This window comes from Saimiri boliviensis, chromosome 4, assembly GCF_048565385.1.
Source record: "Saimiri boliviensis isolate mSaiBol1 chromosome 4, mSaiBol1.pri, whole genome shotgun sequence".
In the NCBI taxonomy this organism is placed as follows: Eukaryota; Metazoa; Chordata; class Mammalia; order Primates; family Cebidae; genus Saimiri; species Saimiri boliviensis.
In genome coordinates this window covers 20,304,575-20,448,753 of record NC_133452.1, presented here as the reverse complement: position 1 = coordinate 20,448,753, position 144,179 = coordinate 20,304,575, and the positions used below count along the sequence as shown (strand labels likewise).

The following is a 144,179-nucleotide window of genomic DNA, read 5'->3' as shown; positions in this document are numbered from 1 at the left end:
TGGTTGTTCTTAAAGTATTTCAGATGACTGCAGTTACAAAACTGAGTGTACACAATTACCAACCATCAGGCTATGCATTGATACATTTCCCTTTTTGACCTATTTCTTTATAAACACGATTCATCTATACCCATGTGACTGTCATTAGTAGGGCGAAGAATTGGTTATGCTTGCAAAAATAAGTAATTATTGCCTATTTTATTGTGTAAAGTGGCCTGTGTTTTGTCATGTGTTAGTATTTCTCAAATAAATCCTTTTTTACAAATGTAAATAACCTGAGGTCAGGAGTTCAAGACCAGCCTGGCCAACATGGTGAAACCTGTCTCTACTAAAAATACAAAACTTAGTCAGGCACGGTGGCGCACACCTGTAGTCCCAGCTACTTGGGGAGGCTGAGGCAGAAGAATCACTTGAAACTGGGAGGTAGAAGTTGCAGTAAGCTGAGATCGCGCCACTGCACTCCAGCCTGAGTGACAGAGAAAGACTCTGTCTCAAAAAAAAAAAAAAAAAAAAAAAGTAAATAAGTATCTTTTAAAGAGTTTTAAAATTATTCTTTCCAGAATTATATATTTTGGATTGATTTTCAGGATTTCAACCTTCATGATTATGGCATTTATGTACTACAGAATTATGATTGGCTCCCTCAAAAGGCTACATAATATAGAATTCCACTTATATGAAATCCTTGAAAAGACATAATTATAGAAATGGAGAATAGATCAGTGGTTGACAGCAGTGAAGAAGAAAACAGAAGTGGCAGGGAAATAGATGTGCCTATAAAAGGATGGCAAGAGGGGTGCTGGTGGTGATGGAAACATTCTGTATCTCCACCGTGTCCATGTCGGCATCTAGGTTAATACTGTACTAGAATTTTACAAGATGATATCACTGGGAGAAAGTAGGCAAAGGGTACACAGGTTCTCTCTGTATTATTTCTTACGATTGCACGCCAATCTCCAACTGACTTCAAAATTGAAAGTTTAATTAACAGCAAAAAAGCAATCAGAAAGAAGTCACATTATATCCAAAAGAATGACATTTGGAATGACAAAAGATTTCTCCCCGTTAGTAACAAAAGTAAAGACAGTAGACTGATTCTTCAAAGTACTGGAAAAAAAAAAAACCTGTCAATTTAGAATTATGTACACATAAAATCAGCTTTATAGAATGAGTGACTTTAAAACATTTTCGATAAATGTAAACTAAGAGTTTGTTAGCAACAGCTGTCACTGGAGGAACATCAAAGGATGTGCTTCCGAAAGAAGGAAAATTATCCTAGGTGAAAGGCCCGAGACGCAAGAATGAGTAAAGAAACACTTCCAACATATAATGTAAACCAAAAATCATCTGTACAAAAGCAGTAACAATCAGAGGTCTAATATTTTTTCTAAGAAACGGTTCCTCACTATGTTGCCCAGGCTGGAATGCAGTGGCTGGTCACAGGCACAGTCATGGCGAACTGCAGCCTCTAACTCCCGCCCTCAAGGGATCCTCCTGCCTCAGCCATTCAGCAACCGGAACTACAGGTGTGCACCACTGAGTCCAGCTCAAGGTCTAATTTTAAGGATAGAAATCATAAGCTATGACTAAAATACTAGATGGTTGTAACACAAAAGTTGCAAAAGGGGTGACTTAGCGAGTTCCAAGACTTTCAATTAGGAGGGTAAAGATAGAGCATTACACTTTTTAAGTATGGATGTAATATTCCAAAGCAATTCCCCAAAACAAAGAGGGGCAGAGCAATGAGGGCAGAATTTTAAAAATTTTTTGATTTCAAAAGAAAAAAAAAGGATGAAAAAAAAAACGTAAAAAGCACAAAATAAGGTGGTAAGAAATAAATCCAAATACATCCATAAACATAAAAATAAGCTCACCAGTTAAAGTTCAGATTAAATTTAAAAATAATCAGCCAGGTGCGGTGGCTCGCCCCTGTAATCCCAGCACTTTGGGAGGCTGAGGCTGGTGGACCACAAGGTCAGAAGTTTGAGACCAGCCTGGCCAATATGGTGAAACCCAGTCTCTATTTAGAAGAAAAAAAAATGTATATATATACACACAAAAATTAGCCAGGCATGGTGGTGGCTACCTGTAGTCCCAGCTACTCAGGAGGCTGAGATGGAAGAATTGCTTGAACCCGGGAGGCAGATGTTGCAATGAGCTGAGATTCCGCCACTGCACTCCAGCCTGGGCGACAAAGCGAGACTCTGTCTCAAAAAATAATAATAATCTAGCTATATGCTATTTATGAGACACACTAAAATATAAGAACATTCAACAAAGCAAAATGACAGTAAAAATCTATCAGCTAAAATCTACCAGCTAAACTATGTGCACCTCCATGAAAAAATTAAAAATTTCATTGAAAATAAATTCCCAGAAAAATGTAATGAAAATGACTAACACTAAAGAAATAGAAAGACTAATAATTCTATAATTTTTGAAACCTAATCAATGAAGAATTTTTCTCACAAAAAATGCAAAGTTCAGACAATTTTATAGGCAAGCTCTATGCAGCTTTTAAGGAACAGATAATTTAAATATTTTTCTTTTCTTCCAAGAGAACAGAAAGGGAGAGAAAGAGAAAGACAGAACTCCCTTATTCTTAGTATCCACAATCTATTAAATATAAAAAGACAACCTACTATATAGCCGAGGTAAGATTTGCAGGACAGAATATTGGGTTTCTCTTGAGTCTTCAGCTAAACACCAAGCGGTGTATGGATGTGAGGTAATTACACATGGCTGGGAAGAACCAGCACAAAGGAACAAGAAATACAACTGGGAGCTCAATAGGGCTCAGAGTAGTTCATGTTCCCAACTTTGTAACCAGAAGGATTATTCAGAACGGTATGACCTTCACAGTGGGTCAAATTTGCACTAAACTGTACCGGAACTGTCTCACTAAGCTGAAAAGCAAGCTACCAAATGATCAGATTGTTTCCAAGTAACTTTATGTCCCCAGACAGAGTTCAAGATACTTAAATAAAAGAACTTAAGCACTCAATGTTAAAAACAGAAATTACCAGGCGCATAATGAAGGAAATTACAACCCAATACGGGCAGGGTGGGGATGGGTTAGGGTCAGAATCAATCACTAGAAACAGACCCCCAAAAAGATGCAGATGACAGAATGTGCAAGTACACTGAAACAGCTACTACCAGTACACTCCAAATGTTAAAAACAGAGGAAGGCATGAGCATGTGAAGGAGACACATGAGAGATAATGTCCCAGACACAGCTTCTAAAAACTAAAATGTCTGAGGTGAAAAATACCTGGATACAGGCCAGGCGCGGTGGCTCAAGCCTGTAATCCCAGCACTTTGGGAGGCCGAGGCAGGTGGATCACGAGGTCGAGAGATCGAGACCATCCTGGTCAACATGGTGAAACCCCGTCTCTACTAAAAATCCAAAAAATTAGCTGGACATGTTGGCATGTGCCTGTATTCCCAGCTAGTCAGGAGGCTGAGGCAGGAGAATTGCCTGAACCCAGGAGGCGGAGGTTGCGGTGAGCCGAGATCGCGCCATTGCACTCCAGCCTCGGTAACAAGAGCGAAACTCCGTCTCAAAAAAAAAAAAAAAATACCTGGATACAATTAAAAAGGAAATTAGATACTTCAGAAGGAAAGATTAATGAACAATGAGGACACAGCAGTGGAAACTACCCAACATGAAACACAGCAAGAAAAAGGCTTTTTAAAAAGCTGAGCAGAGCATCAGCACACTGGGAGACAACTTTGAGGGGCCTACCGTACATCCAAGTCATCGGAGCCCCAGGAGAAGCATGAGAGGAGCAGAGAGACAGAAGAACAAAACAGAAGAAAAAAATGCCCCCAAATTTGAAAACCATAAACCCACAGGTAAAATAGCTAAAGCAGAAGAAATACGAAAAAAAAAAAAAAAAAAAAAAAAAAAAAAAAACAGTATCAAGCACATATCAAACTGCTTACAAAGTGACAGAGAGAAAACCTTAAAAGCAGCCAGGAAAAAAAGGACATCTTACACATGGAAGAACAGAGAATAATCTTGCTGGAAATCACAGTAAGATACCACTTAACATCCACTAGGTTGGCAAATTTTTAAGTCTGAACTTAACAAGTGTTGGAGATGCTATGAAACAAAGGTAACTCACAGTGCCAGGAGGGGTATAAACTAGTACAGCCACTTCAGAATCGAATTTGGCATTATTTTATCAACATATCGAACAATATAATTCCTAGACAATGTTCACAGCAGCATTTTTTCAATAGCAAAAATAAACAGAACTCAAATGTCCATCAAGAGAAAAGCTGTAGTATATTCATATAATACTACATAGCAATAAAAATCAAAGAAAGTCACAGAAGTAAACATTTTGCCATTTATATAAAATCCAGAAACATACAAAATTAACACTTCATTTACAGATACATACATATGTTGTAAAACTATAATAAGCAAATGACAAACACAAAATTCCAAATAATTACTTGAGAGGGAGAGGACACTTAAGGGACTTCTAAAATGGAGGCAATATTCTGTATCTTAAGCTGGCTGATGAGGACACAGATATTTACATCTATTATCCCTTTACTTTATATATACATGCTTATGTATTTTTGTAGTATGAAATACTTCATTAAAAAAAGAGTGAAAATGTAAAAGATTTCAAAAATGAAGACTACCATTTATGTTTAACAATAAAATTAGTGTAAAAAAGTATACAAAGAAAATGTTCAGTTCTTTATTTTTCAGTGCCCTATATAATCAGTATTAATCTAAAGGGCCACAATCCTAGTATGAAAAAAAAAATAACAAGCTTTGACACAAAATCTAAGCATCTGCTTTCCTGGCACTCTAAGTTAGACAAGAGTAAATATGTTAGCCACTCGATTCTGCCTCTTCATCTTTCATCTGTACTTAGATTTTTCTTTATCTTTGGATTTCTTTGGACTTCTGCTTCGGTCTCTCTTTTTACCCCTTTCTCTTTCGTAAAGATCTGTTTGGTATTTGGATTTGTGACTATTACTATAATGGCCATCCCTCTCTCGAGATCGGCTACGACTTTGGTTCTGAGTTCGGTCTCTCTTCTCACTCTTCTGTTTCTCCCAACAGCTTTCTTCTTCTTCATAGTGACCAAACCCCATTTCTCTATAGATATCCTGTCAAAGGAAGGGAGAATTACAAGTGAATCAGTAAAATCATCATGTTGTGGCCATTTTCAATTAATAAAACTTAGAAAGACTATCATTAACAAGCTGTTATAACAGCTCAAATGTGAACACCACTAATGTCAAGAATCTTATAAATTACAAAGCAATAAAATAATTCAGAAAAAGGTTTAACTTTTTTTTAAACAACTTCATTGCTTTGTATTTAATATTTTGGCTGAAATGAAGGATCACATCCAAAAATAAAATGAAACAGCTCAACTGAAATTAGAACATGTCTTTAGAAAAGTGCTGCAATATCAAAAATTCTGATTATTATAGTCTTATTCCCACCTCCCCATCCTTCACTCCCCCAAAATGTGGCCCCATTATTGATCTGCAATAAAACTACTAAAATCCCCACAAGAATCCTGTGAGAAGATATCACTAAAATAACTCAGCAGGAAGAGATCTTAGAAAGTCAGTAAGTCTTAAATGAAAAGAAAATGGGTAATGTATACTTGGGTCTGAGCAATTCATTTTTAAAGTGTTTGATTTTATAACAGCTCCTCTCTAGATCTTCAAATACATCCTCTATGTTCAGAAACACAGAAGCTAGAGAGGAGAATTTTTTTTGAGACAAGGTCTCGCTCTGTCACCCAGGCAGGAATTAAGTGGTACAATCACAGCTCACTGCAGCTTCAACCTCCCAGGCTCAACCGATTCTCCCACTTCAGCCTCCCAAAGTACTGGGATTAGCCTCCCAAATTAGCCATGTGCCATCACACCTGGCTAATTTTTGTATTTTTTGTAGAGATGGGCTTCACCATGTTCCCCAGGCTGGTCTCAAACTCCTAGGCTCAAGCGATCCCCTCTCACCTCAGCCTCCCAAAGAACTGGGATTACAGGTATGAGCCACCTCACCCAGCTGACCAGGCTTACGTTAAAATTATTACATTTCTTTAAAATGAGTTTAAAAACACTGGAAGAATCCTTTGCCCCAAAGATAATAAAACTGCTAAATTTAATTCTACTCTTAGACTAGAGCCAATGCTTTTTCAAGAGATACTTTGTAAAATTCAACTTTAAGATTGCCCAAGGGAAAGGCAAAATTGTAAGGACTGAACTCTCAAGGGTCTCAACTCTATCACCAGACATTACTGTAGTAGATATAAATGTGAAGGTTTAAAATCCAGAGTGATGAATACCCATGGTTAAGGACTGGGTTTTAAGCAAATTATTAATTATTCCATATACTGTCTAGATACTGTATACCTTGAGTTTGGCAGTGTGTGAAAACAGACATAACATGATTGTTATTGTAATAATCACAGTGTTTGTGGAATACAACATTATAAACCGATTTGTGATTTTCCACACAATCCAAATAGTTCTTGTCATATCATAAGAGTCCCTGAGGTAGAAAAAATGAGTAGGCATTTTGGTTTAGCCCTTTACCATATATTTTCTAGTAAATTGTGACATTTCTAGATAAAAGAATTTTTGTGCTTCCAACATATACAAAATAGAAATATCCATATAGTGTTATATCTGTACATCTTATCCTTATTTCTGTATTGGTTGAGACAAACTTTTAAAACGCAGAGACTGTTGGCTGATATATAACTTCATCAAATCCTCAGCATGTTATTATACAAATGGGCACTTAAGTGCTTTGAGTATTTAAACTAAAAGAGATAAAAGATTATGTAGCACTTAATTCTTTTAAAAAATTGAGGAAGCTGAATATTTGAACTGGACTGAAACTTTAAAATCACTCCTACTTGGGAGTAGTTTTCAAAGCTACACAAGCTTTGAAGTCAAGCAGATCTGGGTCAAGGAGTCTTTAACATTTAGGAGTTGTGTCAATCAAGAAGTACTCTTAAGGTTAGACTAATTAGAGAAGGTTTCATGGAGAAGTCAGGATTTCAGATGAGCCTCAGAGGATAAGTGAGCTTGGGTCTGACTAGGCTGCAAGAAGGCTAATGAAAGTAGCGTATAAGTGAAAACTGGAAAGCAAGGAAAACTGAGCACTGTATGTATGAAGGGGAAAAGTTTAAGTGGCTGAATGAGGCCACGTAAGAGCTGATCCTTTAAGTACACGCTTTAGGAGTGCAATATTATCCTCATTCTAGAAACAGGGAAACTGAGACTCGAGATCTGCACAGGTTGGAAATAATTATTTAATCAATCAGTAACTTGACATCCAAAATTAAAAAGGGGGGAGCGGTACAGAATAATGGGGAAAAAAACGCAACACCTGACTGAATCAAATAAATGTTAAAATTCTAGCTCTCACACTAAACTATAAAGGCCTAAGAGCCTGTGGGATCAGCATCTTCATCTCTAAAGTGAAAGAAATGAATTAGATACGCTCTAGGTCCTTTCCAGTATGAACTTCTAAAACTTGTATTATTTATACATTTAAAACATAAGACAAGATGATTAAACCACCATGTGGCCAAAAAAGGAAGAAAAAAACAAAGAACACAAAATGGCCAATTTAAAGAACCTAACAAATGACTTAACATAAGCAGTCAAAAAATGTCTTGCTCAGGTCTCTGGGACTAAATCAAAGATCTGGTTAAATCTTAATCATCAAAATAACATTAAATCACTAAAATGACAGCAAAATACAGTCAAGAATACAAATATTATGAAAACCCGGGTGGAAAACGGACAACCAGCATGAACACTTGTCAGTAAGGCAACCCCCAGCTGAATGCTCATTTCCTGTAACCCCAGTAAAACCCAAACCTCAACAACACTAAAACCACTTCTGGAATTAAGACATGAGATGGAAAATTAAACAGAGACGTTTTCGAATTGATAAGCATATACTCAATAAAAAACAAAGAATTTGAAGAAATAAGTTTAAATACTCTTGGGAAACCAGACCTACCAAGCAAAACACCAACAAATAGGAAAATATGAACTATAGCTGAAATTTGTCTAGTACTGAAAATTCTCTTTAAAGAATTTAAAAAAGGAAAGCAATCAAAATAATTTAAAAAATTGGGGGCCACTGAAATCTTAAATACTGATGCTGAGTTTTATTAGAAAGAGAAATTAATGTAGCTACATTATTAAATCAAAGTATAAAATGTTTTAAAAATGTAATTTAAAGAGAGAAGTAAAATTTGATCATTTTTCAGCATTTAATAATTTTATAGTTAATACTGCCCTAAAATTAAAACTTAAAACTGCCTTAAAATTCTTTTAAAAAATACTAATAGCATTCCCCCAAAATCTTGATGCTTTTACTTCAAGCAAAATGAGAAGGATATTTGCTACTGTAACGTTTCAAGTAATCAAACAGCAGAATCGAAAAGATTCACACAAAAAAACACAACCAGTCTGAATTTTTTTAGACCTCTGATTATATCAAACACACCAATGTTTATTTATCTCAGGCTTAAATTCATTGAAGTTTCCATGTACAAGGGCAGGATGCAAAGTTGGAGATAAAAGCAGCACATGGAGGGGGAAGGAATTCAGAGTTTTTAGTGGAAAACACGTTAAACATTCATAGGAATGTGATCCAGTCACCAGTGAAAAAGACTGATGTGACCTTAGATTAAAGTAATCCATAGAGTACAGACATTTAAGAAGGAGGAGATGTGTTCCTGTTAGATCACAGTGGAATACTGTACTATGAGACAAATTTTATTAAAATAACAATAGAGTTCAGGAAAGAAAACTGACAAGAATATACCCCAGGTAAGAAGAGCAGCAAGAGTAGTTAGGAGTCCAAGTAGGAAGTTAAACTATGGTTCCACTACTTACTCGCTGTGTAAAACTATGGGCAAGTAACAACTTTTTTTGTTCTCGCTTCCTTTGTTGTGTGAAAAGGGAAAGATAAAACCCACCTCACATTGTAAGGACCAAAAAATATGTTAACTGCTACTGCTACTACTACTGCTTTTTTCTTTTTCTTATTTAAATTTTTTTGCAGAGACTGAGTCTCACTATGTTGCCCAGGCTGGTCTTGAACTCTGGGCTCAAGCGATTCTCCTGCCTCAGCCTCCCAACATCCTGGGATTACAAGCATGAGCCACTGCACCTGGCCTACTACTACTTTTATTACCACCACTGATTCATGTGAGAAATATTTGAAGGAACCAACAAAAGTATGGCCTAAAAACGGGACGAGGCATGAATGACAGCATTCTTTAAATAGCTACAGGGCTATGGAAAGAAGAAATTCTATCTCTGCTGGATTATAGCAAAGAGGTAAGAACATATGACAAATATTTACTTGCTAAATTTTTTTTAAATGAATAACCCATAAAACACATAAAATACCCACAGAGGGAAGAAGGAAATGGGAAAGGAACAAGAACAGAAGCTAGGTTCTCTACATGTGCCATTTTGTAGATTTCACTTTGGAAACAGTTTTTAAAACTACAAAACAAAAAATTGTTAAAGCAACCCTTAAACACTAAAAATAAAAAGAAACAATTTAACTGAAATATAAATCTAGTTAATGTCATAACCACAGAGAGAAACTATTTCAAGTAACTCTAAAACTAGGAATTTGCTTCAACAGTTTAAAAAAAAAAAGTAGTAACAATAATAGCCAGCATAGAAAATGTTTGCACAGGCATTTTTTTTTTTTCACTTAATCTTAACAACATGCCTGTAAAGTATCTCTCACTTTTCACAGAGGATGAAACTGTGGCTCAGAAAGTTAAAGAACTTGTCAAGGTCACTTTGATGATTAGCAGTATATCAACGTAAACCTAGCTCTCCTGACAGCAAATCCTTGACTCCGCCTATCACACTACATTTCTTTACTTCACATTCTCATCATCTTGAGTTTCGTCCCTTCTCAGCTCAACCCACTGAAATTGTTCTCATCTATCAGGGCCCAGCTCATATGCCTCTATGTGGTAAAACAAAAGCAAAGAGCTCTGATGGAAAAAAAATCAGTATTTTTTTGGAGACACGGTCTGGCTCTGTTGCCCAGGCTGAAGTGCAGTGGCACGATCTGGGCTCACTGCAGCCTCAACCTCTTGGGCTCAAGAGATCCTCCCAAGTAGCTGAGACCATAGGTGTACACCACCAGGCCTGGCTAATTTTTTTTTTTTTTTTTTGTATTTTTTGTAGAGATGGGATTTCACCATGTTGCCCAGACTGGTCTTGAACTCTTGAGCTCAAGCTATCTGCCTGCCTTGGCCTCCCAAAGTGCTAGGATTACAGGCATGAGCCACCAGCACCCGGCCTGTAAACTGTTTTTTATTTAACTAAGAACAAAAACACAGGTTGGAAATAATTACTTTTCTTCACACTAAATTTTCTTTGGGGAATTTTTATTATTGTTTTTAAAAGTGTGTTGTTCAGGACAGCTTTTAGGATGCTCAAGCTATCAGTGCTGTTTTTATTTCTTATATACAATATGGAAGAATATAAATGTTTTGTAGGACATAAAATCTCAAGAGCCCTTAAGAGTTATACATCACACCTGATGATAAATTAAGCCGATAAATGACAAAATCTTTTTCAGGACAACCACACCTGTTTTTGATGGGAATAAATGAGTATCCACAGGTATGGAAATCACTTTTGCTTCACAGTGTGGAAGTATTTGATACATTATGTCAAAAATGACCTTTTATTATTTGTGATAAATATGTTTGAAAATTAAAACCCAATACCCCAGTTCAAACATTCTACTTCTTAGGAACACATCCATCTCTGCTTAGAATGATCCCTTAACTCCTAAGTGGTATCACTAAGGCATCATTTACAGAGGGATAAAATACTTATTTCTCCACATCTAAGTCTGGACATTAGAGGTACCTGATTAGGATTTTTGATTGGCATGTAGTCCTCATCTTCTTTTTCTTCAGAGCAGTGACGGGTTTTCTTCTTGTGTTTTTTACTTGTGTGTGAGTGACTTGATTTTGAGTCTTCGGCCTGCTCATCTAGTATAAGATCATATTTTGCACTGCAGCAGTTAGTTAAGGATAAATGTGAGAAATAATACTGGTAAGACATCAAAACTTAAGAATCTCGTAAACAAAGATTATAGGCTAAAAGTAACTTTAAAGCAAAAAGCATCTCAAAAGAATAGAGTACATTTCTTAAACAAAACTAACATTTTCTTTCATTATACAGTCAGGATAAATGGAAAGAATCCTAATCCTAAACAATCTTAAAATAACAACTAGTAGGCAAAAAAATAGAGGGGAAAATAAACATGTTTGTCAATAATAATAAACAGAAAATGAGGGACATCTTTAACCAGAAAAAAATAAGATATTATAAATTCCAATGCCCAGAAAAGCTGTATAAGATAGCAGGTATGTCCCTTCTTTTAGTTCAGTCCTATAGGAGGAAATTCAGCAATGCATATCAAGTTATCATGTTTAAATTCTTTTTTTTTTTGTTTTTGAGATAGTCTTGCCCTGTCGCCCACGCTGGAGTGCAATGGCGCAATCTCAGCTCACTGAAACCTCTGTTTCCTGGGTCCAAGCGATTCTCCTGCCTCAGCCCTCCGAGTAGCTGGGATTACAGCTGCTCACCACAACACCCGGCTAATTTTTTGGTTTTTTTTTTTTTTTTTTTTTTTGAGACAGAATCTTACTCTGGTTGCTCAAGCTGAAGTGCAATGGCACAATCTCGGCTCACTGCAACCGTTGCCTCCCAAGTAGCTGGGATTACAGGCACCCGCCAAGACACCCAGCTAATTTTTCGTATTTTCAGTAGAGACGGGGTTTCACAATGTTGGCCAGGCTGGTCTCAAACTTCTGACCTCAGGTGATCCACCTGCCTTGGCTTCCCAAAGTGCTGAGAGTACAGGCATGAGCCACCATGCCCAGCCTTTTGTATCTTTAGTAGAGACAGGGTTTCACCATGTTGGCTAGGCTGGTCTCAACTCCTGACCTTGTGATCCGCGCCCCCCTCCGCCTCCCCACCAGGATCACAGGCATGAGCCACCACGCCTGGCCATCATGTTTAAATTCTAGTAAGAATTTATAAATAAAGTTAAATGAACAAAAATATACAAAATAGCCAGGTGTGGTGGCTCACACCTGTAATCCCAGCACTTTGGGAAGCAGAGATAGGCAAATCACTTGAGGCCAGAAGTTCGAGAGCAGCCTGGCCAACATGGTGAAACCCCATCTCCACTAAAAATACAATAATTAGCCTGGCGTGGTGGCACACACCTATAATAACCCCGGATACTTGGGAGGCTGAGGCAGAACCATTTGAACCCAGGAGGCAGAGGCTTCCGTGAGCTGGGGTGGCACCACTGCACTCCAGCCTGGGTGACAGAGTGGGAATCTATCTCAAAAAAAAATTTTTTTTAAAGCATAATAGGATTACTTTTAGTATCAAAGTGGGAACAACAAAATACCTAGTAATAAAGTTATACTTAAACGCATTATAGTACTTCAAAGAGATATTATAAAGGAAGTTAACAACGATAAATGTTACAGAAAAAAAAAACCTAGAAAGGTGTTTATAAAAATTAGCATGAAAAAAGCTTGAAGCAAATACTACATATACTATACAACAATTATAACTTTACATAAGACAAAGGCTTGAAAGAAACAAGGAGAAATAAAAAGTATCTGTCTAGGTGATGAACCTACGAATGAATCCTTTTAAATTTCATATACTTCTTAATGTTTTAATTCATAGATAAGTATTTTCTTAAATATAATATCTTAGCATAAGATAAAATATATAATAGTTACCACTTCTGCCGAAAATCATCTCAACCTCAAAGGTGGGTTTTGAGGAAGGCAGACATGGGCAGCAATGGTGGTTTTCAAAAGAAAGCTTATGAGGAAGCCCAACAGGCAGAGCTATGCTAGTTCCCTGTGGGACTACAGTGAACACTTCCATCAGGACTCAGGTCGGCTTCACAAAGCCACAGTTCCACATTCTTCACAGGAACGTCTCACTTCTACATAAAAGCAAATGAAAGACACTGTCCCTCCTGGCTTCCCAAGAGATAGCTGAAGGTCAGTCAGCTCACACCATCCTGTTACAACTCCATTATCTCCCACTTCTTCCCCCTTTTTAACACGCCACACTGTTTCCAGGGCATCTTCTGGATCTTGCCTGTTCCAGATACACAGTCCATAGCTCCTGCCTATGATTTCATCCTAATGTGTGCTCTGCACATGCTGCTCTCTCTATCCAAATTCTTCAGAGCAGTGTTCTTCTTTCCATTTTTTTTTTTTTTCCTGAGACTGAGTGTTGGTCTGTTACGCAGGCTGGAGTGCAGTGGCCCAATCTCGCCTCCCTGAAACCTCCCCGTCCCTAGTTCAAGCAGTTCTCTTGCCTCAGCCTCCCAAGTTGCTATGATTACAGGTATATACTACCACACCTGGCTAATTTTTGTATTTTTAGTAGAGATGGAGTTTCACCATATTGGACAGGATGGTCTCAAACTCATGACCTCAAGTGATCCACCCACCTCGGCCTCCCAAAGTACTGGGATTATAGGCATGAGCCACTGCACCGGGCTCAGAGCAGTGTTTTTCAAACTGATGACTATAATGCATCAATGGGATACAAAATCTATTTAGTGGGTCACAACAGCATTTTTAAAAAATACAGAAATATAGTATATGCCACCTAAAATTTGTATTTTATTAACCTTTTGATTTGTGTGTGTGTGTGTGTGTGTGTGTGTGTGTGTGTGTGACTGTACTGTGACTGTACTGAGTTAAGTTAAAATCTGTATTTAAAAAAAAAAAATGGAGACAGGGTCTCACTATGTTTCCCTGACTGTTCTCAAACTTCAGGGCTCAAGCAGTCCTCCCAACTTGGCCTCCCAAAGTGCTGGAATTAAAGGCATGAACCACTGTACCCAGCCTATTTCTTAAATGATGGATCACATGAAAGAAGACAGCATTCCACCTCAGCCCTCCTATCTCCCATATTAGTGTCGCAGCTTTAATGTCACTTTTTTCAGTGTTGAGGGTATTCTCTAACATCTCGCCCCCTATTAAGAGTCCCAAATCCCTTTGCAATATTTCTTTGCAATAGTTTAGACATATTTAGTTAATGGTAATTACTCTATGTCTGTTCTTTTTCCCCACTGTAACAATAAAATGTAAGCTCTGGCCAGGCACAGTAGCTTACACCTGTAATCCCAGCACTTTGGGAGGCTGAGGCAGGCGGATCACGAGGTCAAGAGATCGAGACCATCCTGGCCAACAAGGTGAAACCCTGTCTCTACTAAAAATACAAAAATTAGCTGGGCGTGGTGGCGCGTGCCTGTAGTCCCAGCTACTAGGGAGGCTAAGGCAGGAGAATTGCTTGAACTCGGTAGGCGAAAGTTGCAGTGAGCCAAGATCCTGCCACTGCACTCCAGCCTAGTGCCTGGCGATGGAGTGAGACTCTCAAAAAAAAAAAAAAAAAAAAAAGTAAGCTCTATGTGGGCAGGAACTGAATATCTTCCACTGCTAAACTGAGTATATGATAGATGCTAAATAAGTTATCTGTAATATGACTTGTCATATCTTCAAGACACTTGTTGTATTTCTTGCTTCCTCACTTGCCCACTATCTCATACCTACCACTAAAATCAACAGTTTTAGAAGACATCAAATCCCTCCCTTTGAATAAAACACAAATTTGTGGGCTCACTGCCCTCTTCTCCAGTTTCTTCCCTCAGGCCTAGTTGGGCCAAGTTACTTCCTTCTCCTACTTCTATTTTTGATTGTTCTTATTAAGAATCTATATTTACAGTAATTTCTTTCTCTCAAGGCCCATAAAGTAGATGCCACCATGCCTTAATTGACTGACGACAACTTATCTGCACATCAGACTATCCCCTAATGGCATTTCTCTGTCTATATCAACATCGGAAGGCTAAAAGCTACACTATTCCATAAAGGCATATGTGTGGTTTTTTCAATTAATTAAAATTAAAGAAAACTTAAAATTCCCCATTTTCTAGCTACAGTTATTAGTAAAAAGCCTAAACTTAATTTCAAAGATTTAGTAAATAAATCTCAAATGTATTCCATTTATACCTTTTATGATTTAAAGCTTTCAATCATATGCCCTTGAATGTTAATATTTTCAGATCAAATCCCAGCTTCTTGTTTGTTCTGTCTGCATGTGAAAGCCTCTCCTCATGCTGATTTTATCGGCTTCCTTCACTTTATCCAGCTCTAACACCTCACAATGCTTTATGTATTGTAGACAGTCAACACATTCTTTTTTTTTTTTTTTTTTTTTCTGAGATGGAGTTTCGCTCTTGTTACCCAGGCTGGAGTGCAATGGCGCGATCTCGGCTCACCGCAACCTCCGCCTCCTGGGTTCAGGCAATTCTCCTGCCTCAGCCGCCTGAGTAGCTGGGATTACAGGCACACGCTACCATGCCCAGCTAATTTTTTGTATTTTTAGTAGAGACGGGGTTTCACCATGTTGACCAGGATGGTCTCGATCTCTCGACCTCATGACCCACCCGCCTCAGCCTCCCAAAGTGCTGGGATTACAGGCTTGAGCCACCGTGCCCAGCAACACATTCTTAAAACATGAATACAGACCAGGTCAAACTGATACTCATCTTTCTTGATGAGTACTTAGAAAAGAAATGTCTACCTAACATGTATGGAAAAACAATTCCTGAAATACCAATAGAAACTAGGAAACAAAGACACCATTTACCAGAAAGAATCACAAAAGAACGAACTTTGGCAATGTGTGGAATGACATATTTATAATGGGAAAAATTAGTGAACAAATTAAAATGTCATAATATAAACAGTACCTTTCAGCTGGCTATGGTGGCTCATGCCTGTAATCCTAGCACTTTGGGAGGCCAAGGCGGGCGAATCACGAGGTCAGAAGATCAAGACCATCCTGGCCAACACGGTGAAACCCCGTCTCTACTAAAAATACAGAAATTAGCTATGGTGGCGCACACCTGTAGTCCCAACTACTCAAAAGGCTGAGACAGGAGAATTGCTTGAACCCAGGAGGCAGAGATTGCACTGCACTCCAGCCTAGTGACAGAGTGAGACTCCATCTCAAAAAAAAAAAAAAAAACAAAACAAAACAGTGTGTTTCATCACTTTTTACATGTCTCGATCTAAAACTTGGAAGAACCTAAAGTAAATGGTCAAGTCAATGGATTTCTTTTTAATCCTACAAAAGTGAACTCCTGCACTCAGTAGAAGCCCAATAAATATGTGTTGTTTAAATTATAATATACTATACAGAAAGAAGTAACCTAATTTTGTAACAGAGAACAATAGGATTTTGTTATCTACATTAAGAAAGTTAAACAAAGAGTGGTTAGCACAAAGGATTCAGCTTAGCAATAATAAATTTCTGATTATGGGGAATAAAAAACATTAAAATTATATAGAAAAAATACAAAGCTAGTGTTACAGCTCTTTTAAAATTTGTCCAGCAGGCTTTCCAGTTTTTGTAGAAAAGCCCCCCAAAAAAGAAATTACAAATCTTAACCTGAAGATCTGCTGAGAATATGCTAAGTAGGAAACTACTTAACCTAGGGTAGGAAGGTATTGATAAAAGAATTAGGCTACAGATTTCTTTCAACCTTAACTTTTTCCATACACTAGAGTACAGTGAAAAAGCAAAGTATATGTAAGATCTTGAAAAGAGATAATGATAGCACTGAAATGTCCTTTAACATGATAAACAAAATTAATTAAATTTTAAAAAAATAAAAGAGATAATGATAAACTAAGTTACTTCCTCACAAACAATCTGGATTCAGGAACTTTGTCTTCTATAGCTTTTGTGACTTTTGATAACACATCACACAGAAATCTACACATAGCAGATAGTCAATATATATTAACTAACTGATTCTTGGCAAGGATACTCCTGTTTGGGCTTTACTTTATCTTTCAGAACCAAATTAGATGGTTTATCCAGTTCTTTTTCATATTCCTTGAAATCACTCTTGGTGTATTTCCCACCTATTTATTTAAAAAAGAAGAAAAAAAGAGCTTAGTAAAAAAAAAAAAAACCACCTAGTTAATCAAGAACAATAATTATTTTATAAAAGGTGTAAGAGCTATTTTATAAATGGCATATATCGAGAGACAGAAAAAGGGAATAAAAGAATCAGAGTAATTCCATCTCCATTACTAATTTAACCAAAATCAGATATCCATTTTGATAGGTAGCCACATGCTGCCACCTAACGACATATGTGAATATTACAACATCAAACTTTCAAATAAATTACACACAAATGGAGTGTTCAAGTAGAGCCACTGAGTCCATGACAACATTAAGTCCAATGGAAAATGGAGAATTTGGGACCTGAGTTTAAGATCTGAAAGACCAGGTTTGGAAGAAGTGAGAATTTAAGAGATCTTTTAAGATCTAACAAGAGATACTCTGCTGCCAAATGGCAACTTCCTTGCCTACTTCTGTCACATTAATAATTTCTTCATTCTCTAAACTCCCATAAAGTAACAGAATCCACCAAACAATTCAGCAATTCACAACTAGTGTTTTTCTTACTAAAAACAGACAAAAAAAAAAAAGTTCATTAAAATCATGGGAAATGATGTTATAGAAAAGTGTTATAGAAAAATAAACTAACCCTAAAGTTCCCAGTAAAATTTAGCATTACATGTCAGTAACTATCAAAGTAAAACCTTTTAAAAACACTACATAAAAAAACCTAAAACTTATTTCAACATACAAGAGACCCAACTTTAAGACTGACATGCTACCAGGAATTTATTTGACATATGCGTACGAATATGTGGGAAATTTAATATGTATAGGGGTAAAACATACTGCTACGGACACAAAAGAGTAAAAATTTAGAAAACTTATTAATATGACTGGTTCATTTTAATATACTCACATGAACTAATTTCTTAGATACACTGTTAAGTGAAAAAACGCAAGGTACAAAAACAGTATGTATAGACTGCATCCTTTGTATTTTAAAAGGAGAAAATCATACATATATATATATATATATATATATATATATATATATATGCATGCAGATATATATTCAAAGACTATAGGGGAAAATTAGTACCAATAGGTAATAATGGTTGCCCTGGAAGAAATCAGATACGAGGAGCAGGAATGAATGAGACTTTTATGGACCTTTTCTATTTTGCATTATATGACAACTAAAACAAACTTTAAAAAATTTAAGTTGCGTACCTAAAAAACTCAAACCACCATAAAGTCAAAATAATTACTTTGGAAACATATCATGTCTGCAGTGGATAATTATTAGCAGTTTATAATACAAACATAGAAAATATAATTTTTCATCAGTTTAAAATACACACACACACACACACACACACACACAGACACAAACACACTCTACCTCAGTTTCTAGACAGCAGGTTTGTAAAATTATAAATGGCAGAAGTTACATGAACTAACATTTCTCCTAATTAACAGCACTCAATCAAAAGCTCACATAAGCATGAAAAGCAGAACAAAAATAAGGCCAGGTGCAGTGGCTCAGGCCTGTAATCCCACCACTTCGGGAGGCAGAGGTGAATGAATTACCCGAGGTCACGAGTTGGAAACCAGCCTGACCAACATGGTGAAACCCTGTCTCTACTAAAAATACAAAACTTGGCTGGGCATGGTAGCACGTGACTGTAATCCAGCTACTTGTGAGGTTGAGGCATGAGAATGGCTTGAACCCAACAGACAAAGATTACAGTGAGCCAAGACCACGCCACTGCACTCCAGCCTGGGCAACAGAGTGAGCCTCCATCTCCAGAAAAAAAAAAAAAAAGGAAAGGAAAGAAAGAAAGAAAGAAAGAAGGAGCAGGTGCAGTGGTTCAAGCCTGTAATCCCAGCACTTTGGGAGGCCGAGGCGGGTGGATCACGAGGTCAAGAGATCGAGACCATCCTGGTCAACATGGTGAAACTCCGTCTCTACTAAAAATAGAAAAAATTAGCTGGGCATGGTGGCACGTGCCTGTAATCCCAGCTACTCAGGAGGCTGAGGCAGGAGAATTGCTTGAACCCAGGAGGCGGAGGTTGCGGTGAGCCGAGATCGCGCCATTGCACTCCAGCCTGGGTACCAACAGCAAAAGTCCATCTCAAAAAAATAAATAAATAAAAATAAAAATAGAAAGAAAGAAGAGCAAACACAAAAGAAAATAAACCATCATACCTTTTCCTTTCCACTTAACCTTTGCAACAGACTGGCTAAAATCCACATGTATTCTTCTGTCATCTATAAGTACATTGTCCATTTTGAAGAACGCTTTCTCACAATCTTCTTCCTGATAATAATTATAAAAACTCAAGCATAAATCTTTATGGAAAAGATTTCTGTAGCTAGAATACTGAAAATACAAAAAATGTGCTGTTACAAAATTTAATGTTTTAATACTTACTACACACCAGATGCTGTTAAATGCTTTGTATCTATTATCCCAAATAACTCTGTTAACAGCCCCATGAAGTACTATCTATTATTATCTCTGTTTTCTCAATGAGAAAACAGACATTTAGAGAAGCATAGAAGTTGCTGGCAAGGGACAGAGCCAGGATTTTAAAAGAGGCAGTTCGACTGCAGTAGACAGATAAATACACACCTATTGACTGTATTATACAAGTTCACAATCCTTTTTACTCAAAATCCAAAAACATCCTGAAAAGTGAAAGTTGTTTTCGTAAGTTTGGTGTTAAAATTTATTTGGCAGCAACACTGGACCTAATGGTAAGTTATGACTTTTTTTTTATCCACTTAGTATGAATATTCATTTGTTTCACTGCAGAAATACTTTTGTGACGGCTTATGAAATGCTGACCCAGAAGGATATTACATAATCACAGATGTAATATGTATGTGTGTGTATGCATACACACAGTATTACCTTTCTGAATTCTGAAAAATTCTAAATTAGGAAGCCTGCTTATTCTCAGGGGTTTTAGATAACAAACTGTGAGCCTGGAATATCAAGGTCTGTGCTATACAAGAATCCTTCCTCTCAGTACTTCCCAACTCTAAATCCCTGTTTCTGACACTGACAGTGACATATTTCAACTCAGCACTGATCAATTTTCTTTTCTATTCCTGGAAACTTATTCTTACTAGAGATAATCCAAAGAGAAACAGATAAAATAGTTATATTTATTTATTACATGTGTCAAAAATAAAATTAATTATAAACTCATGAAGATACAGACAAAGCTTTATTCATCTTTGTAACTACATAATTTATAACATCATATGCCATGGTATCTAAAACGTAGGCAATCAGTGTACGTTTCATGAATCTGACTGATTATTTTTAGGCAAGTATAACTCTATCACCATGCCATTTCTGCAAAGAGAAAGTGCTCAGATCACTTTTTCAGGAGAATAGTATTTGCAAATACTCAATTTACTTACACCTAAATAGTTAAGAAATCTCTTCAAAATTAAGAAACTGATTCAAAAATATATATATAAATTCAAAAGTCAAAAACAGCTATCACAATCTTCAAAAACAACAAAGTTAGAAGACTCACACTGTAAGTTATCAAGACACTATAAACCTACAGTGATTAATACAATATAACAGTGGTATATGAATAGACAAACATATCAGTGCAACAGCATAGCACCTAGAAACTTTATACATATATGGATACCTGATTTATAGCAAAGGTGGTAGTACAGAGCTGTGGGAAAGGACAACTTTTTAATTATTTTCATCAGCAGAGACCTCAGAGAAAAGGACAACCTTTTAAATAAATGATCCTGAGTGTTGCTTGGCAATCCAAGAAAAACGAAATGATGTAATACCCATACACAAAAAGCATTTTACAAAATTGAATGGAAAACAATTTGACAACATAACTTCTAAAAATAATACAGGAGAATATCAAGTCTTTGAAGTAGGCAAAGATTTTTTAAATAGAACATTAAAAAAAAAGAAAAATACTGACAAACTGAACCATTAAAATTAGAAATTTATTTATCAAAAGACACCATTAAGAAAGGAAAAAGGGGGCCAGGTGTGGTAGCTCACATCTGTAATCCAGGCACTTTGGGAGGCCGAGGCAGGCAGATCACAAGGTCAGGAGTTTGAGACCAGCCTGGCCAATATGGTGAAACCCCGTCTCTACTAAAAATACAAAAATTAGTTGGGCGTGGTGGAGGACACCTATAGTCCCAGCTACTTGGGAGGCTGAGGCAGGAGACTTGCTTGAACCCAGGAGGCAGAGGGTTGCAGTGAGCTGAGATCACGCCATTGCACTCCAGCCTGGGCAACAGAGCAAGGCTCTGTCTCAAAAAAAAAAAAAAAAGAAAGAAAGAAAGAAAGGAAAAAGGCATGCCTGTGGTCCCAGCTACTCAGGAGGCTCGAGTTGGAGAATGACTTGAGCCCACGAGTTCAAAGTCCAGCCTGGGCAAAACACAGAGATCCTGTCCCTTAAAAAAAGAGAAAAAAGGGGCCGGGCGCGGTGGCTCAAGCCTGTAATCCCAGCACTTTGGGAGGCCGAGGCGGGTGGATCACAAGGTCGAGAGATTGAGACCAACCTGGTCAACATGGTGAAACCCCGTCTCTACTAAAAATACAAAAAAAAATTAGCTGGGCATGGTGGCGCGTGCCTATAATCCCAGCTACTCAGGAGGCTGAAGCAGGAGAATTGCCTGAACCCAGGAGGCAGAGGTTGCGGTGAGCCGAGAGGGTAACAAGAGCAAAACTCCGTCTCAAAAAAAAAAAAAGAGAGAAAAAAGGAAGAAATAAAAAGTAGGTTGCGTGCAGTGGCTCACGCCTGTAATCCCAGCACTTTGGGAGGCAGAGGCGGGTGGATTACTTAAGGTCGGGAGTTCAAGACCAGCCTGATCAGCATGGAGAAACACTGTCTCTACTAAAAATACAAAATTGGTGGGGTGTGGTGGTGCATGCCTGTAATTCCAGCCAGTTGGGAGGCTCAGGCAGGAGAATTGCTTGAACCTGGGAGGCAGAGGTTGCAGTGAGCCAAGATCACACCATTGCACTCCAGCCTAGGCAACAAGAGCAAAACTCCGTCTCAAAAAAAAAAAAAAAAAAAAAGGAAATCCACAGAGCAGAGATATCTGTATCACATATAAACAACAACAACAAAAAGCTTGCCTCCAGAAAATATAAAAAATCCTTAGAGATGAATAAAAAGCAAAACAGCGGGTACGGTGGTTCACGCCTATAATTCCAATACTTTAGGAGGCTAAGGCAGGTGGATCACTTGAGGTCAGGAGTTCAAGACCAGCTTGGCCAAAATTATGAAACCCCATATCTACTAAAAATATTAAAATGAGCCAGGTGTAGTGACACGCATGTGTAATCCCAGCTACTTGGGAGCCTGAGGCAGGAGAATCACTTGAAACTGGGAGGCAGAGGTAGCAGTGAGCTGAGATGATGCCACTGCACTCTAGCCTGGGCGACAGAGCAAAACTGTCTCATAAAAAGAAAAAGGAAAAAAAAAATGGTATAACTCCAAAAACTGAAAAACATGGGCAGTCATTAGCCTATGTGCTACAAATGAAATAAAATTTTCTTTGTGAGGAAATAAGTAATAGATTCTATAGTGTCAATGAAAGAATGCTAATGCAGGTCTACAAGTTTTCACAACAAACCAAAGGTAAAGGTCTTTCTGCTGGCACCAATGTACCTTCTAAGTATCATTTCTGGTACACAGTGCCTACGTGTATCTTTGTGTCTATCTTCCTCAACCCTCCATGATTTATCTTGTATTCCTAAGCCTTATTGCTGTGCCTGAAAACCTAAAAGGTATCCCATAAATGCTTCATAATTAGAACTTAGAATGAGCTACTATTGGATACATATTAGCCTGAAGTTGCATTTAAAAACAGCATACCGTAGCATAATGTAAACTCAATGGTAACAGAATCAGACATATCTGAGTTGAAATCCTAGCTATGACATTCATTTACTAGATGTGTGATTTTGAACAAGTCACATTAGCATTATGTGCCTCAGTGAACTTACTTGGTAAAGGGAATGGTCCCTATCTTATAGAACTGTGAGGATTAAATGCAGTAAAAGTAACATAATGCCTAGCTTAAAGTAAATATTTGAGCAACATAAGCTATCAACATTATTACAGCTCTAGAAGGGACCATGTAATCTAATACCCAAGTTTTATTTATAGGAAGGTAAGGCCTAGAAAGAAGGGTTAACTAAACTGGCAAGTATCATATAATAGCCAGCTAGTGACAAAAGAGGGATTAATATTTAGATCTTAACATCCAGTTCGGTTTTCTATTACTGACTTTTACCTCCACTTAAGTAACAGGGAAAAATTATTAGAGTCTATGAGGCCGGGAGCGGTGGCTCACACCTGTAATCCGAGCACTTTGAGAGGCTGAGGCAGGCAGATCATAAGGTCAGGAGTTCAAGACCAGCCTGACGAACATGGTGAAACCCTGTCTCTACTAAAAGTACAAAAATCAGCCGGGCATGGTGGTGCACACCTGTAATCCCAGCTACTCAGGAGGCTGAAGCACAAGAATCACTTGAACCTGAGGGGCAGAGGTTGCAATAAGCCGAGATTACGCCACTGCACTCCAGCCTGGGTGACAGAGTAAGACTGTGTCTCGAAAAAAAAAAAAAAAAAAAAGAGTCCATGAAGGCCTTTACCTAGTTCTAAAGACTGGCTGGCTGTGATGGCTCATGCCTGTAATCCCAGCACTTTGCGAGGCCAAAGCAGGCAGATCTTTTGAGATCAGGAGTTCAAGATCAGCCTGGCCAATATAGTGACACCCCATCTCTACTAAAAATACAAAAAAAATTAGCAGGGCACGGTGATGGGCACCTATAATCCCAGCTACTCGGGAAGCTGAGGCAGAAGAATCTCTTGAACCCCGGAGGTGAAGGTTGCAGTGAGCCAAGACTAGGCCATTGCATTCCATCCTGGGTGACAGAGCAAGTTCTAAAGACAAAAAGTTCTAAAGATACTTTCATGAAGATTGCACCTGAACCTAAAGTTAAAGTATGGATATTAACATCAATAGATGTTGGATTTATCCCCTATATGAATACAATAAAGTTAATTTTGAGAAGTGCTAAAAGAAAGGGCAATTCTAGAAACTAGAAAAAGTTCTACAATTTTTCATATTTTAATATCATATAAAAGCAAATAAATACCAAACTTATGTCTGTATTATGACATACCTTTTCGAATTCAATAAAAGCATAACAGAGGGACTCTCCTGTCTTCCAGTCCCGGATAACTTCACAACTGAAAGAAAGTATTTTAAAGTGACTTAAAAAAAAAAAAGTGGGGGGTCAGGGAGAAAGCATTCACTTTCACTCTTCAAAACTTACGAAGAAATAAGTCAGTTATTACAAGGCAAAGTTAAATTCATGGAGTTTTCCAAATTTCTTTAATAACAATGCTTTTTTAAAAAATAGTTCACCAAACCAGTAACTAAATTATCTAAATTCTACTCTACATTCCCTATGCAGGCCTACAGTCCTAAATTCCCTTAAGCACTGAAGGAAGAATAAAAATATTTAATTTTCATTTGGCAAAATGAAACTGCTAAAGATTTTTTAAATCATAACACTTTTCTAGTCCAAACATAGATGAATTACAGAATATCTAATATTACTTTAGAATAATGTATGCATATTCATACATATGTTTAGTAAGTTTAAGCTTTGAGATTTTTTATTTTTAATAGTCAAATTAATAGCTCAAATTTAACACCATAAGCACAATGTTACTTACAAAACTAACATGCCATAATAACCAAGTGAAAAGGCCAATAAGCTGGAGTTGAAAGCACCTGGCTTGTCCCTTTCCCCAAGTGTCATAAATCTCGTTTTAAAAACCTGAAATGAAAGGAAACCCTAAATATACTTTTTAATCAATGACAAAATAGTCCCCTTCCTCACAGACATACTAGCTTCACAGACTTTTTTATTTATGCAAGGAAAATTAGCCAAAAGAAAAATTTTGGAAAATTTAGTTTTAAATTAATTTTGACATAAATTGCTGTTAATTCTAGGAGTTAAATGAGATAAATATTTTAAATATTAAAGAAGGCTATTAACGCATATTACAAAACTAGATTTAAATTGTTCCTTTCATTTCCTGTTTTAGTGAAAATGTGTGGGGAGTGGGAGATTCAACTATTTACCTCTATATGTGTGTGTATACGTGTATGTACACACATATACACACACATATACATTTTCTTCCCTACTGTCCAAAGACTCACCTGTAAAAATTCACCAGTACAAAATTCACCTAGAATTCACAGAATCATCAATATATGTCATTAGAAAACCAACAACTAATACCTCTTTTTTCCAAATTTCTCTTTCACTAATTCTAATGATTACCTTCTTATTGGCCCAAATCTAGAGAATATTATTTCCAGATCCTCATCTGTGGTCACTGGGTTCAATTTACACACAAACAGCACATTTTCTGGAGGTTTAATATCTGCATCAGGTAGGTCTCCCACCTAAATTATAAACAAACAAAAACATAAATCCATTCCTATTCAGTTTCCATTCTAAATCTTATCCAATCCCCACAATGCTGATTTCCTTAAAACACCTAAGTTTATATTATACACTCCAGGCTCTGGAAAAGAAATCCAAATAAGATTTCAAAATTTGAACTATTCTGTTCCTATTCTTAACAATATTAATAGCTAATATTTGCATAATCCATACTTTGTGTGAATATTGCTTGGGACTTCAGATATATTACATTAATTTTTTTAAACAATCTTGCAATTTCCATTTTAAAGACAGTGAAGTGGCTGAGTATGGTGGCTCACACCTGTAATTCCAGCACTTTGGAAGGCCAAGGTGGGTAAATCACTTGAGGTCAGGAGTTCAAGACCAGCCTGGGCAACCTGGTAAAACCCCGTCTCTACTAAAAATACAAAAATTAGATAAGCGTGGTGGTGTGCACCTGTAGTCCTAGCTACTCGGGATGCTGAGGCAGGAGAATCGCTTAAACCCAGGAGGCAGAGGTTGCAGTGAGCTGGGATAACATAACGCTGCACTCCAGCCTGGGTGACAGAGATTGAGATTCCATCTCAAAAATAAATAAATATAATAAATAAATGAATGAATGAAATGAAGACAAAGTGAAATTTTAAAAAGTTAAACAAGTAACTTGCCCAAGGCCACACAGTGGTAAACAACAGTGCTGGGATTTGAACCTAAATTTATCTGTCTTCAAAGCCCAATTTTACCCCTACTCTTCCTTTCTCCAAGTATTTGATACATTTTTTAAAGGATAAGAATTTATGTAAAGTACATGTAAGTAATAAAGCATTAAAAATAAAAATCACTATGATGCTACCACCTAACTTAAGAACTAAAATGTTGCCTGATCCCATTCACCTGCTGCCTCCTCATCAGAGACAATAAATACCCTGCTTTCTGGTTTTCCTTTTTAGTCACTTCTTTGTATATCATCAGAATTTTGCCACATATGCATGCAGCTCTATGCAATATATTGTTTAGTTTTGCTTGTTTTTAAACTTTTGAAAAATATAATCATACTGAAGCTAGGTTTCTGTGATTTGTAATGCCCAATTCTTTCCACATTATTGTTCAATATGAAATAGTAACAATTCCTGGATAATGTTTCTAGCTTTTGTCTCTTACACTTACCCTTTGGCCTTCTACTTCAGCCAAACTAAAGTCAACTTCACAATCAACTAGGACAATGAACATAGCATGTCACTTCCTACTGAAGAACCACTGAGGGTGACAGTAAAAGAGAACGATGATGATGTTATTGGTCTTATTATGGGAAAACTGTATTTCCCATGAGCCCTTAGATAGGGCAATAGTATTCCTTTATACATATATTCAAACACTCTCACAGATGACTTCTGAAAAGATCACCTGCAAAGTGTCTCCTGTTGAATTAACACATCCTTCCCCCCAAAATCTTGAAAATAAAAAACAGTGAGAAGCAACAGAGCCAGTAAGATCTGCTCAATGATTCTGAAGTCTGTCAGAAGACAACATTATATCCAATAAGAAGTATCTGCCAGGCATGATAGCTCACACCTGTAATACCAACACTTTGGGAGGCTGCGGTGGGAGGATCACTTGAAACCAGGAATTTGAGACCAACCCAAACAATATACTAAGACCTTGCCTCTATAGTAAATTTTAAAATTAGGGGCCGGGCGCGGTGGCTCAAGCCTGTAATCCCAGCACTTTGGGAGGCCGAGGCGGGTGGATCATGAGGTCAAGAGATCGAGACCATCCTGGTCAACATGGTGAAACCCCGTCTCTACTAAAAATACAAAAATTAGCTGGGCATGGTGGCACATGCCTGTAGTCCCAGCTACTAGGGAGGCTGAGGCAGGAGAATTGCTTGAACCCAGGAGGCGGAGGTTGCGGTGAGCCGAGATCGTGCCATTGCACTCCAGCCTGGGTAACAAGAGAGAAACCGTCTCAAAAAACAAAAAACAAAACAAAACAAAAAATTAGCCAGGCATGGCAGTGTGAGTAGTTCTAGCTACTCAAAATGTTGGGTGCTGGAGGTTTTGAGGCAGCAGTGAGCTATGATCACACCACTGTACTCCAGCCTAGGAAACAGAGTGAGATCCTGCCTCTAAAAAAGAAAAAAAGAAAGAGTATCAAAACACAGAAAAAGAAGAGCAAATTAGGAAAAATCCTCCGAAGCACCTATAATGGCAGAAAGAAAGCACAAATGAGAAAAAAGTTAATGAGTCAAAAAAGAGGTTGCTATTCTACTTAGTCAAAACTAACTTTAAAATACTATTAGGAAATTTAAAACATTCATAAAAGCTATGAGGTTCAAAACCAATTTGCAAAACACTAGCTGAGGCTGGTAACAGTGGCTCACGCCTGTAAGCTCAGCGCTTTGGGAGGCCGAGGCGAGTGGATCACAAGGTCAGGAGTTCGAGACCAACCTGACCAACATGGTGAAACCCCGTCTCTACTAAAAATACAAAAATTAGCTAGGCATGGTGGCATGCATCTGTAATCCAAGTACTTGGGAGGCTGAGGCAAGAGAGCTGCTTGATGCTAGGAGGCAGAGGTTACAGCAAGCCGAGATCATGCCACTGCACTCCAGTCTAGGCAACAGAGCAAGACTCTATGTCAAAAAAAAAAAAACTAGCTGAATTATCACTGCATTATAAACAAATCCAAATAAAGAAAGAGAAACAGATGTTCTTAGAAAAGAGAAGATGAAACATGTTAATAAAAATCAAAAGGGAACAGAATCACCTTTTAGAATGACCAAAATCCAAAATAATACCACCACCAAATGCTGGCAAGGATGTGAGGCAAAATAAACTCATTCATTGCTGGTAGGAGTGTAAAATGTAAAGCCACTTTGGAAGACAGTTTGGCAGTTTCTTACAAAGTGAAATCATTCAATCCAGCATCTGAACTAGGAGTTTACCTAGGTATTTACTGAAATGCATTGAAACTTTATGCCTACACAAAAATCTGCATGCAAATGTTTACAGCAGCTTTATTCACAATTGTCAAAACCTGGAAAAAAACCAAGGTACCTTTTAATAGGTAAAAAATAAACAAGCTGTGATACATCCATACAATTAAATATTACTTAGCAATTAAAATAAATGAGCTATCAGCCATGCATGGTGGCTCATGCCTGTAATCCCAACACTTTGGGAAGCCAAGGCAGGAGGATCACTTGAACCTAGGAGTTCAGGATCAGCCTGAGCAACACAGGTGAGACTCCATCTTCACAAAAAAAACTCTTAAATTAGCTGGGTGTGGTGGTGTGTGCCTACAGCCCCAGCTATTCAAGAGGCTGAGGCAGAAAGACTGCTTGAGCTCAGAAGTTCAAGGTTATATTAAGCTATGATAGCACCACTGTACTCTAGCCTGGGTGAGAGAGCGAGACTTTGTCTCAAAAAAAAAAAAAAAAAAAAAAAGAAATGAAATCCCAGGTGGGCAAGAGGGTGAGACTGTCTGTACAAAAAAATAAAATTAGCCGCACATGGTGGCACACGCCTGTGGTTCCAGTTACTTGGGAGGCTGAGGTAGGAGGATTACTTGAGCCTGGGAGGTCAGGGTGCAGTGAGCCATTACTGCACCACTGCACTCCAGTTCGTGCAACAGAGCAAGAACCTGTCTTAAAAAAAAAAAAAAAAAAAAATGGGAGTGAAGGAAGGAAAAGGCGAGGAAAAGAGAGGAAGGAAGAAGGGAGGGAGGGAGAGAGGAAGGAAGGAATAGTAGAACCTTAAATGCATAGTGCTAAGTGAAAGAAGACAGCCTGAAAAGGCTACATACTCTATGATTCCAACTGTATGATATTTTGAAAATGCCAAAACTACATAGGCAGTAAAAACATCAGTAAGTTGCCAAAAACTGGGTGTTGGGGGTAGAGATGAACAGGTAGAGCCCAGGGGATTTCTCAGTGAAATTACCCTGTATGATCCTGTAAGGGTAGATAAATGTTATCATTCATCTGTCAGTTCCACAGAATGTACAACACAAAGCTTGAATTCTAAAGTATATCATAAATTTTAGTTAATAATGTATCAATATTGGCTCATCAATTGTTAACAAATATATCACAATAATGCAAGAATGAGGGACAGAGGGAGTACATAGAAACTCTCTGTACTTTCTATTCAATTTTTCTATTAATCCTAAAATTGGTCTACAAATTGTCTATTTATTAAAAGCAAAACCAAAAAAGGAATCCATGAGTCAACACTGATAATGAATGGATAGATAAGAGTTAAGAAGGGAGGGCTCAGCCAGGCATGGTCACTCACGCCTGTAATCCCAGGACTTTCTGGAGGCTGAGGCAGGCGGATCACAAGGTCAGGAGTTCGAAACCAGCCTAACCAACATGGTGAAACCTCGTCTCCACTAAAAATATAAAAATTAGTCGGGTGTGGTGGCAGGTGCCTGTAATTCCAGCTACTCAGGAGAATTGCTTGAACCAGGAGGCAGAGGTTACAGTGAGCAGAGATCGCGCCATTGCACTCCAGCCTGGTTGACAGACAGAGATTCCCTCTCAAAAACAAGAAGGGAAGGCTCTTCTTACAGTAGAATGCAGGCTGGTAATTGTTTAAAGAGTGGTGGAGTTGGAAAATTACCAATTTGCACTTAACCAGAGTCAAGACTGGTACAGTGAGGAATCACGAATGGCTGAAAAACTTATGGGGGAAATTTGACAAGGAACAAGACACTTGAAATATCTCAAAGTGTCTAGCCACAGACTATCTATTGGAGACACTGGGCAGTGAATTACCATGACCAAGTAACCAAAATTACCATCGAGAAACTGATGAATATTGTACACCTCCAGATGTGACATCTGAGAAGGACAGAACATCACTCACGTACTATTTTGGCTATGGGTACATACCCTGAATTTAATCATGAGGCAAGAGTAGATAATCCTTAACTGAAAAATATTCTATTGGCTGGGTGCAGTGGTTCACGCCTATAATCCCAGCATTTTGGGAGGCTGAGCCAGGTGGATCACCTGAGGTTGGACTTCAAGACCAGCCTGGCCAGCATGGTGAAACCCCATCTCTACTAAAAATACAAAAATTAGCCAGGTGTGGTGGCAGGCACCTGTAATCCCAGTACCCAAGAGGCTGAGACAGGAGAATCGCTTAATCCTGGGAGGTGGAGGTTGCAGTGAGCCAAGATCGCACCATTGCCCTCCAGCCTGAGCAACAAAGCAAGTCAACGTCTCAAAAAAAAAGCAAAGAAAAATATTCTACAAAATAAATGCAACATATGATAAGTCATGAGCTGGATTCTAGTCTGGAGGAGGAAACAATTATAAAAGGATATTATTAAAACAACTGTCAAAATTGGAATATAGTTTCTGTCACTTTTAAATTTTCTGAGTTTGGTAACTACACTGTGAATACGTATATATTGTTATACATATTGAATACTGTTGCTCTTAGGAAATACACACTAAAAGGTAAAAGGAAATGATAGGCAACTTACTGTCAAATAGTCCAGAAAAAAAATGTGTGTTTATGTGCTTGAATAATCAGAGAGAGAGAAAAAGAGAGAATCATAAAACAAATGTAGCAAAATGTTAAAGACTGGTGAATGTGGGTAAAAGGTATACAGAAGTTCTATGTACTTTTTTCCATAAATTTGAAACTATGTGAAAACAAGTTTTTAAAAGTATGTTAATCTATTTTCTTCTGGCATAAATTTCCAAAGTGTTGCTACTGAAAAGTCTGATAACAATCTAAATTCATTCCCTTATAAGTAACTTACTGTTTCTGCTGAGTTGCTCAACATATCTTTCTTTCAAGTGCAGTAATTCTCTTAGAATTTGTCTTGGTATTAGTTGTTCAGGGTCAATACTCTGAGATACACAGTGTGCTCATTAAATGTAGATTTTCTTTTTTTTTAAATTTCAGTAAAGCTTTCTTGAACTACAGCCTTTACTATTTGTTCCTTCAGACAGGTGATAGTAATAGAAACTTAAGCCTGGGCAACACAGCAAGATCCTGTCCCTACCAAAAAATTTAAAAATTAGCAGAGCAGGCCGGGCGCGGTAGCTCACGCCTGTAATCCCAGCACTTTGGGAGGCCGAGGTGGGTGGATCACGAGGTCAAGAGATCGAGACCATCCTGGTCAACATGGCGAAACCCCATCTCTACTAAAAATACAAAAAATTAGCTGGGCATGGTGGCGCGTGCCTGTAATCCCAGCTACTCAGGAGGCTGAGGCAGGAGAATTGCCTGAACCCAGGAGGCAGAGGTTGCGGTGAGCCGAGATCGCGCCATTGCACTCCAGCCTGGGTAACAAGAGCAAAACTTCGTCTCAAGAAAAAAGAAAAAGGAAACTAAAAATTAGCAGAGCATGGTGGTGTGCAACTGTGGTCTCAGCAACTCAGGAGGCTGAGGCAGGGGCAATGCTTGAGCTGAGGAGTTGGAGGCTGCAGCGAACTATGGTCATATCGCTGTACTCAAGCCAGAGAAACAAGAGTGAGACCCTGTCTCTATAAAATAATAATTAAATAAATAAACGTTAAAACAGACTACAAATCTGAAAGTTCTATTATATAAAATAATAATAATAACTTAATTATCTATTCATTCAAATATTTATTATCTATGATATGACAGGTATGTCCATTCTACAAAAATGGAAGAATAATAAGAAATGGATGAGAATAATAAGAAATGGAAAGTAATACCAAGTAGGTCAATTAATCATCTACTGAATTATTGTTCCTCAAATGACTTCATGTTGTTAGTTATACAGAGAACGTATTTTAGAGTGCTCAGTTTCCACTCATTATTTTCCCCTACAACTACCATTCTGTTTAATCTTAACACTTGAGTGGTACAATGAAGAGCTATTCTTTAATATACATAAAATTCAGCCCACTAAACACTCTTTAAAAATGAGATGAATATGAAACAACTAAAATTCAATTAATAAGTTAGAGATCCACTTCCCATTGTTTAAAAAGGCACTTAGCACTATATTGACAGTACAGCCAAATTTATTTTCATCTGCATTATTATGCCACACCTAATTTAAGCCAGAAAAAAATCATAACTAAATTTTTAATATTTTAAGACTACCAAAGAGCCAGAAATAAACACTCAATTAGTATTATTAAATATATTACAGAACAATTATTTGAACAAAGATAATTATCTTACCATCTCTAAAAGTATAGCCTGAGTTTTAGCCTCTTTTTCTGCCTTTATTTCTTCTACTTCCTCAGCTGATCGTCCTTTGAAATCATCAATTTCTTCATCTGCTCCTATTCGACCACTCTGTAAGGCAGAAGTTACTGATGTATATATTTAAAAAATTTTTAAAAAAATCTGAGAAACACAGAAGACATACTTTATTCTTAGTTATATCAAATATGCTAAAACAGCAACTGATCAAGACTACAGTGAGCTACAATCACACCACTGCACTCCAGCCTGGGTCATGAGATCCTATCTCTTAAAAAACAATTTTAATAATTAAACAGCAACTGAGACAAACTTATAAACCTCCAAAATTGATTTAAATTAATTCTAAAGTATTAGCCAAACTCAGCTTCTGTTAAAATCAAAATAGGCCAGGACCAGTGGCTCATGCCCATAATCCCAGCACTTTGGGTGGCTGAGGCAGGTGGATCACTTAAGTCAGGAGTTCGAGACAAGCCTGGCCAATATGGTGAAATTCTGTCCCTACTAAAAATACAAAAATTAGCCAGGCATGGTGGCACACGCCTATAATCCCAGCTACTCAGGAGGCTAAGGCACACGAGAATCACTTGAACAAGGGAGGCCGAGGTAGCAGTGAGCCACTGTACTCCATCCTGGGCAACAGAGCTGTGACTGTCTCAAAAATAAATAAATAAATAAAAATAAATATTTTTATGGACACTATTACCCAATTCTAACTGCTGATTGAAGAGAAATAATCTTAGAATTAAGCACCAATCCCAAACATAAAGACAAATTCAGCTTTGAGGAAGCCTCACAGAAATTTATACCGTAAAATATGTGGGGGAAAAGTCTGTGCTGTTCCACAGAGATCTCTGGGTTCTAGCATGGCTCCAAAGTATCCCCAGTTGAAAAGTTACCTCACAAGATGATAGTTTAATTTGGCCTCAAAAACTCCTAAACGAGTTAGATGACAAGAAAAACACTTCCTAAGGTGTTCATGTAAGCTAGAACCGAGGTTGTCCCAGTAGAAAATAAACTGAAGAAAGGAAATTAGGGAAATGAGAAGATAGCTAGAAAAATTAGTATCTCTGTAGAAAAGAAAAAGAACTCTAAACTTGTTCTAGTATAATTAAGCAAAATAATAATTCTGAAGAAATTAATAGATGAAAAAGATAAATCCATACAAACCATTAATATGAATGTACATTTAATGACAAGGGGGCTTTACTTACATCTAATTGTTCCCTTGTAGGTTCTGGTGATCGATCAGGGATTAATAAATCAGGAGGGTCATCAAATGGATCATCTAAAATCACCGTATGATTTATCCTTACAAAATAAATCCAAGTCAAATGTTACATTTAAGTTATTTCAGAATCCATATTTTATTAGATTACAACAAATTACTTATCTCTAATGCCAAAAAAACCAGTATTGCACATGGATATCACTAACTTCGATATGCTTTCACATGAGTGTTACTGTTCTGCATTGAGTGATACCATATTTATTATCCTGCATTACTTTAAGATGTAAACTAATAATAACTGTCTAAATCTTAGTAGTTTAGCCCCATTTCTCAATTAAAAAACTAAAAGCATTAACAATTCCTCCAAACATAAGTAATTATTAATAATTAATTAGTAGAAGTATAAAAATACAAGATACTTTTTATTATAAAGATTCTTATAGTCAGCCGGGCGCGGTGGCTCAAGCCTGTAATCCCAGCACTTTGGGAGGCCGAGGCGGGTGGATCACGAGGTCGAGAGATCGAGACCATCCTGGTCAACATGGTGAAACCTCGTCTCTACTAAAAACACAAAAAATTAGCTGGGCATGGTGGCTCGTGCCTGTAATCCCAGCTACTCAGGAGGCTGAGGCAGGAGAATTGCCTGAACCCAGGAGGCAGAGGTTGCGATGAGCCGAGATCGCGCCATTGCACTCCAGCCTGGGTAACAAGAGCGAAACTCTGTCTCAAAAAAAAAAAAAAAAAAAAAAAAGAAAGATTCTTATAGTCTTATATTAATTCACCTTTTGGAATTAGAATTATCCAGAAACCAGTCCTATGCATACTATTCCTATCCATACTACTATGTGTCAAACATCTCAATATGAAAACATTCTAGTATATTCAGATAGTAAATTGTAACCACACCTGATATCCTGATACGGTACAAAGTCTTTGTCAACAAAGGTCTCATTAATTTTCTTAATTATATCCATTCCTTCTGTAACCTCACCAAACACTGTATGGACACCATCAAGGTAATCTAGATTTTCTCCTGTAGTGATGAGAAACTATACAGAAAGACACATAATAAATACCAAAAAAAAAAAAAAAAAAAAAAATTACCTAACTCAAACTGAAATCAGTGTCAGACTGACAAAAAAAAAATACAAAAAAGTAAGAGTCCACATTTACTGCATGAATCTTTACAAACTTGTTACTAGAACTAAGTAAAAAGTACAAAGCTTATGTAGGCATACCTCATTTTATTGTGGTTTACAGATAGTACATTTTTTACAAGTAAAGATTTCCAGCAACCATGTATTAAGTCTATTATCGGTGCCACTTTGCCAAAAGCATATGCTCATTTCATGTTTCTGGCTCACATTTTGGTAATTCTCACAAGATTTCAAACTTTTTCATTACCATGATATCTGTTATTATGATCTGTAATCTCTGATCTTACTACTGTAATTGTTTTGGGGCACCACAAACTTGCCCATATAAGATGGTGAACTTAATCTATAAATGTTGTATGTGTTCTGACTACACCAAAAAGCCATTCCCGTCTTTCTCCCTCTCAGTGATCCCTATTCCCCGAGACACAACAATATTGAAATTAGGACAATTAACCCTATAAGAGACTCATAAATGTTAAAGTAAAAGGAAGAGTGGCACATCTCACACTTTAAATCAAAAGCTAAAAATGATTAAACATAGTGAAGAAGGCATGTTGAAAGCCGAGATAAGCCGAAAGCTAGGCCTCTTATATGAAACAATAGCTGAGTTGTAAATGCAAAGGAAAGTTCTTGAAGAAAATTTAGAAGTGCTATTCCTGTGAACATATGAATAATAAGAAAATGAAACAGGCTTACTGCTGATACAAAGAAAGTTTTAGTAATCTACATAGACCATCAAACCAGCCACAACGATCCCTTAAGCCAACGCCTAATTCCAAGCAAGCCCTAACTATCTTCAATTCTATAAAGACTGAGAGAGGGGAGGTTAGCTGCAAAAGAAAGTTTCAAGCTAGCAGAGGTTGGTTCATTAAGTTTTAAAAGAAAAGACAGGTGCAGTGGATTACTCCATCACAAACAAACAAATATTTTAAGGAAAGAAGCTGTCTCCATAATTTAAAGGTGCAAGGTGAAGGAGCAAGTGCTGACATAGAAGCTGCAGCAAGTTATCTGGAAGATCTAGCTAAGACCACTGATGAAGATGACTCCATGAAATAACAAATTTTCCATGTAGATGAAACAGCCTTATATTAAAAGATGATGCCACTTAGGACTTTCATAGCTAGAGAGGAAAAGTCAATGCCTAGCTTCAAAGCTTCAAAGAACAAGCTGACTCTTCTGTTATATGCTACTGCAGCTAGTGACTTTAAGTTGAAACCAATACTCAAAAATCCTAGGGCCCTTAAAAATCATGCTAAATCTATTCTGCCTGCGCACTAGAAATGGAACACAGCCTGGATGACAGCGTATCTGTTTACAGCAAGGTTTATCAAATATTTTAAGATCATTGTTGAGACTTGCTGCTCAGAACAAAGATCCTTTTTAATACTACTGCTCTTTTAATAAGAAATCCTTTTAGCTGGGCGCGGTGGCTCAAGCCTGTAATCCCAGCACTTTGGGAGGCCGAGGCGGGTGGATCAAGAGGTCGAGAGTTCGAGACCATCCTGGTGGACATGGTGAAACCCTGTCTCTACTAAAAATACAAAAAATCAGCTGGGCATGGTGGCGTGTGCCTGTAATCCCAGCTACTCAGGAGGCTGAGGCAGGAGAATTGCCTGAACCCAGGAGGCGAAGGTTACGGTGAGCCGAGATCGTGCCATTGCACTCCAGCCTGGGTAACAAGAGCAAAACTCCGTCTCAAAAAAAAAAAAAAAAAAAAGAAATCCTTTTAAAATATCACTGCTCATTGACAATACTCCTGGTCACCTAGGAGCTCTGATGGATATGATGGAAATTAACATCATATTCAGCTCTGCACAGTGGCTCGCACCTGTAAACCCAGCACTTTGGGAGGTTGAAGCAGGCAGATCACTTGAGGCCAGGGATTCAAGACCAGCCTGGCCAACATGGTGCAACTCCCATCTCTACTATAAATACAAAAAATTAGACAGGTGTGGTGGTGAATGCCTATAATCCCAGCTAATCAGGAAGCTGAGGCAAGAGAATCATTTGAACCTGGGAGGCAGAGGTTGCAGTGAGGCGAGACTGCACCACTGTATCACAGCCTGGGTGACAGAGTGAGACTCTGTCTCAAAAAAAAAAAAAAAAAAATATATATATATATATACATATGTATATATATATATATATACATACACACACACACATATATATTGTTTTCATGCCTGCTAACATAAAATCCATTCTGTAGCTATGGATCAAAGAGTAACTTCTACTTTCAAGTATTATTTAAGAAATACAGCCTGACATGGTAGTGTGCACCTGTAGTACCAGCTACTCAGGAGGCTAGGATAGGAGGACAACTTGAGCAACATAGTGAGACCCTATCTCTAATAATAAAAATTTAAAAATACATTTTGTAAGGCTATAGCTGCCATAGACGGTGATTCCTCTGATGGATATATGCAAGTAAATTGAAAAACCTACTGGAAAAGATCACTATTCTAGATGTCATTAAGAACATTCGTGATTTGTGGGAGGAGGTCAAAATATCAACACTAACAGAAGTTTGGAAGAAGTTGATTCCAACCCTCATGGATGACTTTGAGTGGCACAAGACTTCAGTGAAGGAAGTAACTGCAAATGTGGTGGAAATTGCAAGAAAATGAGAATCAGAAGTAGAGCCTGAAGATGGGACTGAATGCTGCAATCTCATAACAAAACGCGAACAGATGTGGAGCTGCTTCTTAAAAATGAGCAAAGTGGAGCCGGGCGCGGTGGCTCAAGCCTGTAATCCCAGCACTTTGGGAGGCCGAGGCGGGTGGATCACGAGGTCAAGAGATCGAGACCATCCAGGTCAACATGGTGAAACCCCATCTCTACTAAAATACAAAAAATTAGCTGGGCATGGTGGCGCATGCCTGTAATCCCAGCTACTCAGGAGGCTGAGGCAGGAGAATTGCCTGAACCTAGGAGGCGGAGGTTGCGGTGAGCCGAGATCGCGCCATTGCACTCCAGCCTGGGTAACAAGAGCGAAACTCCGTCTCAAAAAAAAAAAAAAAATGAGCAAAGTGGGTTTTTTTTCCCCCTTTTTGAGAAAGAGTCTTGCTGTGTCACCCAGGCTGGAGTGCAGTGGCTCGATGTCAGATCACTGCGACCTCCGGCTCCCAGGTTCAGGCAATTCTCCTGTCTCACCTCCCAAGCAGCTGGGACTACAGGCAATGTACCGCCACACCTGGCTAACTGCTGTATTTTTAGTAGCGATGGTGTTTCACCATATTGGTCAGGCTGGTCTCGAACTCCTGATGTCAGGTGATCCACCTGCCTCAACCTCCCAAAGTGCTGAGATTACAGGTAAGGTACGAGCCATCGTGCCTGACCAAGTGGTTTCCTGAGATGGAATCTACTCCTGGTGAAGATGCTATATGATCATTGTTGAATGACAACAAAGGATTTAGGATATTACATAAACTTGGTTGATAGAGCAGTAGCAGGGTTTGAGAGGACTGACTTCAATATTGAAAGAATTCTACTGTAGGTAAAATGCTTTCAAACAGCATCTTATGATACACAGAAATCTTTCATGAAAGGAAAAGTCCATCAACATGGCAAACTTCTGTTGTCTTTATTTATTTGCAAAACAAGGCCTCACTGTCACCCAGCCTGGAGTGCAGTGGTGCAATCACAGTTCACTGCATCCTTGACCTCCTGGGCTCAAGTGATCCTCTCACCTCAGCTTCCCAAGAAGCTGGAACTACAGGCATGCACCACCATGCCCAGCTAATTTTTGTATTTTTTTGTGTGTGGAGATGGGATTTTCACCATGTTGCCCGGGCTGGCCTTGAAATCCTAAACTCAACTGATCTGCCTGCCTTGGCCCCCGCAAAGTACTGGGATTACAGACGTATGCCACTGAGCCAGTCTGTTGTCTTTCTTTTTTTTTTTTGAGATGAAGTCTCACTCCATTATCCAGGTTGGAGTGCAATGGCACGATCTCAGCTCACTGCAACCTCCGCCTCCCAGGTTCAAGCGATTCTCCTGCATCAGCTTCCCGAGTAGCTGGGATTACAGGTGACTGCAACCACGCCTGGTTAATTTTTTTATTTTTAGTAGAGACGGTGTTTCACCCTGCTAGCCAGACTGGTCTCAAACTCCCAACCTCAGTCAATCCGCCCAGCTCTGCCTCCCAAAGTGCTGGGATTACAGGTGTGAGCCACTGCACCAGGTCATGTTGTCTTATTTTAAGAAACTGCCACAGTCACACCAACCTTCAGCAATCACCACCCTGATTAGTCAATGGCCATCAACATCAAGGCAAGACCCTTCACCAGTAAAAAGATTATAATTTACTGAAGGCTCAGATGATCAGAAGAACTTTTTAGCAAAAAATAAAGTATTTTTTGGCGAGGCACGGTGACTCATGCCTGTAATCCCAGCACTTTGGGAAGTCGAGGCAGGCAGATCACCGGAGGTCAGGATTTTGAGACCAGCCTGGCTAACATGGTGAAACACCGCCTCTACTGAAAATACAAAAATTAGTCGGGTTCGGTAGTGCGCACCTGAGGCAGGATAACTGCTTGAACCGGGGAGGCAGAGGTTGCAATGAGCCATGACCACACCACTGTACTCCAGTCTGGGCAACAAAACAAGACTCCAACTCAAAAAAAAAAAAAAAAAAAGAGTATTTTTAAATTAAGGTATATATATTTTAAAAGACATAATACTATTGCACACTTAAGAGACTGTCATATAGTGTAAATGTAACTTTTATGTGCATTGGGAAACCAAAAAACCTGTGACTTGCTTTACTGTGGTATTTGCTGTATTATGCTGGTTTGGAAGCAAACCCACAGTATCTCCAAGGTATGTCTGTATATAAAACATCAACACATACAAAGATGTCCCCTTGATTGTTTAAAATACTTGGACAAGACATGACTCAACTTCATGTGTATATAGCAGAAAATACAAGTACCTACTCTAATGGGGTTGTTGGGAGAATTAAACAAGGTAAGGAATGGAAGGTACTCTGCATAACGTTTTTAAAAAATTAAGAAATACTGAAAAATGGGCCACAAATGTGAACAGTGATAATCATGGAGAATGGAGTTGTAGGTAATGTTTTTCTTTGTACTTTTCTGTATTTTCTCAAGTCTTCACAATGGAAATGACTTACATTTAAAAGAAAAAAATAATGTTTTTTAATATAGAAAAATGTGCATTTTTTCCCCTAACACATATTTCTGATTGAAACCTTCTAAGCCTTACTGGATAGTTTTAAAAGATACCTCTGTGGGCTCCTTCTAGTCCTTCATTTCTAAGCAAAGCTCATATTCTCACTCATTTCCTAACCTGAGATCCATGTTGATCACTGCCATTGTTCACCATGGACACTGTGCCTTTCTTCTTGTGCTTAATTCTTGGGACTTTTTCTGCCTCGAAAAAGCTTGCTTGATCACCATACAGTTGGCTGAAAAAAACATATAATAAGGTTATAAAATATAAGTACTCTAAAAATGAAATACAAAAGCACTAGTAACATATAGGGTTACCAATTATTTCTTTACAGAAATGACACCAGGATTCAAAATATTCTCCTTTTTTGCTAGACATTTAGGGAACTTCAAGAAAAAAATATAAATTTGAACCATATTTTAAAATGTAGATTGAAACACGGGCAATTATATTTTTCCTCATTTAAGGAGAAAAGAACTTGTTCTGCACTTCCAGAGATTAAAAAGAAGAAGAAGAAGAAAAGAACTTACCCAAAAATAGACTCTCCTCCACGGCCAGTCCCTGTAGGATCACCAGTTTGTATGATAAAATCCCTCTGTAATATGCAGGATTCTTTGTTAATTCAGAGTTTGTTAGATAGTTCCAATATCAAAGGAAATGACTTACTATCTACCAACTCACCTGTACATTGTGAATAAGGCAATAATTGTAGTATTTTATTTTGCACAATTTCAAGAAATTCAAGCAGGCTGAAAGAAAGAAAGTACAAAATTTATCACAGTAATCCACAAATACATTTTTAAATAAGGAAAAGCAAAGTAAAATGTAATTTCTAAATTACTATTACAAGGGAAAAAAAAGTCACATGTCCAAAAACTATAAAAAAGGGCAACAGGCCTGGCACAGTGGCTCACACCTGTAATCCCAGCACTTTGGGAGGCCAAGGTGGGCAGATCACTTAAGATTAGAAGTTCAAGACCAGTCTGGCCAACACAGTGAAACCCCGTCTCAACTAAAAATACATACAAAATTAGCCAGGCGTGATGAGAGGCACCTGTAATCCCAGCTACTCGGGAGGCTGAGGCAGGAGAATCACTTGATCCCAGGAGGCAGAGGTTGCAGTGGGCCAAGATAGCACCACTGTGCTCCAGCCTGGGTGACAGTATGAGACTTACCTCAAAAAAAATAAACTAGGGCTGGGCATGGTGGTTCATGCCTGTAATCCCAGCACTATGGGAGGCCAAGGTGGGCAGATCACCTGAGGTCAGGAGTTCAAGACTAGCCTGACCAACATAGAGAAACTCCATCTCTATTAAAAATACAAAAGTAGCCAGGCATGGTAGTGTATGCCTGTAATCCCAGCTACTCGGGAGGCTGAGGCAGGAGAATCACTTGAACCTGGAAGGCGGAGGTTGCAGTAAGCCAAGATTGCGCCATTGCACTCCAGCCTGGGCAACAAGAATGAAACTCCAGCTCAAAAATAAATAAATTAAATTAAATTAAAGATCAATAATTGCTCTAGAGAGCAATTATTTTTAAGTCTAGAAAAAAAGCAACATATTTTAAATTACCTTTTTTTTTTCTTTCATAGAATTTTTGGGGTACCTTGGCTAATACAAGAAAACTGACACTTATCTGTGATAAGCAATCATTTATCGATAGATTGATTTTACTACAAGAAAAAAGAACACTTAGCCGGGCGCGGCGGCTCAAGCCTGTAATCCCAGCACTTTGGGAGGCCGAGGCGGGTGGATCACAAGGTCGAGAGATCGAGACCATCCTGGTCAACATGGTGAAACCTCGTCTCTACTAAAAATACAAAAAAATCAGCTGGGCATGGTGGTGCGTGCCTGTAATCCCAGCTACTCAGGAGGCTAAGGCAGGAGAATTGCCTGAGCCCAGGAGGCAGAGGTTGCAGTGAGCCGAGATCGCGCCATTGCACTCCAGCCTGGGTAACAAGAGCGAAACTCCGACTCAAAAAAAAAAAAAAAAAAAAGAACACTTAAAGAGCATATTGTAATAGTAATAGATCTAGCATAATATATAAAAATGGATACAGATTATATCAATTAGGAAAAAGTCAAACATCCAGGGTCAGTTTTTAAATAATAAACAGTCCTTTATAAAAAGCCATACACAGGCCAGGTGCAGCAGCTCACACCCGTAATCCCAGCACTTTGGGAGGCCAAGGCAGGAGGATCATGAGGTCAGGTGTTCGAGACCAGTCTGGTCAACATGGTAAAACCCAGTCCCTACCAAAGATACAAAACATTAGCCGGGCATGGTGGTGGGCACCTGTAATCCCAGCTACTCAGGAAGCTAAGGCAGCAGAATTGCTTGAACCCAGGAGGCATAAATTGTAGTGAGCAGAGATCGCACCACTGCACTCCAGCTTGGGAGACAGGGAGAGACTCTGTCTCAAAATAAATAAATAAACATTTTTAAAAATAAAAATAAAAATCCATACATTTATCACAAACAACCTTTTTCATGTAAATTAACCCTGCTTATCCAACAAACATTTACCAAGTACCTTCTAGATGGCTTGAGACTGCCATCACAAACGGCAGTAAACCATGGTCCCTGTTTCCAAAAGTTCACAGTCTAGTCATAGAAAGACACGTTAACAAGTTCGTAAAGGCACTAAGTAAGAAACCATACAGACAGTAAGATATATGAGGCAGTCCCTGCCCTCAAAAAGCTTACATTAAATTAGGGTCCTTACATTTGAACACAAGAAGTGTTCAAATTACATACTGAGCATATCTAATTAATAACATGTGTGCCACTTAAATAGTAAAATGGTAAAAAGTAGTTTTTTAAATTCCTCAAGAGTTCAAAAGATTGTTTCTGGCTAGGGAAATCAGAACACCTCAGGGAAGGTTAAGGCAAACATTAAAAGAACTACACTAGCAGAGAGTGAAGGGTGACCATTTTAAGTTTGGAAGACTATGAAAAGGCCTGGAAGTGGGAATTTAAATGTTCTAAGGGTCTGTAATAGTCTGGTATTACACAGTAATAGAGGATGAAAAGGCTGGAGAGATAAGATGGGGCTAGCTGTTCAAGAGTGTTGAATATCAGTCCTGCAGTTGTTTTTCTTAATATATTTCTGGGCTTCCTGTTAAACAGGAGTGGTCCTTTTACTAGAAAACAAAAATAATGGATTTAGGCAATGATCATCAATGGCTGCCAAATAAGTCTTTCATCAAAATCTAATGATTATAAGGGTAACAAGGCCGCCAGGAGTGGGGGCTCATGCCTATAATCCCAGCACTTTGGGAGGCCAAGGTGGGCAGATCATGAGGTCAGAAGACCGAGACCAGCCTGGCCAACATGGTGAAACCCCATCTCTCCTAAAAATACAAAAATTAGCCGGGCATGGTGGTGCGTGCCTGTAATCCCAGCTACTCAGGAGACTAAAACAGGGGAATCACTTAAACCAGGGAGTCAGAGGTTGCAGTGAGTGACTGTACTCCAGCCTGGCAACAGAGTGAGACTCCATCTCAAAAAAAAAAAAAAGATAGGGCAACAAGGCCATAATGCACTGACCAATTTTAAGATCACCAAAAGAGCCAACCAGACATCAAGTGCCTCCTGAATGTAATGCAGCTGAAAGTACACACTATCTTGTACGAAATATTCTTGCCAAAAACATTTGATCTGAATCTGATCAAGGTTTTAAAGCTGAAGAACTTCTTATAGGAAATAGAGGACATAAAGGAATATGTTAATGGACGCAGTAAATAATCAGTCAAATTCAAAACAAGAGAAAGTCTACAAGACAAAGGACCCACATTCTTTCTCAAATTTTTTTCAAGAAAAAAAAGGGGGAGAACCAATAGATTAAAATATATATAAGAGACATTTTAATCAATATAACATATGGACTTTGGGTCCTAATTTAAATTACCAGATTTTCTTAAAATTTATGAGATAACAGGAAAGTTTAATGATACTAAGAAATTACTGCTAGTTTTTTCAAAGTATGATAAAATTTGTGGTTCTGTTTTTCTTTTCCTTTTTTACAACTTTTTCTTTTTTCTTTAGTATTTTTCCCTTTTCCCTGTCAAATTTTCTTTCTTTTTTTAACCGTCACTTATGTGACCCTTAAGCTCATAGTTTTGGTGTTTTTTTTTGTTTTTTGTTTTTTCCAAAGAGTCCTTATCTTTTACAAATACATACTGAAGTAATTACAGATTAAATAGGTACACTGGAGGTGGGGGTATTTAATGACTATGTGTTCAAAGCTGTTAAACAAAGCTGGTCATGTGGACATGAGAGTTCCTTTACATGATTCTCTCCACATCTGTGTTTTAAATTTTCTCTAATAAAAAGTTTAAAAAGAAAAGGAAGAAAGAAGGGGAAGAAGGAAGGTAGGTTAGGTCTGGATATGTTGATCATAGATTGATAAGAAGGTATAAACATAATAGGTAGGCATGTAAGCAGATCTCATATGCTTTCAAATATGTATAGGGGGCGGACTTAGGTTTTGGTGTTATGGGCTTATCTTTGCAGAACCACTGCTTGTTAACTTATTTCCTCACAACTCTGGGGAAAGAGGCCCATTCATTTTGCCAGATGCTCCTCTACATAAGCAAAGTGTCAAAGAAACTCAATGAAGGAGGCGGAGGCAGGAGAATTGCCTGAACCCAGGAGGCGGAGGTTGCGGTGAGCCGAGATCGCGCCATTGCACTCCAGCCTGGGTAACAAGAGCGAAACTCGGTCTCAAAAAAAAAAAAAAAAAAAAAAAAAAGAAACTCAATGAAAAGTAAAATCAAGAGATAAAAAACAAAATTCCCTATCCTTTGAAACCCTGTATCCAGCCACCTTTAAAACCAAGCTTACCCTAGTATTATGAGGCAACAAATTATTTTCTTTGTTTAAACCAGTTTGAGTTGGGTTTCTATTACTTGCACAAAAGGTCCTAATACAACACATTTATATCCAGTAGTCAATATAATGAACCTCTAGTGTGTGCCCTAAAAGTAGCAAGTATTGTACTAGGTATTCAGGATATAGAGATGATAATTGTGGTACAGTTCCTCCTCTCACTGGAGTTTACATTCTTGAAAGAGGAAGACTTGTAATCAGCTCCACAAAAATAGGCAAATATCATAATAAAATGTGTCATAGAGCAGAAGACAGAGCAGAAGAACCTCAGATAACTGCTTAGAAAGGAGGGAGAGCGGGGTTGTTCCCAGAGGGCTGTGCGACATCGATTCATCTGCACTGTCACGGCGGGTGTGCTAAAGACCACCACTGGCCTTGTGGGATTAGCTGTGTACAATACTCCACACGAGAGGCTAAGAATAATGTACACAAAGATTCTTGAAGTTCTTGAGGATATCTCTAAAAATGCAGCATATAGAAAATATACAGAACAGATTATATATTTTATTTTATTTTATTTTATTTTATTTTTTTGAGACGGAGTTTCGCTCTTGTTACCCAGGCTGGAGTGCAATGGCGCGATCTTGGCTCACCGCAACCTCCGCCTCCTGGGTTCAGGCAATTCTCCTGCCTCAGCCTCCTGAGTAGCTGGGATTATAGGCACGCACCACCATGCCCAGCTAATTTTTTGCATTTTTAGTAGAGACGGGGTTTCACCATATTGACCAGGTTGGTCTCAATCTCTCGACCTCGTGATCCACCCGCCTCGGCCTCCCAAAGTGCTGGGATTACAGGCTTGAGCCACCGCGCCCGGCCCACAGAACAGATTATAAATGAGAAGCTAGCTATGGTTAAAGCAGAACCAGATGTTCAAGAATTAGAAGACCAACTTCAAGGTGGTCAATCAGAAGAAGTGATTCTTCAAGGCTGAACATGAACTAAGTCTAGCAAGAAAAATGGTGCAGTGGAAAACATGGGAGCCAGTGGTGGAAGAGCCTCCTGCTGATCAGCGGAAATGGCCCAATATAATTATTAAGTGATTTTGGTGGGTTGATGGGAACTGATGTAATGAAATGTTCTGTTCTGTTAAGAGCGTGTTCACATTACTGACATAATCAAGAAAACTAATATAGAAAATATCTAGGAGACTGTTAAAATTAGTGATTATGATAATTCAGTCAGGTGAATCCATTTTTTATTTGTAGTCACACAAATTATTTCAAAGATAATATTTCCATGAACAGAGAGGTCATGGGAAGATTTGAGAATTAATTAGAATTAATTCCTACAGATCTTCAATGTAGAGGCCATAATCAAAAAGTAAAGTTTCTTTAGTAATATGTTCAATACACCATTCAATTTTTAAAATTATCCCGAAGAAGAAAAGAAAAAGTCCTTAATTATTATGTTCTAAACAAATTTATAGATCACTGTTTGAGGTAAAAAATAAGAGTGATATTTTTAAATGTGATAAAATAGCACAGTGGCTGTTAATAGAATTTGAAATTATGGTTAACCTCCTTAACTGTGATCTTATGGATGTAAGGTAAAATTTAAATATATAGTTATATATTGATTACAAAATCCATAATGCCATTTTATTTTACTCATTATTTGAATTATACCATTTACTCTGTTTTCTTATAGTCTTAATTTTATTACATTTTGTTGTTATGTATTATATTTAAAAACTAAATTAGAATACATTGTACAGTTGAAGAAACTGACTTGGTACTTGAAAGAAAGATTTCCCATTGCATAGTGGTACTTGGAAAAACTTCATTTTGTTGCATTTGTGGAAGTTAGTTTTCTGGCACATAGCCTTTAAATTCCTTAATCAACCTAATTACATCAGGATAGAGGTAAAATTTCTCTAAAAGAACAGACATTAACAGTTCCTGACATTTATATCTGGCATATGGATAGGCTTCAAAACATCTTAGTCATAGGACTATAAATTCAAAGTGGAATAACTAAGTAGTTTGCAGTACGTTTCTAATATAAGTGTACGTGGGTATAAAAATAAGACAAATGCTGTTCAGGGAAAGAAGTTGGCAAGCTTAAGATTAAACAAAAATAAAATTACATGTGTTTTTGCCTTAAAAAAAAAAAAGAAAGGAGGGAGGGCTTCAAAGAAGAGATGATGCTTGATCTGAGATTTAGATAAGCAATTGGTTTGCCAGAAGGACAAAAGCGGAGAGGAATATTGTTTAGAAGGAACAGCAAGAGAATGGTAAAAATGGCACGGGAGAGTTTGTAGTGTTTTTGCCGGACGGAGAGGAGGGAGGAATTGCTGCGTGCAGGGGGAGTGGCGGGAATGGAGCATGGCAGAAAGTAGTTATTGTACAATATTGCAACTTATTTCATCTTCTTTGATAGGCTCTGCATTCCATGTGGGTAGGACCCTGTCTGTAACTCATCTCTCCTGGTCTCCAGTTTCTTCCTGACCTGATACATTCTCCACACTGCTGCCTATTATCTTCTCAAAACAAGTATGCCACACCTCAATACTGCTTTTAAAGTCTTCAAAGACTCTGATCATCAGTAGGACACACAAGACTATTCACGACCTGACCGAAGCGTATCTAACCAGACTCGAGTCTGCCTTTCCACAACTCATACCAGTCCTTCCAGTCACACCAAATTATTTGCCGTTTCCAGAAAATTCCAAGCAAAGAAAGTGTAAGCTAAGAAAACCCTCATTCCCATTCATCTTTGAAAGAACTACTTCAAGTGTTCTACTTGCAAGCTTTGCTTCTCCCCACCCGCCGCGCCCCGAGAAGACGCCCTCTTCTGGTTTCCATGGCAACTTACACATTCTTCTACCAAAACACGTAGAAAACTAAAATGGGTTCCTATGTCAATTTCCCCAAATGGAAAATCAGACCCTCAGAGGCAAGAAGCCAAGCCCAGGACTTAGCTCAGTGCATCAAAGGCTCAAGTTCACACTCCGGACAACCTCTTCTTCCATCCAGGCGGGATGCCCACACTCGCTGCGCCAAGCACACCCTACCTGCCTTCATCAAGATTTAACCGACTACGCATCAAGCAGTAGTTGCTGTGTTCCTCTCCCAAGTAAACACAGTAAAGGCACAAAAGCTATGGGTATTGTATGTACAGCTCGAATCACACTCACAGCCCCCCGCCCCCGACACACACACTCCCAAAGGCAATTAATGACCGCAAGCACTCTCCACCGGACTGGCCAACACAAGACACAGGAGAAAGCCTGCCAAGGCTCAAACGAATTCGTCACAAAAACTTTTATAACCAAGGCAGGTTAATAAAATAGCCCAGCCGCAGACACCAACAGCCCAGAAGTTCGAGCTCCAACCAATCTATAGCCTGGACTGCGCAGAAAACGGAAAGTGGGGGAACAAGCTCGGGGGCCCCGGCGACAGGTAAGCGGGGCTCAAGCCTCACCACGCGGCCGCTCCTCGGTGTACAAGTCGATGACGACGTCGCCCAAAGTGGTCTCCAGGAGAACCGCCATGGCGCCCGCTCCTCCTCTGCTACTAACCCCGGGGGGTGGTGACAGGCGCAGGTCGTCAGTGTAGTTTACGCCACGCGTCACCCTCGGCGCGACCCCTGTTGCGTCATCTCGCCGGCGCCGCGCCTCGTTTCCGGGCAGCTTCTTCCGGCCGGTGGGTGGGCGCAGGGCCGCGGCGCTGAGGTGCGGTCCCTATTCGTCCCGCCCCCGGCGCGGCCTTTTTGAAAATCCTGGTCCGCCTCTGGAGATTCTTGCGGAAGCCTGTCGCTCAGAACAGCGGCAGAATAGACTTTTGTGCCGTTTGTGTCCGTCTCAAGAGCAGAGCGGCTCTCCGAGCGGCCCTTTTATCCACCAGGGGGCGCCCACGGCGGGATCGTCTCCCCACCTTTTTGGGCGGACCCCTTCGGCTTTCCTGTCAGTCTCGTCTTCGCGAAAGAACTTTTGGCCTCGACTGTGGGTTTCCGATGCTAAGAACTCACATTTCGTTTCGTGTTGTTTTCTGTTTTGAGACGGGGTCTCGCTCTGCCGCCCAAGCTGGCGGGCGGTGGCTGTCTCGGCTCACTGCAACCTCCACCTCCCCGGCTCCAGCGGTTCTCCTGTCTCAGCCTCCCGACCACCTGGGACCACAGGCCCGCGCCATCACGCCCGGCTAACTTTGTTCTCTTATTTTTTTGTAGAGATGGCGGTGGGGGGAGGTGGTCTCCCTATGTTGCTCAGGTCGCTCTTGAACCCCTGAGCTCGAGGAGTTCGAACTCCTCCCGCCTCGGCCTCCCGGAGCTCGAGGAGCCGGGATGACGCGCGAGCCACCGCGCGCGGCCAGAACGAACATTCCGTCATGCACGTGGATTCCGCAGACACTCTTCTGGGCACGCCTGTCACTGTCTTGTATGGCATTTTATAATCTTATCATCTCCAATAACTTCACATCTGACGAAAAGCCACAGCTGTCATAATGGCTGACGAGGCCTGACAAGACCCTCTCCTGCCCCATCTTATTCCCGGGAAACGACGCTGGACAGTTTGCTGTTCCCTGAACGCTGCCGACACGCTCCTGCCTTGGGTCTTTTCAGTCGCCGCGGTTGGGAGACTTCTTCCTCCAGCTATTCGCGTGGCTCCCCTTCACCCTCTCCAAGTGCTTTGGCCTCCGATGCCCTGTCAGTGAGGCCCTCCATGCCTTTCATGTTTCTCCATATAGCTTTTTCTCCAGAGGACTTTTTACAATCTAACATGCTCTTTACGAATCTGTTTCTGTTTATTTATTGTTACTAGAATGTGTGCTCCAGGATAATCCATGTTGTTTTGTTTAAAGCTGTATCCCTAATGCCTCTGACAGCCTGGTACATAACGTGCAAATAAATGTTTGTTGAATGAATGAATGAATGAATATTGTGTTTTGGTTTTTGGCTTTTTTTGAGATGGAGTCTCACTCTGTCGCCCAGTCTAGAGTACAGTGGTGCGATCTCAGCTCTGCAACCTCCATCTCCTGGGGTAAAGCGATCCTCCTGCCTCAGCCTCCAGAGTAGCTGGGACTACAGGCGCCTGCCACCACACCTGGCTAATTTTTTCTATTTTAGTAGAGATGGGGTTTCACCATGTTGGTGAGGCTGGTCTCAAACTCCTAACCTCAAGTGATTCACCCACCTCAGCCTCCCAAAGTGCGGGGATTACAGGTGTGAGCTACCATGCCCAGCAATGAATAATGTTAATTAAAGAAATGCAAATTAAAGAGATACATTTCTGATGGGAATGCAAAATTATATTAATACAAATAGGGAACAGCAGCTAGAGCTTCTCCTGGGGTCAATCTAAGGGTTCTCAGGAGAAAGTGTGTCTATGCGTTGTTCAGTTTGCAGTACCATTTGGAGTTTGATTGCTTCTAGGTGAGAAGAAACAATTGGAGTTACAGTCTTGAGTATACAGGATCCAAGTATTAATACAAGACATATAAATAAGAAAGGGCTTAATAAAGGGTTTACCCAATTCCATAAAGAAGACTGGAATTCATTAAAGGATTGTAGCCACCAGGGGCTGAAGCTGGCATTTTCCCTGAGCCTGTCAATAATTTTAATTTGATCTTTAAGTACCTGTAGATTTTCCTCTTCTTTACTAGAGGTGTTAATCCAGAAGAAACATGTTTCACTTAAAAGTGCATAGGTACAGCCGGCACGGTGGCTCATGCCTGTAATCCTAGCACCTTGGGAGGCTGAGGTGGGAGGATCACCTGAGGTCAGGAGTTCAAGACCAGCCTGGCTAACATGGTGAAACCCTGTTTCTACTAAAAATACAAAAAATTAGCCAGGTGTGGTGGCGCGCACCTGTAATTCCACCTACTTGGGTGGCTGAGGCAGGAGAAGCACTTGAACCTGGATGGCAGAGGTTGCAGTGAGCCTAGATATTGCCATTTGTACTCCAGCTTGGGCAACAAGAGTGAAACTCATTCTAAAAAATAAATAAATAAATAAATAATTTTTTTAAAAAAAGAGGCCAGGCACAGTGGCTCATGCCTGTAATCCTAGTGCTTTAGGAGGCCAAGGAAGACAGATCACGAGGTCAGGAGGTCGAGACTAGCCTGACCAACATGGTGAAACCCCATCTCTACTAAAAATACAAAAGTTAGCTGAGCTTGGTGGTGCATGCCTGTATTCCCAGCTACTCAGGAGGCTGAGGCAGGAGAATCGCTTGAACCTGGGAGGTGGAGGTTGCAGTGAGTCAAGATTGCACCATAGCACTCCAGCCTGAGTGACATAGAAAAGAAAGTAAGAGAGAAAGAGAAAGAGAGAGAGAAGAGAGAGAGAGAGACAGAGAGAGAGAGGAAAGAAAGAAAGGAAGGAAGAAAGGGAAGGAGCAGGGAGGGAAGGAGAGAGAAAGGGAGCGAGGGAGGAAGAAAATGCACAGGCAACTCCTACTTCAGCCTTAAGGACATCTAAGGCTTACCTATTTTGTGCTACTCCTGAGGCTAAGAGTCTACAGATTGCTGTTGTGCCTCTGTGGCCCTTACAGTTGCATTCCATTCTTGTTTCATCATAATAGAGATATTAAGTATTGATCTTTCAAGGAGAGGGATGCCCGCAAACCAGAATAGATTTCTAGCTATAGAATTTCCCATCCATGATTTTTCTAAGTTGGGATTGTCATGTGCATGCCCTCCCCAGTCTGCCCTTTCAGTTAAATCTCCATATGAGGGCATAGAAATGATGTATCTCTTTGTCTGATGTACTGAGATAGTGCAGTTTCTAGAAAAGAAGCCTAAGGTAGCGATATCCCCAGATGATGCTGCCATCTCAGTGGAATTAAAAAAAAATAAATCAGGAGGCCAAGTGTGGTGGCTCACACCTAGTAACCCCAGCACTTTGGGAAGCCAAGGCAGGCAGATCACTTGAGGTCAGGAGTTTGAGACCAGTCTGACCAACATGGTGAAACCCCATCTCTATTAAAAATACAAAAATTAGCTGGGTGTCGTGGTGAGTGCCTGTAATCCCAGGTACTCAGGAGGCTGAAGCAGGAGAATCACTTGAACCCAGGAGGCAGAGGTCGTAGTGAGCAGAGATTGCACAACTTCACTCTAGCCTGGGAGACAGAGCAAGACTCCATCTCAAAAAAAATTACAATAATAATAAGTCAGGAACTACTGCAACTACACTATAAATTCCCTTCCACTTTCTTGGGAGGATTAAGTGTATCCAAGAGCCACACAGAAAATATAGCCCTGCTCCTTGAAAAGACAGTTCTAAGTTGTGGCTTGTGAGAGACACTGGCAAATTATTCTCATATCTTAGAAATTTTCCTTCTTTACATATAATAGGGACATCCTTGGGATAAGGATAACCATATTTAGGTAGTCACTTACGACGCCATTTGGAATTTGACAGGCTAAATGAAAAGAGTCCACCTGACAAATGGAGTTTTAAAAAATTAGAGAAATAATATGCCCTGGCCAATATCTCAGATGATCATTATGGCAAAGGCTGTCAGTCCTGATGTCTCCAATTCACTCACAGATTTGTAAACTGCTACTATTAGCAAACATCATACAAGGGTCTGGAGTTCCATGAGGTGGCATGTTTGGAAAGGCCCGTGTGTTATTCTTTACATTGTAGTCAAAGTGGTTATTTAGAACATGTCATTCCCATCAGGACTTCCAACCAATGGGAGAGGCTAGATTCTGAAAGCCCCCTGTACTAGGGCTTCTGATTCTTGTAGATTACCCTTGTTGCATTCTCCCCAAATATTTCAACTTTCAGCAATTACAAATGCGATGTTACAGTATTTGAGATGTCCCAAGTATGGTCCTTCCCCCTTACTTCTAAAGCTGCGGAAGGCATTTGCTATTACTTGGTCCACTTTTCCCAGCCTGAGGGTGTGAAGTTTGTCTTTGGGGAGAGTGTTCTTTGGCACTGGGGGCAGAATTTTTTCCTGAGAGGAGTTAGTCACCCAGTTGAAAGTGCTCCCATACCATGTTCATTTATGCCTGATATGTCTTTAAGGGTTAAAGGTAAAGCCAACAAAGGGAACCCTAAGGTGGTGAGTTCTGAGTCATCGTAAGCTTTCCCAGTGCCGTTGAACTGAGTGATCTGCTCAGGACAGACCCAACAATTAGTCTTGTTGTAGAAATGGGCCATAGCAGATATTACAGGAGCTAAGGGTATGATGTATTGCTAAGTCCAATAAAAAATCCTAACAGACTTAGTAAAATGCTCATGCTTACTGCTGGTTAACAACCGTTATTCCAGCTCTTAGTAATTAAGCAAACTGCTATAGTAATTGAGATTCTTTGTTTAATATTCAACCCTGAGGGTGCTATAGTATATAGTCATATTTGGCTTAAAAGGAGAGGTAGAAATGGCAACAAGTATTTCATGAGGTAGAGGTGAGACTGAGTAAGGTGAGTAGTTATACTCTGTTCCTCATTTTTTGTGATTTTCAGCTTAAGGTTTCCTATTTCTTCGCATTGATCTTCAGGTCGTTCCTCTGGGCTGTCAGGAGTTGCTCCCTCAGCTTTCCAGACTTTGACTCGAGTGTGAGGTATCCAAGAGTCAATTCCTGTAACTTTTATTGCCAGGGGGTTTGGAAGAAGAACAGTGTAAGGCCCTTCCCAGCTTGGGGTTAGGGAGGGAGAGAGAGGAGGGAGAGCCTTCAGCAGTACCAAATCTTCTGGGATAAATAGAGGTGGTCCAATTTTCTGGGGTTAGGCCTTTGCTACTTGTGCTAATTCCTGTTGGAAATGAGCCAGAGAAGTTACATGCTTGACTAGCTCAGAGATTTTTTGATCTAATAGAAAATCATTGGTAAGGAAAGGTCATCCATACAGCATCTCAAAAGGGCTAAGACCTAGTTTTGAAGGGGTATTTCTTATTTGTCATAAGGCCATGGGAAGAAGAGTGACCCAAGGAAGGTGAGTTTCTTGGGATAATTTTCTGAGGTGTCTCTTGATAATATCATTAGTTTTCTCTACCTTTCTTGAGGACTGGGGTCTCCAAGCACAGTGGAGATGGTATTCTATGCCTACTGCTTTTGAGACTCCTGTGTGACAGCTGCTTTAAATGAGGGTCCATTGTCACTTTGAATATACCTAGGTAGACCAAAGCAAGGAGATATTTCATTAACTAATACTTTTATTATCTCAGAAGCTTTTTCTGCACAGCATGGGAATGACTACCCAGCTAGTGAAGGTGTCTACCCATACCAGCAAATATTGGATACCCTTTGTCTTCGGCATGTGGGTGAAGTCTATTTGCCAGTCTTCCCCTGGATAACCTCCTATTCTTTGGGTTTGAGGAAGAAGGCGTCACATGTTCAGGGATTTTTTTTTTTCTTTTTTTTCTTTTTTTTTTTTTTTTTTTTTTTTTTTTGAGATGGAGTTTCGCTCTTGTTGCCCAGGCTGGAGTGCAATGGCGCGATCTCGGCTCACCGAAACCTCCACCTCCTGGGTTCAGGCAATTCTCCTGCCTCAGCCTCCTGAGTAGCTGGGATTACAGGCACGTGCCACCATGCCCAGCTAATTTTTTGTATTTTTAGTAGAGACGGGGTTTCACCATGTTGACCAGAATGGTCTCGATTTCTCGACCTCGTGATCCACCCGCCTCGGCCTCTCAAAGTGCTGGGATTACAGGCTTGAGCCACCGCGCCCGACCTCAGGGAATTATTTTTAAGACAGACTTCACGAGCCGGGCACGGTGGCTCACGCCTGTAATCCCAGCACTTTGGGAGGCTGAGGCAGGTGGATCATGAGGCCAAGAGATCGAGACCATCCTGGTCAACATGGTGAAACCCTGTCTCTACTAAAAATACAAAAAAAAAAAAAAAAAAAATTAGCTGGGCATGGTGGCGCACGCCTGTAGTCCCAGCTACTCGGGAGGCTGAGGCAGGAGAATTGCCTGAACCCAGGAAGAGGAGGTTGCGGTGAGCCGAGATCACGCCATTGCACTCCAACCTGGGTAACAAGAGCGAAACTCCGTCTCAAAAAAAAAAAAAAGACAGACTTCACAAGCATTAACAACTTGCTTAACCGTTTTTAGTAGATTCTCTCCTGAAAACAATCTCTGAACACATTGATATGTCTTATTCTTTCCCAGGTGAAAAACTTGGTGAAGGAAATTAAGGACTTTCCATTGGCTAGAGGCTGGCAAGTGGAGCTTGCCATCTCCAACTGTCCCCATCCTGAGGTCTGAAATGAATACTGTTGAGAAGTGGCCTGTTCTACTTCTGTAGGGGAGTACTGAGGTTTAATTCCTCTTATGTAGCTTTCCCAGACTAGAGGGGTTTGAAGTGGGTTGATGTCTTGAGGCTTTCTTGCCTCTGACTTAGCTGCCTGATCAGCTAATCTGTTTCCTTCAGCTACGTCATCTGTTCCCTTTTGATGTCCCCTACAATGCATTACTGCAATTTCTCGTGGAAGGAAAACTGAGGATAGTAACCTAATAATTTCCTGGTGATATTTTATAGGATAGCCATTGGTGGTAAGAAAATGCCTTTCCTTCCAAATGGCCGCATGAGCACGGAGAACTAGAAAAGCATACTTGGAGTCAGTGTAAATATCAGCTAACTTTCCTTTGCTTAATTCAACTCCTCTTGTAAGAGCTATCAGCTCAGCTAATTGAGTGCTTATGCCTAGAGGAAGAGATGCACTTTCTTTTTTTTGAGACGGAGTTTTGCTCTTGTTGCCCAGGCTGGAGTGCAATGGCGCCATCTCGGCTCACCGCAACCTCCGCCTCCTGGGTTCAGGCAATTCTCCTGCCTCAGCCTCCTGAGTAGCTGGGATTACAGGCACGTGCCACCATGCCCAGCTAATTTTTTGTATTTTTAGTAGAGACGGGGTTTCACCATGTTGACCAGGATGGTCTCGATCTCTCGACCTCGTGATCCACCCGCCTCGGCCTCCCAAAGTGCTGGGATTACAGGCTTGAGCCACCGCGCCCAGCAGGATTCGGATATCTGTTATCCAAAGCCTTCCTCTGGAGTACAGTAGACCTGCACATTGTGTGGGTTGTAAATAGTTAAATCATTCCCCAGGGTTAATTTGCAGACTTCTGGGACCAGCAGAGCCACTGAAGCAATGACTCAGAGGCATGTTGGCCACTCTTTAACCACCAAATCAAGTTCCCTACTTAGGTAACCTACTGGCTGTTGAGCTGGTCCTTGGGCCTGTGTTAAAACTCCTAGGGCTATTCCCTTCCTTTCTGATATATACAGATTGAAGGCCTTCTCTACAGGAAGGCTGAGAGTTGGTGCCTTGAGCAAGACTCACTTTAGTTGGTCAAAGGCCTTTGAGCTTCAGGTTCCCAGGTTAAAAGATAAGTTTTAGCTCCCCAAGTTTCTTTTATGAGGTTAATAATGGATGGGCTGTTTCACTATACTGAGGTATCCATAGCCTATGGAATCCTGTAATACCCAAAAATCTTCTAGGTTGCTTGAGGGTTTTGGGAGGGGAAGGAGGAGATAGGCTTAATCCTATCTTCCCCCAATGCTCTGGTCCCTTCAGATAGCACTAAGCCTAGGTACATTACCAAGGTTTTGCAGAATTGAGCCTTGGGTTTTAAAACCTTTTATCCTCTGCTAGCTAAGACGTTAAGAAGAGCTTCGGTAGGCTGGGTGCGGTGGCTTACGCCTGTAGTCCCAGCATTTTGGGAGGCCAAGGCAGCTGGATCATCTGAGGTCAGGAGTTCAAGACCAGCTTGACTAACGTGGAAAAACCCTATCTCTACTAAAAATACAAAATTAGCCTGGCAAGGTGGCACATGCCTGTAATCCCAGCTAGTTGGGAGGCTGAGGCAGTAGCACTGCTTGAACCTGGTAGGCAGAGGTTGCAGTGAGCCAAGATTGATCCACTGCGCTCCAGCCTGAGCAACGAGCGAAACTCCATCTCAAAAAGGAAAGAAAGAAAAGAAAAGAAAAAACAACACGGACACACCTGGAGTAGCTTTAAGGAGCAGGGAGTTTAATAGGCAAGAAAGGAGGAGGGAGAAAGAAAGAAGTAGCTCCCCTGTACAGGGCGGGGGCGGGGGGGGAGCTGAGAGACAGAACCTTGCTTTCAGATAATATCAGCCAGCTATATTTGATGGCTGGAGGAGGCGGTGTTTGATGTGCATAGGGCTCAGGGGATTGGTTTGACCAGACATGTCACTCATGAAGCCCAGGAAAAAAATTGGTCCTAACACCGTAGCCTTTTAATAGGTAAATACAGGTCACCATGATGTTCCACATTTCGTGGGGATATGTGGGGACGGCCATGCTGCTAGGCACATGTGGAGGCAAGGACAAGAGAACAAAGGTGGGAACTGCCATGTTAGGTGACTTTCTAAAGGCTGGCATTTACATATCAAAGCTTGCTGGGCAGAGTCTAACAGGGCTTTTATGCTAGACAAGAGCTGCAAAAAATCTTCCAAGGACCCGATTTTTCCTCTCTATCCGCCTAAAACAATTTCTTAATAACTTCTACCTCAATACCGCCACTTTGGAAGACAGTTTGGCAGTTTCTTAAAAAGCTAAACATACTACACTATTCAGCAGTCAAGCTTCTAGATATTTACCCAAATAAGTTGAAAAGTTATATTACACAAAAATCATTACACAAATGTTTATAGCAGCTTTATTAATAATGGCCAAACCTTGGAAGCAAGCAAGAAGTCCTTCAAAGAATTAATGGAAATAAAAACTCGGAGCCACAAAGGAAATGAGCACTTGAATGAAAGATTTCTCAGCAAGGCAAATTTACTTCTGCAGAAGGGTGCTGCTTGCGCCTGGCATGGTCTCAAGAGCATACCAAACAAAGGAGGGATGGGGTTTTTATTAATGCAGCTGGTCCTTGCTTCTATGTCTTATCCCTGTTGCCTGGAGTTGGACCACACAATCTAAACGAATCCCAATTGGCTATTTTTTTTTTTTCTTTTTTGAGACAGAGTTTCACTCTTGTTACCCAGGCTGGAGTGCAATGGCGCGATCTTGGCTCACCGCAACCTCCGCCTCCTGGGTTCAGGCAATTCTCCTGCCTCAGCCTCCTGAGTAGCTGGGATTACAGGCACGTGCCACCATGCCCAGCTAATTTTTTGTATTTTTAGTAGAGACAGGGTTTCACCATGTTGACCAGGATGGTCTCGATCTCTTGACCTCGTGATCCACCCGCCTCGGCCTCCCACAGTGCTGGGATTACAGGCTTGAGCCACCGCGCCCGGCCCCCAATTGGCTATTTTAAACAAGAGGAGGGATGTGGGTTACAGTGGCGGGAAGGGCAGTTTTGGCAGGAAGAGCTGTTGTGGCAGGAGGGGTAGTTTACAGAACAGGTAACTAGGAGTGGGAAAATACAAGGAAATTGATCTTAAGAACAAAGTACAAGGAAGTTAAGTCAAACCTTTGAAGAGGAACTTACTGTATCTGACAGAGTAAATGGATACACAGTGTGGTGCCTATATGCAATGGAATACAGTATATACTACATTGTTCCATACTGTGGGATTCCTACTATATGACATTCTGGCAAAGGCAAAACTATAGGACAGTAAGAAGATCAGTGGTTCCATATAAGAGATATTGTTAAGCAGAGGGGGAAACAAAGAAAAAGAAATAAAAACAAAAGGATCAGTGGCTGCCAAGGGTTTCTAGGGGAATAGGGGAGGGGTGAATAGATGGTACACAGGGGATTTTTCTGTATGATACTATAACAGTGGATACACGTTATTGTACATTTGTCAAAATCCATAGAACTGTACAATACAAAGGGCAAACCCTTGCAAACTATGGATTTTAGTTACTAATAGTGTATCAACATTGGTTCATTAATTGTAATAAATATACCACATTAATGCAATATGTTAATAATAGGAAACTGGGGTTTGGGGAAAGGGTATATGGGAACTCTGTATGCTTTCTGATCGTTCTTCTATAAACCTAAAACTGCTCTAAAAAATGCAGTGTATTTAAAACAACAAAACAATGATTTACCACTTTTTATCTTAAGAGACTCAGAAGATGTGCAGTCCTAAATCTTAAATTTTTTTTTTTTTTTTTGAGACGGAGTTTCGCTCTTGTTACCCAGGCTGGAGTGCAATGGTGCCATCTCGGCTCACTGCAGCCTCCGCCTCCTGGGTTCAGGCAATTCTCCTGCCTCAGCCTCCTGAGTAGCTGGGATTACAGGCACACGCCACCATGCCCAGCTAATTTTTTGTATTTTTAGTAGAGACGGGGTTTCACCATATTAACCAGGGTGGTCTCGATCTCTTGACCTCATGATCCACCCGCCTCGGCCTCCCAAAGTGCTGGGATTACAGGCTTGAGCCACCGCGCCCAGCCTAAATCTTAAATTTTACATTTATAGCACTTATACTCTATAGTTTTATGGTTTAAATTTCACAATTAGCTATAAATATTATGGGTCCCCTGAGATATTAATCTTCCATTCCTACCTTATCCAATTGAATAACAAACAGAAGCTTTTTTTTTTTTGAGACGGAGTTTTGCTCTTGTTACCCAGGCTGGAGTGCAATGGCGCGATCTCGGCTCACCGCAACCTCCGCCTCCTGGGTTCAGGCAATTCTCCTGCCTCAGCCTCCCGAGTAGCTGGGATTACAGGCACGCGCCACCATGCCCAGCTAATTTTTTGTATTTTTAGTAGAGACAGGGTTTCACCATGTTGACCAGGATGGTCTCAATCTCTTGACCTCGTGGCCCACCCACCTCGGCCTCCCAAAGTGTTGGGATTACAGGCTTGAGCCACCGCGCCCGGCCAGAGCTATTTTTAAGTAAAAGAGGGGCCGGGCATGGTGGCTCATGCCTGTAATCTGAGCACTTTGGGAGGCCCAGACAAGTGGATTGCTTGAGCCTAGGAGTTCAAAGAGACCATCCTGGATAACATGGCAAAGCCCCGTGTCTACCCAAAAAACATAATAATAATAATAATAATAAACTTAGCTAGATATGGTGGTGCATGCCTGTAGTCCTGCTACTTAAGAGGCTGAAGTGTGAGGATCACTTGAGCCCAGGAAGTAGAGGTTGCAATGAGCCAAGTTTGTGCCACTGAACTTCCAGCCTGGGTGACAGAGCAAGACACTGCCTCAAAAAAAAAAAAAAAAAAAAAAAAAAAAAGTAAAAATATAAATATAAATAGACGCAGTTTCATATATTTCTGATTTCCAAAACTGGTTGCATTGTTACCTAAAACTAAGTTGTATCTTACCAAAAATAACTTAGCACATTCCTATGTGTTGGCCTATACTTGCATGGCTATTAAGAAATACCTGAGGTTGGGTAATTTATAAAGAAAAAATGTTTAATTGGCTCACGGTCTGCAGGCTGTATAGGAAGCATGGCACCATACTTGTCTTTGCCTGTTCTTTACTGTTGTTCAACTGTGTTTGTATATGTGTCTTTAAATATCCCTTGAAAAGATAGTTTAGAACAAAGGGCAGTCAGTATCTTGCCCACAAGATGTACTAAAACACTATAAATCCATAGAGAATTATCCTCCAACAATTATTTTTTTGAAGATCTTTGAAAACTGGCCAGGCAAGGTGGCTCATGCCTGTAATCCCAGCACTTTGGGAGGCTGAGGCAGGCAGATCACCTGAGGTCAGGAGTTTGAGACCAGCCTGGCCAACATGGTGAAACCCTGTCTCTACTAAAAATACCAAAAAAAAAAAAAAAAAAAAAAAAAAGCTGGACGTGGTGACACGTGCTGGTAATCCTAGCTACTCAGGAGGCTGAGGCAGGGGAATCTCTTGAATTTGAGAAGCAGAAGTTGCAGTGAGCTGAGAATATGCCATTATGCCATTGCACTTCAGCCTGGGTGGCTGAGTGAGACTCTGTCTCAAAAAAAACATTAATTTTTTATAGAACTATTAAAAACAATACTAAAATTCACATGCAACCAAAACGCTCAAATAGCCAATGTAAGAACAAGAAGAACGAAGCTGGAGGCATCATATTACCTGACTTCAAAATATATTACAAGGCTATAGTAACCAAACAGCATGGTATTTGTAGAAAAATTGACACACTGACAAATGAAACAGAATAGAGAACCCAGAAATAAAGCCATACTCTTAAGCCAACTGATCTTTGACAAAGCTGAAAAGAGCTTACATTGGGAGAAGGACATCTCCTTCAATCAATGGTGCTGGGAAAATAGGATAGCCACATGCAGAAGAATAAAACTGGACCCCTATCTTTCACCATATACAAAAATCAAGTCAAGGTGGATTAAAGACTTAAACTTAAGACCTGAAACTACAAAAATACTGGACAAAAACCTAGGGAAACCTCTCTTGGACATTTTCTACACAAATAATTTATGATTAAGACCTCAAAAGCACATACAACAAAAACAGAAATAGACAAATGGGACTTAATTGAACTAAACAGTTTCTACATAGCAAAATAATCGCAGAGTGAAGAGACAACCTGCTGAATGGGAGAAAACATTTGCAAACTATTCATCCAACAGGGGACTAATATCCAGAATATATAAGGAACTCAACTCAACAGGAAAAAACAATCTCTTTAAAAAGTGGGCAAAGTTGGCTGAGCATGGTGGCTCACACCTTCAATGCTAAGCACTTTGGGAGGCCAAGGTGGGAGAATTCTTTGAGCCCAGGAGTTCAAAACCAATCTGGACAACATAACAAGATCTTGTCCACTATTATTTTTTTGGTTGTTTTTTTTTTTTTTTTTTTTTGAGACGGAGTTTCGCTCTTGTTACCCAGGCTGGAGTGCAATGGCGCGATCTCGGCTCACCGCAACCTCCGCCTCCTGGGTTCAGGCAATTCTCCTGCCTCAGCCTCCTGAGTAGCTGGGATTACAGGCACGCACCACCATGCCCAGCTACTTTTTTGTGTGTGTGTGTGTTTTTTTTTTAGTAGAGACGGGGTTTCACCATGTTGACCAGGATGGTCTCGATCACTCGACCTCGTGATCCACCCGCCTCGGCCTCCCAAAGTGCTAGGATTACAGGCTTGAGCCACCGCGCCCGGCCTGTTTTTGTTTTTTTTTTGAGACGGAGTTTTGCTCTTGTTACCCAGGCTGGAGTGCAATGGCGCGATCTTGGCTCACCACAACCTCCGCCTCCTGGGCTCAGGCAATTCTCCTGCCTCAGCCTCCTAAGTAGCTGGGATTACAGGCATGCACCACCACGCCCAGTTAGTTTTTTTTTTTTTTTTTTTGTATTTTTAGTAGAGACGGGGTTTCACTATGTTGACCAGGATGGTCTTGATCTCTCGACCTCGTGATCCACCCGCCTCGGCCTCCCAAAGTGCTGGGATTACAGGCTTGAGCCACCGCGCCCGGCCGCACTATTATTTTTTAAAGTGGGCAAAGAACATGAATAGATGTTTCTCAGAAAAAGACAATCAAATGTCCAACAGATATATGAGTAAATGCTCAACATCACTAACTGTCACAGAAATGCAAAGCAAAACCACAATGAGATATCATCTTACAGTCAGAATGGCTATGACTAAAAAGACAAAAAACAACAGATGCTGGCAATGATTCAGAGAAAAAGAACTTTTATACACTGTGGGAATGTAAACTAGTATAGCCACTATGGAAAACAGTATGGATATTTCTCAAAAAACTAAAATATAATTACCATTCAATCCAGTAACCCCACTGCTGGCTATCTACCCAAGGGAAAAGAAATCAGTATATCAAAGGAATACCTGCATTCACATGTTTATTTCAGCACTGTTCACAATAGAAATACAGAGGATCAACCTCAGTGTCCATCAACAGATGAACAGCTAAAGAAAATAAGGTATACATACACAATTGAATACTATTTGGCCATTAAAAAGAATAAAATAGGCCAGGCACGGTGGCTCACTCCTGTAATCCCAGCACTTTGGGAGGCCAAGTCAGGTGGATCACCTGAGGTCGGGAGTTCGAGATCAGCCTGACCAACATGGAGAAAACCCATCTGTACTAAAAATACAAAATTAGCTGGGCATGAAAAATTAGCTGGGCATGATGGTGCATACCTGTAATCCCAGCTACTTGGAAGGCTGAGGCAGGAGAATCATTTGAACCCCGCAGGCAGAGGTTGCAGTGTGCCAAGACTGCGCCATTGCACTCCAGCCTGGGCAAGAAGAGTGAAACTCTGTCTCAAAAAAAAAAAAAAAAAAGATGAATGAATGAATGTCATTCATAGCAACATGGATGGAACTGGAGGTCACTATCTTAAGTAAAATATGCCAGGCACAGAAAGAAAAAATATCTCATTTACATGTGGGAGCTAAACCAATCGGACCACATGGAGGTAGAGAATGGAAAGGCAGATGATAAAAACTGGGTGATGATGAAAGTAACAACGAAATCAGTTACTGGAAAAGGAAATACAGGAAGGTTTGTAGTCAAAAGGTATTATTTGTTGAAAGAATAAAGACATTTTTAATATATACTTTGTTTTCTGTACTATTATAAATGTTTTAGAATATCTTCTCCTATATGAAAGATTACTTTCAAAGAGTTTGAAAAAGCATCTGATGCGCATGGAACTACACTGGGTTGCTACTAGGTGAGTCAAACTCTTTTTATGATAGAAGATATCAAGTTGACATGAGCTGACTCAAAGGAACATCAAAATACACACTGTATTAACATTGACAGATTTATTTGTCATGTAAGCAACTGCCAAGTTAATTGTCTTTTGTTTCTCAGATTAATGTGAAGGCTCAGTATACCAAGCTGAGTTTTCCAGTGGACAAGTGGAACACAGCCACAAAGCTTGTTGAAAGATTTGTTGTGACTCTAATATTAGAGTTGTGGTATGGTGCTTCTTCCCCTAAATGATGGGGCTTTTCCACATCATTCCACATACAGGGAATCCCACAGCGCTATTTCCACGTAGCAAAACAATGGCCTAAAAAGAACCATTTCATACAAAAGAGTAAAATTGTTAATTATCAAATAATACTGTCAACCAATTAGGCATTATTTGTCCAACAGACCCCCACTGAGGGCCTACTCTAGCAAGATGTTTGCTTTAAGGTTTGGCCACCCCCTTCCTGGAGCTCACAAGACAGACAAAAGAATAATGCGCCGGGCGCGGTGGCTCAAGCCTGTAATCCCAGCACTTTGGGAGGCCGAGGCGGGTGGATCACAAGGTCAAGAGATCGAGACCATCCTGGTCAACATGGCGAAACCCTGTCTCTACTAAAAATACAAAAAATTAGCTGGGCATGGTGGCACGTGCCTGTAATCCCAGCTACTCAGGAGGCTGAGGCAGGAGAATTGCCTGAACCCAGGAGGCGGAGGTTGCGGTGAGCCGAGATCGCGCCATTGCACTCCGGCCTGGGTAACAAGAGCGAAACTCCGTCTCAAAAAAAAAAAAAAAAAAAAAAAAAAAGAATAATGCACAGTTAGACCATCGAAAGGCTCCTTAAGAAAACACCCTCGGCCGGGCACGGTGGCTCAAGCCTGTAATCCCAGCACTTTGGGAGGCTGAGGCGGGTGGATCACGAGGTCGAGAGATCGAGACCATCCTGATCAACATGGTGAAACCCCGTCTCTACTAAAAATACAAAAAATTAGCTGGGCATGGTGGCGTGTGCCTGTAATCCCAGCTACTCAGGAGGCTGAGGCAGGAGAATTGCCTGAACCCAGGAGGCGGAGGTTGCGGTGAGCCGAGATCGCGCCATTGCACTCCAGCCTGGGTAACAAGAGCGAAACTCCGTCTCAAAAAAAAAAAAAAAAAGAAAACACCCTCATTTGAGTCATGGCACCAAAAATTAAATTAAATAAATAAATAGAAAACAGATAGCTTCAACTTTCCCTATTTTCATATATATGGACTTTGTAATCTTATATTACTAATTCAAATTATACAGATCCATATTACGTTTGTTTTCTGACTTCCAGATTCTTTTTTTTTGAGATGGGAGTCTCATTGCACAGTCTGGAGTACAGTGGTGCTATCTTGACTCACTGCAACCTCGGCTGCCCAGATTTAAGCGATTCTCCTGCCTCAACCTCCTGAGTAGCTGGGATTGCAGGTACATGCCATCACATCCAGCTAATTTTTGTATTTTTAATAGAGACAGGTTTTCACCATGCTGGCTAGGCTGGTCTCAAACACCTGACCTCAAATGTTCTACCCACCTCGGCCTCCCAAAGTGCTGGGATTACAGGCGTGAAGCACTGCTCCCAGCTTCCAGATTCCTTTTTTATTTTTTAATAGACTCAGGCGATCGTTCTGCTTGCGTTTGCTGCGTGGCTGGTACTATAGGCACAAACCACCACGTCCCATCTCCAAATTCATTTTTAATTCCTGCAGTAGGAAAAAAGTGAAAAGGCCAAGTGTGCAGATGGAACCCAGAAGTGGGTGGAACTTCACTGTGATATCACTTGTAGCTTAACAATGGCGTGAGGAAGGCCGGGCGCGGTGGCTCACACCTGTAATCCCAGCACTTTGGGAGGCCGAGGCGGGTGGATCACGAGGTCAAGAGATGGAGACCATTCTGGTCAACATGGTGAAACCCCGTCTCTACTAAAAATACAAAAATTAGCTGGGCATGGTGGCGCGTGCCTGTAATCCCAGCTACTCAGGAGGCTGAGGCAGGAGAATTGCTTGAACGCAGGAGGTGGAGGTTGCGGTGAGCCGAGATCGCGCCATTGCACTCCAGCCTGGGTAACAAGAGCGAAACTCCGTCTCAAAAAAAAAAAAAACAAACAAAAAAAACAATGGCGTGAGGAATCTCAGAGTAAGCCGGGAGTTAGTTGAAAGGAGTCTTTAGCCAAAACTTTCATAATTTATTCTAGCGGGTGGGGCTGGGGAGTCAGGCATGTGGGAGGAGGGTGTTAAAAGGAGTAATGGAGGCTCAAAGAAAGAAATAATTCTTGTTTCCCTTTTCACGTCAAAAGTTTTACTTCAGAGGAAGACTACTGTCTCTTATTCTGCCTGAATGGCTAAGTTTCCAAGTTTTCTCAATCAACATGCAATCCTGTTAATCTAAAATGCTTGAATTTCTTGCTACTCTCTGCTTTCAGGTTTCCATAATCTTTTTTTTTTTTTTTTACTCTGAAAGGTGGAAGAAAAGTCTAACACTTTCACTTTAGAGTTAGGAGACTGACCAAAAACGCACTGACAGCCCAGGTGTGCCCGCTTCCAGTTTAGCGCTGTCCCCGCGCGCCAGCAGGGACACGCTGAGTGCTTAACATTAAGCGTGGCGCATCCTCAACCTTGGCGGCACAGTGAATCCACCTGGAAAAATTTAAAAACCACCAGGGCCAGAACCTCAGCCCGGTCTGCAAAGTGGGGTGCCCAGGGAGACCCCAGTACTTTTTAAAGCTGCACGGGAGAGTCCCACGTGCAGCCAAGGGTGGGAAATACCCACTCAATAAAAATTTCCCCTCTAAATGTGATGTTGCATTTTTTTTTTTTTTTCTTTTTTTTTAGACGGAGTTTCACTCTTGTTACCCAGGCTGGAGTGCAATGGCGCGATCTCGGCTCACCGCAACATCCACCTCCTGGGTTCAAGCAATTCTCCTGCCTCAGTCTCCTGAGTAGCTGGGATTACAGGCACGCGCCACCATGCCCAGCTAATTTTTTTTGTATTTTTAGTAGAGACGGGGTTTCACCATTTTGACCATGATGGTTTCGATCTCTTGGCCTCGTGATCCACCCGCCTCGGCCTCCCAAAGTGCTGGGATTACAGGCGTGAGCCACCGCGCCCGGTGATGTTGCATTTTTAATGTATAACAGTTTTCTGAAATATTACCGTTTTCATCGTATAGGTATATATACATGTGCACACACATGCATGTGTGTATATACTAATTTTAAAAACAATGGCTACGAGAAGATTTACACCGCTCGGGTTGAAGCCCGGTGGGTTCCTGAGCGCGGGTTTAAGGAAGGGCCGGACCTTCCCACACTTCGCCCTTCGACGCCGCGCGACGCTGAGCGTGCGCAGACGCCTTTCCCCGGCGAGCGAGATTTCAGAGGCTCCTTGCGCCTTCCGCGGCGCCCGGGCAGGGGAGTGCCCGCCCCGCCCCGCCCCGCCCCGCCCGCCCCTCGCGCCGAAGCTCCGCCCCGCCCACCGTGCGGCTCCGCCCTCACCTCCCGGTCGCCGCTGCCCGCTGTCGGGGTTGTCCAAGATGGAGGGCGCCCCGCCGGCGCCGATCGCCCTCCGGCTGCTGCTCTTCGTGGCGCTGCCCGCCGCCGGATGGCTGACAACGGGCGCCCCCGAGCCGCCGCCGCTGTCCAGAGCCCCGCAGGTAGGGCAGGGTGGGCCCGGCTGGCCGCTTTACCACCCCGACCCTCCGGAAGGCCGGGGCGGTCCGCAACGACGCCTCTCACATCCCGGCGGCGGGCAGGGGCGGGGGTCCTGGCCCCCCGAAGGAGGCTTGGGGAGAAGCACCCCAGGAAATGGGGGCGGCGTGGGAGGCCGAGGTGAGAGGAAAGGGACCCATGGGGGCTGCGTCGCTGTGAGTGAGCCTCGGGCCACCCCACACCGACTCGGCCGCCCAAGCGGGCGCGCAGCCTGACTGGGCTCTGCCGTCGAAACGCGCGGTTGCGGGTGATCGCAGGCCTTCATAATGGCGCCTTCCCGGGGTAGAGCCGGCGCTTGGGCAGGGAATGTTTGTGTGCTCGGGAAGTGTGGAAGTTGCCCAGTTCGCGCGTTTCAAAGCCACCTGTGCCCGTTCGGCCTGCGATCGCCAGGGCGCGGCGTCCCGAGGCTGCGGGGCTCCGCCGGGCTGAGGTGCGCAGAGGCAGAGACCCGGCCCTCGCGCGACGTGGTGTTTTTGTCGGATGTTGGAGGAGAGGTTCTCACAGCGGGGCGCGACCCGCCGCGTTCGCACCCCGCGGGAACTTGGCCGGGCCCCTGGGGGCGGGGCTCAGCAGTCCGGGTCGGCGAGCCCTGCAGGTGCTTCTGTTGCCGGCTGAGGTGGGAGAATCGAGGCATCCTAACATTAAAACGTGGCTGATGCTCACCGTTTTTCCCGTAGAGTTGTGCCTACCTAGGCCAGTATGAGCCTTTTTCAGTACAATGTTTGGTAAGGAAAACTTTGACTATTTTCAAGTGCAAGTTTTCCGAGAATGATAAGAAACTACGTCGGTACATTTCTCTTACTAGTCAAGACTTGAATATGAACACTCTAAATACAAAGGTGAAGGGCACGATAAATGTCACTTTTTAAAGTTTTAACGTTTTAGGATAATGACATCTCCCCACGTGGGTACAAAACTGACGAGCATGTCACAGTTTTGCAGGGCATTCCAGGAAGCCACAACATTGCTTGCCCTAAGAACCACCTAGATCTAAGATTATATGTGGACCACAGTTTCACGTGGTTAAACAATAGGAATGTGATGGACAAACACCAAGGGATCAAATAAAAGTGAAATAATTCTAAAAAGTTCTGGAAATAAGGACATTATTTTCCTATTTTTCAAGTTTTGTTTTATTATTATTATCATTTTCTATTTTTCAAGTTTTAAAGATTCATCATTGACACCTATATGTCAAAGAGATGTTTAGGTCTACCTAGTCTGCAAAAAAAATACGTTTTGACTGCAGGCTTAAAATACATTGCATTGTCGGCTGGCTCTTAGTGATTTTATCATTTCAGTTCTCCCTTCTTGGGCCTTCATTCCGCTTTTGGAAAGTCCAGATCTAAACTGGGAAATTCACATATTAAGCTGGGTGCAGTGGCTCACGCCTGTAATCCCAGCTGCTGGGGAAGCCAAAGCCAGAGAATCGCTTGAGACCAAGAGTTGGGAGTTGGCAATAAGCCTGGTTAACATAACAAGACCCTGTCTCAAAGGCAAAAAAATTTCACAGTTTAAATGAATGCTGAGCAACTAGAAAGAGAATCCCATTACCTGGACTGTTTGTGGGAAACTAAAGACACTTGATCTAAGACGTCTTTTCAACGTCTTATTGTGAAACATTTCCAAATATAAAAGTATTTCACAGTGATCCCACATATTGCATAAGTGCTGTCCAGTAGAACTTTCTGCCTTGATGGTTATGTCTTTTCTCACCATTCCAGTAGCCATTAGACTGCTGTGGCCACTGAGCACTTGAACTGTGACCAGTGCCAGTGAGGGACTGTTTTTAAATTTTTGTTTTATTTTAATCAATTTAAATGTAAATAGTCGCAAGTGATTAGTGTGTACCATATTGAAGAGTGCAGAACTGGACTACTCTTAACATTACTAGCTTTATCACATCTGTCCATCCTTGTCTTCAGTCTGATAGAAATTAAACTGGTTGATGTCAGGAAAATTCTGTCTTCTTCCAGTGACTCAGATTTATTGGATTACAAGCATTTTTCTGTTTTTATGTATACACTTGTCAGAAGTTGAAGTTATAAAAGATTGCATATAGGATTGAAAAATAAAAGTCTTTTTTTTTTTTTTTTTTTTTTTTTTTTTGAGATAGCCTTGCTCTGTCGCCCAGGCTGCAGTGCAATGGTGCAATTCAGGTCACTGCAGCCTCCGCCTCCTGGGTTCCAGCGATTCTTCTGCCTTAGCCTCCCAGGTAGCTGGGATTACAGACAGTGTCACCACACCTGGCTAATTTTTGTATTTTTAGTAGAAATGGGGTTTCACCATGTTGGCTAGGCTCATCTTGAACTCCTGACCCCAGGTGATCCTGCTGCCTTGGCCTCTCGAAGTGCTAGGATTATGGGCGTGAGCCACCACACCTGACCAAAAAATATAAGTCTTTATAGTACATTCTTCTAATATTAAAATAACTTGGTCACCAAAGAGAGGCATTCAGAGGACACTCACTTTCTTGTATACGTAACTATGTATTTCTCTCAGATGTATATTAAACCAGCTGTCTATTACCTTTATTCTTAGGAAGCCACTTGTGTCTGTGATGGGTATCCTAGGAGTAAAGGAATTAGAAGAATTGAAGATGGTTAGGGAGAAACTTTTTAGTGTCCCCAAGCACCCTCTAAGTATATACAACCCTGGCTCATAAGCCTGACCTTCCATTTCATTGAGAAATTCTCAAGAAGAACAATAAATGTGCCCTGGCTCTGAACTCCTGGCCAGGAGGCGGTAAGGAATGTGATTCCCTTTTGCAGTAAAATCATTTAGAAAGACCAGAAAATAATTTTGTTGGATTTGGTTCTGTAGAAAATACAGTATGCTTATGTCTATTAATTGTCTTTTTCAAACTCTGTATTTTTACTAGGTAGGTGATATATGTTAAGTTCAGTAAGTTGCTAACAGTATAGTGTATATTCACTGCTAAAAGGCAGAAGCTATAAAATGGTTCCCTAGAACATTATTGGAGACTTACTTCTGGGCTGTTAGAAGAACAATAGTTTATAATTAATACATTCTCTCGTTTGCAAAGGAGATCCATATGACTTGGAATTTAGACACAAAACAATATAGCTATCAGTCTGATGACACACTGAATGTTGATTTGTTTTAGATGCACTATTGGTTCCAACCCTGTAGATCAAGGTAGGCCAGGAGAAAGCCAGCTAGTTCTGAGGAGTTGCTAGTTGTAAAACTTCCTAGGCTCCTTGTTGGTAAGTGAACTGTAGTCACCCTAAATGTGTGGTGTAGGTCTTGTGTTGTATAAACCCTGTTCCACAAGTTATTCCTGGAATCAGCTCAACCTCATGAAATTTCATCAAATTCTCTCATTTGTTGGAAGTTAGATATATATAAAATACTGAGGATGCTCAGTACCAGCAGATATACTTGTATATTCTCTCCTTTTTTTTTTTTTTTTTTTTTTTTGAGACAAAATTTCACCCAGGCTGGAGTGCAGCGGCACGATCTTGGCTCACCGCAATCTCCGCCTCTCTCTCGGGTTCAAGCTATTGTCCTGCCTCAGCCTCGTGAGTAGCTGATATTACAGGCATACACCATCACACCCAGCTAATTTTATATTTTTAGTAGAGACAGGGTTTCTCCATGTTGATCAGACCGGTCTTGAACTCCCAACCTCAGATGATCCTCCCTCCATGACCTCCCAAAGTGCTGGGATTACAGGTGTGAGCCACCATGCCCTGCCCTGTATATTCTTTTTGATGTTTATGAACAGTTTTTCTATTTTCTAAGTTAATACAACCTCAAAGTATTTGAGAGGAGTATTGTTTTTATTCTTGAATAACGATGTCTATTTCTGAATAAACTTAGAAAAGAATTTGATTTACAGATGACCGATTATAGTTCCTGTGTTCAGTGGTAAATACTTATTTTAAAAGTGCTTGCCTCTTGGCCCGGTACAGTGGCTCATGCCTGTAATCCCAGCACTTTGGGAGGCTGAGGCAGGTATAAGGTCAGGAGTTAGAGACCAGCCTGGCCAATATGGTGAAACTCCATCTCTATTAAAAATACGTTAAAAAAATTAGCCAGGTGTGGTGGCACACACTTGTAGTCCTAGCTGCTTTGGAGGCTGAGGCAGAAGAATCGCTTGAACCTGGGAGCTGGAGGTTGCAGTGAGCCGAGATTGTGCCACTGCACTCCAGCCTGGGTGACAGAGCAAGATTCCATCTCAAAAAAAAAAAAAAAAAGTGCTTGCCTCTCTATAAAGCATGTCATCTTAAATATTTGGGTATACGGCTTTTGATCATACCTTGAGAGGCAATAAAATTGCAGCGCTACAGATACTTGTATAAGAAACACACTCAAGAATGGGTTAGTGCAACTTTGGTCAGGCGTTGGGGCTGAAGCCTGTAATCCCAGCACTTTGGGAGGCTGAGGCAGGTGGATCCCCTGGGATCAGGAGTAGGAGTTCGAGACCAGCATGACCAACATGGCTAAACCCCATCTCTACTAAAATTATAAAAATTAGCCAGGCATGGTGGCGTGCACCAGTAGTCCCAGCTACTCAGGAGGCTGAGGCAGAATTGCTTGAACGTGGGAGGTGGAGGTTGTTGTAAGCTGAGACCCCACCACTGTACTCCAGCCTGGGCAACAGAGCGAGACTCTGTCTCAAAAAAAAAAAAAGTCAGTACAACTTTGTTTATAAAAGCAAAAAGGTTGGAAACAACTCAGATGTCCTTGGGTAGTAGAATAAATAAGTAAATTGGTAGTCAGAGATGGAATGTTACCACAGCACTATGATTATGCTACATTCAACAACTAAAGTTACGGAAGAATACATATACTGTTATCCTACTTACATAAAGCTCAGAAACAGATAAACTAAGCAACATATTGTTTAGAGAGAGAAAGAGAGACAGGTAGTAAAACTATTTTAAAAAAGCAAGACATGATTCAAATGGAAGTGGGTATGGGATTCCTTGTGGGGCGATAGAAGGCAATCATGCAGAGCCTCCCAAGGCAGGGGTAATATTTTCAATTTTAGTCTTGATGGTACTTACAGGAGTGCTCATCTTTTAAACTCTACATTTGCATATTATATACTCATGATGCTTTTCACAAGTAAATAGAAAAATCATATATTATAAAAATTGGAATTGTGCATAAGGGTGGAGAAATGGCTATAAAATGGAAAAGATGGTCTTTTAAAATCTCTTAATGCCGTTATAAGTGATTGTACAATAAATATAATTGGAGGGAAAAGAAACAGCCACATGATTCTCAGTCTGTGAAATGCAGACCTGTCCAATTTAAACAATACTTGTTTTACAGGATGGCATCAGAATTAATGTAACGACGCTGAAAGATGATGGAGAGGTATCTAAACAGCAGGTTTGTCTCCTTTTATGGTTTTAATATATAATTTAGCTAAGTGCTAAGCAGCTTATTTGATTTTTTAACCTGCACATCTAATTTAGTTTATCTTTTTTGACATGAAGAGTTTGCTACTGTTTATAAATATTGGAATTAATGTATATGCTGCTTCATTTTAAGGTTGTTCTTAACATAACCTATGAGAGTGGACAGGTGTATCTAAATGACTTACCTGTAAATAGTGGTGTAACCCGCATAAGCTGTCAGACTTTAATAGGTGAGTACTACTAAATTATTTCCATAATTGCTGTTTTTTGTTTGTTTGCTTTTGTTATTTTTATTGTTTGGTTTTTGAGACAGTATCACTCTGTCACCCATGCTGCAGTGCAATGGCGTGTCTCAGGTCACTGCAACCTCTGCCTCCTGGGTTCAAGTGATTCTCATGCCTCAGCTTCCAAGGTAGCTGGGACTACAGGCATGTGCACAGAGATGGGGTTTTGCCATGTTGGCCAGGCTGGTCTTGAACGCCTAGCCTCAAACCATCTACCCTCCTCAGCCTCTCAAAGTGTTGGGATTACAGGTGTGAGCAACCGTGCCTGGCCTGTTCTGTTTTTAATAATACTAAATTAGCAAATTTTTGGATGTTACATATTTCCGTTTTAAAGTAAAAATAGGCCAGGCGTGGTGGCTCACGCCTGTAATCCCAGCACTTTGGGAGGCTGAGGTGGGTGGATCACAGGAGGTCAGGAGTTTGAGACCAGCCTGGCCAATATGGTGAAACCCCATCTCTACTAAAAATGTGGGGTGCCTTCCTGTAATCCCACCTACTCGGGAGGCTGAAGCAGGAGAATCATTTGAATCTGGGAGATGGAGGCTGCAGTGAGTTGAGGTCACACTACTGCACTCTAGCCTGGGCAACAGAGTGAGACTCTGTCTCAAAAAAAATAAAAACGAAGTAAAAATATACATCATTGAAGCAGGAGGATCACTTGATCCCAGGAGTTTGAAGCTGCAGTGAGCTCTAATTGTGCCACTACACTCCAGCATGGGTAGCAAGACCCCATCTCTGAAGTACACACACATCATTATCAGAATGTACAATACCACTAATGTGTTGAAAACTCTATTCTTTTTTTGAAACGGAGTTTCGCTTTTGTTACCCAGGCTGGAGTGCAATGGCGCGATCTCGGCTCACCGCAACCTCCGCCTCCTGGGCTCAGGCACTTCTCCTGCCTCAGCCTCCTAAGTAGCTGGGATTACGGGCACGTGCCACCATGCCCAGCTAGTTTTTTGTATTTTTAGTAGAGACGGGGTTTCACCATGTTGACCAGGATGGTCTCGATCTCTCGACCTCGTGATCCACCCGCCTCGGCCTCCCAAAGTGCTGGGATTACAGGCCTGAGCCACCACACCCGGCGAAAACTCTATTCTTATTTTATATTGCTACTCTGGCACATTCACTTTTTTCCGTGAGATCACTATTGATGAAATTCCTTTTTTTTTTTTTTTTTTTTTTTTTTTTGAGGCAGAGTGTCACTCTTGTTACCCAGGCTGCTGGAGTGCAATGGCACGATCTCGGCTCACCGCAACCTCCGCCTCCTGGGTTCAAGCAATTCTCCTGCCTCAGCCTCCTGAGTAGCTGGGACTACAGGCACGCGCCACCATGCCCAGCTAATTTTTTGTATTTTTAGTAGAGACGGGGTTTCATCACGTTGACCAGGATGGTCTCGATCTCTCGACCTTGTGATCCACCCGCCTCGGCCTCCCAAAGTGCTGGGATTACAGGCTTGAGCCACCACGCCCGGCGAAATTCCATTTTTGATAGGTTGATATTGATTTAAGAATCTGTGTAGAGGCAGGCCATGGTGGCTCTATCACTTCAGGAGGCTGAGGCAAGTGAGCTGCCTGAGCCCAGAGTCTGAGACCAGCTCAGGCAATATGGCAAAACCTTGTCTCTACAAAAAATACAAAAATCAGCTCGGTGTGGTGGTATGTGCCTGTAATCCCAGCACTCCTGAGAGGTGGGAGGATTGCCACTACACTCCAGCCTGGGCAACAGAGTGAGACCCTGGCTCAAAAATTAAAAAGTGCATAAAGATAGTAAATGGGATAGCAAGAGCCAAGAAAATGAATTGTCTGATTATCTGGTTTTCAGTTTCTTCTACTCTTATGTCAGTCGAACATTTTTTTCTTTTTAACCTTTAAAAATTTTGAGTTGTTTAAAGGTAAGCAGATATGTTGCTTTGGAATATACCATATTATTTGAATGAAAAACCTAAAATGCAATTAAAAAAAAAAAAAAGAAATAGCAAATATGAGGACTATACATAGGATTTTTATTACCTGTTTTAATGTGCACATTTAAAACAGTACATTTTTCTCTAAGCACTTGTGTCATATACTTGATTTGTTATAAATATTATTCAGTTAAAAGTATTGCCTAATAGTTTCTTTTGCTGTTTCCTTGTCTTAATGGTAATTTAGAATTACATTGCTTAATTTCTAAATTTGGAACTTTTTACTGATTCCACCTATTATCATCAGAAATATAACTGTGTGATTTCAAGCCTTTGACATTAGACTTAATTTATGGCTTTAGCATATGGTTAGATTTATTAAGTGTTTCTTTCCATGTGTACTTGAAAAGAAAATAAATATTTATATGTAATGAGTTGGATACAATAATGTATGCCAGGTGAAGTTTTTAATCATGTTGTTCTGTCTTTTTTGGAATTACTGATTTTTTGTTTGCTTGCTTTGCTGTATCAATTACTGAGAATAGTATGTCAAAATTTCCACTTTGTGGATTTTGTCTATTCTCTTTTCAGTTCTGTCATTCTGGTTTTATATATTTTCACACAGTAGTACTAAATGCATGTAGATTTAGAACTGCTGTGCTTTTTTGACAGATGGGCTCTTTTCAACATTGTATGGCTTCTTTGCCTCTATTGATGTTCTTGCCTTTAAAATCAGCTTTATCTGTGTGTAGCAATAACTGCTTTTTGGTGCGGCAGGAGGGGAGGTGCATCGTTGTGTGGTATGTCTTTCCATTTCTGTTTTTCTGGAAGGAAAACATCTCATAAACAGCGTGTGTTTGTTGTTTTTCCAGTCATTCTGTCAGTCTGTTTTTTAGTTGGAATTGTAACTTACTTACATTAATAGAATTACTGATACATTTGGATTTAAATCCTCCTTCTTGTTTCCTCTTTGTCCCAACTGTTTTATGTTTCTTTTTCTTCCTCTTTTGCCTTCTTCTGGGTTATTTTTCGTTTCATAGTTCCCTTCTATCTTGGTTTTATTTAATTTTACTATTCTTTTAGTGGTTACCCTTGCTCTCAGTAAATTAGTACTGCTAATTTACTGGCTGGGCATGGTTGCTCATACCTGTATTCCCAGCCCTTTGGGAGGCCAAAGCTGGAGGACCTCTTGAGCCTGGGAGTTCGAGACCATCCTGGGCAACGTAGGGAAACCTGTGAGCCAGTGTGGTGGTGCAGGCCTGTTTTCCCAGCTACTCAGGAGGCTGAGGCAAAATGATGCCTTGAGCTCAGGAGATAGAGGCTGCAGTGAGTTGTGATTGTACCACTGTACTCCATCCTGGGTGACAAAGTAAGACCCTGCCTCAAAAATAAATTTAATAAATAAATTTTTACTTTTATCATTTCCCAAACAATGCAAGAACCTTAGAATACTTAAATTCCATGTATTTCCTTTATGCCTTTGGGCCATTATTATGTATATCAACTCTGTTTTCTTAAACCTGATGTGACATAATTATTGTTGTTTTATGCTTTCCAATATTCATGTGTGTTTACCATCATGGTTACCTTTTCCATAGCTCTTTATTCCTTCCTGCCTGTGCTCCCCTCTGTATCATTTGGTTGGAGTTTTAAGTTCCAAAATTCTTTCTCCTGTCTCTCTTTCTCTGTATATTCTGCAACTCCTGCCTTGTCTGCACACACACGCATTGTGCCCTCGTTGTCATTTTCCTTTGGCCTAAAAAATTCCCTGTAGTATTTCTTTCAGTACAGGTTTGTTAGCAGTGAATGGTCTGAGCTTTAATTTTTCTGAAAACATCTCTTTGCCTTCATTTTAGAAGAATATGCTGGCTGTGGCAGCATAGCTTAGCATTTTTGTTTTAACACTTAAACACTTCATTTTCTCCCCTGCTGGGTGAGACTGCCAGACACTTTGTCAAGCTTTTTTTTGCCTCACACTTACTGCTTTCTACTCAGCTTTTCAACTTCTTACCTGTTGGGCTTGGGAGTTGGCAAATGTCTTTGGGGGAAGAAGTCTCATGGGATATTGTACTCACCTCAGGGAGCTCTTTCCTTGGCCCTTCAAGTGCTGGCCATCTTTACCTTCTGATGCCTCCTTGGACAGATTTGAATGTATATGTGGATGTGTATTTTTTTTTTTTGAGACGGAGTTTCGCTCTTGTTACCCAGGCTGGAGTGCAATGGCGCGATCTCAGCTCACCGCAACCTCCACCTCCTGGGTTCAAGCAATTCTCCTGCCTCAGCCTCCTGAGTAGCTGGGATTACAGGCACGCGGCAACATGCCCAGCTAATTTTTTGTATTTTTAGTAGAGACGGGGTTTCACCATGTTGACCAGGATGGTCTCGATCTCTCGACCTCGTGTTCCACCCATCTCGGCCTCCCAAAGTGCTGGAATTACAGGCTTGAGCCACCGTGCCCGGCGGATATGTATTTTTTACATCTTTTCTAGCAGTTCTTTGCAAGTGGTTCATTGCAAGAGGGTTGGTATACTACAAGCTAATCCATGGTACCTAAGAAAGGAAGTGCTAGTACTATTGAAATAATTCTTTTGTTGTTGTATTCACTGGGGAATGGATGTGGATACAGCCTCTCTCCTCTATTATGGCCACCTTTAAGTCATCCCAGTCATTGCACTGAGTTTGTTTCTTTGAAATAAGTGCTCATCTTACCCAGTTACAACAAGAGTTTTCAAAACATTAAGTGCAGCAACAACAACAAATCTTCTTTAATTCTCTAAAGAAACTTTTTCTTTAGTTGATATATTTGTTATTTATTACTACATAACAGTTTAACCCAGAAGTCAGTGGCCTAAGACAATATTTATTATTTCATAGTGTCTGTAGGTCGAGAATCTGAGCTTGGCTTTAGTGGAGTCCTGTGGTTCTCAAAAAGGGTGCCATCACATCAGGGCTCAGCTGGGAAAAATCTGCTTCCCAGCTCATTCATGTAGTTGTTGGCAGGAGTCAGTTCTTTCTGAACTCTTGAACAGAGGCCTCAGTTCCTCACCAGCTGTTGGCCTCAGTTCCTTGTCACTTGAAGCTCCCCATAGAGCATCTCACAACATGGCAGCTGGCTTCATCATTGAGAGGGCAAGAGAGACTGCCAGTAAGAGAAAGAGAACTAGCAAGACAGAAGTCACAGTCTTGAGTAATCTGGTCGTGGAAGTAATATTCCATCACGTATGCTATGCTCTGTTTGTTAGAAACAAGTCACTAGGCTGGGTGCAATGGCTCACACCTGTAATCTCAGCTATTTGAGAGGCTGAGGCTGGAGGATCACTTGAGGCCAGGAGTTCAAGAGCAGCCTGGGCAAGATAGCAAGACTTCTCTTTCAAAAGAACAAAAAAAAAAAGAAAAAAAGAAAAGAAAAGAAAAAAGAAGACTGTCATTCATAGATACATAGGTAACTAGTCACTAGGTCCAACCCACTTGAGGAAGGAATTACACAAATGTAAGAATCCTCAGAGGCAAAGGTCATTGAGGGCCATTTTTGAAAGCTGCTTACCACAGTAAGGAAGTCAGAATATGAAGGGCTTTGTTGTTTTTTATTTAATTTTACCCTATATTATAGGTACTGAATGAGGCTCTTCTTATATTGCTATAAAGAAATACCTGAAACTGGGTAATATATAAAGAAAAGAGGTTTAATTGGCTCACGGTTCTGCAGGCTATACAGGAAACATGGCACCAGCATCTGCTCAACTTCTCAGGAGGCCTCAGGAAGCTTTTCCTCATGGTGGGAGGCAAAGGGGGAGCCGGTGTCTCACATGGCAGAGCAGGAGCAAGAGAGAGCGAGAGTGGCAGGGGGTGCCATAACACTAAGCCATGAGGGATCTGCCCCCATGGTGCAAACACCTCCCACCAGGCCCCACCTCCAACGTTGGGAATTACATCTCAACATGAGATTTGCAGGGAACATTCAAACTGTATCAGGCACCAAATTTGCAGGCTGAAGAATCGCCACTTGGGTGTAGTTAGGTGACTGCATTTTCTCACCCATTGAGTCTCCTGTGCCCTGGTCTTTGTGCTTATGAACCTGCTGACACAGTGCCTGCCATTCCACGAGGGAGACCCACGGGTGTTAGTGGTCAGTTGAAACGTGAGGATGGACCATGAGAGGGGAGGTACCTTTCACAGTGGTGTCTTTCAAAGGGCATGAAGAATTAGGCACACTAGAGAGAGGAGCAGCAAGGGGCCAGATGAGGAGCCTGAGGACGACCAGTCAGAGGACAAGGAGCCACACAGGAGTGCCACTGAAGGTGTATGAGCAGGAGGCTGTGGACTGAAAACCATGTCACAGTGAGATGAGCCTGGCACTGTTGTCTGAATGGTTTGGAAGGGAGGGACTAAAGAAGGGAAGAATAGGTAGGTACATCTTACAATAGTAGGTGGTTAGTGAACTAGATATTGAGATATTCTAGATAAAGGAAATAGCCCTGTAAATGCACAGAATCAGATTAAACAGCTGGGTGTACATTCAGATTGTACATCTGGGTTCCTGTTTGGCAAATAATCTTCAGATTCTTTGAGGGCTAGAAACAAAATGTTCCATCTGTGGCAGTTGCTTTGATGTATGTTGCTTGATCTTTTTATATGGCACTTTCTACCTTAATAGAGTAGCCACTGGCTCTATAAACCAGCTGTAGCTGCTACACCCCATTTCTACTAGAGTGGGAATAGGGGTTTCCTAGCTAGAGAAGAACATGGCTAATAGCTAGTCCTACCCCATTATACATTACCAGGGAGAAATGACAGGCCTCCCCAACCCTCTTTCCCCATTCCCGCTTTCTCTAACAGTAATGAGTCACTTATCCGGGAAAGGATTGAGAAAAAAACTCAGTGTTCATACTGCTTGGGCCTCTTCTATCACAGGATTTTGAGGATGAATGAATGGATGCATGTATGTGCTTATTGTTTTAAAACATGGGATTGACTGTGTCTTCTGGCTGGCTTTATAGTTATGGCATGTTGGTTCCTCATTGCCAGCTGTGTAAAAGAATAGGAAAGATGGGCCGGGCACGGTGGCTCATGCCTGTAATCTCAACACTTTAGGAGGCTAAGGTGGGTGAATCTCTTGAGGTCAGAAATTCAAGACCAGCCTGGTCAATATGGTGAAACATGTTTCTACTAAAAATACAAAAAATCAGCTGCATGTGGTTGTGCAAGCCTGTAATCCCAACTACTCCAGAGGCAGAGGCAGGAGAATCCCTTGAACCCAGGAGGTGAAGGTTGCGGTGAGCCGGGATCATGCCACTGCGCTCGAGCCTGGGCGACAGAGCAAGACTCCACCTCAGAAAAAAAAGGATAGATAGAAAAGATGTTGCTAGTGTGGTATTTCATACAAGTCTAAAGATCAACACATTTTATAATGTAAAGATTTGTCAGATTGTCTTTGTTTTTAATAAATCGGAAACAGCATTGAGATCAGGGATAAAGGAAGCCAAATAAATTGACTGTCTTGTTCTATGTAAATGTCATCAAAATAATCAAACTTCAGTAACAGATTTGCAGGTAAATTTTTGTTCAAAGCTGTCACTACTTTTTTTTTTATAGTGAATGAAAATCTTGAAAATTTGGAGGAAAAAGAATATTTTGGAATTGCCAGTGTAAGGATTTTAGTTCATGAGTGGCCTATGACGTCTGGTTCCAGTTTGCAACTAATTGTCATTCAAGAAGAGGTAGTAGAGATTGATGGAAAACAAGTAAGATAGTATGTTTATTAATTGGGAATTAAGTTATAAAGATTTGAATTTGTGCTAGGTATTATGTGTGTGTTCAGTTATTTTGTTTCTGACTTGATAAGGAAGGTGCCTGATGTTGCCTGTATCCAGTTATTTAGAATTTTTATATATTTAGCATTTGAAATGTATTTTTAAATTTTCACATGTTCGTACATGTTTATATCACTTTAAAATGTGTGGACATTATTAGATAGTAAGCAAAAAGATTCAGTTTGGCTCATAGTTCTGTTACCATTTTCTCTATGGTAAATGAAGTCTCTGTGTAAATGAAATAGAATACAGATTTTTTTTTTATAATTACTTTATTTTTAATGTCCAGAATGCATAATATAAGGGCCAGAGCCTCCTCCTGAACTCAGTTTTATAAATTCTCAATTGGTTGGTGAGGCCAATAGGGATACTTTTGTGTGTCCAATTTGGTTTCTGGAAAAGCTTCATTCAAGTCCTCAATGGTCATCTGTTCAAATGGAATTAAGTTCTTATACTTCTCCATCTGTTTCTCATATTCTATAACACTGGCCTTTGAGAGAGACACCTACTCAGCACAAGACTTCACATCTTCTTTTTCTTCAGCATCCACCAGGGCAGTATATGGATCCTTTGGTATAGGAACCTTCAGGGCATTAAACTTCTTCTCAGAGTCATCCACCAAGCCTGCCTTGGCCACATTGGCCTTGTAGTAAGCCCAGTCAATAGATGGTGGATTCTCAGGTAAAGCAGCCAACCTGGAGGTGAGGATCTCATTCCAGGATTTCAGGGAATTAGCAATGGCCTTTTGGTTTTGGGGTATGATCTCCCAAAAAGCTATCCAGTCAATGGTTTTTAGAGCAAGTTTTCGCCCAGCCATCTTGGGATCCTTCACTGACCCCAGCTGCCTACCATCCACAGCAGCAAGTAACCTTTTTTTTTTTTTTTTTTTTTAAGAGATGGGATGTTACCATGTTGGCCAGGCTAGTCTCAAACTCCTGACCTCAGGTAATCCACCCATCTCAGCCTCCAAAAGTGCTGGGATTATAGCTGTGAGCCACCACGCCCAGCCTAGAATCAAGATTAAGTTTATAATAGTGTTAGAGTAGACAGGAATATTATTAAAGTTGCAAGTTAAGTGCCCCAAAGTGGGAGTAGGAGGAAATAAAGAATAACTGTCGACCAGGCGCAGTGGCTCACACCTGTAATACAAGCACTTCGGGAAGCCAAGGTGGGCAGATCACCTGAGGTCGGGAGTTTGAACGAGCCTGACCAACATGGAGAAACCCTGCCTCTACTAAAAATACAAAATTAATTGGGCGTAGTGGTGCATGCCTGTAATACCAGCTACTCAGGAGGCTTGAGGCACTAGAATCACTTGAACCCGGAAAGCGGAGGTTGCTGTGAGCTGAGATTGTGTCGTTGCACTCCAGCCTGGGCAACAAGAACGAAACTCCATCTCAAAAAAACAAAAAGGAGTAATTGTCTGAATAGGACATGTGTTTTAGTTACATAAATCTGGGAGGAAAATTTGCTTTTAAATTTTTATGGGGCTGTGCCACTATTTAAAATAAATCATATTTTCTTTTATAGGTTCAACAAAAGGATGTGACTGAAGTTGATATTTTAGTTAAGAACCAGAGAATACTCAGACATTCAAACTATACCCTCCCTTTGGAAGAAAGCATGCTATACTCTATTTCTCGAGACAGTGACATTTTATTCACCCTCCCTAACCTCTCCAAAAAAGGTAACTTAAAAGACCATTATTTAAAGTATTAGGGAGATTATTTATTTAGTTGGTAGCTTTATATACTCTTGAACTTCGTTATTTTTTACACTGGTTTCAAAAGTTGCTCTTTATCTTTAATAGTTAATATGTTTGGAAATGAGCTTCTTTAAAAAATGCTTCATAACATGTATTGCTTCTTATGTCCATTTAAGGACTTTAGGACTCTATTTTGAGCTTTAGTAGAATGTGATCAGTGCTGGTTGCATAGTAACATTTCTCAGTAATTAATTATTCATTCTTACTCTGAATATTGATCACAAAATATGTAATAAGACTATTGTGAAGGTTCATTCAGAGGAAGAACTATTCATTTTTTCACTGAAACATAGAACTTCTAAAATTTTGGCTTTTTTTTGAGATGGAGTCTCACTCTGTTGCCCAGGCTGAAATGCAGTGGTGCAGTCTCGGCTCACTGCAACCTCCACCTCCCAGGTTCAAGAGATTCTCCTGCCTCAGCTTCCCAAATAACTGGGATTACAGGAACCTGCCACCACACCTGGCTAATTTTTGTATTTTTAGTAGAGATGGGGTTTCACCTTGCTGGCCAGGCTGGTCTCGAACTCCGAAACCTCAGGTAATCTGCCTACCTTGGCCTCCCAAAGTGCTGGCATTATAGGTGTGAGCCACCACACCCAGCCTAAAATTTTGGCTTTCTATGTGACAGAATCATAACTGCTTTAGCTCTTTATACATATCTTAGTTTATAGCTCTCTGCTGGCATTTAAATCAGTAAACACTCAAATGTGTTAATTTTTTATCCCATGGTAAAATATATGTTCTTACTATCCTAAATGTTATTGGTATAGTAATCCTAAGACTAGTAGGAAAGACACCAGCCTTTTGGTAATGTTTCTCTTCCCACTCAGTAGAAAGTGTTAGTTCACTGCAGACCACCAGCCAGTATCTTGTCAGGAATGTGGAAACCACTGTAGATGAAGATGTTTTACCTGGCAAATTACCTGAAACTCCTCTCAGAGCAGAGCCTCCATCTTCATATAAGGTAAATCAAGTATTTGGTCTTATATTTATTTGGTGTTATCATAAGCATTCATGGTTATGGTGAAGAAAATAGATCCTAGCATTTAAAATGAAGTAGAAATGAAGAATGGAACCATGGAGCATTGGTGGTAATGGACTCATCTTGGTCTTAATATGATATTTTTAGGTATTCCTATTTTCTTCTTCAACCTTCGTTTAATAATATTGTAGTTATGATCACGATTATCAAGGTGCTGTTTCATTTAGTTGGAATTGTAAATTCCACAGTTCTTTCTCATATTCAGATTTCTGTGTTTATTCTACACCCGCTACCTTGCGTACACATGCATGCATAGTACCCTCAGGATCTTGCCACGTGATTCAGCTCAGGTGGTTAAGAATATACTTCCTGGATTCAGCCTGCCCAGGCTTGAAACCTGGTTCTGCCACTGACTAGTTGTGTGATCTTGAACAAATTCTCTTTTTTTTTTCCTTTGAGGTGGAGTCTCTCTGTTGCCCAGACTGGAGTGCAGTGGTACAATCTTGGCTCACTCCTCTGCCTCCTGGGTTCAAGTGATTATCCTGCCTCAGCCTCCCAAGTAGCTGGAATTACAGGCATGCCCCACCACACCCAGCTAATTTTGTATTTTTAATAGAGATAGGGTTTCACTGTCTTGGCGAGGCTGGTCTCAAACTCCTGTGCCTCAAGTGATCCATTCACCTTGTCCTCCCAAAGTGCTGTGATTACAGGCGTCAGCAACTGTGCCCAGCCTTGAACAAAGTCTTAATCTCTCTAACATCAGTTTCTTTATCTCCACAGTGGGGCACCCACTTAATTAAATAGTAGTGTAAAGTAGTATCTAATGAAGTTGTTATGAGGATTAAATAATATGGGTACTACATATAAATACAAATTGGCACCTACTAATTTCTTGTACGTTACCTGTGACATTTATACTGTGTACTAGGAAAATATTCATGGGTTCAGAGAGTATCCTGATTATCTCTCTGTATATTAAGTAGGCGCCTACCCAAAATTCATTGTAAATGAGCCGGGTCTATGGTTGGTCTTAAAGGAGTAGCAGTTCTCACTGAAGGTCAGGATGCATATTTGGGGTCACTTTAGCAGTCTGGACTGTAGCACCCTCACCCTGTCTACCTCACTTCACTTAGCAGGTCAGCCCCAGAGTAGACTGTCTTCATAGCCCATGCCATCAGTGCCCACCTTAGGTTCTCTTCTTGCTCTTCAAGTATAGAAACATGTTTTGTACACAGTGAGCTTCCCATCTGTTCTAAAAGCTGATATATTTGTCTTTCTCCTCTTTCTCTTGTGCTCTAGGTACTGGAAACAGATAGTTGATGCTGCTTTATTTCGTTCGTAATGGACTAGCCTAATGAATCTCTTCTCAATTAGCAATTATTTTCACTTGATTTGTATTAGAAAACAATATAAATAATTTTAAAGGCTATTAACGTGTTTGTGCTTGTATTGTTAGAACATACTTTTTTAAATTGTAAGTAACTTTATTGAGGTACATTCAAAAATAAAATGCACCATTTAAAATACACAGTTTTGACAAATGTAGTCACCCATGTAACTACCAGCACAATCAAAATACAGAACATTGTTGACATCCCAAAGCTAAAACATTAAAAAATGAGAGTTTATTCTTAGAGCTTAATGCAACTTGCTTCTCTAATTGAAACTCCTTTTTCAGGTAATGTGTCAGTGGATGGAAAAGTTTAGAAAAGATCTGTGTAGATTCTGGAGCAGTGTTTTCCCGGTGTTCTTTCAGTTTTTGAACATCATGGTGGTTGGAATTACAGGAGCAGCTGTGGTAGTAACCATGTTAAAGGTGCTTTTCCCAGTTTCTGAATACAAGTAAGTATTTTCTATTTTTGAAATGTTAGTATTTTTAATGATTAAAAAGTGAGACATATTTGCTATGTTTTTGAGTAGAAAATATAAAAATTAGAAAGGGTAAGACAAATGGGAGAGAAAATAACAACTGCTGTTTTTCTAGCCCATCTTCCAGTGTTAGCAAACTTGAAACACATTTATTGAATACCTATTGTGATCCAGACATTCTTAGAGATTCAGATGTGAGTAAGACAAATTCTGCTCTGTAAGAACTTAAAATCTAGTAGGAGAGGAAGGAAACAAATATGTGTAATGGAAAATGCAATTGTATGATCAGAGATGAAAAAAACCAGAGGACTTCATAGTGTATTTTCAACCCCAGAGTATCAGTTTAAAATGTAGTTAATTTCAATAGACAAGCAGCATATTCATTGCAGCACTGTTTGTAACAGAAAATAAAATAGGCTGGGTGCAGTGGCTCACGCCTGTAATCCCAGCACTTTGGGAGGCCGAGGCGAGCAGATCATAAGGTCAAGAGATCAAGACCATCCTGGCCAACAATGGTGAAACCCCATCTCTAGTAAAAGTATACCTCCTATGTTCAAGCAATTCTTATGCCTCAGCCTCCTGGGTAGCTGAGACTACAGGTACCTGCCACCATGCCTGGCCAATTTTTGTATTTTTAGTAGAGATACATTTTACCAGGTTGGCCAGGGTGGTCTCGAACTCCTGACCTCAAGTGATCCACCCCCACCCCCCCCACCTTGGCTTCCCAAAGTGCGGTCCCAGAACTTTGGGAAGCCAAAGAGGGGGGTGGGTCACTTGAGGTCAGGAGTTCGAGAGCCACTGTGCCTGGCCTAAGCTTCTGTCCCCAGACATTTTTTTAAAAAAATTTTTGTGTGTGTAGAGACAGGATCTCACTATGTTGCCCAGGCTGGACTCCTTAGGCCCAAGCAGTCTTCCTGCCTTGGCCTTCAAAGGTGCTGGAATTTCTAAGGGCATGAGCCACTGTGCCCAGCATCATATTTTCTTAAAATTTATTTATTTTTGAGATGGTGTCTCGCTCTGTTGCCCAGGCTGAGTGCAGTGGTGGAATCTCTGCTCACTGCAGTCTCTGCCTCCTGGGTTCAATTGATTCTCCTGCCTCAGCCTCCCAAGTAGCTGGAGCTACAGGCGTGCATCACCACAGGCAGCTAATTTTTGTATTTTTGGTAGAGCCAGGGTTTCACCATGTTGGCCAGGCCTGTCTCAAACTCCTGACCTCAGGCAATTCGCCCACCTCAGCCTCCCAAAGTGCTGGGATTACAGGCGTGAGCCAATGTGCTTGGCCAAAATTTATTTTTTAGCATTACTTTTGTGTATACTTTTTACTCTAGAGTTCTCATTTTGTTTTCCAGCAGAGGCCATTTTTCCATTAGTAATTTCTCATTGACATAGAATGTTACCTTATTATAAACTAAATTTCCATATACACTAGTCTTTGGGGACTTTTTTCCTGTCCCAGTGATCTATTTGTCTATTCCTGTGTCAGCAGAACAGTTTTAATTACTATCATGTTTTGTTTTTGTTTTTGAGACCAGGGTATCACTTTGTCACCCAGGCTGCAGTGCAGTGGCATGATCTTGGCTCACTGCAACCTCCACCTCCCAGGTTCAAGCGATCCTTGCGATTCAGCCTCCCGAATAGCTGGGACTGCAGGTGCGCACCACCACACCCAGCCAATTTTTTCTATTTTTAGTAAAGATGGGATTTTGCCACTTTGCCCAGGCTGGTCTCAAACTACTAGGCTCAAGCGATCTGCCTGCCTTGGCCTCCCAAAGTGCTAAGATTACAGGCGTGAGCCCCCACACCTGGCCTACTGTCATGTTTTAATAAAACCTTTGAGAGCTAGTTAAGGCAACTTTCTCTTCTCCCCCTTGTTCTTTTTGAAAAAAATATATGGCTATTCTTGCAGTTACTTTCCTGGGAACTTTAGAACCTGTTTGGTTCTATAAACAAACAACTAACCTCTGTTGATGTTCTTAGAATAACACCAAATTTACAATATAGGGTCCTAAATTGAATCCAAAGATGTACTCTCTGGTCAGGGATTTTAAGTGACAAAAAGAGAAACACTATCTAAAGACCTAAGGTTGGCTGGGCACGGTGGCTCACACCTGTAATTCTAGCACTTTGGGAGGCTGAGGTGGGTGGATCACCTGAGGTCAGGAGTTCAAGACCAGCCTGGCCATCATGGTGAAACCCCATCTTTACTTTAAAAAAAAAAAAAAGAAAGAAAAAAAAAAGACCTAAGATTGTATTCTGGTGATGCGTATTGTTTAGAAAGGTTCTTAGGCTTAGTCTTTTTGCTCAGCCTATGTGTATCTAGGAACCTCACTCTACCTTGAAGATCTATACTTACCCTATTCTTCCCTAAAATAGGAAGTAATGAACTTCCTTGATGCCTTTCTATTCTCTCAGCTAGTTCGGTTAAAGTGACTTTGGGCTCATAGTTTGTACAACCACTATGAATTTTTAAATAGAATGTAGCAAAAGCACCTAACTTTAGGTATGTATTATAACTTTGAAGTAGCCTTATCTCACTAACAAACTACAGGCAGAAGAAACATTTAATTTTGATAGTAATTAATCACTTTCTATTTCAGAGGAATTCTCCAGTTGGATAAAGTGAATGTCATACCTGTGACGGCTGTCAACTTATATCCAGATGGTCTTGAGAAAACAGCTGAAAACCTTGAAGATAAAACATCTATTTAAAATTCCATCTCATATCATGGACTCTGAATTAGTCTATTGCCTCCAAATTTGCCACTCAAATATAATTTTCTTTAAATTGTTAAGAATCAGTTTATACACTAGAGAAATTGCTAAACTTCTAAGACTGCCTGAAAATTGACCTTTACAGTGCCAAGTTAAAGTTTACCTTATTCTCGACCAGGCGCAGTGGCTCACACCTGTAATCCCAGCACTTTTGGGAGGCCAAGGCGGGCAGATCACGAGGTCGGGAGATCAAGACCACCCTGGCCAACATGGTGAAACCCCATCTCTACTAAATACAAAAATTAGCCAGGCATGGTAGTTCGTGCCTGTAGCCCCAGCTACTTGGGAGGCTGAGGCAGAATTGCTTGAACCCAGGAGGCTGAGGCTGCAGTGAGCTGAGATTGCACCATTGCACTCTAGCCAAGGTGACAGAGCAAGACTCTGTCTCAGAAAAAAAAAAAAAAAAAAAAGTTTACCTTATTCTCTAAAAGGGCTGGCTAGTCATATGATGCATTGTGAAGAAAAACTTAAAGTGGAAGATAAGACATGTGAAGAGACTTTGAAATTACCAAAAGGAAAAAAAGGCCAGACAAAATCTCTTGTGCCAGGGACTTTTCAAGGTGCCTTTGTTAAGGAAATTATATCCACTTAATTACTATAATATATAAGACTTTATGAAAAGCACTTTATAAAATTCTAATTTAAAAGCTCAAGAACTTAACACTTATTTTTTTATTCAGTACAATGTGCCTTTATATTGTTTGACTCAGTATAAAATCACTGAAGCATATCATGATTTGACTGTATCCTGTACCAAGACTACTTACCTTGAATGCTCCAAGATTTAAAAGTAGTATGACATGTTCTCACTCTAAAATAAACTTTTTTTGAGGAAAAAAGTATAGCCGTTTTGGTTACACTGATATAAAACCTTTACCCAGGTAAGAATGGCCGAGATGCAGGAATAGGTTTACTTTCATTTACACTGGCTGAAACCATGGTTCAGATCAAATGAGTCCATTGATACCATGAATTAGACTGTGCCCTTGTTCTTGCGATTCTAGATATAGTGCTGTTTACCCTACAAGTGTTTTATTAGCTTTTTTAACCCTCACTCATATTGACATATTAATATTTTACAATGTGACCTAATACATACAGTATGTGATACTTTGTTGTTTCATTTAAAAAATTTTTTTACTGCAGCCCATCATTTTGAAAACATTGTCCAAGAAAGTAACGGTTTTTATTTTTTGTTTTTGAGACAGAGTTTTTCTCGCTGCCCAGGCTGGAGTGCAATGGCATGATGTCAGCTCACTGCATCCTCCACCTCCCATGTTCGAGGAATTCTCCTGCCCCAGCCTCCTGAGAAGCCTGGATGACAGCCACCCACCACCATGCCCAGCTGATTTATGTATTTTTAGTAGAGACAGGGTTTCACCGTGTTGGCCAGGCTGGTCTCGGAACTCCTGACCTCAGGTGATCCATCCACCTAGGTCTCCCAAAGTGTTGGGATTATAGGCATGAGCCGTCGCACCCAGCCATGATTGTTTTCTTCAGACCACTTTATATTTAGGCCAAACAGATATGTGTGTGGTAGGGGTGGAGAGGATGACAAATAGTAGAATGAAGCAGTGATGTTTCATTTTACCAGACTTTAATTATTCCTACCCTCATATTGCTGAAAAAAATATCCTGCAACTTATAATTTGATCCTAGAGTTACCAGCTAGTAACACTTTTTCTTTACACCCTTTTTCTTTCCCTAAGTTATTAGCACCAGTTCTAACTCCAAACGATAACACAATCTTATTTTATCTAGTAACCATAAGCTTACAGATTTTAGTGAAGAAGAAAATAGGAGGCTTTGCAGTTAGCAGATCCCTATCCTGGGATCTTTCTTAGTAAGACTTGGGACCATAGCAAGGTCTGCAGTCTCCTGAAGCTGTTTTCTATGGCTGGGATAACATAGTAAGTTATTTTCTTCTAAGTAGTCACACATGGAAATCTTACCTAAAATTTTATACCATTAAATTTTATTTCACTTACTAACTTAAACCATTAACTATCACTGTAGCTATGTTTAGTATGCATGAGTTAATGAGTTTGATTAGAGGTTTAGAAATGCCTGTTTGCCTGTAGTGCAGCCTCTTATGTAGACAAAATACAAGTCAGGTAAGATTTTTTTTTTTTCTTTTTAAAATGCAAAGTAAAATGTGTCTTTAAAACTCTCCCAGGAAGAGAAGGGAAGCTACCATAACACTAAGTGAGAAGGAAGATATATTGGGCCTGGCGCATGTTTTAATTAGCTACTTGTGTAAAAATGTTGAGGGATTTTCAGTTATCCATTGGCACCTAGAGGCAGTGGGTAAAGTTAACTGGAGATACAGCCAATCTTACTCTCCCTAGAAGGAGTAAGAGCAGCAAGGGAGAGAAGATGCTAAATTAGAAGTGCATATAAAGACAGCTTTCCTAGGCCCTGAATCAAGACAGGTGGTGGTTTGCCATTGGAGCTGTTGGTTTCAAGTAAGAGCCAAGATTGATGTCTTTCTTATGGTCCGTTGGCTAATCCCAATGTGAACAGCCAATTAAGTTGGAGGAAACAGTCTTGAAAAAAAATAGAAAAAGCAAGGAAAAAAAGAAAAGACAGCTTTCCAAGCTAAGTAACATTTGTGGTCAGTGAAATAGAAATCTGGTAATGCTAAAGTAAAACAGATTTTCAGCTTAAAAATATTGCCTTTATTCAGAATCATAAGGGTTTAAAAAAATCTTACTATTATGCAAGTTTAAAAAAATATAGCACTCAGTGCAATGAATTACTACATTTAATTACTATTCAAACACATAAGGCACATTTCTCACAGTTTACATGTGAGAATTTAGCATGATCCAAACTCGAATATCCACTTCTCGTATCTCTCAATGTCTGCAGCAGACACTGACTTAGAAACCTTTTTTAAAGCCATTTCGAAATCTTCCATGGTTGTAGGCATGTGCATTTCTTCTTTGGAAAGATTTCGGATTTCCTCTGGAGTCAAACCTTCAATGCGCCTTCTCATTGCCATCAAGGACGCATCCCTAGGTTTTAAGTTAAAAACAACAACAACAAAAACAACACACAAAGTGTTACTTTGGTTAAATGAAAACTTGTTAATAGAAAAATTTTCAGTGGATCTGTTATAGCATTCTCTAATTATATTACACACATATATTTAGTATTGCATAGAAGCTTGTTGGAATCCAAAGCTTGTTTTTTTTTAAGCAGTTAAATCTTCTGTGATGAAACAGAATGCTAATCAATTTAATACTGAATATAAAACCCCAGAAAAAGTAAAAGGGGTGTTAAAGGAGCGAGCAATTAGTTTCATTATAAGTATTCAATAAAATGAATTCGTTATCACAGAGTCAGAAGAGAACCAATTGACAAGAAAATTAAATATTTTCTCCATGTAGAGGAAAAGCTAGGTAAATTCAGTGTTTTCTCCTTTTCTCCTCTATTTGTGCTTTAAAACACACACACACACACACACACACACACACACACACACACACATATTCAAATACCTCTTTCCTTTTACCAAGTTTCATCCTTAGTAGCAGCCACCATTTATGCAAAGGGACAGCAATATAGCTGCTTGATGTATACAGGTTAGTTTTAATCCTCAGAACTCTGTGGTGTGCTCACTTTAGAGATGAGGAAATGAGCACAGTCAAGCCTCTGGTTAATTATCTCCGATAACGCTTAGATTAGGACAAAACTTGCTTGAACCAGCTGGATTAAAGACAAGTCTTTTTTTCTTTTTACTGCTATTCCTATTCACATTTAGAATTAAGTTCACTGAGAATGAGACTGTACTCAGCATATACCAAGTCAACATATTTCATGATCATTTCCTATTTTAATTATAGTGAACAAAGGCACCAATAATTTTTTTAATCCAAGACAATTACTGATTTTCCATTTTGCACAAATTATCCTAACATTAGCTTCTTGAACTTTTAGCTTTCAAATGAACTGTAGACTCTTCACTAACATGAAAGATGCCCAAATATCTTACCAGCACCTGCTAACACCAACAAAACCAGAATTTGTGACTGACTACAAAATGTAATGTGGGGCTGGGCACAGTGGCTCATGATTGTAATCCCAGCGCTTTGGGAGGCCGAGGCAGGTCGATTGAGGTCAGGAGTTCAAGACCAGCCTGGCCAATACAGTGAAACCCCATCTCCACTAAAAATAAAAAAATTAGTGGTATGGTGACACGTGCCTGTAATCCCAGCTACTTGTGAGGCTAAGGCACAGGAATCACTTGAACCCAGGAGGCAGAGGTTGCAGTGAGCTTAGATTGCGCCACTGCACTCCAGCCTGGGTGAAAGCAAGAGTCCATCTCAAAAAAAGAAAGAAAAAGAACACTGTAATGTCGGTCTTGATTCATCTTTTTTTTTGGACACAGGGTCTTGCTCTGTCGCCCAGGCTGGGGTGTGATGGCACAATCATGGGTCACTGCAGCCTCAAACTCCTAGGTTCAACCACAAGTGGGCACCACCATGCCCAGCTAATTTTTAAAAATTTTTCATGGAGATGTTGCCCAGGCCAGTCAAACTCCTGGGCTCAAGTGATCTCTCACTTGGCCTCCCAAGGTGCTGAGATCACAGGTGTGAGCCATTGAGCCTAGCATATTGATCTAAATTCAGCACAAGAACTTCACCTCAGAGGATCACTTGAGCCCGGGAGTTTCAGGCTGTAGTGAGCTGTGACTCTGGCTCTACTCCCCAGTCTGGGCAACAGAGCGAGACTGGCTCAAAAACCAAAAAAACTTCGTATTAGTTTATGCCTACAAAAACCTGTGCTCCCGTAACTTCCATAATGCATACCTGCACACGTTGGTAATGTCTGCACCTGAATAACCTTCCATGTTTTCTGCTATGCTTGCAAGGTCAACATCATCAGCCAATTCCAGCTCACGCAGACTTATTCGTAATAGCTCCTCCCTGCCTTTTGCTAATGGTGGAAACAAATTTCAAAATTAAGCCTATGGCATAAACATAGTATACTGTTGTCTCGAATCTTTTTTTGTGTGAGTTGTTTTCCAGTAAGAATTGGATCTCTAGAAAGAGATCATTTCTTAATTCAAGAGCCATTCTTTACTTTTTAATTCTCTACTATTTAATATTAAGGCATATAGGCAAACTAGTACTATAAGGAGAAGATACTCCTCATGTGTATCTTTTGGAAAGTTAGTAAATACCAAATTTTTAATTCTCTAAACAAAACTACTTGAAAGTTAACAGACTTCCTAACAAGATCTAAAGGAAGATACCTGATGGCAAAGGAATATAGATTCGTTTCTCAAGACGTCGTCTTAAAGCCTCATCTATATCCCAGGGAAAATTAGTAGCTGCCAGAACCATAACCATTTTGGAGGGGTCATCATTTTCAGAAGCACCTCCAACACCTAAAATAAAAGTAAGGAGAGAGTGAAAAAGATACTAAGTTGGATTATACCAAATAAAGCTCAGCTATTTAAAGATCATCAAATAGTTAGCACAACAATAAAAGGCAGCATAGTCTTCAAGCCTCTTTAAGACTCAGAAAGGTAACTGGTACATACATGATTTTGTAATCCAAAGAAAATAAGTTCTGTAGTATGCAAACATGACTCAAAATAGATTTAATCAAAAAACCAGATCAGCTCAACTACATAACAATTTTAAATCTTTATCAAAGCGTATGTAAACTCTGAGGCCAATTTATCTGCTTTCTTTCTATTTCAATTTCATTGCTAAAGTAAGATAGTTGTATATACCAAAAGAAAGTTGTATATACCCTGTGGGTGGCCATTATTTCTGACTTGTCACCACTGTCAGTGTACCAGATCTATTACTATCAATCTCAGGAACTCCTTGCCACCCCCTGTAGTCCATCTGAAGTTATGAATACCTATTTAAAGCCTTGGATTAGCACTATGAGTAAAGCTTGGCCCACTGGAGCTGGAGATGCCACACCTAACAACCTCCCGCCCCAGGTCAACTCATGCTAAACACATCATAGATACCATCCATTTGAACCAGCAGCTCCGCTTTCACCCTTCTGCTTGCTTCATGTTCTTCAGAAGTCCCTCGGCGACTGCAAATGGAGTCTATCTCATCAATAAATATGGTGGCTGGAGAATAAAATCGAGCCTAAAGGAAGAAACCATGCAACACCAAGCCATTATTTCATTTTAAAATAATCTATAGGTTAGCAATCGGAAAATAGCTGAGGGAGGCTGGGCATAGTGGCTCACGCCTGTAATCCCAGCACTTTGGGAGGCCAAGGTGGGCAGATCATTTGGGGTCGGGAGTTTGAGACCAACCTGATCAACATGGAGAAACCCCATCTCTATTAAAAATATAAAATTAGCCAGGCATGATAGCGCATTCCTGAAATTCCCAACTACTCAGGAGGCTGAGAGGCAGGAGAATCACTTGAACCTGGTGGCAGAGGTTGTGGTGAACCAAGATAGCACCATTGCACCCCAGCCTGGGCAGCAAGAGCAAAACTCCATCTCAAAAACAAAAAAAAAACAAAAAACAAAAAACAAAAAAAAAACTCAGTACTTAGGTTTTTATGTATAAATATTTTTTACTTTTTCAAGAAATGGAGAGAGGAAAAAAGTGAACTTAATCATTAAAACATCCAAGAAAATTCTCAACTGAAATTTTAGTTAGGAACCATCTATCCAAAGAACCTACATCAACAAAAATTAAATTTCAATCTGTTGCCACACCAAGCAAAAATGACTAGACTGATTCTTCCCACATACTGAGGGTATGCAGAATGATCTGACTTCAAGCAAAGGCTCTGCATCCTGGCTTTAGCTGGCCAGGGAAGCTACTGTAGAGAACACCTATTGGCTCTCCCTGCAGAGCACACGTCTGGTAAGAGAAGCGTCTTTTTGATTTGCAAATCATAAATCATCCCTCTTTCTTTTTTTTGAGACAAGAGTCTCACTCTGTCTCCCAGGCTGAAGTGCAATAGCACGATCTTGGCTCACTGCAACCTCTGTCACCCGGGCTCAAGTGATTCTTCTGCCTCAGCCTCCTGAGTAGCTGTAGCTGGGATTATAGGCATAGGCCACCACACCTGGCTAATTTTTGTATTTTTAGTAGAGACGGGGTTTCATCATGTTGGCCAGGCTGGTTTCAAACTCCTGACGTCAAGTGATCCACCTGCCTCAACCTCCCAAAGTAGGCGTGAGCCACCATGCCCGGCCCCTCACTACTTCATAGTGAGACCTCATCTCCATAAAAATCAAAAAAGGTGGGGCGCAGTGGCTCATACCTGTAATCCCAGCACTTTGGGAGGCCAAAGTGGGCAGATCACCTGAGATCAGGAGTTCAAGACCAGCCTGGCCAACATGGTAAAACCTCATCACTACTAAAAATACATAAATTAGCCAGGCATGGTAGTGAGCACCTGTAGTCCCAACTACCCAGGAGGCTAAGGTGGGAGGATCACTTGAGGCTAGGAGGTGAGGGCTCCTGTGAGTGGAGACTGCACCACTGCACTCCAGCCTAGGTGACGGAATGAGACCTGCCAAAAAAAAAAAAAAAAAAAAGAAGAATTCATGTCTTGGCCGGGCTTGGTGACCCAGGCCTATAAATCCAGCATTTTGGTAGTCTGAAGTGAGAGGATCACTTGAACCTAGGAGTTCAAGACCAGCCAGGGCAACACAGCAAGACTCCATCTGTAAAAAAAAATAAAAATTAACTGGGTGTGGTGGCTCATGTCCAACATCCCAGCTACCTGAAAGGCTTAGACGGGAGGATCACTTGAGCCTGGAGGTCATGGTTGCAGTGAGTTGGGATCATGCTCCTGCATACTAGCCTATGCAAGAGTGAGAACCCGTTTCAAAAAAAAAAAATAATTAATGTCTTTGTCACTAATAGCGTAACTCCTAATTACATCAAACTACTCTGTTTCTTAGAGGCAAGACTAAAGTAATCAGTGAAGCTTAACAAAGTCGGAAGTTTAAAAGGCTGTGGAATTCAATCTAACACTCTACCAGAATTACTTTCTTCTACTGGTACTCTGATTTGTATTGGTGGAAGAAAGAGCCTAATCCAAAGATTAGGTCATGAAAATGAAGGCATTTGCTATAGTTAATACATTGGAGGTGACCTAAGTTCCACAATTAACTTACGATTCTCACCTTCTGGCATAATTGTTACAATACTGTGGTTATCATATTATAACTAAACCTATTGATTTAAAAAACATAATTTCCGATTCCTACAGAAGATCAGTAATGCAGATCTCATATGTGAACATGCCCCAAAACTGGTAGATTTGGACCTACATCTGGAGGAAAAGAGACAAAGAGAAACTCAAATTATTCATGTTTGGAAAGAACACTAGTTTTAAGGACACGAGAATTATACTCTGGGCAAAATGGTATCCTGCCTTATTCCATATACTTGAGATAGTTACAACTCACTTTCTCCCCTTTTAGAGGTAAGGAATCAATAGAGCTGTCTCAAACATTCACCATTTCAAACAGAAGACGAACAAGCTTCTCAGACTCTCCTCTGTATTTGGAAGTCAGAGTTGATGAAGAGACATTGAAGAATGTTGTCTTGCATTCTGTAGCTACTGCTTTAGCAAGGAGCGTCTTCCCCGTGCCAGGTGGGCCAACCATCAGCACTCCCTGTTGGGAATATAATAGCCTAAGCAGAGGATTTATCTGCCATTGTTCTATTTCATAAAAATTTCATTACTAAGTAGCAAATTTCAACCAACTTACATATAATATCAAGACAAGTAAAAGATAAATAGGAGGACACTTTGTCACAAATTTACTCTTCCTATTAAAAAAGAAGATAACTACATTATTAAAAACATGGTGAAACCCCATCTCTACTAAAATACAAAAAAAATTAGCCAGTCGTGGTGGCACGTGCCTGCAGTCCCAGCTACTCGGGAGGCTGAGGCAGGGGCATCGCTTGGACCCAGGAGGTGATGGTTGCAGTGAGCCAATATCATGCCACTGCACTTTCAGCCTGGTGACAGAACGAAACTCTGTCTCAAAACAAAACAAACAAAATACATTCATCTATAATTTATTCAAAATATGTCTATCATTTTGTATCTTGCTTATTGAATGCATAAAGGATTTTTACGACTATTCATACATGCAGAGTTACCTATTCGTGTGTTTTCCAACCCAAGAAAGGTTTTTTTGATGGTCTTTTTTTTTTTAAGTGTTGATGGTCTTTTTTCAGATCAGCCCATGACTTCAAAAAGCACTCATCACATGCAGATATTTCCCGTTAATTGAGAACAATCCCCAAAATACAGGTTACTAGTCATGTAACATGACATAAAATGGCATATTTTTGCTTTAGCTAACTAGGTCATATTTGCAAATACAGCTCATTCTAAATGGGGTGAATTCTACATTTTAATGCTGTGTATTCAACTTTCCAGATCATATTGTATGTATTTCTTATTCAAGGAATCTTGCAATGGCTTTTGGCCTAACAAAATTCTCAGTAGCACAACATATACTTTGTAATTTAAAAATTTCCTTACTCCGCTTTCTCCCTCCACTGTCCCAATATAGAGAAATATTGGCTCTCTGTATCAACATGCTGCCATTTACTTTGACAATGCCATCACAGTAATAGACTTACCTTCCATGGTCTCCTAATGCCCTTAAAGAATTCAGGCATCCACATTGGTAACACCACGGCTTCCTTAAGCAACTTTTTAGCTTCTACTAAATCAGCGATATCATCCCTGAAAGAGAAGACATTTTATTAACTAATAAGCCTTTGGAGGATATATGTCTATGTAGTCACTCATGAGAAGCCCTGGAAGCACGTGATGTTACGCTGCTGACAGAATGGTGAGCCTCTCCGTGCGCACGGGAGAACTAACGCACTGCGAGGAGGCCCACCATGTCAACCAGTACATAGGCAAAGAGCACAACCTTTTCTTCAGTTCTTGGCAGTTGACAGTTTTTTGCCTGGATCATGAGAACATAGTCTCCAGGCCCGCTCTCCAACATTATCGTGTTATCTTAAACTCCTGCTCTTAAGGTCCTCATTCCATAACCTCCATGATTTAGAAACAATGAGCCCTTTTTTTTTATTTTAAAAAAAAGCATAAAGAATAAAAAGGGTTTAAAGCAGAGACAGTCTACAACATAGCTGCTTTGCCTCCAGCTCTATTTAGAGGTAGATACCAAGGTTAAAGAGTATCACAGGGCTCAGAAGAAGCAATTTCTTTATAGACTTAAAAGGAAAAAAAGAAAAAGAAAAATAAAGACTACAAGAAATTGCTATAAAGTCTTCTCCAACCACTAGAATACCTATTACTACTGCTACATGTGGCAATTTTTGTTAAAAAGAAAAAAAAAAGGTATTTCACTGTATACATATTAATGTCCCCAATATTTTTTAATATCACTCAAACCCATACCTAATAATCATTAAGGTTTTAACACAAATATAAACAGAATATACCTAACTTTATGGAAAAGTTAACTTTTATAAGTCATTGTAATACATTACAGATCTTTGATCACATGTAATATTAATAAAGTTGAGAACCACTCCTCTAAAAGGGGGGGGGGGGAAGCAACATTTATAGGATGCTAGAGTTAATAAGCAACACACGTAGGTAAAAATCATTGCCTTGGCCAGGTGCATTGACTCATGACTGTAATCCTAGCACTCTGGGAGGCTGAGGCAGGAGGATCACTTGAACCCAAGAGTTCAAGACCAGCCTGATCAAGACTCCATCTCTAAAAATCATTTTTTTAAAATAGCTAGATGCAGTGGTGTGCAGCTGTAGTCACAGTTCCTTGGAAGGCTGTAGCAGGAAGATCACTTGAGCCTAGAAGTTTGAAGCTGCAGAGAGCTATGATCGAGCCACTGTCCTCCAGCCTGGGCAACAAAGTGAGACCCTATCTCTAAAAAACAAAAACAAATGCCAAGCACAGTAGCTGACGCCTGTAATCCCAGCACTTTGGGAGGCTGAGGTGGTCGGATCACGTGGTCAGGAGTTTGAGACCAGCCTGGTCAACATGGTGAAACCCCATCTCTACTACAAATACAAAAATTAGCCAGGTGTGGTGGCACATGCCTGTAGTCCCAGCTGCTCAGGAATCTGAGGCAGAAGAATCACTTGGCCCTTGAAGGGGGAAGTTGCAGTGGGCTGAGATCGTGCTACTGCACTCCACCCTGGGCAACAGAGCAAGACTTCATCTCAAAAAAAAAAAAAAAAAACTCAGACTCTCAGACAAGAATTGGAACAGGCTGAACGCAGTAAAGTCATGCTCATGTTGCATATACTCCAGTTTTATCTTCAAGCTCTGCTCTTCAGTACACGTTCACATTTGTTCTATTTTCCATTCCAAAAAGCACCATCAGCACCCAATTATTTTGTTTCGATATAACTTACCATCGAACATTGGGATTCTGGGAAATTATATCTCTTTCCAAAGCTTCTACTAAGTCTTTATCATATCCAGTACTATCAAATTTATTTGTCTCTGGTTCTGTTACTGCAGCAGGTGATTTGTTCTACATCAAGAAAAAAAAAAACAAGAACTTTTAATTCATTTATTTTGTTTCTGTGAATAAGAAACACAGATTGGGCCGGGCTCGGTGGCTCAAGCCTGTAATCCCAGCACTTTGGGAGGCCGAGGCGGGTGGATCACGAGGTCAAGAGATCGAGACCATCCTGGTCAATATGGTGAAACCCTGTCTCTACTAAAAATACAAAAAATTAGCTGGGCATGGTGGTGCATGCCTGTAATCCCAGCTACTCAGGAGGCTGAGGCAGGAGAATTGCCTGAGCCCAGGAGGCGGAGGTTGCGGTGAGCCGAGATCGCGCCATTGCACTCCAGCCTGGGTAGCAAGAGCGAAACTCCGTCTCAAAAAAAAAAAAAAAAAAAAAAAAGAAAAAAAAAAGAAAAAAAAAAAAAGAAAAGAAAAGAAACACAGATTGGACTCAAATGACATCCTTTAAAAAGCTAATACAAGTAACAAAGATTGGATCAAAGACTGGAAGTCATCCTTCTCTATCAGCAGCAGTTTGATGTATCAAAAGTATCAAGAAAAGTAACAAAAATTACCACGCATATGAACTGGCTAGCATAAAAAAACTAATACTGAGATAAATGTGGTCACAAGTAAATAGCAGATATATACAAAATGTATCTCAATTCTTTCGAGGAGATAAGATTAAAGACAGATGGCTTATTTAGCCAAGACTATGGCTCAATCTTAAGTACCTACTTGGCCCTCATCAGTGCTCCTAAAAATATCCCTTTTCATCATTCCTAGTACCCTCCACAAGACACATCTCAGTCCTTACGTGAGATTCCTCGCTTCTGTGATGACAGTCATCATGGCCATGGTTCCCAAACTATGTACTCAATACCCAGGACACAATGGCAAACTCACAAGGTGCTGTGGAATAGTTTAAATTTAAAAAAAAAAAACACAGCAACATCTGTTGAACACTGTATAAACTACTAGCTTGAGGTAGTCCACAATTCCTACATAGGACTGCTATACTGCTCTTCAATAATGCCATATTTATTTATTTTATTATTATTTTAGATAGAGTCTTGCTCTGTCACCCAGGCTGGTGTCTAGTGGTGTGATCTCGGCTCACTGCAACCTCCAACTCCCAGGTTCAAACAATTCTGTCTCAGCCTCCTAAGTAGGATTACAGGTATGCACCACACGGTTGGCTAAAATTTTTGTATTTTTAGTAGAGACGAGGTTTCACCCTGTTGGCCAGGCTGATCTCAAACTCCTGACCTCAAGTGAACAGCCCACCTCAGCCTTCCAAAGTGTTAGGATTTATAGGCATGAGCCACCACATCTGGCCTCAATAATGTCATATTTTATGAAGCTGGGTTTTGGGCAGTTGCTATGATAAAATGTACAGAGAGAAAATCAATGTGGAAGAGGAATGAGGGTAGAATGTTCATTCTGACTGCAAGGTTTGAGAAACTGTGTAATAGGGCCCAATAGGTGTTAAACTGGTAGGCCATAAACTGTTTGAACCTAACTTCTTCATAAATGGATAGGCATTTTTCATAAATGGATGAGTATCCTGGCCTACAGATGCTGTATAAAAATTACTAAGATACTCGCCGGGCGCGGTGGCTCAAGCCTGTAATCCCAGCACTTTGGGAGGCCGAGGCGGGTGGATCACGAGGTCGAGAGATCGAGACCATCCTGGTCAACATAGTGAAACCCCGTCTCTACTAAAAATACAAAAAACTAGCTGGGCGTGGTGGCGCGTGCCTATAATCCCAGCTACTTAGGAGGCTGAGGCAGGAGAACTGCCTGAGCCCAGGAGGCGGAGGTTGCGGTGAGCCGAGATCGCGCCATTGCACTCCAGCCTGGGTAACGAGAGCGAAACTCCATCTCAAAAAAAAAAAAAAAATTACTAAGATATTCATGAATTTTATAGGCCAAGAAAATCTGTGAAGCCCTGCATTCGGGTAAACAAACATTTCTTCTGTCTTGTATTAAAATTGTTACCCAATTCCCATAACAGTTTTTTTGCACATAACATGATTCCTTTGTCAACTGGTGCTGTCTAATGTCATTATTAATGTCCAGGATTAACCAATATTTATGATATTCAAAATGTTATCCTAGATGGCCAAATAAGCATCTGTTTTACAATATGTGTACTGAGCCTCTAATACTAAATATAAGATTCAAGGTAGGAACTGTGTAACCTTTTTTTTTTTTTTTTTTTTTTTTTTTGAGATGGAATCTTGCTCTCTTGCCCAGGCTGGAGTGCAGCAGTGCAATCTCACCTCATTCTAACCTCCACCTCCTGGGTTCAGGCTATTCTCCTGCCTCAGCCTCCTGAGCAGCTGGGACTACAGGCATGTACCACTATGCCCAGCTAATTCTTTGTATTTTTAGTAGAGATGGGGTTTCACCATGTTGGCCAGGCTGATCTCGAACTCCTGGCCTCAAGTGATCTACCTGTCTCAGCCTCTCAAAGTGCTGGAATTACAGGAATGAGCCACTGCACCTAGCCAGGAGCAAATTATTGGACAGATGTTCACCTAATAGAAATTGTACTACTTCAACTAATCAAATAAAATCCTATTAAATATGTCAGCATTTGAAATTCCTTTGGCTGGCCTAGTACAGCACTGTTTCTTTTTTCCGCTTACTTAAATTTATTTTGCTTTGTCTGCAGACATTCCCTTAGTACTGTGTTCTATGGAAGAAAGGAAAGAGAAAGAAAAAATGCCTTCTATCTTCCCTGGCTTATATTATATCTTCCTGAGAGTCAGGGACAGTGTCTTCTTTCTGTTCTCCATGGCAGCTAACACAGAACAGACACTTGTTAAATATCTGTAAATGAATAACAACTTTATAAATACTTTGAAGAAAAGATTATCTTCTTCTCTTAAATGTTACACAGTTCTGGCTGGGCATGATGTCTCACGCCTGTAATCCCAACACTTTGGGAGGCTGAGGTGGGTGGATCACCTGAAGTCAGGAGTTCAAGACCAGTCTGGCCAACATGGTGAAGCCCCATCTCTACTAAAAATATAAAAAGTTAGCCAGGTATGGTGGCACATGCCTGTAATCCCTGCTACTCGGGTGGCTGAGACAGGAGAATCGCTTGAACCTGGGAGGCAGAGGTTGCAGTGAGCTGAGATTGCACCACTACACTCTAGTCTGGGTGACAAAGCAAGACTCTGTCAAAAAGAAGAAAGAAAGAAAGAAAAAAAAAACTACTTATTTTTAAAGCTGCCAAAATTATAAACACAAAACCCATTACCTCAGGGAAAAAAAAAAAAAAAGTTAATTTAAAATGACAGCTGGGCTCTCACCTCTGGGAGGATGGATGATACTTTTCAGCATTTTTTCCACTAAGTAGAGCTAAAACCCTTGGGTATTATATACACCACAAACACAGGAGGACTCTGAAAGGTGCAAAGAAGCCAACAGAACCACTAAGGAACTCAAACATGGTGTTCCCTGCATTTACTTTCTCTTTCAAATGTCCAGACTTGGGGCTGAAGAGCCGGCAACCTGGAATCTGAACAAACAAAAACCGCCCCAATAGAAGCTTGCTCTTTCTAGGCAAAGGACCAAGAAAGGGGCAGCCTAGCAAGACACAGCTTTTAGACAATAACTACTCCAGTCAAACACCACCAAAGACTTGTGGCCCCAGCCCCACCTAGGGTAGCAAAGGCAGAGTAGAAGGCATAGACTTTCCACCTCCGAAAGCCTACAATGAGGTACCGCACACCTCAACCAGGGTAGAATCAGAGGCTAAGTAAGAAGCTGAAACTTCCATTCCCACTGGCCAGCAACGAGAGCCCCTGTACATTCCCCTCTCCCCACCCCTCCCAGCCGCAGTCACTGGAGATCATAGAGGAAACCTGGACTTCCACTCCAAAACTACAGTGTCCCTGGAGAGTGTGCAGAGAACTTCTACCACAGCTCAGCAGTCATGAGAAGGTCTCTGCCCCTCTGCAGGTGCTGGCAGAGGCTGGCTTGGGAACCTGAACTTCCATCCCCACCTGGCAGCAGTGGTACCCCTATTCTCCCTGCCAGAGCAGTGTTAGGGAAAGTCAGCTAAAGAGAAGGTTTAAATAAGATCTAGAGGCTCATAATATAATATGAAAATGTCCAAGTTTCAACAAAAAATTCCTCATACTAAGAACCATGAAGATCTCAAACTAAATGAAAAAAGACAATCAACAGATGCCAACACCAAGATGACAGAGATGTTAGTTTCCTGACAGATTTTAAAGACTTTTATATGCTTCAATAAGCAATTATGAATGTACTTGCAACATTCTTAAGAAAAATAGCCTCAGAAAAAAATAGAAGACCCCAAAGACTCCATGCCAACACACATTATACTTTAACTTCTGAAAACTAAAGAAAAGAAAAAATTGGAAGCAATGAAAGAATATCAACACCTTGCCTATAGGGAAAAGCAATTCTGATGAAAGCAGATTTCTTCTCAGAAAAGCAAGCTAGTTCATGCTTTTAATCCCAGCATTGCCAGGCATAGTGGCTCACACCTGTAATCCCAGCACTTTGGGAGGCTGAGGCAGGAGGATCACCTGAGGTCAGGAGTTCTAGACCAGCCTGACCAACATGGAGAAACCCTGTCTCTATTAAAAACACAAAAAATTAGCCAGGTGTGGTGGCACATGCCTCTAGTCCCAGCTACTCAGGAGCCTGAGGCACGAGAATCACTTGAACCCAGGAGGCAGAGATTGCCGAGTCAAGATCGCACCATTGCAATCCAGCCTGGGCAACAAGAGTGAAACTCTGTCTCCAAAAAAAAAAAAAAAAAATCCCAGCACTTTGGGAGACGAAGGTGGGCAGATCACAAGGTCAAGAGATCAAGACCATCCTAGCCAACATGGTGAAACCTTGTGTCTACTAAAACTACAAAGTTAGCTGGGCATGGTGGCGTATGCCTGTAGTCCCAGCTACTTGGGAGACTGATGTAGGAGAATCACTTGAACCCAGGAGGCAGAGCTTGTAGTGAGCCAAGAGCACTCCACCTGCACTCCAGCCTGACAACAGAGACTCCATCTAAAAAAATAAATAAATAAATAAAAAGAAAGCCAGAGAAAGTAGCATAGTATTTTTAAAAAAAAATTTTTTTTTTCAAGAAAAAAACTCAGGCCAGGTGTGGTGGCCCACGCCTATAATGCTGGCATTTTGGAAGGCAAAGATGGGAAGACTTGAAGACCGGCTTGGGCAATAAAATGAGATCCTGTCTCTACAAAATAAAAATTTAAAAAATTAGCTAGGTGTGGTAGCACACATCTGTAGTCCCAGCTACTCAGGTGACTGAGTCAGGAAGATCCCTTGAGCCTAAGGAGTTCAAGGCCACATTAAGCCATGATTGGTGCCACTGCACTCCAGCCTGCAACAGAGTGAGAGCCCATCTCACAAATAAAATGAAAAATCAGCAAGCATATAGAGCTCAGTAACACCATCCAAAGGATCCAACAGACATTTATAGAAAACTCCACCTAACAACAGCAAAATACATACTCTTCTCAAGCGTTCACAGAATATATACCAAAACAGACCATATTTCGGGCCAAAAACAAATTTAGACAAGTTTGAAAGAGTGGAAATTATATGAAGTATATTCTCAAACACAAAGGATTAAAACTAGGAATAAGTAACGGGAAGATAACAAGAAAATCTCCACACAATTGGACTAAACAATACATCACTAAATAATCCAGGTCAAAAAAGAAGTCTCTTGGCAATCAAAGAATACATTGCCTGAAGGAAAATAAAGATACAACTTATCAAAATTCCTGGGACACAGTTAAAGCAGTGCTGACAGGGCAATTTAGAGCACTAAATGAATATGTTAAGCAAGAAGGTCTCAGGCCGGGTGTTGTGGCTCACGCCTATAATCCCAGCACTTTGGGAGGCCGAGACAGGTGGATCACCGGAGGTCAGGAATTCGAGACCAGCCTGGCCAACATGGCAAAACCCGGTCTCTATTAAAAATGCAAAAATTAGCCAGGCATTGTGGTGCATGCTTGTACTGCCAGCTATGTGGGAGGCTAAGGTGGGAGGATCACTTGAGCACGGTTAGTGAAGGCTGCAGTGAGGTTTTCATTGGCACACAGAACGTTCTCCAGGAGAGTCTATGGCCAGAACACACACAATCTTATCTGATCTCGGAAGCTAAGCAGGGTCAGGCCTGGTTAGGACTCGGATGGGAGAATGTTCTCCAGGATAGACCATATGTTAGGCCAAAAAACAAGTCTCAACTAATTGAAAAGAAGTGAAATCACATCAAGTATCTTTTCTGACATAACAAGAGCAACTTTCAAAACTATTCAAATACAGAAAAACTAAAGAACATGTTCCTAAACAACTTATGACTCAATAAAGAAATTAAGAAGGGAAATAAAACATTTACTGAAACAAATAAAAATCAGAACATAATATACTGAAACCTATGGGATACAGCAATAGTAACACTACATGTATAGCAATAATTGCCTAGACCAGAAAGTCCAAAGATTTCAAATAACAGAGAAACACATCTCAAGGAACTAGAAGAGCAAGAACAAACTAAACTCAAAATCAGTAGAGAGAAATAAATAATAAAGATAAGAGCAAGGCCAGGTGTAGTGGCTCATGCCTGTAATCCCAGCACTTTGGGAAGCCAAACTGGGAGGATCGCTTGAGCCCAGGAGTTCAAGACCTGCCTGGGTAACACAGTGAGACTCTGTCTCTCAGAAAAAAAATTAAAAATTAGTTGGGCATGGTGTTACACGTTTATACTCCCAGCTACTCATGAGGCTGAGGCAGGAGGGTTGCTTGAGTCCAGGAAGTCAAAGCTACAGTGAGCAGTGACTGTGCCACTGCACTCCAGTCTGGTGACAGAGTGAGACCCTGTCTCCCCACCCCATGAATAAAAAAATCAGAGCAAAAAAACACTAAATTGTGACTAACACAAAAGCTAAACAAGGCTGGGTGTAGTGGCTCACAACCAGCACTCTGTGAAGCTGAGACTGGGGGACTGCTTGATTCTGAGTTTGAGACCAGCCTGGGTAACATGGTGAAACTCCATCTTTACAAAAAAAATACAAAAATTAGCCAGGCATGGTAATACATGCTTACAGTTCCAGCTACTTGGGAGGCTGAGGTGGGAGGATTGCTTTAGCATGGGTAGTGAAGGTTGCAGTGAGCCAGAATCATGCCACTGCACTTAGATAGGCAACAGAGCAAGAGACTGTCTCAAAAAAGGCCAGGCATGGTGGCTCATGCCTGTAATCCCAGCACTTTAAGAGGCCAAGGTGGAATAAATTCTAGTGTTCTGTAGTACTATAGGGTGACTGTAATTTTTTTTTTTTTTTTTTTGAGACAGAGTCTCACTTTGTCTCCCAGGCTGGAGTGCAGTGGCATGAACTTGGCTCACTGCAACCTATGCCTTCCAGGCTCAAGCAATCCTCCTGTCTCAGCCTCCCAAGTAGCTGGGATTATAGGTGTGTGCTAACATGCCCAGCTAATTTTTTTTGTATTTTTAATAGAGATGGGGTTTCACCATGTTGGCCAGGCTGATGAACTCCTGATCTCAAGTGATCCACCTGCCTCGGCCTCCCAAAGTGCTGGGATTATAGGAGTAAACCACCGTGCCCAGCCAGGTGACTGTAATTAAAAACAATTTATGGTACATTTTCAAATAACTAGAACAGATTTTGAATATTCCCAACACAAAGAAATGATAAATGTTTGAGGTGATGGATATGTTAATTACTGAATTGCTCATTACCCAGTATATACGTGTATTGAATTATCACACTGTACTCCATAAATATGTATGATTATTATGTGTCAAATTAAAAACAACAAACACAAGATTTTAAAAAACCAAAGCAATGTCTACACTTGGCTTTTATAATTAATATAGAAGCAATAATGGCATTAGAAAATTATGATTTTGCAATCAGTGCAGAAATAACTGATTCAGACAAGAATCACTGGATGCTAAAACTAGATGAATTATTGATGAAAAACAGAATATTTATATAGTCTCAAAGTACCTCCCACAAATTATTACAAAGGGTCAAACAGTAAGTTTATTGTGGAGAGATCAAGCAGACACCACCTAACCAAGCAATCCAACTTATCACCAGTAATAGGACAAACAGACATCCTGTACCTTCTTACATGATACACTGAGAGAGAGAGGAAAAAAAAAAAATCCTACCAATGATATTTCTGCCAAGAGGAAGTATCAGGCAAGCCCAAACTGAGACATAATCCACAAAATAACTGGCCTGAACTCTTCAAAAATGTCAGTCCAAGGCCGGGTGTGGTGGCTCATGCCTGTAATCCCAGCACTTTGGGAGGCTGAAGCAGGCAGATCACCTGAGGTCAGGAGTTCGAGACCCCTCTTTACTAAAAATACAAAATTAGCCAGGAATGGTGGTGCACCCCTGTAATCCCAGCTACTCAGGAGGCTGAGGAAGGAGAATCGCTTGAATGTGGGAGGCAGAGTTTGCAGTGAGCCAAGATTGTGACATTGCACTCCAGCCTGGGCAACAAAAGTGAGACTCCATCTCAAAAAAAAAAAAAAAAAAAAAAAAAAAAAAAAAAAAAAAAAAAAAAAAAAAAAATGCCAGTCCAAGAAAGGCAAAAGCTGAAAAGAGGTTTATATTCAAAGGAACTAAAGAAACATGACAACTAAATTCAATTTGTGAATCTACAATGTATTCTGATCTAGCAGGGAGAGAAGGGGGAAAAATCTCTAAATGACATTATTGGGATAACTGGCAAAATCTTATAAAGGTATGTGGATTAGATGAACAGAACTATATCAATGTAAAATTTACAGCTTTTGATAATTGTGTTGCTTTTATGTAAAAGAATATCCTAGTACGCAGGATATTCATTCTGAAGTATTTAGGTTAAAGGAGCATTATATTTACAACTTAGTCTCAAACGGTTCAGGAAAAGGGTATACAGAGGAAGAAAATGATAAATCAAGAGGGGCATAATATTAATAATAGATAAAACTAGGTAAAGTATATATGGAAGTTCTTTATGCCATTCCTGGAAATTGTCTGCTAGTCTGAAATTACATCAAAATATAAAGTTACTGGGCTGGGCGCGGTGGCTCAAGCCTGTAATCCCAGCACTTTGGGAGGCCAAGGCGGGTGGATCACGAGGTCGAGAGATCGAGACCATCCTGGTCAACATGGTGAAACCCCGTCTCTACTAAAAATACAAAAAATTAGCTGGGCATGGTGGCTCGTGCCTGTAATCCCAGCTACTCAGGAGGCTGAGGCAGGAGAATTGCCTGAACCCAGGAGGCGGAGGTTGCGGTGACCCGAGATCGCGCCATTGCACTCCAGCCTGGGCACCAAGAGCGAAACTCCGTCTCAAAAAAAATATATATATATAAAGTTACCAAAAAAAAAGCCAAAATATTTGTTGAATTGCAAGTGGGGAAAATCCCAGCCTAGATGTAGTATAAGTAAGGTTTTATCATAGCTCTCTGGCAAACAGATGACTACAACTTATTGAAATTTGGGCCAGACACAGTGGCCCATGCCTGTAATCCCAGCACTTTGGGAGGCCGAGGAGGCAGATCACCTGAGGTCAAGAGTTTGAGACCAGCCTGGCCAACTTGATGAAACCCTTTCTTTACTAATACAAAAATTAGCCAGATGTGGTGGCGCCTGCCTATAACCCCAGCTACTTGGAAGGCTGAGACATGGGAATTGCTTGAACCCAGGAGGTAGAGGTTGCAATGTGCAGAGATCATGTCCCTGCACTCCAGCCTGGGTGACAGGGTGAGACTCTCTATCTTAAAAAATAAATAAATAAACAATAAATACATTTGTACAGTCTTCATTTTTACTGTTTGGAAATAACTTTTTCATTTATGAAAATCAGTAACATTTACCTTTTCCTCTCTTCCTTTATTCTGTTCTTTCTTTTCACGACAACGAACAGCTTTCCCTCTGTCATTGTGAAGATTCTGTGCAGATGAACGATGAATTCTGACAGATGTACTTGGACGATTACCATGTGATTTAGGGTCACTGTACTGAGAAGACTGTCGTTTTCTAGGTCCTGGTGAGGGTCTAATCAAACAAAAACTTTTTAATATCATAATTGACTCCAAATGTGGATGAACACACATACTGTTTAAGTTAGAATCTATGTAAAAAGCCAATGCAACAACTGAACACAAGACACAACTGAATAAACTTCAGGATGTTGAAACCTAAGATCTAAAATTTAAATCTGGGCCAGGCACCATGGCTCACGCCTATAATCCTAGCATTTTGGGAGGCCAAGTTGGGTAGATCACTTGAGGTCAGGAGTTCAAAACCAGCCTCGCCAACATGGTGAAACCCTTTATCTACTAAAAATACAATAAATTAGCCAGGCGTAGAGGTGCGTGCCTGTAATCCTAGTCACTCGGGAGGCTGAGGCAGGTGAATAGTTTGAACCTGGGAGGTGGAAAGTACAGTGAGCCAAGACTGTGCCACTGCACTCTAGCCTGGGCAACAAACCAAGATTCCAACTAAAAAAAAAAAAAAAAACCCAAAAAATGAAAAATAAAAATAAAATAAAATGTAAATCTGATATGAGCTGTTGTTGGTGATTTAATAAATCAAATTAAATAAAAAGAAATAAATACATTACAGAAATAGTGGAGGGGAACTAATAGTCACCTGTACTTAGAAAGGAAATTGCTGTACATCAAAAATGAATGCAAAATTAGTCTGATTGTTGGAAACAGAAAAAAGCAATCATCAGAGAAGAGAGTTTTATCAAAACAACCAGAATACAGTACAAGTATTCCATTCACATTTATCCATTGGTATGTATGCAATTTGGTACCATTTACTTAGAATATACAGGTTGGGTATCCCTTATCCAAAATTCTGAGGACCAGAAGTGTTTTGAATTTTTGTTTTTTCAGATTTTGGAATATTTGCATATACATACCAGCTGAGCATCTCTAATCTGAAAATCCACAATCTGAAATGTCCCAATGAGCACTTCCTTTGAGCATGACCTTTGAGTGTCATGTTGATGCTCAAAAAGTTTTAGATTTTGAAACATTTTGAATTTTCAGATTAGGAATGCTCAATTTGTACCATCATTTTTGTGTTTTAATTAATAAAATTTAATCATTTTCCCATTTAAAAACTGATATAAGCACTAGCTATGAACAGTTACTAGAACTCAAATACGGTGCTTTACATTTACATACATCACCTCATTCCACCTGTATGTATTTATATCTTATTATTATTATCCTTTGAGACAGGGTCTTGCTCTGTCACTGCAGCCTTGACTTACCAAGCTCAAGCAATCCTCCCAGCTCAGCCTCCCAAGTAGCAAGGACTACAAGGACATGCCACCACAAAAGGCTAATTTTTTTATTTTGTAGAGACAAGGTCTCATTATGTTGCCTAGGATAGTATCAAACCCTCGGGCTCAATTGATCCTCCCACCTTAGCCTCCCAAAGAGCTGGGATTATAGGAGTGAGCTCCTGTGCTGGTCCTCATTTCGTCCTTATTTCTGTAGCAGAAATCACACTTCTCAAGCATCTGTTAGGCTCCTATTCTGCTCCCAGATTTGGTTGCAGCCACTTAAAAGGGGGAAAACAAACCAAAAAAAGGAATCCTATTCTCAAATAAACCACAGTATAGTTAGACAGAAGCTATGTAAAGCTAGGTATGTATACTACTACAAGGTGTGAAACAGACCTAGTACTATGGCAATGGGAATGGCCTCAGGAAGACAGCCTCATGGCCAACATGGTGAAATCCAGTTTCTACTAAAAATAAAAAAAAATAAAAAAAAATAAAAAAAGCTGGGCATGGTGGCACATGTCTGTAATCGCAGCTATTTGGAAGGCTGAGGCAAGAGAATTGCTTGAACCCTGGAGACAGAGGTTGCAGTGAGCCAAGATCATGCCACTGCATCATTCCAGCCTGGATGACAGAGTATGACTCCATCTAAAAAAAAAAAAATTAGCCAGGTAATTATTCCAACTACTCAGGAAGCTGAGGCATAAGAATTGCTTGGACACAGGAGGTGGAGGTTGCAGTAAGCTGAGATACACTGATGCACTACTGCACTCCAGCCTGGATGACAGGGACAGACTTTCCGAGGTGACGATTAAGTAGAGAGCTGAATGAAATAAGGGAACAGGTCATTAGGCACTGGAGCTAAGGGAAAGGCAGATGAAAGGAGTAAAGCATTTGTGTGCTTGGCTTGTTCAAGGCCACAGCACAGTGCCTGAGGGAGAGCGCTGCAAGAACTTAGGTCCTAGAGGCTGGGGGAACCAGGTCTCACAGGCCCTGAAAGACACGAAAACTCTGGGTTTTCCTGCGTGCGATGGGAAGATATTTGAGGGACATCAGCTGACTGTTAAAAGACATTTGAAAAGAATCACATCTAGTGGCATTTAAGCTATGTATAACCTTTTCAATATAAGGCTTCAATGAACCTCCTTGTACTCACATTTTTTGTGTACAGTTCTAGAAGAGAATACTGGATCAGGTAAATCTATTATTTAAATAGTACTAAAATTTAGGTGATGACAAGGTTAGAATCACCAACACAAGTAAAGAAGAAATGACTTTCTTAAGCATGAGTACAAATGAAGACTAATAGAAAAATTTTTAAAAACTTGAAAGACATCCAGTTAAGAGAGCAAGTAAAATAAAGTACAAGAAGAAATAGAAAGATGCCAAATAAAATCAAAAAAGGAAAACATAACAGTAATCTAGAGCATTCAAAATCAGGGACAGAAAATGATATTGAAGAAAGCAAGAAGCAATAAAAAGGAATACCACTTAGGGCTTAACTTCCCAACCACCACCCCTCAAAGGGACTCCTGCCTCTGCTTGTGAGACTGAGGTAACCAAATACTTCACTAAATTCAGAATCAACTGATTTTCCACTGGGAACATCTATTTGTTGGAAAAATCTGACTAATAACTGAGGAGTTATAGGACTGTTAGAGGCTGAATGTTCGTGTCCTCCCCAAAATTCATATGTTAAAGCCCCAATGCCCAATATGACTATTAGGAGTAAGGAAGTAAGAGTCCCTGATGTGATAGGATTAATGTCCTTATGAAAGACACCAAAGAATTCACTCACTCTCTCTGCCAAGTGAGCACACAGAGAGAAGGCAGCTGTCTGCTCAGGAAGAGAGCCCTCACCTGGAACCAAACTGGCCACATCTTGATCTTGGACTTTCCAGCCTGAGTGTGAGAAATAAATTTCTGTTGTTTAAGCCACCCAGTGTATGATACTGTGTTATGGTAGCCCAAGCAGACTAATACAAGACCCAAGCAATGATCCTCCAGAAAGAGAAAAGAAAAGGGCAAGTAAATAATAATAAAACAAATTAACAGGCAAAAGCAAAAACACAGCTTAACTTATCTATTAGTCTGAAATTAGGGGAAACAATTTAAATGCAGAAAAATTTTTACTCACAAATATTCACACAACATTATAATAATGAAAAAAGGGGAAAAAACATTAAGAGCATGGTTAACAATATAGGTCACATACCAGTCAGAACAATAGCAAATAACTCTTAAAAAACTACAGAGAAAAATATATGGCATGGCTTATAAACCATAAATGTTTAAAATATGAAGAGCAAATTACTTAACCTATCATAGCTTAGCCTCATCAGAAATTGGGGCTAAAAAAATTAGTACCTACCTTTTAAGATGGTTTTAAGAATTAAGTAATACATGCAAAACAACAAACGCATACCTGGCACACAGTAAATATGCAATGATTCTTGACTATTGTTTGGATTTTTCTTAGAAGAGAGTACAATGTTATAAATTATGGACATAGCACAACTACAACTATGAAAATAATGCATAAAAGATCAGAATGAAATAAACTAGGATGACTGTGATTTTCCCCCTACTTCTATGAAGTTTTTCTTTAATGAGTCTACTGTGCTTTTTTGTAGTGAACTATTATATAACAGAAAATGTAATTTACATGAAAGTGCTTATGAGGCATAGGAAAAATTTTGTAAATATCCAAAGGATATCAGGAGTCAGTAACAGAATATTAGTACAGTCCTTGCATGTGGAGATTAAGAAAATTAAATGGCGCCCAGTTGCAGTGGCTCACGCCTGTAATCCTAACACTTTGGGAGACCAACATAGGTGGATTACCTGAGGTCAGGAGCTCAAGACCAACCTGGCCAACATCCTGAAACCCATTTCTACTAAAAATACAAAAATTAGCTGGGCGTGGTGGTGCATGCCTATAATTCCAGCTACTTGAGAGGCAGAGACAGGAGAATTGCTTGAATCCAGGAGGTGGAGGCTACAGTGAGCCGAGATCTCGCCACTACACTCCAGCCTGGATGACAGAACAAGACTCCATCTCAAAAAAATAAACAAATAAAAATAAAAGTGGCTAAGAAATAATCAATACTCATTAATTGATTTTAAATGTTAAGAACATGATGGTATCGGTCTTCTCAAAGTGTGACCTATGGACCACCTGTATCAGAATCACCTGTAGATTCCTGAGTTCTTTTTTTATTATTATTTTTTTTTTATTTTTAAAGATGGGGTTTCTCCATGATGGCCAGGCTGGTCTTGAACTCCTGACCTCAGGTGATCCACCCACCTCAGCCTCCCAAAGTGCTAGGTAGGATTACAGGCATGAGCCACCACGCCTGGCAGATTCCTGAGTTCTATCCACTATCTACCATATCACATTCTCTGGGAGTGATGCCCCTGAATCCACATTTTTAATCATTTTTAATTAGAGATTGTTAGGCCTGCTATAGCAGAGAGTGCCAGATTTGTAATTATATCGTAAAACACAATACATCTATGTTCAAATCCTGGCTCTACAGTTACCAGTTTTGTGATAGTAGGGAAAAGTTACCCAACCTTATTGTACATCAGCTGTCTAATCTGAAATATAGGGAAAATATGACCTATTTGGAAGGCATATTGTAAGAAATAAATAAAATAATACCTATAGCCTAAAATAGTTCAGGGCACCATGGATGTATAATCCAGCACCTGTGATTATAAAATACAACCAGCCCGGGCTTAGTGGCTCACGCCTATAATTCCAGCACTTTCCAGCACTTTGAGAGGCCGAGGCAGGCGGATCACCTGAGGTCAGTAGCTCAAGACCAGCCTGGCCAACATGATGAAATCCTGTCTCTCCTAAAAATACAAAACTTAGCTGGGCATGGCAGTGCGGGTCTATAATCCCACCTACTCGGGAGGCTGAGGCAGGAGAAATGCTTGAACCCGGAGGCAGAAGTTGCAGTGAGCTGAGATTACACCACTGCACTACATACAGCCTGGGTGAGAGTGAGACTCCATCCCAATAAATAAAATAAAAATATAAGTAAAATTAAATAAAATATAACCAAGGCTGTCCAAAGGTAGTGAGTTATCTCAACTGATTGTTCACAGTCAGTTACAGATGAAACCCCTTGTTCTATTCTTCCTCTACTTCTCACTACTGCACTTGACTAGTATTAAAACACACACACACACACACACACACACACACACACACAAGAATTCAAAATTGCAATGAACAGATATTAAAACTGAAAACCATCTGGGCAACATCTTAATGCAAAGTTAACAGGCAATGAACGTGGGAAGTCATAAGTGTTCTTTCTAGAAAGGCATGACACATTGAATATTTAAATCTATAATACAAACTAGGAAATCTACTATGTGAGTGAAATAGATAACATCCACCTGCACACTAGTCAGTTAAAAATTATGCAGTAAAACTACACAATTGGCTATTTACAGTATTTCAGTAAATATCAGTATCACTAGTTGTTCATTTGCTAGCACTTGGTAGTAGGAAGTTGGGGGAAAAATGCCAGAGAAAACCCTAAAACTCAGAACATTTTATCTTTTAACTTTTCTCTATAAATTAAAAAGCCCATTTTTTTTTTTCAATTTTAGCAACATTATACCTTGATGAAAAGAAGTAATCTGTAATGCCTGTTTGAGAGCCATTAGTCTGACTTTCTCTCTTTACTTAAGAAAAACCTGAGGCCTGGCCTCACACCTGTAATCCCAGCACTTTTGAAGGCCGAGGCAGGAGGATCACGAGGTCAGGAGATTGAGACCATCCTAGCCAACATGGTGAAACCCATCTCTACTAAAATGCAAAAAATTAGCCAGGCATTGTGGGGCACACCTGTAGTCCCAGCTACTCGGGAAGCTGAGGCAGGGAATCACTTGAACCTGGGAGGCAGAGGTTGCAGTGAGCTGAGATCATGCCACTGCACTCCAGCTTGGCAAGAGAGTGAGAATCTGTCTAAAAAAAAAAAGAAAAAGAAAAAGAAAAAGAAAAATTCGAGGTCTAAAAAGGTTTTATTATTTTCCCAAAGCTACAGAGAATGGCAAAGACAGAAGCAGAGCCTGGATATTTCAATTCCTAACCCCATTCTCCTTCCACAAGATAACACTGTCTCTAGCACTTTAAGGTCATTCACAAAAGTACATATTTGAATTTTTCCTATCTAAATCTTATTTTTTGAAATAGGTCACAAAGGCATATGATACAAAGTTCAAGAGTTATAAAAGAGACAATATTCAGTAAAAAAAAAAAAAAAACTCCCTCACATTCCTGTCTCTCAGCCACCCCATCCTCCTCCTAGATAGAATCAATGCTATAAGCTCCTTGGGCTAACTGGTTTCTTAAAAGGTCTCCACTTACCTTCGTTCAACAGGTACAGGCATGGACCATACTTCTCCCTCAGAAGCTGGAAATTCATGCTGTGCTGCTTTCAAGGGAGTGCTGTCTAGTTTAAAGCTCTCTAGTGTTTTCATGATATCTTTAACATGTTTAGCTTCCACATTTATTTCCTGCCAAACCTGATTTCAAAGAAGAAGATGGCTCTTTAAATTTCTATAATATATCACTGTCAAAATTAACTGAGGGCCATTTATTAAAGATGTTAGAAAACTCCATTTTGATATCAGATATCCAGTAAACCACATCAAGATATTTTGTCAAAATTTTAATAATAGTTCATTAAATTTTCATTTTCCAATTGCAAAATTAATTCTGATAAAATGAATTAAATATCCAGGCCAGGCTGGGCGTGGTGGTTCATGCCTGTAATCCTAGCACTTTGGGAGGCTGAAAATGACGGATCACTTGAGCTCAAGAGTTTGAGACCAGCCTGGCCAACATGGTGAAACCCCATCTCTACTAAAAATATTACTAATTTATATTCTTATTTCAATTGCATAACAGGCTGGGCACGGTGGCTCACACCTGTAATCTCAATACTTTGGTAGGCCAAGGCAGGCAGATCACCTGAGGTCAGGCGTTCAAGATCAGCCTGGCCAACATGGTGAAACCCGTCTCTACTAAAAATACAAAAATTAGTCAGTGTGGTGGCGGGCACCTGGAATCCCAGCTACTTGGGAGTTTGAGGCAGGAAAATCACTTGAACCCAGGAGGCGGAGGTTGCAGTATAGTCTGGGCAACAGAGTGAGACTCCCATCTCGAAAAAATAAAATAAAACAAATTGCATAACAAATTGAAAAGTTAACTAAAACTTTAAAGTTCTACAAAAATAATTAGCTGGGCATGGTGGCCCATGCCTGTGGTCCTGCCTACTTGAGAGGCTGAGGTGAGACAACTGCTTGAGCCCAAAGGGAAAAAAAAAAATCAAAGTACAACTTGTGAAAGGTTTATTTTTGTCAAACTTTATTTTTATTTTTTAGAGACAAAGTTTCATTCTGTTGCCCAGGCTATACTGCAGTGGCATGATCATAGCTCACCATAACCTCAAACTCCTAGGTTCAAGCCATCCTCCCACCTCAGCCTCCCAAAGTGCTGGAATTACAGGTGTGAGCCACCATGCCCAGCCCTACTTTGATAATTTTTATGCCATTTTTAAATGCTAATTAATCCCAATTACCCTGATTTGATCATGAGACACTGTATTCAGGAGTCAAAATATAATGTGTATCCCCAAGATATGTACAACTATTATATATCAGTAAATAATTTCTAAAAAATGAATACAACACTGATCAGAATCTACTAATTCTATGACTCACTAATGGGTCACAACCTACAGACTAAAAAAGGTCTCAATTTATATGCAACCAAGATTTTTTTTAAAGCAGTCTTTTTTTGTTTTTTTTTTGAGATGGAGGCTCACTCTGTCCACTAGGCTGGAGTGCAATGGCATCATCTGGGCTCACTGCAACCTCCACCTCCTGGGTTCAAGCAATTCTCCTGCCTCAGCCTTCTAAGTAGCTGGGATTACAGGCGTCTGCCACCACACCTGGCTAATTTTTGTATTTTTAGAGACAGGGTTTCACCATGTTGGTCAGGCTGGTCTCGAACTCTTGATCTCAGGTGATCCACTTGCCTCGGCCTCCTAAAGTGCTGAAATTACAGGCATGAGCCACAGTGCCTGGCCAAAAACAGTCTTTATTTTAAAAATATTTTTGCTGGCCGGGCGCGGTGGCTCAAGCCTGTAATCCCAGCACTTTGGGAGGCCGAGGCAGGTGGATCACGAGGTCGAGAGATCGAGACCATCCTGGTCAACATGGTGAAACCCCGTCTCTACTAAAAATACAAAAAATTAGCTGGGCATGGTGGCGTGTGCCTGTAATCCCAGCTACTCAGGAGGCTGAGGCAGGAGAATTGCTTGAACCCAGGAGGCGGAGGTTGCGGTGAGCCGAGATCGCGCCATTGCACTCCAGCCTGGGTAACAAGAGCGAAACTCCGTCTCAAAAAAAAAAAAAAAAAAAAAAAAAAAATATTTTTTAGAGACAGGGTCTCATGCTGTCATCCAGGCTGGAATGCAGTGAAATGACCCTAGTTTTTTGAGAGTAAGATTCCAACTCAAAAATAAAAGAGAAAAGAAATCTTGGCCGGGCGCGGTGGCTCACGCCTGTAATCCCAGCACTTTGGAAGGCCGAGGCAGGTGGATCACGAGGTCAAGAGATCGAGACCATCCTGGTCAACATGGTGAAACCCCGTCTCTACTAAAAATACAAAAATTAGCTGGGCATGGTGGCACACGTCTGTAGTCCCAGCCACTAGGGAAGCTGAGGCAGGAGAACTGCTTGAACCCAGGAGGCGGAGGTTGCGGTGAGCCGAGATTGTGCCATTGCACTCCAGCCTGGGTAACAAGAGCGAAACCCCGTCTCCAAAAAAAAAAAAAAAAAAAAAAAAAAAAAAGAAATCTTGACTCAATTTAAAAACTAAGTCTGGACAACACAGCAGTACCCCCATCTCTAAAAAATAAATAATAAGTCAGGCATGTTGATTTGTGCCTGTGGTCCCAGCTACTCCAGTGGCTGGGGTGGGAGGATTGCTTGAGCCTGGGAAGTTAAGGCTGCAGTGAGCCATGATTGCACCACTAAATTCCAGCCTGGGGAACAGACTAACACCCTGCCTCAAAAAAAACCCTCAAAAATCTATATATAGTTTTGGCCAGGCATGGTGGCTCATGCCTGTAATCCCAGCACTTTGGGAGGCCAAGGCAGGTGGATCACATGGTCAAGAGATCGAGACCATCCTGGCCAACAGGGTGAAACCCCGTCTCTACTAAAAATACAAAAACATTTGCTGGGTGTGGTGGCACACGCCTGTAGTCTCAGCTACTTGGGAGGCTGAGGCAGGAGAATCGCTTGAACCCGGGAGGCGGAGGTTGCAGTAAGCCGAGGTCACACCACTGCACTCCAACCTGGCGCCTGGTGATGGAGTGAGACTCTATCTCAAAAAAAAAAACAAAAATAAAAACCTATATATAGTTTTGACTCAATTGTATTATAGTAATGGGTCTGAACTTAGTCTAAAAACTATATAATGATGGCTGCACATTATATATGTATTTAATGACACTGAACTGTATACTTAAAAATGGCCAAAGCCAGGCATGGTAGCTCACGTATGTAATTCTAGCACTCAGAGGCTTAGGCACGTGGATCACCTGAGGTCAGGAGTTCAAGATCAGCCGGGCCAACATGGCAAAACCCTGTCTCTACTAAAAATACAAAAGAATTAGCCAAGTGAGGTAGAACACACCTGTAATTCCAGCTACTCATGGGGCTGAGGCAGGGGAATTGCTTGAACCCAGGAGGTGATAGTTACAGTGAGCCGAGACTGCGCCACTGCACTCCAGCCTGGGCAACAGAACAAGACTCTGTCTCAAAAAAAAAAAAAAAAAAGCCAAGACAGTAAGGCGTTATGTATATTTTACCACAACAAGAAAATGGTAGGCCAGGCTTGGTGGCTCATGCCTGTAATCCCAGCACTTTGGAAGCCCAAGGCAGGCGGATCACCTGAGGTCAGGAGTTAAAGACCAGCCTGGCTAACATGGCAAAACCCGTCTCCACTAAAATATAAAAATTAACCAGGTGTGGCGGCAGGCACCTGTAATCCCAGCTACTCAGGAGACTGAGGCAGGAGAATCGCTTGAACCCAGGAAGTGGAGGTTGCAGTGAGCTGAGAATATGCCACTGCACTCCAGCCTGGGCAACAAAAGCAAAACTACATTTCAAAAGAAAAGAAAATAGTAAAAAAAACTATACATATAATATTGAAATGAAATTTAAGGTGATGTTTTGTTTTACAGCTTAAATGATTTAATCTTAAGCACCTTTAAACAAAAGTTTACACTTAAGTAAAAGTCTTTGGCCTAACAATAAAAGGTCTAAAAAGTCCTTCACTGACAAACTTCAGACTCCTTATGAAATTAAATATTTTCCAGGGCGAGAATGGTGACTCACGCCTATAATCCTAGCACTTTGGGAGGCCAAGGCAAGAGGATCATTTGAACCCAGGAGTTCAAGACCAGCCTGAACAACATAGTGAGATGCCATCTCTATAAAAAATAAAGATAAAATAAAAGATTTGCCCGTTCTGGTAATTATATGTATGTAGTAAAGGATATGGAGGAACAGATACAGGGAAACAGATTAAGTTCAAAGAGACAGGCTGTTTCTCTCAAAAAAATTTTAAGGAAAAATATGGAACAATATTTAAAAAGCAGCTCAGAGCTGGGCGCAGTGGCTCAAGGCCTGTAATCCCAGCACTTTGGGAGGCCGAGGCAGGTGGATCACGAGGTCAAGAGATCAAGACCACCCTGGTCAACATGGTGAAACCCCATCTCTACTAAAAATACAAAAAATATTAGCTGGGCATGGTGGTGCATGCCTGTAATCCCAGCTACTCAGGAGGCTGAGGCAGGAGAATTGCCTGAACCCAGGAGGCGGAGGTTGCGGTGAGCTGAGATCGCGCCATTGCACTCCAGCCTGGGCAACAAGAGCGAAACTCCATCTCAAAAAAAAAAAAAAAAAAAAAAAGCAGCTCAGTAGAATCTGAGGTATAATATTCTATCTAGAAGATCAGCTCAAAAAGACTATTACTTTGTTACCATTTATTTCCTCTTGTGATATAGTTGAGACTTATAAATGCCAGCCTCCACTGGACCTGTAAGTTCTACAATTTCCAATTTTAAATTTCTGTTGGTCCTCAGTAACTGAAGTTTCTCAATGGGATCCAACCATAATCTGCTTTATAAAGTTCTATTATACAGGAATATGGAGCCGGGTGTGGTGGCTCACATCTGTAATCCCAGTACTTTGGGAGGCTGAAGTGGGAGGATCTCTTGAGCCTAGGAACTTGAGACCAGCCTGGAAAATACAGGGAGAGCCCATCTCTACCAAAAAAATTAAAAATTAGCAGGTCATGGTGGGGCACACCTGTGGTTCCACCTACTCAGGAGGCTGAGGTGGGAGGATTGTTTGAATCTTGAGGTCAATGCTGCAGTGACTGCACCATTGCATCCCTCCTGGGCAACAGAGCAAGACATTCTCTCAAAAATTAAAAAAAAAGAACTTGGTACCCATCCATGAGATTCACAAGCCATTTACAGTTCATTTGTTTGTTTGTTTGTTTTTTGAGACAGAGTTTCGCTCTTGTTATCCAGGCTGGAGTGCAATGGTACGATCTCAGCTCACCGCAACCTCTGCCTCCTGGGTTCAGGCAATTCTCCTGCCTCAGCCTCCTGAGTAGCTGGGATTACAGGCACGCACCACCATGCCCAGCTAATTTTTTGTATTTTTAGTAGAGACGGGGTTTCACCGTGTTGACCAGGATGGTCTCAATCTCCTGACCTCATGATCCACCCGCCTCAGCCTCCCAAAGTGCTGGGATTACAGGCTTGAGCCACCGCGCCCGGCTGCCATTTACGGTTTTGACAATGGCTTAATAAAGTCTACTCTATTTTTACCAGGTAAAAATCTAATAAAGAAAAAAATGTCAAAACCATTATTTTAAAGAATGCTTATTGGATTCCAGCAATTAGAATTAAGTAGAACTCATAATATTGCTGATGGTGAAAGTGGATTATTATTAATACAATAAATTCACTTTCAAGTATTATATGCAAAACTGTGTAATAAATCACATATTCATGTTTTGTTTTTTATTTTGGAGACAAGGTCTAGCTCTGTTGCTCAAGCTGAAGTGTAGTGGTAAAAGCATAGCTCACTGAAGCCTCAACCTCCCACGCTCAAGTGATTCTCCCACCTCAGTCTCCCCAGTAGCTAGGACTATAGGCATGTACCACCACATCTGGCTAATTTTTTTATTTTTGTAGAAATGAAGTTTTGCTATGTTGTCCAGGTTGTACCTGAACTCCTAGCCTCAAGTGATCCTTCTGCTTTGACTTCTCAAAGTGCTATGATTACAGGAGTGAGTCACTATGTACTGTGCTCAGTAGCCATACATTCTTAACATGTAACTATATATAGCACTGACATTTGATCTAAATTTTCTCTTCTGAATACTTAAGCCATTAAAATATACAGCAGCCATTATTCTCACCTGTTGCCATTTCTGCTGGAGGTATGTATCTTTGACTGAGTACAGATACTTGTTCATTTGGTCAAGAACTCCCTGATAATAGACCATTGCAGAGTCATAGTTTCCCAGCAATGCATATTCACGAGCCAATTTGACATTCTCACTAATCATAAGAAGACTCATGTTCAGTTGTAAGCTAAAAAAAGAAGAAAAAAAAGAAACATTTTAAATGTACATGTCTCTTAAAAATAAGTACCCCAGTTATTAAAAAATACTTTCCAAGCCTCCCTCAAGAAATTCACAATCACACATACCACATTTCCCATCTCTGTATGTGTGTTCATGCTATTTCCACTCCTTCAAAGACTTTTTTTTTTGAGACAGAGTCTCGCTCTGTCATACAGGCTGGAGTGCAATGGTGCAATCTCAGCTCACTTTAACTTCTGCCTCCCAGGTTCAAGTGATTCTTCCACCTTAGCCTCCAGAGTAGCTGGGATTACAGGCACCCGCCACCACACCCAGCTAATTTTTTTTGTATTTTTGTAGATACAGGGTTTTACCATGTTAGCCAGGCTGGTCTTCCAACTCCTGACCTCATGTAATCCGCCTGCCTTGGTCTCTCAAAGTGCTGGGATTACAGGAATGAAACAACGTGCCTGAGAAATATTTTAAGAGGCCAAGGCAGGCAGATCACTTGAGGCCAGGAGGTCAAGACCAGCCTGGCCAATACGGCAAAACCCTGTCTCTACTAAATATACAAAAATTAGCTTGGCATGGTGGCGCGCACCTGTAGTCCCAGCTACTCGAGAGGCTGAAGCACAAGAATCGTTTGAAGCAGGGTAGCAGAGTTTGCAGTGGGCAGAGATGGCACCACTGCACTCCAGCCTGGGAGACAGAGCTAGATTCTGTTTAAAAATAAATAAATAAATAAATAAATAAAACATTTTTTTTTAAAGTTCCCACATTAAAACTCTTCCTATGTGTCAAAGCCCAGCTCAGAGGGTAGTTTTTCTAGTATGTCTAACCACTGAACCTCAGTTCAAAATAATGTCTCCTTCCTCTAAAGTTTCCTGACACTTTACTGTGCCTTTCATCCCAAGGCACTTAGCTACTTCAAATTATAGTTTATATATATGTCAAATCTCTAGTAGATTGTTATCTGACTGCAGGATTTGCACCGGAAAGGTGTGAGACTATATGATCCTTGCATGACATATATCTTATTAAACATCTGCAGAATAAATAGTGAATATTAGATACATTTTTGAAGCAGTATGGATTGTTTTGAAGTTAGAAAAAATTTTGGCTAGAATTCTAATTCTGTCACCTTAGTCAAATGCCCTAACTTTTTTCTAAGCCTATTTTTATAGACGTAGCATAGCATCTATTTTCAGGAATTATAAAGACTAAATGACTACTTAAAGTACTAAGCGGCCGGGCGCGGTGGCTCAAGCCTGTAATCCCAGCACTTTGGGAGGCCGAGGCGGGTGGATCACGAGGTCGAAAGATCAAGACCATCCTGGTCAACATGGTGAAACCCCGTCTCTACTAAAAAAAAAATACAAAAAACTAGCTGGGCGTGGTGGTGCATGCCTGTAATCCCAGCTACTTAGGAGGCTGAGGCAGGAGAATCGCCTGAGCCCAGGAGGCGGAGGTTGCGGTGAGCCGAGATCGCGCCATTGCACTCCAGCCTGGGTAACAAGAGCGAAACTCCGTCTCAAAAAAAAAAAAAAAAAAAAAAAAAAAAAAAAGTACTAAGCATACTACTTGACAAAAAGCAGGTCTTTAATAAATGTTAAATCTATCTGCCATGAAACCTTCTACATATGACAACCTAATCCAACCTTTGCACTTAGTAGGATATAGATATATAGATGTGGTTATAAAGCATTAAAGCAGACGTTTGATAAATGTCAGCTTTGTTAATGTTCACAATGCTACTATTATTTTCTAACTATAAATCACATGGTGAAGTTCAAGGCTGGAAAGATTTATGTGCTTTTGAGAGGGCAATAATTTGGATTAGGAATGCGGCTACAGGAATAAAAAGAAACAAATCAGAAACACTGTGGTGAAAGAACTGCTGAGATTACTTAGGAATTCACTGTGTGGAGAAAATGTTGAAAAGGAACGAAGTTTCAAGCCTAGAGGACTAAAAAGGTGAAGAAATCATGAAAGACGACAGCAAAGCTGAGTGGACATATAAGTAAAAAGAAAACAAGATTTTTTTAACTTCTTTTGTGTGTCAGTAGGGTATCTAGATAAGTGTATTTCATAACTAGTATTCTAGCTACATCCTTTCTGACTTTCATTGCACTGGCCAGTCTTTGCTCACTCTAGCCCTAACCCACCATCAGAAGGAAAAACAGCAGTGCCAGCTCAATACCAGATAAGATACAGCAGAGTATTTCAAGGCAAACAGAGACTTGGGAAGAGTGAGGAGCTGATGAAAAAAGAGATGTCAACACAACAGCTCTTAAGCGTGGTCTCAGCCAGGCACGGTGGCTCACGCCTGTAATCCCAGCACTTTGGGACACTGAGGCAGGAGGACTGCTTAAGCTTAGGAGTTCAAGACCGGCCTGGGCAACACAGCAAAACCCCGTCTCTACAATGAATACAAAAATTAGCAGAGCATGGTGGTGTGCACCTGTAGTTCCAGCTACTCAGGAGGCTGAGGTGAGAGCATCACCTGAGCCTGGGGAGGTCAAAGCTGCAGTGAGGCAAGATAGTGCCACTATACTCCAGCCTGGGCAACAGAGACAGAGTGAGACTGTGTCTCAAGAAAACATTTAAAACAAACAAACAAAAAAGCTCCAGGTCCAGATGACTTCTATTAAGCAAGTTTCTTTTGTTTTTCGGGATTTAAAAAAAAAAACAAAAAAAAAAAAACTTCTAAACAGATATAATTCTAACCACATAAAAGCTGATCCAGAAAACAAGAGAAAAGCTGAGCAATTCTTTTTATGAGGCTGAAATCATCTCAATTGTGCACTGAATAAGAACACAAGAGCCATTTCACTTATGAACATGGAAATCCTAATATTAGCTGACCTACAATGCATTGACACACACACTCACACCCCATGATCAAGAAGGGTTTATCCCAGAAATGCACGGATGACTTAAGATCAGAAGATCCTATCACTGTAATTCCTCACATTAATGGACCAAAATACCTCACAAGAAAATAAGGAAAGAGCATAAAGGACAGTTTACAGAAAGGAAATTCAAATGGCTAACGAGCACAAACAGGAGTAACCAATAAATACAAACTGAAGCCATGAGAGACCTCTTTTTTTTTAACCAGACTCAAAATAAAAGTCCAATAAACTAAGTACTGGCAAGGGCTAGGGAAAAAAGAAACCTTTACATCAATTTGCAGGCATAAACTGGCATAGTCACTTGGGAGTGCAATTTGGCAGTACTTGGGGAAATTATATATGCATATATATATATGTATATATACACAAACATATATATGTAAATATATGTATATATACACCCCATGACCCAGCAATCCCACTCTTGTGTAAATCTTCCAGAGAAAGTCTCACACAGATCTGTAAAGGAACTTGGTTTTGGATGTTAATGACAGAAATGTTTGAGAAATCAAGTACAGCCAATTTATTTTTTTCTCAGCTAGGGGAAATGTGGCAGATCACAGAGTACCATGTAGCAGGCAGAAGCAATGAATAAAATTTACATACAGCAACATGGATAGATCATCAAAATACAGGGCTGGGTGAAAAAAAGGTCTCAGACATAGAAAAAGATCTAAATCCCAATGTCATTTTATAAATTAAAAATATATATGCTATATAAAAGACTGATTTTTAAAGGATGCATACATATCCAAGAAAGTACCTTAAATATATTAGAAAGTCTATGGAAAGTGAGGAGGAAAATGTGAGTGGAGAAACTGCTTATGAAGGATAGGGGAGAAGTAAAAAATAAATACAACAAAAGGGCCTTATATCCACAGATAATCATTGAGAGCCTCCAAGATGGCACTCAGTGACCTTTGCCTCTTGGTATCTGTACTCATATAATTACTAGCCCTTGAATGTGTGCTTGTAACAAATAACGTAAGATCATTTACGAGATTAGACTATGACTTCCATCTTGCTTGCTGTCTCTTGCTCACCCCACTCATATGGAATACCAGCTCCATGCAGTGAGGTGCCTGGGCAGAAGCCCACATGGCAAAGAGCTGAGGGAAGCTCCAGGCCAACAACCAGTGAAGAATTGAGGCCCTCAGTCCAATAGCCCCTGAGGAGCCAAATCCTGCCAACAACCATGTGAGTGAGATCAGAAGTGAATCCTTCCTCACTAGAGCCTTGATATGACTACAACCCTGGATGATACCTGATTACAGCTCTGAAAAACATCCTGAATCTGAGGCCTCCAGCTAAGTCATGCCCAAATTCCCGACCCAGTGAAACAGTGAGAGAGATAATAAACGTTTGTTGTTTTAAGTCACCAAGTTTTGGGATAATCTGTTATGAACCAATATAGCTATGAATAAGGTCTATGAGTAACTCAACACTGGGCATCTGAGCTCCAAAAGAAAAGGAATAAAATCCTATGACCTAAATAGTGTCTCCCTGGATTCATGACCACTGATCATATTATGTCTTAACAAAAGCCTAATGGCCAAGGGCCATACCTCACTGTTATTTAGTGATATATCTCTAGCACCTAGAACCAGGTTCTCAAATAGTAGATCTCAATAAATCTTTGACTGAATGCTGCCTAGTTATTGTTCTTTTTATTTATTTGTTTATTTATTTATTTTTGAGACAGGGTCTTACGCTAGCCCAGGCTGGCACCATCACAGCTCACTGCAGCCTTGATCTTCTGGGCTCAACTGATCCTGAGTAGCTGGGACCACAGATGTGCGCTACCATGCCAAGCTAATTTTTCTTATTTTTATTTTTGGTATGTTTTATAGAGACAGGGATTTCACCATGTAGCCCAGGCTGGTCTTGAACTCCTGGGCTCAAGTGATCAACCCACCTTAGCCTCCCAAAGTGCTAGGATTACAGGCGCGAGCCACTGTGCCTGACCAGGTTTCTGTTGTAACTACCAAGAGTTCTTACCTTGTCCAGTTCCTGACCCTCAGCATGTTCACATTCCTTGATCCTCAGCTCATCCCTTCTAAGCTGGGATTACAGCTTGATTCTTGTATGATTACTTCTGCCCTGAAGCCATCCATGCCCTATAGAGACACCTAGTCTGGGCAAGAGTATTAGAAAAGTATAATTGGGGCCTGCTACTAAAAGTATACAGTTGTTCTAGATGGGCTTGGATGTCAAGCCTTTCGTGTCTTTTCCCTCTCTCCCTCTTTTCCTTAATAGTCTCCCTGGAGATCTTTCTTCCCATTTTCCCAATTAAAAAAATCTAAAATAGTCAGGCATGGTGGTTCACTCCTGTAATCCTAGTACTTTGTGGGGTTGAGGTGGGAGGATTGCTTGAGCCCAGAAGTTCAAGACCAGCCTGGTCAACATAGTGAAACCCTGTCTCTACAAAAAATTAGCTGGGCATGATGGGGAGCGCCTGTAGTACTAGCTACCAGGAGGCTGAGGTGGGAGGATCACCTGAGCCCAGGAGGTCAAAGCTTCAGTGAGCTGTGATCATGCCACTGCACTCCAGCCTGGGTAAGACAGTATGGCTCCATCTCAAAAATAAATAAAATAAAATAAAAAATAAATTTAAATTATTACTTATATATAGGTGGTCCTCATTTTTTTCTTGTGGGCCATGACTCAATGGCCCAAAATTCATAGAAGTCACTCCAAGCCTTCTTAAAGATTCCACGTCTTGAACTCTTTCTAGTCAGATAAAATTCTTTAGAAGCCAATTAACTGATATTTTCTAACAAACATAAATGTAAAGTCTAATCCAAGGCCACATTAACACATGACCTGAAAAATCCCTGATTATCAAAGAAACAATGTGTTTGCAGAAAACAGTATTAGAGCACTCTAAGTTCACTAAATGTTAGTCGAAAATAATTTTCCCCGTTCCCTTATTAATCTCTAAGCCTAAAACATCCTTCTCAAATGAATGTCACAACTGTAAATTTATGAAATTCTCTCAATTTTCAAAAATATATCATTATCATTGCTAAAATTCCACTGTAGGAAGACTAGAAACTGGGTCTATGTAGCACAGTATCTGGCAATATTTGAAAAAATGAATCTATTTTCAGATGGAGTTTCGCTCTTGTTACCCAGGCTGGAGTGCAATGGCGCGATCTCAGCTCACCGCAACCTCCGCCTCCCAGGTTCAGGCAATTCTCCTGCCTCAGCCGCCTGAGTAGCTGGGATTACAGGCATGCGCCACCATGCCCAGCCAATTTTTTGTATTTTTAGTAGAGACGGGGTTTCACCATGTTGACTAGGATGGTCTCTATCTCTTGACCTTGTGATCCACCCGCCTCAGGCCTCCCAAAGTGCTGGGATTACAGGCTTGAGTCACCACGCCCGGCCTTGATTGATCCATTTTAAGCACTATGAACTATAAACACAATCTATTGGTTCAACATTAATAAAACACTTACAAAAATGAGATTGCCCCAAAATGCAGGCTCTTGGTTACATGGATTATTAGAGAATAACCATAAACTATGCTTGCTTTATCTCACAGCAAGTTTTTCCTTTACCTTATTCTAACAGAATCACTCTTTTGCTTACATGCCTTGAGTATTTATTAGCTAATGACTAAATTATTTAAACTGAGCAAGATGCAATATGAAATTTTAATTCAAGTGACAATCAAATTTTAAAAAATACTGAAATCCCAATTTTACAGCAAAATTTGTAGCAAATATAGTATGTGATGTAGTGTTGTGTTTCCACAGAGAAAGTTATTTTTTTTCTCCTCTAGGATTAGAAAAAAGAAGTGATCAAAGAGACTGAAAAAAAACAGGCATAATATCCAAATATCTGAGTTCTAACATTCTTATTCTGTCTCTAAACAGCAAATACAGGGCCCTGCCTATTTCACACCTAGAGAGGATACCTTACCCATTTAATTTTTAAAGGACTCAGGCTGGGTTCCACTTATTTGCAGTTTTTAAACATATCGTGCACAGGTCATTCATTTAACAAATATTTAAGGAACATCAACTGAGTTGCAAGGAATTGCACTGAAGACAAAATTAAGAAAGAATTAGACCTTGAAATCCTTGAAGTTTAATGGAAGGGATATCACCTTATTTATTCAAGGTGTTTTTTTTCCTTCTTTGCTTAGTAAGAGTAGATAAGCATAAAATATTATTAAACACAGACTAAAAAATCAGCACCAACGTTGGAAGCCTGAAAATGTTTTTAAAACACTTATCTGTAAAATTTACTTCTTAAAACAAAAAGATCATGAAACCCAATCACACATCTTCCTGAAGCCATTTTAGTAAAGCAACTGTATGTGACTTCAAAAGTGGTAATACATTGATAAGCAATTTTCAGAATGTTCATCTCTGGGATATGAAGGAAACCACATGCTAATTTACAGTCAGCCACTGATCATTATGAATAAGCACAATGAATGAATGACCCATGACCAATTACAGCATGGCATACATTTTTCTCACTTTTATAATCATCATATGATACATAACTTAGGCAAAAGAAAGTTACCACTTTTTAAAAGTACCAAAAAGAAACCGTTCAGAAAAAAAGTACATACAAAGTCTACTCTATTTGTACAGTAAACTTTCAGTTTACCCTAAACAAATTCGTGAGTATAATAATTAAAATGTAATTTAAAAGTCATATTCAAGCCCTATTGATAAACACCACAAGCAAAATCTGTTTAGCATGTTATCAAGATTGACCATATTTATGTGATAATGCTATCTTTTTTAAAGTCAAGTGGCTTAAAAAAAAAAAAACTATTGTTAACAAATTCAACAACGTTGTTAATAAATTCCAACAAGCTTCTCTAATCCTAAATATTTGTCAGGATTGCGACACCAGTTTCCAAATGAGGTGAAGAATCCCTTTGTAGACTACAGAGCATGCCTAGTACTGAACCTATAAAAATGTAAATGCTTCTTGAATAACCAATGCTATAAAGAAGCTTTATATAGCTTCTCAAAGTCTAGTTGGAAAGTTGATCAGCACTGCCTAGCTTCTTTTTAAAGGTATTTACAGGCCACAAGTTTTTTGTTTGTTTGAGAAGGAGTCTCCCTCTGTCACCCAGGCTGGAGTGTGAGTGCAGTGGTGTGATCTTGGCTCACTACAACCTCCACCTCCCAAGTTCAAGCGATTCTCCTGCCTCAGCCTCCCTAGGAGCTGGGACTACAGGCGCCCACCACCACGCCTGGCTAATTTTTGTATTTTTAGTAGAGACGGATTTCACCATATTGGCCAAGCTGGTCTCCAACTCCTGACCTCGTAATCCGATGCCTTGGCCTCCCAAAGTACTGGGATTACTGACGTGAGCCACCGCAGCCGCCCCAAGTTGTTAATGTTAATACAAAACAAAGAGTTTTGCTCCTATTTCTTGGTGTAAGAACAAAAACCATCTCCTCTGGAAAAGAAAACAGTGCTTTATATAGAGACATTTAAGCCTGTATAAACATTTCAAGAATCTTGTCTTAACATCTACTAAGGCGACTATCAATGTGTCATCTAAGGCACCCATTCTAAAACATCGCGAATGTTTTCAGCAGTAACTAAAGGTCTGATTTCAAAGAGGAAGACGTAAGTGTTTTCAAGACAAAAGGGTGCATCATTGTGCTGTTAGAAGTTAGTAACTAATATAAAAGTGGCCCTTCGAGGTTACAACAGGAATATATTTTTGATTAAATAAGAGCTTGAGATTATCCACTGTAAGGCACTTTAGGGTCTACGTCTACATCTAGCTTTGTCATCACATTTGTATGAAACAAACGTTTCGAGGGAAACTTATCTAAAATGTACCAATTCTAAACCAAAAGGCCCCACAGGTCTCCCAGAGGACGCCGGGCTCTAGAAAAAAGAAATATCCCAACAACGTCACTCAACCTAACAAGTTTTAAGAAGATAAGTTGCCTCCCAATGGCATGGACACCGGAGTTTTCACCTGTGAGGGTTTCGGGGAGGGGGGCGTGAACGGATTCGGGAGAGAACCAGTCAAAACAGCGACGAACTAAAAACTCTCGGCTGGTGACTTGCTAACGACACAGGCCAAAAGATGGGATCGACAGGAGCACCCGAAAAGTCCCCAGCTGGACAGGATTCCTCAGGTAGGGGGATTGTCACCCGAGCCAAAGTGTCGGAGACAGCAGCAAGGACCTAAGACCTCAGCTCAGGCACAGGCAGGCTCAAGGAGGGATGCGCGGCAGGTTCTCGCTGCGGGCCCCCCAAGTCCCTCACCGGCCCGGCCCTGGAAAACCGGGGGTTCCCAGGGCACCATCAGAGTGAAGTCTCACCTGCGGCGGCCCAAGCTCCTCGGAAAACCGCCCAACGCCAGGCACAGGAGATTGGCTGAATGGAGGTCCCGGCGGCGAGAAAGGAGGGCCGGGCCCAGTGCAGCCCACCTTGCTCTCTGCTCACCGCCCCAGTACTGCCAGTTCAATCGTCACCACCTGCCGGCGCTGCTTCTGCTCGCCGAGAATTTGAAGACAAACCCGCCCGGGTCACTTCCGGTGCCGGGGACGTCCTCGGCTACTCAGGCGCACGCGGGGCGACACACCGGGAGCGAGGACGCCGGGCGGCGTGCGCGCGCCGGGGCGAGGGGGCGCGGCGGGAAGCGGCAGAAGAGGGTGCGGCCGAGCCCGGGGCCGCGCCTGCGCAGTCTGGCACCGCCGCCACCAGGCGGACGCGGCGAAAACTTACAGATCTTGGTATGGATGGTGTTATAGTACTATCTCACGCGCCTCAGTACCTTGTTCAGGTGCTTTCTCACTTTCCCTCCCGTTTGATTTTCACCACATTCCCGAGAGGTTAGGTCAGGTGTCTAATTTAGAGGTGAATGTCTAGGATCAAGCAATTCGTTTATGACAAATCCTGTTTTAGAACCTAGTATTCAGAATTCCCCAGCTGGGCTCCGTGTCTTGACATAACAATAGGGAGGGGGTAAACAAAGATTACTGGACACACTGCTAGTGGGATTTTATTTTCTGGGTTTTTCTGGTCACCATTTCAATAAGACCACACAAGGAAAATGATGCTATTTCATGATTTACAGATAGGTACTTCACAGGACTTCCTCCAGTCTCAATCTCCATTCCTCTGCCATGACCTGAGGCACAATAGGGCACTTATCACACATTCCTTTAGAAACTCATGGTAATAAAGTTTCTTACATTAAACCATCCCAGCCGGGCACAGTGACTCACCCCTGTAATTCTAGCACTTTGGGAGGCCGAGGCAGGCAGATCATATGAGCCAGGAGTTCAAGACCAGCCTGGGCAACATAGTGAGACCCCTGTCTCTACAAAAAGTACAAAAATTGGCTGGGCATGGTGGTGCGTGCCTGTAGTCCAAGTGCTCTGGAGGCTTCTAGAAGAGGATCGCTTGAGCCCAAGAGTTGGAGGCTGCAGTGGGCCATGATGGTGCCATTGCACTCCAGTCTGGGTGACACAGTGAGACCCTATACCTTAAAAAAAAAAAAGTTCCCAGTCATCTAACATAGACATGTAAAAGGAATTCAAGGGGAATACATCCATTCAGTCAACAAATGTTTACTCAGCAACCACTATGCATGAGACAGCGTTGGCACTGTGTGTACAGTGGGCACAAAATAGAATGTTTTATGGGGCTTAAAGTCTTGTAACATTCTCAACTAAGTGGAAAATAAAAGTTTCGGCCGGGCCCGGTGGCTCACGCCTGTAATCCCAGCACTTTGGGAGGCGTAGGTGGGCAGATCATGAGGTCAAGAAATCGAGACCGTCCTGGCCAACATGGTGAAACCCCCTCTCTACTAAAAATACAAAAATGAGCTGGGCATGGTGGTGCGTACCTGTAGTCCCAGCTATTGAGGCAGAAGTTGCAGTGAGCTGAGATCGCACACTCCAGCCTGGGTGAACAAGATTCCATCTCAAAAAAAAAAAAAAAAAAAAAAGAAACAGATTGCTAAGAGGCCCCAGGAAATGTTTTGAGGTGATGGAAAGGGAATGTTCTGTTAGGGTAGTGCTTACACAGATGTATACATTTATTAAAATTCATGAACAGTACACATAAACTGGCACATTTCATTATGTGTATGTACGTGTATTATATGTGAAGATTTTTTAGGTGGAAAAACAAACCTCCAGAAAGTGGCTTATATTCACTGCTTCCATTTCTTTACTAGTTGTACTAGTCAAGGAAGAGTGGGTTATGCTGTAGCAACTTCACAGAGGCTTCAACAACAGCATTTTTATCTTATCTACTCTTTACGTTCATAGCTTGAGTGGATGCAGACAGTGGGACCCTTGGCAGTGAAAAAAAGAAAGGGAGATAAATTATACAGCCTCTGCCTGGATGTGATACTCACCACTTCTGCCTACATTTTTTTTGGCCAGAGCAACTCATTGGTCAAGCCTGACTTCAAAGAAATGGAGGTGTTCTTCTCTGCATCGTGCCTTGAAGAGAAGCAGCAGAATATTTGTTACCACTCTATGATTAGGAGTCATTTCTTCTTTTACAGTGTGGCTTCTACAACCACCACCCTTCTAAAATGAGTGTGTCCAAACTGTGACTCAGAAAATCTGAGATTATAGGCCGGGCACAGTGGCTCATGCCTGTAATCCCAGCACTGTGGGAGGCTGAGGCAGGCGGATCACAAGGTCAAGAGATTGAGACCATCCTAGCCAACATGGTGAAACCCCGTCTCTACTAAAAATACAAAAATTAGCTGGCCATGGTGGCATGTACCTGTAGTCCCAGGTAGTCAGGAGGCTGAGACATGAGAATTGCTTGAACCCCGGGAGGCGGAGGTTGCAGTGACCTGAGATCGCACCACTACACTCCAGCCTGGCGCCTGGTGACAGAGCAAGACTCTGTCTCAAAAAAAAAAAAAGAAAACGAAAATCTGAGATTATATTTTCCTGGTGAATGGTCAGATTAATTTGGCAGAATCCTAGGACACACAAAAAGAAGTTATGGGAAAAGAGGTAGAAAGATAGGTGCCAGCAGCCAGGCGCGGTGGCTCAAGCCTGTAATCCCAGCACTTTGGGAGGCTGAGGCGGGTGGATCACGAGGTCAAGAGATCGAGACCATCCTGGTCAACATGGTGAAACCCCGTCTCTACTAAAAATACAAAAAATTAGCTGGGCATGGTGGCACGTACCTGTAATCCCAGCTACTCAGGAGGCTGAGGCAGGAGAATTGCCTGAACCCAGCAGGCGGAGGTTGCGGTGAGCCGAGATTGCACCATTGCACTCCAACCTGGGTAACAAGAGCGAAACTCTGTCTCAAAAAAAATAAAAAACAAACAAAAAAAGACCTTCTTCACATTATGTATGTGTTTCTCTTGCCCCAGTGAGTAAACTTAATGAAGTCAGATACTTTGTCCATTTGACTAGAGAAATGTTGAGCATATTGTAGCTGTTAATTAGATATTTGTAGAATAAATAAAATAAAATAATCTAAAAGAATTTGAGGGCTAGGCGTGGTGGTTCATGCCTGTAATCCCAGCACTTTGGGAGGCCAAGGCAGGCAGATCACCTGAGGCCAGGAGTTCGAGACCAGCCTGGCCAAAATGGCGAAACCCCATCTCTACTAATAATACAAAAGTTAGTGGGAATGGTGGTGAGCGCCTGTAGTCCCAGCTACTAGGGAGGCTGAGGCAGAAGAATCACTTGAACCCAGGAGGCGGAGGTTGCTGTGAGCACAGATTGCACTACTGCACTCCAGCCAGGACGGCAGAGTCAGACTCTGTCTCAAAAAAGTAAAAAATAGAAGAATTTGAGACACTTCTTACATTTCATAAGAGAAATCAGAAAGGGCTTTCAAGACCGGTTTACTAACTTCACTCACCTTGTTGATGCATCTGGCATTCCTCTTCTATACTTCAAACATTTGAGCCAGGCCGGGCGCGGTGGCTCAAGCCTGTAATCCCAGCACTTTGGGAGGCCGAGGCGGGTGGATCACGAGGTCGAGAGATTGAGACCATCCTGGTCAACATGGTGAAACCCCGTCTCTACTAAAAATACAAAAAATTAGCTGGGCGTGGTGGCGCGTGCCTGTAATCCCAGCTACTCAGGAGGCTGAGGCAGGAGAATTGCCTGAACCCAGGAGGCGGAGGTTGCAGTGAGCCGAGATCACACCATTGCACTCCAGCCTGGGTAACAAGAGCGAAACTCTATCTCAAAAAAAAAAAAAAAAAAAAAAAAAACATTTGAGCCATCTCCTGGGATACAGTATGTATAAGGCTAGAAAATTCTCACCATAAGTAAGATTTACTGAATTTTTAGATTATATCACACCATATCTGCAGTAACAGACTGGGACAGAGTCACCAGTGTTCTTCACTAACCTTGTACACATTCTTCCTGAACAACAGTTTCCATCACTGATCTGCTAATAGCAGACTGTTGAATGCTACCAAGAAAATCATATCACTGTGAAGATTGATGTACCATAATTGCATATCTTCCTAACCCAGCTGAAACATTTTTCTGCCTGTCTCACTTCAGTTATGTTTCACTATTCTCATTAAATTTTTTTTTTTTTTTTTTGAGACGGAGTCTTGCTCTGTCACCTGGGCTGGAGTGTAATGGCATGATCTCGGCTCACTGCAACCTCCACCTCCCAGGTTCACACAATTCTCCTGCCTCTACCGAAAATACAAAAAATTAGCTAGGTATGCTGGTGTGCACTTGTAATACCTCCAGAGTAGCTGGTATTACAGGCACACACCACCATACCCGGATAATTTTTTGTATTTTCAGTAGAGACAGGGGGTTTCACTATGTTGGCCAGACTGGTCTTGAACTTCTGACATCCTGATCCACCTGCCTTGGCCTCCCAAAGTGCTGGGATTACAGGCATGAAGTTCAGACTTTTAATTTTTGAAACAGGATCTTGCTCTGTCCCCTGCACTGAAGTGCAGTGGCAGGGTCTTGGCCCACTGCAGCCTTGACCTGCTGGGCTCAAGCCATCCTCTCGCCACAGCCTCCTGAGTAGCTAGAACCACAGGCACATGCCACCAAGCCCAGCTAATTTTTAAATTTTTTGTAGAGATGAGGTCTCATGTTGCCCAGGCTGGTCTCGAACTCCTGGGCTCAGATGATCTTCCCGTCTCAGCCTCCCAAAGTGCTGGGATTATAGGTATGAGCCAGTGCACCCACCTGGCCTATTTCAGACTTTTACCCCAGAAAGGCAGCTACCCCATTCTTTCTGCCCTTTCAGTGAATTACTATGCCTCCAACCTCAAAAAAATAGAAGCCACCAGAAATTCTCTCACTTGGGCCAGGTGCAGTGGCTCAGGCCTATAATCTCAGCACTTTTGGGAGGCTGAGGTGGGTGGATAAACTGAGTTCAAGACCACCTGGCCAACATGGTAAAACCCTGTCTCTACTAAAAATATGAAAATTAGCTGAGCATGGTGGCATGCGCCTGCAATCCCAGCTACTTGGGAGGCTGAGGCAGGAGAATCGCTTGAACCCAGGAGGCAGAGGTTGCAGTGAGCCAAGATCACACCACTGCACTCCAGCCTGAGCAAGAGAGTGAGACTCTGCTTCAAAAAATAATAATAATTTTTTTTAAAAAAGAAAAATTCTCTCAACTTACTCACTGTGGCAGAGACTGGATGCCAAATACCCATTTTCCTTACTTAATAACGTAACCTGGAATAAGGACTATTTCCCAGACACTCTTGCTTCTAGGTGCAACCATGGATCTAACTTCTGGCAGTGAAAGTGTTGTGTAGAACTTTTAGGAAGGCATCTTTAAAAAGAGAGGCCATGGAAATCTCCCTCCACCCCTCCCACTCTGTTTTCACCAGTTTAGAACAAGGGAAAGATGGCTGGGTGCAGTGGCTCATGCCTGTAATCCCAACATTTTCGGAGGCTAAGGCTGGTGGATTGCTTGAGCCCAGGAGTTCAAGACCAACCTGGGCAACACGGTAAAAACCCATCTCTACTAAAAACATAAAAATTAGCCGGACATGGTGGTGGGCACCTGTAATTCCAGCTACCCTGGAGGCTGAGGTACAAGAATCGCTTGAAACTGGGAGTGGAGGTTGCAGTGAGTCAAGGTTGTCTCACTGCACTCTAGCCTGGTCAGCAGAGCAAGACTCAGTCTCAAAAAAGAAAAAAAGAAAGAAAAGAAAAGATACAGAGAACATAAGCAGACAACTGCTAGCCAGAGCAAAGTTCAGGTTTACAAGGACAGCAGAATTGAACAGATGAAGTGTGGGCTGACTTTGTGGAGCTGCCATACCTAAAGTGGACTGCCAACTTCAGACGTTATATGTCTAAGCAATGGCTGTTTCGGGTTTTATGTGCAGCTGAGCTTAACCTAAATTAATGCCCTTACCCTCCAACTTACAAACTTCTTTGCTTCACATCTGCCTTTTGGTTTTCGCTTCACGTCCCAGTGAATGTGTATCTTCCTTTGTCTAAATCCACTTCTTCCACTTGGACTTAAAGTTTCGAGTTGTTTTGTTTTTTAATTCCATTTCATGTGGTATATTTGAATAGGTAATGCATTCACATGATGCAAAACCAAATGATATAAAGGGTTACCTAGTGACAAGTATTTCTACTATTCTTATCACCCTAGAAATCCAGTTTACCATTCCCAGAGGCAATCAAGGATGCCAAATTCATTCATTATCTTTCAGAGATATTATTTTAGTATACACTCAATCGGAAGAAATGGGGGAACATGGCCGGGCGCGGTGGCTCAAGCCTGTAATCCCAGCACTTTGGGAGGCCGAGGCGGGTGGATCACGAGGTCGAGAGATCGAGACCATCCTGGTCAACATGGTGAAACCCCGTCTCTACTAAAAATACAAAAAATTAGCTGGGCATGGTGGCACGTGCCTGTAATCCCAGCTACTTGGGAGGCTGAGGCAGGAGAATTGCCTGAACCCAGGAGGCGGAGGTTGCGGTGAGCCGAGATCGCGCCATTGCACTCCAGCCTGGGTAACAAGAGTGAAACTCCGTCTCAAAAAAAAAAAAAAAAAGGAAATGGGGGAACATAAAAAAGAATGAGTTCATGTCCTTTGCAAGGACATGGATGAAGCTGGAAACCATCATTCTCAACAAACTAAAACAGGAGACAGAGTCTTACCCTATTTCCTAGGTTGCAGTGCAGTGGCATGATCTCGGCTCACTGCAACTCTGCCTCCCAGGTTCAAGTGTTCTCCTGCCTCAGCCTCCCGAGTAGCTGGGACTACAGGCATGCACCACCACACCTGCTAATTTCTGTATTTTTAGTAGAGACAGGGTTTCACCATGTTGACCAGCCTGATCTCAAACTCCTAACCTCAAGTGATCTGCCTGCCTCAACCTCCCAAAGTGCTGGGATTGCAAGTGTGAGCCACCGTGCACAGCCTTGAGTAATATTTCTTTATTTGCTGTACATCCATAGAACCATTTCCTGAGTCTTTAAGTAGTTGCTTAAAACAAAAGTTTGCACCAGCCTCACTGGGTAGCAGGGGCTGTGCAACTTCTTATGCTGTCATGCTGGCAATGGAACACCTGAACTTAATCTTGTAGCTAATGAACTCTTCAAAGATTCTAAGCAAGGATATATTTAATTATGAAAGTTTTCAATTATAGAGGAAAATTTAGAGGATTTGACAGTGAACACCTATGTCCCTACTCTAGATTTCGCCATTAGCATGTTGTTATCCTTGTTTGCTTGCATGTCTGCCCGTCTTTGTATTCACTTTCCATCCATTTCATCTTTTATTCATCTTGGCTCACTGCAACATCTGCGTCCCAGGTTCAAGCAATTCTCCTGCCTCAGCTTCCCTAGTATCTGGAATTACAGGTGCCTGCCATCATGCTCGGCTAATTTTTTTTTTTTTTTTTTTTTTTTTTTGAGACGGAGTTTCGCTCTTGTTACCCAGGCTGGAGTGCAATGGCACGATCTTGGCTCACCGCAACCTTCGCCTCCTGGGTTCAGGCAATTCTCCTGCCTCAGCCTCCTGAGTAGCTGGGATTACAGGCTCGTGCCACCATGCCCAGCTAATTTTTTGTATCTTTAGTAGAGACGGGGTTTCACCATGTTGACCAGTATGGTCTCGATCTCTTGACCTCGTGATCCACCTGCCTCGGCCTCCCAAAGTGCTGGGATTACAGGCTTGAGCCACCGCGCCCGGCCTCATTTTTTTTTTTTTTAAAGATGGGGTTTCACCATGATGGCCAGGCTGGTCTTGAACTCCTGACCTCAGGTGATCCACCCACCTTGGCTTCCCAAAGTAGTGGGATTACAGATGTGAGCCACTGCACCCGGCCAATTTTCTTTTCTTTTTCTTTTTTTTTTTTTTTTTTGAGACGGAGTTTCACTCTTGTTACCCAGGCTGGAGTGCAATGGCGCGATCTCGGCTCACCACAACCTCCGCCTCCTGGGTTCAGGCAATTCTCCTGCCTCAGCCTCCTGAGTAGCTGGGATTACAGGCACGCGCCACCATGCCCAGCTAATTTTTTTTGTATTTTTAGTAGAGATGGGGTTTCACCATGTTGACCAGGATGGTCTCAATCTCTCAACCTCGTGATCCACCCGCCTCAGCCTCCCAAAGTGCTGGGATTATAGGCTTGAGCCACCGCGCCCGGCCCCAATTTTCATATTTGTAGTAGAGATGGGGTTTCACTATGTTGGCCAGGATGGTCTGGATCTGTTGACCTCATTATCTGCCTGTCTTGGCCTCCCAAAGTGCTGGGATTACAGGTGTGAGCCATCACACCTGACCAAGATTTTCTGTTTATCTGTGATTTTCTGTTGTTTAAATACATATGCTTGGGGCCGGGCGCGGTGGCTCAAGCCTGTAATCCCAGCACTTTGGGAGGCCGAGGCGGGTGGATCACGAGGTCGAGAGATCGAGACCATCCTGGTCAACATGGTGAAACCCCGTCTCTACTAAAAATACAAAAAATTAGCTGGGCATGGTGGCGCGTGCCTGTAATCCCAGCTACTCAGGAGGCTGAGGCAGGAGAATTGCCTGAACCCAGGAGATGGAGGTTGCGGTGAGCCGAGATCGTGCCATTGCACTCCAGCCTGGGTAACAAGAGCGGAACTCCGTCTCAAAAAAAAAAAAAATAAATAAAAAAAATAAATAAATAAATACATATGCTTGGGTGTATTTATGTATTTGTTTGTTTAGTTTTGGTATTTATCCTGCCTAGTATTCTCCAAGATTCCTGGATCTGGGATTTGGTGTCTCTCATTAATTTTGGAAAATTGGGCCAGGTGTAGTGGCTCATACCTGTAATCTCAGTATTCTGGGAGGCCAACGTAGGTGGATTACTTGAACTCAGGAGTTTGAGACCAGGCTGGGCAACATGGCAAAACCCCGTCTCTACAAAAAAATTAGTGGGGCATGATGGTGTACACCTGTAGTCCCAGCTACCTGGGAAGCTGAGGCAGGAGAATCGCTTGAGTTCAGGAGGTGGAGGTTGCAGTGAGCGGTGATCGTTCCACTGCTCTCCAGCATGGGTGAGAGAGGGAGACCCTATCTCAAGAATTAAAAAATTGGAAAATTCTCTGCCATTATGACTTCAAATATTTTTTTCTGTACCTTTCTCTCTTTATTCTCGTTCTGGAATTCTCATTAAATGTATGTTACACCTTTTGTAACTGTTCACGTGCTTGTTTTTTTTTTCCTTGCTCTTCATGTTTTGGAAGTTTTTATTGGTGTATCTTCAAGCTCTCTGATTGTTTCCTTGTCTAGTCTGCTGACAAGCCCACCAAAGGCATTTGTTTCTGTGTGTTTTATTTCATGTGCTGTCTTTTGATTCTGTTTCCATCTCTCTGCTTACATTACCTACCTGTTCTTGCATGTTGTCCATCTTTTCTATATGAGCCCTTAGCAAGTTAATTATAGCTATTTTACATTTTGATAGTTCCAACCTCTCTGCTATATCTGAGCCTAGTCCTGATGTTTGCTTTGTTTTCAGACAGTGTTTGTTTGTTGTTTTTTTTTTTTTTTTTTTTTTTTTTTTTTTGCCTTTTAACATGCTTTGTAACCTTTTTTGTTGAAAGCTGGACATGATGCATTGAGTAAAAGGAATTGAGGTAAACAGGCCTTTAGTTTGAGGTTTTATGTTTATCTTGCTAGGAATTAGGCTGTGTTTGTTTGCTGTAGCTATAGGTATTAGAGGCTAAAATTTCCTCTAGTGTCCTTGTTTTTGTTTATTTTGTGACAGGGTCTAGCTCTGTTGCCCAAGCTGGAGTCCAGTGGCATGATCATGGCTTACTGCAGCCTCAACCTCCCATGCTCAAGCAATACTCCCACCTAGCTTCCCAAGTAGCTTGGACTACAGGCACGTGCCACAGCACCTGGCTTATTTAAAAAAAATTTTTGGGCCGGGCACAGTGGCTCAAGCCTGTAATCCCAGCACTTTGGGAGGCTGAGGCGGGTGGATCACAAGGTCGGGAGATCGAGACCATCCTGGTCAACATGGTGAAACCCCGTCTCTACTAAAGATACAAAAAATTAGCTGGGCATGGTGGCATGTGCCTGCAATCCCAGCTACTCAGGAGGCTGAGGCAGGAGAATTGCTTGAACCCAGGAGGCGGAGGTTGCGGTGAGCTGAGATCGTGCCATTACACTCCAGCCTGGGTAACAAGAGTGAAACTCCGTCTCAAAAAAAAAAAAATTTTTTTGTAGAGATGGGGTCTCACTATGTTGTCTAGGCTACACCACACCCTGCCTAGGGTTATTTTTTTTTCTCTCTCTCTCTCTTTTGGTGTCTTTGAGTTTCCCTAGAGACTTCTTCTTAAAGAAGTCTGAGCTTTACAGTCCTTCAGCAGTAATCCCCTGTTACTATACTGGAGCATGGGTAATATGGTAGTACACTGTGAGAGTGTTATAGGAGTTACTAAGAAATTATTTGAGGCATATAGCGAGACAGTGAGGAAAAAGGTGTCCTTGAGAAGTTTTTACTTTCTTTAAAGCAGGTTCAGAAACGTTTTTTGTCTAGCAGGAAAGCCTTGGCTTTTTTTTTTTTTTTTTTTTTTTTGAGAGGGAAATGGAGTCTCGCTCTGTCACCCAGGTTGGAGTGCAATGGCATAATCTCAGCTCACTGCAACCTCTGCCTCCCGGGTTCAAGTGGTTCTCTTGCCTCAGCCTTCTGAGTAGCTGGGATTACAGGCCTGCACCACCACACCTGGCTAGTTTTTGTATTTTCAGTAGACACGGAGTTTCGCTATGTTGGCCAGGTTGGTCTCGAATTCCTGACCTCATGATCTGACCACCTCAGCCTTCCAAAGTACTGGTATTACGGGCGTGAGCCACTGCACAGGGCCAATTTTTCATATTCTTTCTTTTTTTTTTTCGAGATGGAATTTCGCTTTTGTTGCCTAGGGTGAAGTGCAATGGTGCAATCTTGGCTCACTGCAACCTCTGCCTCCCAGGTTCAAGCAATTCTCCTGCCTCAACCTCCTGAGTAGCTGGGATTACAGGAATGAGCCCCCATGCCCGGCTAATTTTGTATTTTTAGTAGCGATGGGGTTTCTTTTTTTTTTTTTTTGAGACGGAGTTTTGCTCTTGTTACCCAGGCTGGAGTGCAATGGCACGATCTTGGCTCACCACAACCTCTGCCTCCTGGGTTCAGGCAATTCTCCTGCCTCAGCCTCCTGAGTAGCTGGGATTACAGGCACACGCCACCATGCCCAGCTAATGTTTTGTATTTTTAGTAGAGATGGGGTTTCACCATGTTGACCAGGATGGTCTCGATCTCTTGACCTTGTGATCCACCCGCCTCGGCCTCCCAAAGTGCTGGGATTACAGGCTTGAGCCACCGCGCCCAGCCTGAGATGGGGTTTCTTCATGTTGGTCAAGTTGGCCTTGAAATCCTAACCTCAGGTGATCCACCCACCTCAGCCTCCCAAAGTGCTGGGATTATTAGGCGTGAGCCATTGTGCTTGGCCCCAACTTTTCATATTCTACTTAAGAGTTAAAATTGTACCATGTCATGAGATGTAGAAACCTTGCATCTTTATAGGTCCATTAGTTTCCTTTCCATTTTATGCTAAAATTGTCCAGTGTATTATATCTACATATACATCATGTGGTTTTTTACTTAAATCGTCATGTATTTTAAAATTAAAAGGAAAAATAAGTATTTTAAGTATAAAGATATTTCTTTTCAAGATTATTTATTTATTTAGAGACAGGCTGCCACCCAGGCTGGAATGCAGTGGCATGATCACAGCTCACTGCATCGCCAAACTCCTCGGCTCAGGTGATCTTCCTGCCTCAGCCTTCTGAGTAGTTGGAAATGCACGTTCATGCCACCATGCCCAGCTAATTTTTAAATTTTTTTGTAGAGATGGGGTGTTGCTGTGTTGCCAGGCTAGCCTTCAACTCCTGGCCTCAAGTGATCCTCCCACGTTAGCCTCCCAAAGTGCTGAGATTTAAGGTGTGAGGCACTGTGCCCTCCCATCTTTTCCAGTCCTTTTGGTCCTGAAAATTCAAGTTTCCCACTGGTATAATTTCCTTCACCC

The 144,179-nt window shown here is 41.0% G+C and overlaps 4 protein-coding genes and 2 non-coding genes across 11 annotated transcripts; 3 read left to right on the top strand and 3 right to left on the bottom strand.

Annotated features, from left to right (window-relative positions):
- Positions 1 to 4,172: 4,172 nt before the first annotated feature.
- On the bottom strand, positions 4,173 to 48,768 carry PPIL4 (peptidylprolyl isomerase like 4). Its single transcript, XM_003943568.3, has 13 exons — positions 48,644 to 48,768; positions 41,012 to 41,079; positions 40,861 to 40,925; positions 40,448 to 40,565; positions 34,887 to 35,029; positions 33,964 to 34,060; positions 32,726 to 32,842; positions 25,422 to 25,546; positions 24,246 to 24,312; positions 19,250 to 19,361; positions 16,955 to 17,051; positions 10,930 to 11,077; positions 4,173 to 5,139 (listed from the first exon to the last, which is right to left on the bottom strand). The coding sequence occupies exons 1-13, from the start codon at positions 48,711 to 48,713 to the stop codon at positions 4,888 to 4,890; spliced, it is 1,479 nt and encodes a 492-aa protein (XP_003943617.1). The 5' UTR covers positions 48,714 to 48,768; the 3' UTR covers positions 4,173 to 4,887.
- LOC120363458 (U7 small nuclear RNA) lies at positions 16,486 to 16,547 on the top strand. The gene has a single exon (XR_005579004.1). It is a non-coding gene; the product is annotated as a U7 small nuclear RNA (small nuclear RNA).
- An 18,473-nt stretch (positions 48,769 to 67,241) lies between the features above and the next one.
- Positions 67,242 to 89,087, top strand: GINM1 (glycosylated integral membrane protein 1). Of its 2 annotated transcripts, none has more exons than XM_039467395.2 (8): positions 67,242 to 67,409; positions 72,769 to 72,828; positions 72,991 to 73,087; positions 80,640 to 80,788; positions 82,388 to 82,544; positions 83,456 to 83,586; positions 85,283 to 85,446; positions 88,071 to 89,087. In XM_039467395.2, the coding sequence occupies exons 1-8, from the start codon at positions 67,290 to 67,292 to the stop codon at positions 88,180 to 88,182; spliced, it is 990 nt and encodes a 329-aa protein (XP_039323329.1). In that variant the 5' UTR covers positions 67,242 to 67,289; the 3' UTR covers positions 88,183 to 89,087. The 2 variants fall into 2 exon arrangements, with proteins under 2 accessions (XP_039323329.1, XP_010329731.2); XM_010331429.3 differs by having other exon boundaries at positions 83,453 to 83,586.
- On the bottom strand, positions 81,174 to 81,704 carry LOC101039563 (ATP synthase peripheral stalk subunit d, mitochondrial-like). Its single transcript, XM_010331428.3, is given in 1 exon segment — positions 81,174 to 81,704. A coding segment is annotated over 1 exon segment (486 nt). The 5' UTR covers positions 81,675 to 81,704; the 3' UTR covers positions 81,174 to 81,188.
- Positions 89,088 to 90,657: 1,570 nt separating the features above from the next.
- On the top strand, positions 90,658 to 90,792 carry LOC120363489 (small nucleolar RNA SNORA2/SNORA34 family). Its single transcript, XR_005579034.1, has one exon. It is a non-coding gene; the product is annotated as a small nucleolar RNA SNORA2/SNORA34 family (small nucleolar RNA).
- A 108-nt stretch (positions 90,793 to 90,900) lies between these two features.
- KATNA1 (katanin catalytic subunit A1) lies at positions 90,901 to 132,272 on the bottom strand. Of its 5 annotated transcripts, none has more exons than XM_074397289.1 (13): positions 132,005 to 132,272; positions 127,686 to 127,821; positions 122,608 to 122,782; positions 116,461 to 116,618; positions 112,932 to 112,973; positions 109,645 to 109,825; positions 99,634 to 99,755; positions 97,860 to 97,965; positions 96,716 to 96,874; positions 94,241 to 94,367; positions 93,506 to 93,640; positions 93,060 to 93,186; positions 90,901 to 91,262 (listed from the first exon to the last, which is right to left on the bottom strand). In XM_074397289.1, the coding sequence occupies exons 2-13, from the start codon at positions 127,709 to 127,711 to the stop codon at positions 91,064 to 91,066; spliced, it is 1,557 nt and encodes a 518-aa protein (XP_074253390.1). In that variant the 5' UTR covers positions 127,712 to 127,821; positions 132,005 to 132,272; the 3' UTR covers positions 90,901 to 91,063. The 5 variants fall into 5 exon arrangements, with proteins under 5 accessions (XP_074253390.1, XP_074253391.1, XP_010329729.1 ...); XM_074397290.1 differs by having other exon boundaries at positions 127,686 to 127,816; positions 132,005 to 132,024; XM_010331427.3 differs by lacking the exon at positions 112,932 to 112,973.
- Positions 132,273 to 144,179: the final 11,907 nt, after the last annotated feature.

What these genes read in the sequence shown, in the direction of transcription:
- PPIL4 (XM_003943568.3), bottom strand. Translation starts at nt 48,713, where the DNA reads ATGGCGGTTCTCCTGGAGACCACTTTGGGCGACGTCGTCATCGACTTG. An exon ending in GTACCGTATCAGGATATCAG is followed by an intron (nt 34,061 to 34,886) that starts GTGTGGTTACAA and finishes TTATTTTGTAAG; the next exon opens with GATAAATCATACGGTGATTT. An exon ending in AGGCTATACTTTTAGAGATG is followed by an intron (nt 25,547 to 32,725) that starts GTAAGATAATTA and finishes TTTATAATTTAG; the next exon opens with GTGGGAGACCTACCTGATGC.
- KATNA1 (XM_074397289.1), bottom strand. Translation starts at nt 127,711, where the DNA reads ATGCTGAGGGTCAGGAACTGGACAAG. An exon ending in AGGGTCAGGAACTGGACAAG is followed by an intron (nt 122,783 to 127,685) that starts GTAAGAACTCTT and finishes TTCTTTTTTTAG; the next exon opens with CTTACAACTGAACATGAGTC. An exon ending in GCATTAGGAGACCATGGAAG is followed by an intron (nt 96,875 to 97,859) that starts GTAAGTCTATTA and finishes TATTCCCAACAG; the next exon opens with GGAGTGCTGATGGTTGGCCC.
- GINM1 (XM_010331429.3), top strand. Translation starts at nt 67,290, where the DNA reads ATGGAGGGCGCCCCGCCGGCGCCGATCGCCCTCCGGCTGCTGCTCTTC. An exon ending in AAGCTGTCAGACTTTAATAG is followed by an intron (nt 73,088 to 80,639) that starts GTGAGTACTACT and finishes TTTTTTTTATAG; the next exon opens with TGAATGAAAATCTTGAAAAT. An exon ending in CCCTAACCTCTCCAAAAAAG is followed by an intron (nt 82,545 to 83,452) that starts GTAACTTAAAAG and finishes CTTCCCACTCAG; the next exon opens with TAGAAAGTGTTAGTTCACTG.